This window comes from Thamnophis elegans, chromosome 5 (assembly GCF_009769535.1).
Source record: "Thamnophis elegans isolate rThaEle1 chromosome 5, rThaEle1.pri, whole genome shotgun sequence".
Lineage (NCBI taxonomy): Eukaryota > Metazoa > Chordata > Lepidosauria > Squamata > Colubridae > Thamnophis > Thamnophis elegans.
In genome coordinates, this window is record NC_045545.1 from 89,835,990 (window position 1) to 89,975,006 (window position 139,017).

At 42.8% G+C, this 139,017-nt stretch overlaps 4 protein-coding genes across 7 annotated transcripts; 3 read left to right on the forward strand and 1 right to left on the reverse strand.

Annotated features, from left to right (window-relative positions):
- The first annotated feature begins 5,535 nt into the window (after positions 1–5,535).
- On the forward strand, positions 5,536–37,806 carry LSM14B (LSM family member 14B). 3 transcript variants are annotated; one of them, XM_032219100.1, is made up of 10 exons: positions 5,537–6,156; positions 24,079–24,242; positions 26,830–26,965; positions 28,173–28,289; positions 31,068–31,232; positions 31,361–31,438; positions 32,562–32,723; positions 33,087–33,240; positions 34,064–34,244; positions 36,529–37,806. In XM_032219100.1, the coding sequence occupies exons 1-9, from the start codon at positions 6,036–6,038 to the stop codon at positions 34,233–34,235; spliced, it is 1,269 nt and encodes a 422-aa protein (XP_032074991.1). In that variant the 5' UTR covers positions 5,537–6,035; the 3' UTR covers positions 34,236–34,244; positions 36,529–37,806. The 3 variants fall into 3 exon arrangements, with proteins under 3 accessions (XP_032074992.1, XP_032074994.1, XP_032074991.1); XM_032219101.1 differs by lacking the exon at positions 31,361–31,438 and having other exon boundaries at positions 5,536–6,156; XM_032219103.1 differs by lacking the exon at positions 28,173–28,289 and having other exon boundaries at positions 5,536–6,156.
- Positions 37,807–39,756: 1,950 nt separating this feature from the next.
- On the reverse strand, positions 39,757–49,679 carry PSMA7 (proteasome 20S subunit alpha 7). Its single transcript, XM_032219104.1, has 7 exons — positions 49,403–49,679; positions 45,641–45,767; positions 44,547–44,671; positions 43,056–43,178; positions 41,670–41,789; positions 41,315–41,377; positions 39,757–40,516 (listed from the first exon to the last, which is right to left on the reverse strand). Exons 1-7 carry the CDS (start codon positions 49,496–49,498, stop codon positions 40,421–40,423), a joined length of 750 nt encoding a protein of 249 aa, XP_032074995.1. The 5' UTR covers positions 49,499–49,679; the 3' UTR covers positions 39,757–40,420.
- Positions 49,680–50,239: 560 nt separating this feature from the next.
- On the forward strand, positions 50,240–81,429 carry SS18L1 (SS18L1 subunit of BAF chromatin remodeling complex). Its single transcript, XM_032217341.1, has 11 exons — positions 50,240–50,722; positions 58,558–58,634; positions 60,821–60,905; positions 63,774–63,918; positions 65,884–66,081; positions 67,821–67,985; positions 69,715–69,816; positions 71,726–71,818; positions 73,978–74,097; positions 78,461–78,588; positions 80,678–81,429. Exons 1-11 carry the CDS (start codon positions 50,594–50,596, stop codon positions 80,702–80,704), a joined length of 1,269 nt encoding a protein of 422 aa, XP_032073232.1. The 5' UTR covers positions 50,240–50,593; the 3' UTR covers positions 80,705–81,429.
- A 10,107-nt stretch (positions 81,430–91,536) lies between these two features.
- MTG2 (mitochondrial ribosome associated GTPase 2) lies at positions 91,537–103,065 on the forward strand. Of its 2 annotated transcripts, none has more exons than XM_032218472.1 (7): positions 91,537–91,805; positions 93,363–93,547; positions 94,893–95,040; positions 98,056–98,171; positions 98,349–98,567; positions 100,352–100,490; positions 102,024–103,065. In XM_032218472.1, exons 2-7 carry the CDS (start codon positions 93,368–93,370, stop codon positions 102,416–102,418), a joined length of 1,197 nt encoding a protein of 398 aa, XP_032074363.1. In that variant the 5' UTR covers positions 91,537–91,805; positions 93,363–93,367; the 3' UTR covers positions 102,419–103,065. The 2 variants fall into 2 exon arrangements, with proteins under 2 accessions (XP_032074363.1, XP_032074362.1); XM_032218471.1 differs by having other exon boundaries at positions 91,538–91,744.
- Positions 103,066–139,017: the final 35,952 nt, after the last annotated feature.

Sequence of the window (139,017 nt, forward strand, 5' to 3'; positions counted from 1 at the left end):
ATTAAGGCAATCTAGGCTTACACAACACTCTGAAATACAAACCAGGCAACTGCATTTTAAGCAAACATGAACCCAAACCGCATTAACAATTTTGGTTAGCAATAGTTCTGGTTTCTTCCAGTTGCTTTATTATTTTTTGCAACCCAACAGAATTTTGGGGGAAAATATATGTAAAGGGCTCTGAAATTTGTTTGTTATTCTGTCCAGGTTCTCATTATTAGGCCAATTCTTCCAGAACACAATGGAATTAAATTTCATGCAGGATATGCTAACAAGCGAAAGCTCAGAATTTTTTAAAAATGTGTTAGATGATTCCAAATGTACAAAGAAAAATACAGTACATAGTCTATTGTATATCACCCTATAAGTGGGGCAGTGGGACAAGGGATGTTGATGATTCCTCCATTCTAAGGCCCCTCCCTCTTTTTGTTCCAGTTACATGATGCAAAATGCAGCTATTATTAAGGAATTGTAAAACAAAATTCTAGAAGCCTCACTTTGCATGTTTTCAGGATAAATTAACTCAAGCCAAATGTTACCCAGTTGTTCTGCTCTCTATAAATGTAGTATCAAACTCTTGGCAACATACTTTAGCTGAAAATAAGATTCAGTGTTTCTTTTAACAATATTTGTTGAAAATGGCTAGGAAAAAAACCTAATAGAAATTCTCAGCGCCTTGATTGTTTTACTTTGGAATCCAATTTATCTGCCAGGTTGCTAACCCCGAGTTTTTGTCTCAAAGCCCCAGTGAGAACTTAAGTGACAAAGGTAAGTGGGGAATGTTCAAGGTGAAATCTACAATCAACATGTAGATTGCTCCCAAGGTCTCAACTTTGTCATAACAAATGGATAATATATGAATCAGCAGGCAACGCATTTGGCCTTATTTTGATAAGATTGAAATCCTGATCAAGCCTTCCACTACTGTAATCTGTTTCTCATGGAGTTAAGCCTTGAGGATTTCTAAATTACAAGTAGTGAAAAATGCAGTTGCTAACCAGTGCAAAGTGTAGTGATTTTTGGGAACTAAAAAGATTGACAGTGTTGGATGGTTGCCTGCCAGGCACAATTTAAGGAATTTGTTATTTACCTTTAAACAATAATCAGTAAAGAACCTATCTGAGGAATTATTTCTGCTGTCAATCTTCTTAGACTAGCATAATGGCCCCTTTGAAAATATCCCCTGGTTGAATGAAGAGGTCTTCTCCTAGATGGTCCCCAAAACGTTCAGGGAGGAACATTAACCCCCATTCTCTCCGTGTTTAGGAAATTGGCAAGGGTGCGATTTTACAATACCGATTGCATCATAACGTTCTAGATTGTGCTTCAATTATTGAGTGTTTACAGAATTGGGGAGGGTTATAAATTTGGTTCCACCACAAAACCGCATTAGACTAAAGTGCGCTCGACGAAACCGCGTACCTGACGTCATCACAGCGCGACGAAAAAAGCACGCTGTGAGCGCTAAAGCAAAAATTAACCCCTAAACCTAAACCTAACCCCCCGAAACCTAACCCTAAACCTAACCCTTAACCTAACGCTAACCCTTAACCTAACCCTAACCCTAACGCTTAACCTAACCCTAAACCTAACCCTTAACCTAACCCTAACCCTAACCCTTACCTTAACGTGAATCGGCTTGCTTTCAAAGCGCTTTTTAAAGGGCCCTTTTTTCTCCGCGGTCGCTGTTGTCGCGCTGCTGATGACGTCAGCGACGCGCTTTAATCGGGCGCGCTTTAGTGGACCGCGGTTTTGTCGTGCCATGATAAATTTAATATTTAACACCACTGCTGTGTTTTTTCTGGAGACATTATGGCCATGTATAACTACAGATGGAACTTATTAGGGAGAAAGAGAATCTGCTCTGCACTTAGTCTCTTGCCATCTGCTTCACAGATGTTAATTGATGGAAGACAAAATTCTCTTTGCTGCCGTCTCTGCAGCTAAATAGCCTATTTAAGAGGGGTTGTGATGTAGTTGGCTACATACAGTCCAGGTGAATTGCCACTCTTGTCAATCTTATGTTCCATTTAACTCAATGCAGCCTACTCTTCAAGGTCAGTGATACATACATACATACATACATACATACATAGATACATACACACACACACACACACACACACAAACCCCATCCTACTCTGGTGGATTATTGGACTTCAGTTCTTAGAATTTCAAACCCAACACACCCAGAGAAAACTAGATACAACTACAATAAACAGTGCTATAAAAAGTTGAAAAATATGTTTCATGATTGTTCAAAAATAGTCCACCAAACTAGTATGAACTGCGGTGGGGCGGTGGTTAGAATGCAGTTTGAATCTCACCAGGCTCAAGGTTGACTCAGCCTTCCATCCTTCCGAGGTGGGTAAAAAGAGAACCCAAATTATTGGGGGCAATAGGCTGACTCTGTCAACTGCTTAGAGAGGGCTGTAAAAGCTCTGTAAAGCAGCATATGTCTAAGTGCTATTGCTAAATGCTAGTATCTTCATCCCACCAGCAAAAGGATTTGAGCAGAAAATCAGGTGGTCACTGTCATTTTGAACAAAAAGTGTTTCTTGGCTAGTGGTAAAACTCATATTCACTGAATTTTGCAGGGAGAAAACTATTTTGTCCCTCTACTGCAATTAGTAAAATAGCATTGATTTTTTTTCTGCAACAAACTAAGATAGTGACCTTGTTTGCACCTAATCCTAAACCCTGGTTGAAGATGTTGCTTACTTAAATCCCACCAATTTCATTGTACAAACTACCATTCTAAAAGATATTAAAAGATCCAACCCACTTTCTGCATTTACATAGCACGTGGTAAAGCTACTAGCCCAGTTCAAAAAATTTCTCTTCAAAGCAAATCTTAAAGCTGAATTGATTTGTCAGATCAAATAAGATGATGCCAAATTGATTGACAAACATTTATATGTGCCTCTAAAGACTTCTTTTTCCATGTAGAATTGATAATCTTCACTTAAACTGGATCTTAGATGATTTGCAACTCCATAAAAGCTTAGCTATCAAATATGGAGACACCCATAACTTCCCCATAGCATGTAGCTTTTTGACCTGAGATTTGTGATAAAGTATATTGTGATCCTGCAAGCTTCATTTAAGAATTGTGAATATAGAGGGAGAAAGTATACCATGAAATCATATGTTTACTAAACACACTTTAAAGTTAGCATGCTAGATAAGTACAGCCAATGTGCCTGGCTGATTATTATGCATCCACAAAAGATGTTCTTACAAATTAGCATTTAAAGTGCCCCAAGATTTTTTCCCTGCGAAATATTAACATAACTACCCTTTAGAAATAGGACATTACAGATGTATTTCCAACTAAACTTTCATTCTTCTAGGTGGAAATGTTATATATTTGTACCTGATTAGACAATCCCACCTGTTTCCAACACGTGGTCACAGAATATTCTTATTCCAACAGAAGAGTTTATATTATCTGAGGATCAATGCAAAACAGCTTCAAAATCCATGGATCAGTTTACAAATCATTATCAAATAACATTAAGGAAGTAGTGGTACATGCTCTTGGAAGAAAGAAAAGGGAATTTAATATGGTTTTTGGTTGGGAACCAGTCTGATGTAGTGGTAAAGACGCTACCTTAGAACTCTGTAAGTTCTAGACCTCTTGGTGACTTTGGGCCAATTATTCTTTCTCCTCACCTGAGCAGGTTGTTGCTGTGTGGAAAATAAGAGTAGCAAGGAGTATTAGCTATGTTTGTTACCTTGAGTTTTATATTTTAAAAAAATACCTTCTCACCCAGATGGGCCTGTGTCTTCTGCAATCCTGGGTCCTCTTCCAGGGGGTGGGGTGGGAATTTGAGGGTTCTGTGCCATATCTTAGCTCTTCCTTAACTAAACTCTTCTTAACAGAGAGCTCGTGTTGTTCCTGGAATCTGTTGCAGACACTCACTCACAGCCCCAAGTGCTCCTACTGTTACTTGGATCATTTAGGCCTTGACTTTCCACATCCTCTCCATTTCCTCCTTCAGGACCATTTCTTCCAGCAGCCCTGGTACTTTTCCATCTTCTCATATACCTTCCTGATGTTGCTGTCACTTGGCACCATTATATCTTATCATCACCAATGTCATATATACTGTATATAATCCATCTATCATGTCTTCTGGTCCTTGTGTACAGATGTAATACAGGTCTTTTTTTTGTAGTATGTGTATGTATACACACATTCTATAATCTATGTATGTATGTTTGTGTGTGTGTATACACACACATACATGCATACATACATACACACAGATATCTCTCGCACCTTATACACACACTATCTATCCCTATCTATCTATCTATCTATCTATCTATCTATCTATCTAAACATATATCTACATACACATATTCTCCCTCTACACACACACACACACACACACACACACACAGAGGAAGGATATACATACAAACACTAAACACACTCATTCTTCCAAAACTCTACTTTTTCAACTCCCAGGAGATATACTTCATTTCTTACCTACCTTAAATGCTAATTATAACTGACTCTTAATATAAAGATGTTGATTGGGTAAATGAACTTATTTAACTAAGTTACATTAAATAAACCACATTTGGCTGAATTAGCTCAGGATAAAAAGCCATAACAACAACCAACAACTCCTGGATGCTGAAAGAAGCTGCGTTGTGTTTAGTTTATCTTGTAAATTATACCATCCAATAGTACACCTACCTAGACTACTACTACTTCTACTACTACTACCATTATTAATTATTAATCATAATTATTAATTATTATTATTATTTGATTTGGGTATATTGTTGTTGTTGTTGTTATTATTATTATTACTATTATTATTATTATTATTCTAGCAGAATCTGACAAGCTCCTTTTACCCGAACACCTAATGTAGGGCACCCTTACAAAACCGGCTGAGCATTTTGAGCTTCGCGGGGTTGTGCATACCTGACCCGCGTTCCTGCTTCATTCAGGCAAACCCAGGAATTAACGGTTAACCGGGGGGAAAAAAACGCCCCATTTTTTTCCTTTGAACCCCAGGAAAGGCCCACTGGGCTAAAGCCAGTTGCTAGAGATAAATGACCCAGGCCACCCACGATCTCCTAACTAAGCACGCGCATAGCTTTGCCATTCGCTGCCCAGGCTAAAATTGTGTCCTTGCGTTTTGCACTTTTTTGTTTTTAGGGGTGGGAGGAAAAAACGAAAACAAAACTGGGTTAGGAGAGATTCAGTAGTTCAAGCAACCAGGTTCCGGCTGCGCTCCAAACATCGCCGGCGAAACATCTTTCTTTCCCTCCGTCGCCCCCCCCCCCCCCGGCAAATTTCCCTCCCACGTTGCAACGGCAGCAGCTGGGCCGTCACGTGACTCCCTCCGGTTTCTCCTCCCCCCCCCCCAACCTCCCAAACAAGCCCGCCTACCTACTTCTCCCCGCCCCTTTTTCCTCCCGCTCCGCTCGCCAGGCTCCCGGCGCGCGCAGAGAGCCCGCGGCGCCTGCGTGGTCCCGCCCTCCTCCTCTTGGTCCCTCCCGCCTGCTCTTTTTTCTCCCCTCCCTCCCCTCCGCCGCCGTCCTCGCTTCGTTCCTTTCTCTCTGGCTCCCCGCCGGCTCTTCCATTTTACAGCCCCCCTCCCTCCCCCACCTTAAATCTGCCCGCGGCCTATAAAAGGAGCGGCCGGCAGGGTTTTTTCCCCTCAGTCCGCTGCGGAGGCGCGAGCGGTGGGTTTCTCTGTGCCTGTCTCCCTCCCGGCAGGGGCGCGCGTGCCGCCGAGACAGCCCGTCAGCAGCGGGGAGGTGCGACGGAGAGGGAGGAGACGACGACACCGGCGAAGACGACGCCTTGCTCCGCGGGGGCCTTCTCCGGGTCGCCTTCTTGCGGCGCTCCTTCCCTCATACCTTCCCACAGCCGCTCCTCAAAAGGTCTCAGCTTGTCAGGCCCGGCCGCCGGGCTGCGTCGGAGCCGCCTTCGAGGCCTTCCCACCCCCCCCCCCACTTCAGCCTGCTGGGCCGACGGCCACCCACCCCCCCTCAACGCCGACGCCATGAGCTCCGGCACGCCGTATATCGGGAGCAAGATAAGCCTCATCTCCAAAGCGCAGATCCGCTACGAGGGCATCCTCTACACCATCGACACCGACAACTCCACCGTCGCCCTCGCCAAGGGTAGGGCCGGAGCGGGGAAAGTGTGGGAGGGAGGGGGGCGCCTGAGGGGAAATAAAGCCCGACGAATCGGGGACGCATTTGCCTCAGCCTCTTGCCTTCCCCACAACCCTAAAGTGGTGGTGCTGGGGGGGGGGGGGGCGCTGCCTGCGTCCGGTTGCTCCCGAGGGGCTTGGATGGGAGGTGAGGGAGCCGATGGCGCAGGACGACGGGATTTGGCTTCGCTTCCCTCGCGCGGCTCTTTCTTCTCTCTCCCCCCCCTTTTGCCTCGGGGGGGAGGGACACGCGAGCGCGGCTGGTGGTGGTTGTTGTTGTTGTTGGGGCTCCGAGGCGGGAGGGCCGCAGCTGGGTTGGGGGGGGGGGAGGAAAGGAGGAGAGCGTGAAGCCGCCAGCAGGCTCTGGGCTCCCCGGTCCGCATCCCTTTAAAGGGGCACGCGCGCCGCAGAGCTGCAAAGGGGGAGAGGAGGAGGCGCAGTTTGCAAAGGAGGGGAAGCCCCTGGTGAGGGGGGGGGGACGGGAGCCGGGGCTAATGGTGGGGAGGGGGAAGCTGAGAGGAGGGGGAACCCTTCCCCCGGGGCTCTTTTTTTTCTTTTTTTGGCCTTCCACAGCTGGACGGAGAGACATAAAGGAGACATTACACGTTGGTGCTGGAAAAGGAGATGGTAGTTTGAATGCCTGGGTGGGTGAAGCGGGGCCTGGTCTGGCCCAAATAGCAACTTGTTTATTTAGTCTGTCACTCCTGTACAATATAACAGGAATAAGAAGAAACATGAATAAGAACACAGGAAATAGATACAGATAAATGGGGACCGTAGGACAGGGACCGTAGGCACACTCTGGTGTGCTTAAGCACGCCCCTTACAGACGTTTTAGGAATGGGGTGAGGTCAACAGACAGTTTAAGGTTAAAGTTATGGGGGTTTGGGGAAGAAACCACAGAGTCAGAGGTACTGCATTTCAGGCGTTGACCACTGTTGCTGGAGACGTATTTTCTGCAATGGAGTTTGGTGCGGTTTACCTTGAGTTTGTATCTATTGTGTGCTGGTGTTTCCTTCTAAGGCTGATTTGTGTGTGTGTGAAGAGAGAGACAGACAGACACTGACTGACTGATTATGGGAAACTCCCATCACCACCACCTTGCTACTGCTTCTTGAGCTCGGTTTCAGAAGTTTTCCATGGTCAGGAAAGAGGTTGAGAGAGATGCCGCAGTTCCTTGTGGGACTCCCCCCTTCTTTTACCCTACTCTGGGTTCTGAGGAGTGGGGGATGAATTGCTGCAATCTGCTGAACTTCCAGTGATTCCCTGGCCTCTTTGTGCCCAACGGATTTTTGGGTGGGATCTATGAAGAGAAGTGTAGTAAAAGCTGCTGGTGACTTCCAAGGGTCGGTTATGTTTTTTTAGCCTTTGGGTAATATATGGATCTGGTTCTGAATGGTTTAGATTTCGGTCTGAAATACAAGTAGTATTTATTTATTTATTTATTTAAAGTAGTATTGTTTATTTATTCATTCATTCATTAATTAAATAGATTTATAGGCCGCCCAATCCCGGAGGACTCCGGGCGGCTTACAAAGCAAAAAGAAAAGTAATTAATAAAAAAAAATAAAGGAAAACAATTTAAAACATCACCCATACACCCAATCTGATTGTGGCTGGACCTCAGCAGTGAGGTCAACAACCCCAGTATAAGAAGGTGTGTTGCTTCATTTGGCTGTAATTTTGTGAACAATGGGCAAGCAAGTTGTGTGAGTAATTCTTTAACTTTGCTATTTCCAAGCCTCATAGTATATTGGATCCTCACATTGTTTGAGTTCAGTAAAAGCAATTGTAGTGTTTGAAACATTTCCATTCTATGTGTCTGCGTAGAAGGTTTCTATTTGCACAAGAAAAAAGTATGGATGTTCCACACTAAATGGCTATAATGCTGTTTATGTTGGGCAGTTTCAATGTTGGGCAGTTTCAGAATTGTCCCCAGAAAGCATATGTGGCAAAATACTCACACTCTTATGTGGACTGGTTGTTTATAAAGACAAAATATAACTGATACTGCTTGTTTTACGCCACTGAGAAATTAAGGTATAAAATGCTTTAGGGAAAGATGTATTTTGTAAGATTACACTGGAGGGGGGGGGGAAATCACTCAGCATTCAAGTCATGTGGAAATTTATTGCACAGTAGTATTTTTCTAAAGAATCATTCTGTATATGAAATTTTGGGATTAAATAGAAATAATTTTCCCCATCCTCTTTAAAAAAAAGAGCACTCAGAAAGAGTAAAAATGTCATTAACTGAAATCAGGAGTCGAGTTGTGGTTTGTGCAAGAGTTTCACCCTGCTAAAATGTTTTAATGTATTTTAGGAATATATTATATAAAATGCATTTTATTTTGGAAAACAAGGCTACCAGCCCCTGTTTCATTGTTAATAGCATAACTGCACTCTCCCCAAAGTAGTAATTGACCATTTATTTATTTGCTTTGTTTATGGAACTCATGAAGTTAGCTAAAGAGCAATGAATATTCTGTTTTATACAGCTCTCTCCCCTCCCACTTGAGAGAAAATCAAGATAACTGTGAAAAAGCTTTGAACAATGATGTAATAAATCTATAAATTAAAATTCAGTTTTTCCATATTATTATTGCCCAGTGAAATATGCAAAGCTAGAGTTGAAATGACACTTTTCCTGTGTACCGCTTGAAGAGTCTAAGCGACAGATTAAATCAGTCTGGTTGGCCTGGGACCGAGGAATCTTTTTCCTTGGCCACCCCTCCTGGTGTTACTGGGTGCCAGAATTTTTTCTCAGTCTGCCCGTTCAGGACTTATATTTGTGAGCTCCAGCGTAATTTATTTAGGCTTGGACTCTCCTCCTAGTATTTCCTTTCTTTTTCCTTAATTTGTTTTTCCTATAATTAACAGTTCATTTGTCTCCCCTTTTTGCTTCATGTCGTTTGATTTCTCCTAGAGATTCGGAGGTAGGCGTGGTGGTGGGTGGTCCGCTTGCCGCTCCACCTTTGGACGGCAGCAGAGAGTTGCCGCTTTTGCTTTAAAGCGCAGGAGGAGCGGTGAGGCTTCTGGCGGCTGCTGGCGTTTCCCTTTTTAGTTGGAATTGTTTGTTTGTTTTTTTTGCGATTTTCTTGCCCTTCGGAGGGTGTAGCCTGCCACAGAGGGGTGCGCGGCCAATCTAAATCACGCAGCCGCCATCTTCACCTCCTCCTCCCTCGCACTGGAGCGGCGGCCAATTGGTAGGGCCTGAATTCTCGCCTTTTCTCCCATTAGTGTTCCCACTAAGCCACGCTTCTGCAGATAGCCGCAGGGTGACTGGCCTTGATCAGGTCTCCGGCTGGGTCACTTCCACCCACAGCGTTTCCCCAAGTGGCGCTGGCATCTTGGCCACCTGGTGGTCATACACCGGCACAGGGAGGATTTTTGTGTAAATTTTTTGCCTTCTGTCCACTGATTCTCCCTGATCTATCTGCCTGGTCTTGCAGCCTTAGCTGCTTTTCCACCTTCTCACCTCCCGTCGAGTGGCTGGATTCCTTGGACTCATTGCAGAGTCCCAGTTTTACTCCTCTGGATTTTTTTCCACAAACTCTTCCTGCTTCCACAATATCTGCGTGTCTTCTGATCCAGCACCAGCCACCAGAGTCTCCTTCATCTTTGTGCCATCAGGCAATGGAGCATCCTGGCCCATCTGACTCCCCTGACAGTAGACCAGGTCCCTCTCAAGCCCCTAGCAAGGGAATTTCTGCAGGCACGGGCAAGGGGGTAAGGAAGGGCAGGGTGGCCAGTCAGGATAGCCATCCCTATAAGGCACCTTCCGCAGTGGTGACTAGGGATGCAGAGAAGCGGCAGCGGGCCCTCGACAAACAATTCAAGAAGGCCCAACGCCAAGCTGTGAGGGCATGCCCTCGGCCTAACCCTCCTGTTGGGGCAGTCATTCCACCACTTCCAAGGGGGGATCGTCTGTCCATGATGAGGAAGTGGACTCCCAGGACCTCTCCCCGGATAGGTCTCTGGCTGAACTGGGCTCTCCTGCTTTTTCATGTGTTCCTCAGTCAAAGCCCCCCCCCTGAGGACCCTAACCTCCGGGGGCTCGATCCCATCCTTGCCCGGGATGTTCTTCCTCCTTCCAAGGACCCCGTTGCTTTGGACTCTGCCATAGCTCAGGAACCTGAGTTATCTGCTCACATGCGGGTGGTGGTCGCCCGTGCCATCTCTCAGGGAATTGCCCAGGGGATGCAGAGACGTGACCAAGCACCCATCACTCCCAGATCCTCTCAGCCCAGGCAGGAGGCTCCCTCCACCCCCAGGCGGGTCCGTCACCCATCTCTGGAGTCCTTGACGCTAAGCGAGTCTTCCATTTTGGAGGACCCGGATCAGGAGGAGCAGGAGCTCTCGGAGGATGAGGACCTTCCTCCGGATTTTCCTGCCTTCTCGGGGCTCTTTAAGCCTAGCCTATTTAAGTCCATCTTGCACAAGGCTAAGAACACCACCCAGGTGGGTACCAAACCTAAGACCGTGCAGGGATCCACGGATTCCGCTCCAGTTAACCCCAATGCTAGCATGTTTAACATTCAGGCACCTCAGCAAGAGCTGGTGCCAGTCCCAGATCTCTTTATGGATGTCATTCAACGGCAATGGGCTCAGCCTGGCTCCCTGTCCGCGTCCAGTGGCAGGGACAAAAAGCTGTACTCACTTGACCCCCGCGCTGGAAAACATCCTGGTCCTACCATCTGTAGACCCCCCTATAGTGACTCTCACTTCTAATTCAGTCCTTCCAGCTGTCTTGTTGGAAGGCCTCAAGGCAGAGGACACAAAAGCGTAGGAGGCCTGCCACAAGACTCATCAGGCAGCGGCCTGGGCCATTAAGGCTTTGTCATCCGCGTCCTTCTTTAACAGAGCCCCTGTCATTTGGCTGCGTGAGCTTCAGGCTAAACTACCGGCAGGAGACACTCGTTTTCACCAGGACATAACAAAAATTATTGCAGCATCCCAGTATTCGGCTGATGCCTCCCTTAATGCGGCCAAATTCGCCTCTAGGGCATTAGCATTAAACGTGACCTCCCGCCGCCTCATCTGGCTCCGTCACTGGCAGGTGGACCAGAAGAACAAGTGGAAATTGGCGTTTGCCTCATTTAAGGGGTCCAAATTATTTGGGGAGGTCTTAGACCCCTTCTTGATTGAATCCAAAAATAAACTGAAAGTTCTGCCCACCCTGAACAAGAAACAAGATCATAAATCATCTCCCTATTTCAAGAGGCAGTCCTTTCGTTCCAGTGAGTCCGCAGGATCCTCTTCCACTCCCTCAAACAGATCAGTCGGGAGATAGGTCCCAGGACAGGCAGTCCTTTCGGGACAGGGGTAGACAGCAGGTCCAACCGCGGTGGGGCCTCCAACAGCTTTTCCCCAAGTCCAAGTGACCATCAACGCTCCCCTCCCATTGGGGGGCCGACTCCAGCTGTTCGCTCCCCAATGGGCACTGACCACAGAGGATGCCTGGGTCCTCCAGACTGTCAGGGAGGGGCTTTCCTTAGAGTTTCTCTCCCAACCCCCTCAGAACTTCATCTGCTGTCTTGCCCTCTCGAGAGGGAACTCATGACCCAGGAAATTCATCATCTCCTGGAGATCAATGCTGTGGAACAAGTTCCCCCCAACCAGGAAGAGAGGAGATTTTATTCCATTCTCTTCCTGGTGCCCAAGAACTCGGGGTTGGAGAGCCATATTGGATCTCAAGAACCTCAACCATCGCATACAAGGAGATTCAAGATGCAATCTATCTGCAAACTATCCGGAGTCCTTCCGGATTGGGTGGCCTATAAATTTTATTAATAAAAATAAATAAATAAAAATATCCTAGTGAGGATTTGCCAGGGGGACCTCCTCACGTCCATCAACTTGAAGGAGGCTTATCTACACATTCTCATTCGGCCACAACACTGAAGGTTCCTGTGGTTTTTCTATGCCAGCCAAAACTGCCAGTACAAGGCCCTTCCATTCAGCCTGTCGTCGGCACCCAGGACCTTCACAAAAGTTCTGTCAGTGGTTGCAGCGCAACTCAGACGCAGGCCCATAAGGCTTCAATGTTACCTGGATGACATTCTCATCCAATCAGGCCTTACGGAACATCCACATTACAATGAGGTCCCTCAGGAATCATGGGTTCTCCCTGAACCTGGAAAACAGTCATCTCATCCCAACTACCAGACTCATCCATCTGGGGGCGGTGATAGACACCTCAGCTTGCAGGGTGTTCCATTCCCAGGACAGGATAGACAGCTTAGTTTCCCTGACTCGCAAACTTCTGGGGTTGAGGCAGGTCTCCGTGCTACTCCTATCACAACTGTTGGGGAAGATTATCTGCATCTTGGTCGTTCCCTGGGCACGACTTCACTCCAGAGAGTTGCAGTGGCTTCTCCTGCCCCATCAAAGAGCCAACACTGCCAGTACAAGGCCCTTCCATTCGGCCTGTCGTCAGGCCAAATGGAAGGGCCTTGTACTTGAACAACTCATCCATGAAGATGCGGATTCCTCTGACCATGAAAAGGTCTCTCAAGTGGTGGCAATCGTCGGCTCTACTGAAGGGACACCTGTTCAAGGAGTTCACGAGAGTAGTCATCACGACAGATGCCAGCCTTGCTGGTTGGGGGGTGTACATGGGACATCGCGTAACTCAAGGCAAGTGGTCTCCAGCCAAAGCAGCCTGCAACATCAACTTCTTAGTGCTGTGAGTGGCCAAACTCGCCCTGCGACATTTTCATCATTTTCATCAACACGTCCTCCTGATGACAGACAATGTGGCCACCAAGGCCCATATAAATCGCTAGGGCGGCACCAGGTCCAGGAAGCTCATGGTGGAGGCCCTGGGCAGGTGGGCGGAGTGTCACATTGCATCCATTCGCTCCAACCACATCTCGGGAGTGGAGAACATGCAAGCGGACTGGTTGAGCAGGATCACCATAGACAGTGCAGAGTGGCGTCTGGATCCAGCCCTGTTCAACCAATTGTCTCACAGATTCGGCACCCCAGTGATCGACCTGTTCGCCACCCGAGAGAACACACAACTCCAATGCTTCTTCTCCCGCTACCACTCGCCAGTGGCGATGGGGACGGATGCTCTTCGATGCAGATGGCCTCAGGGTCTTCTGTATGCCTTCCCACTGCTTCCGCTTCTACACAGGTAATGTGCAAGATCATCGCGGAAAGGGCGGAGGTCCTGCTCGTAGTTCCCCATTGGCCTTGCAGGTCATGGTATGCCGACCTTGTCAGCCTGTCGGTGTCATCCCTATGGGGAATTCCTCGAGACCAGGTCTCCCTCAGCCGGGAGCCATAGTACACCCGGACTCCCAGTGGCTCCAGCTGGCACTTGAGGGGGATCTCCTGAGGAGCGAAGACCTGTCGGAGGAGTTGTGCGTACCATCCAGGCATCCAGACAATCATCAACGCCCAGAATATATGATTCCACCTGGTCCACTTTCGCCAAGTGGTGTGACAACTACCGTCTCGATCCAGTCACTGCGCCTGTTTCCCATGTACTGGACTTTCTACAAGGGGGCCTAGACAAAGGTCTCATCCCCAATACACTTCGTCGTCAGGTGGTGGCCCTATCCACCGTCTGGTCCGGCGACCCGGACCAGCCCCTCAGCAAGATCTTGAAGTTTCGCTGTTTCCTTAAGGCCACCTCCAACTTATGTCCTCCGGCGGTTCACCCCTATCCCACCTGGCAGCTATCGGTGGTCTTACAGGCTCTTACCTCTCCGCCCTTTGAGCCTCTACGTTTGACATCTCTTTGTCACCTCACCTTAAAGACTGCCTTTCTTGTTGCAATAACATCTGCGAGACGCATCTCTGAACTGACAGATTTATTGGTCTGGGAGGATCTATGTGTTGTCCACCTGGACAGGGTCGTATTGCGTCTGGACCCTGCTTTCATCCCAAAGATCAACACCTGGTTCCACAGGACACGGGAAGTAATCCTGCCTAACTTCTGCCCGCACCCCAACCACCCGAGGGAAGGTGGTTGGCACAAGTTGGACGTCAGACAGGCCTTGCAGATATACATCAGACGTTCTGTGGACTTCTGCAGGTCAGAGGCCCTCTTTGTTTCATTCCAGCCTGGTTCCTTGGGTAAGAAGGTGACATCTTCCACGGTCGTTAGGTGGTAAAAGCATGCATTGCAGCTGCATACGGACACCAGTCCAGGGCGGTACCCCGCCATGTTACCACCCACTCCACTATTAGAGCTGCCACCACCGCAGCCTGGGCCATCCAGGCTACCATTGAAGACATCTGCAGAGCGGCTACTTGGTCCTCACCATCGCTCTTTGTCAGGAACTATAAATTAGACATGTATGCCTCGGCCAAGGCATCTTTTGGCAGGTGGGTTTTACAGGCGGTTGTTTCCACGACTGAATACCGAGACTGTTCTTCTGCCCGTCCTAGTGACATATAACTTGGGTATGTCCTGTCGCTTGGACTCTCCAAGCGGTGCACAGGAAAATGACCATTGGCTTACCTGAATGGTCCTTTTCTGTGCACCGCGGGAGAGTCCAACCCCCTCCCCCCTAGCTTCTCAGTCCAGGGATTGTGACCATCGTGTCAACTTGGACTTTCTTTACCTGATTCATCACGCTTCCAGCCTTCACGGTTCCAGACCATCTCAAAATTCTGGCGACAAGTAACACCAGGAGGCGTGGCCAAGGAAAAAGATTCCTCAGTCCCAGGGCAACCAGACTGATTTAATCCGTCGCTTGGACTCTCCTACGGTGCACAGAAAAGGACGCTTCAGGTAAGCCAATGGTCATTCTCTAAGATTGCAGTACAAAGGCACAATATAGCACTGAAGTCCCATGGAAGTAGAGGCAGGAGATCCAGCACTTTGTAGTGTTGACTTTCCATTTTGATTCAGTTTTTGTGGCTTAGAATAAGAAGGTGACTTAAAATTTAAACTCTGCTCCTGAGTATATTTAGTAAAGTTTTGTGGAGAATATATGCAAACTCAAGTACAAATTAATGCATACTGTGTACATGTGAGCAGAGTGAGTAGTCATGTTGAAAATACTGGATCAACTTGTTCTGTTTTTGATGTGCTGATACATGTCATTTTGGAAAAAAATGGGAATTGCTTTGTTGTTAATAGTGTGGATTGCTAGAATTATAATGCTAAGTTTACTACAATGTTTTTTAGCTATAAAGTCTATGTGAAAAGTCAGTCAGAACTTTTGAGAGTATTCTTTAGTTAAGATCCTCCAGAGAATGGGTGTCTTCTTTCCCGTCCTTTGATTGTTTTCAAATCAGTTTTAAACTTTACTGAGTAGCATTCATCATGGCAAAGGTATGGATTATTTGCTTGATCAGTATTGAGACTGTTTTGAGTAACGTGTGTCTTTCCTCAACTTTATTCTCTGTCCCCAATTTGCTGCTCTTAGTGCCATATTCTGGAAGAAAATTATATGATGCCTAAGGAACAGTGCTCCATTTCTCCTTTTGATTGGTTAAGACAAAAGCTGTTTTGGAAAAGTTCAGATTATACCCAAAATAGAGTTTCTTTTACCTCTGAGTGTTTGATTTTTAGCAGCTCTGGCTTTAACAATTAGTTAGAGGGTGTAAATTGGAAGAGAGGTGGAGAAACGTTTTTGAACTGTGATGTACAGGGTGGAAATATTTATAGCATTCTAGAATGTTTGTCGTTTTGCCACTGAAAAAAATAACCAGAGTTGGGAAGCCTTACAGTTGGTAGCTTTGCTGTTTGGGTGGAGTTACCTAGAGTTGGGAAGTTGTGAAGCATTTTTGTGTAGTAATACTGGTTTTCTTTTGTTCCGGTGAGGAAAGGCTGAGGTGACTTGACTTGGTTCAGAAGAAACCATAAAGTCATTCCTGCATCATTTATGTTAGAGGGGGGGGGAATTAAAATGGAAAAGGGGGCTTTGAAAAAGTATATATAAGAAATTAAGAACTAAAACCACCGTAGCCTCCAATAAAGAAAGCGTTTTCAGATATTGCATTAAAATAAGACCACATAAGCAATAAAATCCTGTTCAAGGTGTATGGCCTTTGTGGTAAAAATAAATGGATGATGAATGAATAGTAAGTATAAAAAGTTGAAGGAGATTGGAGGGGGGGAGGAAAGCAACACAACAGACAGATTTAAAATGCACTTTTAAAACATTTCCAAAATAAAGGGAGAGAAATGCAGGATGATTGCAGGAAAGGCAGAAACAGACTTAGACACTACAAGGACTAAGTTGAAGAAAGCATAGCCTGAATGCTTAAGAGCAGCAAGGATTTTGAATTAGCTTTTTCTTCAGGGATTGGAGCAAGGATTGTCTTTGGAGATGCTGTGTTGCCAGAACATTGTTTCTTAATGTAATACAGGATGGCAACATAATACTCATTTCTTCTATTTTCCTCACAACAACAATCCTGTGAGGGGGTTGGGCTGAGAGAGTGACTAGCCCAAAGCCCAACTGGTTTTCATGCGAAGGCGGGACTAGAACTCATAGTCTCCTGGTTTCTAAACCAGCACCTTAACTACTACACCAAAATGCAGCCTAGCTTAGCTAAATGGTTGCTCTAGTCATGGACAGGGTAATAGAACATAATGCTAATAATATTACGTAATGGGGAGAAAGTTTAGAAATTTTTAGCTGGTTACCTAATCAACCACAAGCTATTGCAGAAGAAACGAGTCCCCTAAATCAGCGGTGCGCAAAGTTTCACAGTTTTGTGGAAGACAAATTTTCCATGGACTGGGAGGAGGGGATGGGTTTGCATGCAACCTAAATCCTGTACATGCACAGAGGAAGCTTCATTTGCTCACCTGCTGCTTGTGCAGGGTTTCATAACAAGTCACGGTCCGGTACCAGTCTGTAACCCTGCCCTAAATTGTGAAAGGCTCTCATAATTTTCTTAGCTCTCAACAGTTGTGGCAAATTTATATAATGGCTGACAGCATTGATTTGACCCAGATTCCTGGAGTTATTAATGTCTGTGAGATGGCACTATTTAAAATACCAGCAGAAAAGAATTGATGAAATTATTGTTTAAATTTTAATCCTTAATTGTAATGCTTATTTTATACAGATTTCCATGCCTAAATTCCAGAAGCCTTGCAGGAAACAGTTGTTAGCAGTTTTGATTGGCACTTGTGATTTCAGAATAGTGAAATCATTTAGACTATGATTGTGCCCAGAAGCTACCTGTCCATAGAGGTGAATTGAATGGTCACTTGGAGTGCCAAAGCTTTTAAATAAAACATAAATATCTTTGGGACTGGGGGGGACTGATTGCATGTTTGCCTATGTCCAGCAATTGCTGGCAGCTGGTTTACTACCCTAAATTGATTAACAAAGAGGGGCTTACCCCATATTCAGATAAATTGCAATTGGATTAAAATAGAGACAGGAACCATGAAGAAGTCAGCCATCCTTTGAAACCAATGTCGATGGTAACTTATGCCAGAACTCAGCCATCCATATCACAGCAGAATGAATCAGTATTATCAATCCTGTGCCTTTCATTCCTGCAAGAATATAAGCAGGGGTCTTGTCTTTTCAGAAAAGGAATCTGTGTAGATCCAGTGTTTCTCAACCTTGGCAAACTTGTAAGACATGTGGATTTCTGGCTGGTAAATTCTGGGAATTGAACTCCACGCATCTTAAAGTTGCCAAGGTTGAAAAACCCTGTTATGATCACTGCTGGGCTTTTACATGGAAGGAATTACCAGCCCCTGGAGAGGGCTTAGGTCAGTTTGGAGCAAAGCTCTTTTTAACTGAAATTTTGCTAGGCAAAGCTTTACAAGCATTGTTTCTGTCGGAGGCATTGGCTTCCAGTAATGCAGAAAGCCAAATCCCTTTAGGAAGTGGCTGAAATTTGCTAATTATTCCCAGCTTCCTGTAGATCTTGAAATGGGAAAAAGGCACTTTTTGAACTACAGAGGATGTTAGGGATCCTTAATGCAGTCTAATAAGATTTGAACACTAAATAACTCCAAAATGAATTGTTATAAAAGCAAATTAAAAATGAGGAAAAAAAATCTGTGCCTTAGAATCCATTCCGGGTAGGGAGGCATTTTGTATACTGTTAAATAAGCTTCTCCCAATGAAGCTGTTGTTGATTCTGTTACAAAATGGTGAAAATAAAAAACAACAACCAAAGAACGAATGTTTCTTCTGTTTAATTAAGAAAAGTTCTTGAGACTCAAAACACAAATGGAGAAGAAAAGGCAGTTAGTCCCCTTCCATTAATCTTTTCTAAAGATTTATAATGTGTGAGAAGCAAAACATAGATATGTAAAGAAGAAAGCAAATCCAGATGGAGGATAACCCTCAACTTACAACCACAGTTGGGACCAGAATTTCTGTTGCTAAGCAAGGTGGTTGTTAAGTGAGTTACAATTGAATTTACCTTTTTTTTGGACACACTTGTTAGGTGAATCATACTGTCGTTAAGCTGACCTGCCTTTCCCCATTAAATTTGCTTGTCAGAAACTGGCTAGGTTTCATATGACAGTGTCATGACCCAGGCTGCTGCAACCATCATACATGCTTGTTGCCAAGTGCCCTAATTTGGATTACTGTGGGGATGCTGCAATGCTTGCACATTACTTTTTTCGGTGCCTTCATAACTCTGAACAGTGACTAAATGAATGGTTGTAGGTCGAGGACTACATGCACTGAGAAACACAATGTGGTAACAGAAGAGGGCATAAAGTCCTTTTGAAATGGCAGTAACAGGTTCCTCAATTGTCTTTAGAAATTGAGCCATTATATCTTCTGCGTGTGCTAGACTGGCACCACTTCAGAGATTCCAGAATCACATCTTTGCTAAACAAGAATGCTGTAGGACTGTAAATCTACTTGTTTTTTGTTTTGAAAATAGAAGTGGATTTGGTGCTGAATGCTGCAGTCCTCTACTGGCCAAATAGTGTTGGTTGAGGTTGAGGTTTATTCGATTTATATTCCACTGGGTGCTACTGGGAGCCTCCATTCCTAATAGGACCTAAGAAATTGATTTGTAACTCTTCCTCCCCAAGGCAAGGAGTGTGCAAAAAATAAAATACTGTATAGTAGCTGAAGAATGCTGAAATCTGTTTGCAAATCCTCATTTAACTTTATTTGCTTTAACAATGTACTTTTTGATCCTGAAGGAACTTTAAAAGTAGTACCTGCAGCAGCAGGATTTGTCCATCTAGATGTTGTGTTCTTAAACTAAGTTTGAAATGAATCGTCTATGGAGTCTCAGTCATCCAGGTCAAGGTTGCCCCAAACGTGCTTTTTTCAAGAGGCAAACAGACTTTCTTGTTTTTCTTTGAAGAAGTTTTGCTTATCACCCAAGAAGCTTCTTCAGCTCTTGAAATTAATCATTATTTCTAGAGGAGGGGCTGATTCTGTATTTTCATCAAAGCTAAAAAAACGTTATACACTTTTTAATAAAGAATATTGCAATTTAGATCTACAAAAATAAGACAGAGTGACTTTTTGTTTTGGAGCCCTTTGGACCCTGGGCTTTCCATTTGGGTTCTGAATGGTTGTTGCACTGTCTCAGAACCAGTGTGTAACCTGGTGAGCCCCTTGGACACACAGCTCCTGAGTGAGGAGCAAGAGGCAGCTTTGGGTTGTGTTGTAGGTTGCACCCCTTCCTAGACCAGGAAGGCTGCTCAGTCAGTCATGTCCTAACGACCTCCCAATTGGAGGTTTATAATACATTCTGTATAGGGCTTCATCTGACACAGAATATGCACCAAAATCAAAAGTGCTTTTATTATTTGGCACATGCAACATCACTGCTCTGCAAAGCTGCATTGGTTACTGGTGTGCTTCTGGGTGCAATTCAAAATGAGGGTAGTCACCTTTAAAGCCTTTCATGGCTTGAGCTTTAAGAGCTCTGGTGGCGCAGTGGTTAGAATGCATAATTGCAGGCTAACTCTGCCAACTGCCAGCAGTTCAATTCTGACCGGCTCGAGGTTGACTCAGTCTTCTATCTTTCCAAGGTCATTAAATGAGGACCCAGATTGTTGGGAGGGTAATATGCTGACTGTAGACCACTTAGAGTGGGCTGTAAAGCACTATGAAGCAATGTATAAGTCTTAAGTACTATTGCTATTAGGGCTGGATTATTTACAAGACCATCTCTCCCTGTTTTTTCTTTCTGTCCGATCCTGTCTAGTAGTAGGGGCATCCTGTCCCTTAGGATCCTATCTCCTAAGTAGTGTCAGCTGGAACTCAAGACGAGAGTCCTTTTTGCAGCGGTGCCTGCCCTCTGGAATATCATCCCTCCACAGATTACATTGGCTCCAGATTTGCAAGACCTTGGAGGCTTGGTTCTGTGCAGTAGCCTGGGGTTCTGAATGTGCAATGGTGTCCATTTCCTGTTGTGGCACCTGATGTTTTTGTAATTTTCTTTTGGCTGCTATGAATTTTATGTGGACTTTTGTATATGAATGTGTTTTTAGTATCAGCTGCATGTCATGTATTTCATATGAGCAGCCATATAAATCTTGCGAATGAATGCTACAGACCAATTTATTAAAACAGATTGTCATTTTCAAGCTTCTGCGGAATCCTGAAAAGAAAGTTATTTCTTTTTCAGGATTTCATTAACTTTAATGGTAAATCCTTTAAAACAGGAAAACTACTTTTCAGGGGAAATCATTGGACTGATTTAATGAGTAGTGGTGAAACACTATATCACTACTGAGTTGTGCACAGGGCGATTAAAAATTGCCAGTTGGTAATCTTTTGCCTTTTAATATCTAGATCTAACTAGATAAAAATGATGTTTGATTATAAAGTAACCTTAATAAATTTAGAGCATCTTTGAAGTTAAATCTTTTTAATTACTTTATTTATTGCTCTAATATAAAAAATTATTTCCCAGTCTTCTAGCGTCACTTTGGGAAAGTATCGTAACTTTCCTCTGATGGGATCTGTTGAGGAGATTCTGTTGCTAATGTTTTTCTTGGTCTGTCCTGGATGTGATCAATATGTTTTTACCTGCCTTCAACAAGTAAAGATGGAATACCTATGATATCAGTCTTCCTAACAGAAGAGGCAATACTATGAGAGCACTAAAGTGGCCTTGACTTAGAATTAAAATTGTTCATTCGATGACTATTTGTAACTTAAGATGAGCTGAGCAAAGAGACTCATGGCCCCTGTCCAAAATTCCAAATGTCGCACTGTCCCTAGTCACATCATTAAAATGAGGGTGTTGGGCAACATGCATGCTCTTGCAACTTTGGGAGTTTGACAACTCCTCTCCATTGTGGGCTGGAAGGCACCAGTCATCTAGGGCAGTAGCCCCCAACTTTTGGGGTGCCAGAGACTGGTTCTGTGGAGAGAAGTTTTTCGGGGGGATAGTTTCATGTGCTGCATGCATCCTGCAGATGGGGCTTTGCTTGTTTGCAAGGCCCTGTTTCTGGCATGCCATGGAGCGGTGCTGGTCCATAGACCGGAGGGTTGGGAAACTCTGATCTAGAGCCATTGGTATGCAAGTCTATTTCTTCTACCTTCTAGTCTCAAGAGGCCTGGGCCTTTACCCTATGCCCATCATTTTACTGGCCAACTTCCTATTCCTGGTCAGCCTTGAGAAAGATTTGCCTCTGAGGAAGATTGCCTTTGCTAGCTTTCTATCTGAGCCTCACATCAACTGAGCACATCTGTCAGCAGCACCAGGGACCCAGGCATGATGGGGCAAGGAGAAAACCCACAGCTCTAGGGAGTTGGTGGGGAGGAGTAGGAGGTCCATGTACCAGTGGCTGAGGCCTCTCAAACTGCCAGGCCTTCCAAGATTCTCCACACTGAGGCACTCCTGCGCAGTTGCTTAACAACCACAATGGGGAGAATTGGGGATGTAATCTTGTGAGGCTGTCACATGAATGTCTCAGTTAATGATCACAATGATTTATGACTAAAATTCTAGGCTTAATTATCTTAAGTTGAGAATTCCTGTGCTCTGATTATGCTTAGGAAGGAAATACAAGAAGTACTGCTTTAAAAAAAATTGGCTGCATCTGAAGAGTTGTACAGTTGTTAACTGATACTGAGGCATATTTTGAACATAAAACTAGACCTCTAGTTTTAATTTGGCAGCAACAAATGTGGATGAATGAGGAAGCTTGTCAGTTGTTGTAGTGAAAACAAAGGAATCTCCTGCCATGAGAATGTAGTTCTGCTAATTTGATTCAGTTCAACCTAATACACATGTAATTTTTGTCCTCCCAAAAGCGAATCCTATTATTAGGCTATACTTTTTTTTCTATGTGGAACAACTCCTTGATCTTCCTGTCCAAATGCCATGTTTCTCCTCCTTCTCCCATTGAAAACAACACAAGTCTTTGGATTGAGAATTACTGTCTTAAAACATTCCAGCTTTTTTTTTTGCTTTCTGTTGAATAAACATTTTCCATTTCTCTCAGTATCAAACTTCCTTGTTAATTGCTCCATTCTGCAGGGGTGGATAGGCATGATTTAAAGAAAACTGAGGGATGAATTACTTCAATATTTGGTTTACTTCTTTCTTCAGCCCCAAATTATATGGTTTCATTCCTGCAAGTGAGCAATGTTAGTGAAAACAAACATTCAAGTATAATTTTGAGTAATCTATTTATTTGAAACGAGAGAGAAACTTAATATGTTTAAATTTTTGGACCACTCAAACAAAACGGCATTGCTGCTTGTATTAAAACAGTGTTGTTCTATCCTCATTTAATACATTTATGTAGTATTTTTTAATAAATATTTCCAGCCAGTTCAATTTTTTAAATATGACATTATAAGCAAAATATTTATTGTTTAGGAACAAAAAAATAATGTAAAGCCTTTGGAAAATGAAATGTCTCTGCCTAATCCTGAAAACATATTGGATAGATCCTGCCTTTAGAATGCTTAGTGTAAGACCATAATTGTACATACAGATAATCCTTGATGTACAATAGTTGATTCAGTGACCATTCGAAGTTACAGTGGCACTGAAAAAAGTGACATGACCATTTTTCACACAACCATTGTAGCATCCCCATGGTCACGTGATCAAAATCTGGATGCTTGGCAATTGGGTCATATTTATGATGCTTGCAGTGTCCTGGGATCATACGATCACCTCCTGTCACCTTCTGACAAGCAACGACAATGGGGAAGCTAGATTCACTTAACAACTGTATTATTAACTTAACTGCAGTGATTCACTTAATAAGTGTAGCAAGAAAGGTCATAAAAGGAGGCAAAATTCACTTTAACAAATGTCTCACTTAGCAACAAAGATGGTGGACTCAATTGTGACTGTAAGTCAAAGACTATCTTCAGTCATTTAATGTATACTCTCAAAATACGGCTTAAAAAAAGATCACATTCTATCAGCATGTGCTGGATAAGCTTCTTGGAGAGAACATTAAACAGGACACCCAAGATGTCTTGTCACTCGGCCACAATTTGTCCCACCTCATGGATGGGAGAGGATACAGGGAAGAAAAATAAATTTCTTCCATTACTCTTTGGATTAGGATAACTTGAGAAATTATCAGTTAATATATTTTCCTTCTCATGAGTTATCTGAGATCCAAAGCAACAATATAGTGTAATGGAAAGGGAAACAAAGAGGCAGTCTTTAATATTGGTCAACAAGTGCTAATAACTTGGACCACTCAGTAGCCAGGTCAGTCAGTATAAGTTCTTAAAAAATACTAACTTGTGCTGTTGATGTTACCTACTTTGGTAATGAAATGTCTGCAAAAAAACCACCAAGCTCAGAGAGCGCCAAGGACCTCACAGTTCAACCTTGAGCTACAAATACTTTCTTCTATGAATACTAACTCCTATTTTGAGAATTGATAGCACAGCTCAAAGCACATAGCCAAAAAGATAATATGTATATAAAAATGGTGTGAAACAGGTATCGAGTTCAAGTAGTAACGTTTAAGTCTTTCTTCAAAGTGCGCTCATTTGGAACAGAAGATCGTCCCACAGACCGCCCTGCTCCTCCGAGGGAAGAAGTTTATGAATATATCATCTTCCGAGGGAGTGACATTAAAGATATCACTGTATGTGAGCCTCCAAAAGCACAGCATAATCTGCCCCAAGATCCTGCTATTGTCCAAGTAAGTAATTCCATTTGGAACAGATAAGCGTTTCACCTAGTATTTCTTTGGGAATGTCGAACAGTAAAAACCACCCTTACTAGGCACTAGTAGGCATATATAAATTCAGCTGGGCCTGTTGATAAGTTCTAATTCAGTAAGAATGACTCTATTGTTGCTTGTTATGTTTTCTAAGATTAAATTAGTATCATAGCTTTCTGTTAAATATGGTGCTCAAGGACAAGGACAATAGAAGTGTAAGTGAAGTAGGGAATGAAAAACGAACACAAACAGCTTAACCACAGTAGTATATTAATAATCTTATTAAGACCTGTTTATTCGCTCTAGCACAATGATAGCAGAAATGGAAACAAAAATGGAATAACAAGAAACTTCTTGCTATTCCAAAACACTAGAGTGTGATTCGGAAGATTGTAGCAATAGCGCCTAGACTTATATACTACTCCACAGTGCTTTATAGCGGTTTACAGAGTCAGCATATTGCCTCCAACAATCTGGGTCCTCATTTTATCGACCTCAGAAGAATGGAAGGCTGATTATCTCACCCATTTCCACCAAGGATGTCCCCAGTTGTGATGGTATGAATGGGGTCCTCTCCCAATGAATTTACAACTCGGACAGAACCTAATGGGGAAATATTTTCAATAGCTTGACTAGAGCAGGTTAGTTAGTCATTTGTAACATGGAAACTGGGTGTTCCCTATCCTTGGCTAATGTCAGTCTTTGGCCAGAGTTCTGTCTGAACTCATTTGAAAAATAGCCCCTGGTAAAGATTTTACTTGGAAAACCTGATGTACCTAGGGCATATTTCAACACAGCCATTTTCTGCAAATTGGTTTGGTTAGAGGTTAGACCCCCCCCCCCCCTAGTCTTATTTAAACAAAAACAGTACTAGCCATTTAAAAAAATCTGAACATTCAGGATTGAGTACAGATGTACAGTATGTTGGAGTTCCCTTGTTTTAGGAGCATATAAATGAAAACAGGAAACAAATAACCTCCTGAGTTTTAAGGTTTTTCAAATGTTTTGTCTACTATTTGACTCAGTTGCTATTCTTTCCAGTACATTAATAATTTCAGATGCTACTTGGTTTACACTCCATGATAAATTAGCCATAATTAATAAACTGCGATGGCCGTTTAAATCTAAAATATAATGACACTTTATGTACAGTGCTTACTGAGGTCAGCTTAAAACCTACCAAACTGCATTTCCATAAGAATGTTACCCTTAGTTAGTGTTCCTCTTGGATTCTTTTTTTGTGGTTTAATCTGTTGTGATACCTAATCCATTTGATTAATTTATGGTTTAGTGTAATAAACCAGAAAATGGGTAAAGTTGGTGCCAACATTAAGTACGCTTTATGAACGCAGTCAACATGAAGTGTTTCACTTTTAGTTTAACTATTGTTAGCCATGATTTAGGATTTACTCATTTCCAAACATTGATATTGAAATGAGAGTTTAAGGTAAAATCCATCTAATCCTGTTCTAAACATAATGGCAGTACTGATCCTAGACATATTTGGATGAAATGCATTTGTATTCAATTGAGTTTGTTATTTCAAATCTTAAGACTATCTCTCTCCCTCCAACAATGAGAAAATTATTAAATTAATAATTAACAGCATGTGGGCCTTTTCTGATTTGCTGCCTGGCTAGTGTGATGGAACCACATAGTTTTATACAGAAGTTTGACCACTATCTCTGAATGCTTTGCCAGTGCACTCCTGTTCAAAAATTAGAACCTAGAACCCAAAAATGAAACACATTGAGGATTGGTGATTTAAGAGATAAATAGTAATAGACACATTAGGAACTAAAATCTTGTAAATCTATCAATGGGCAAAAAGTGTTCCTCTTAAAAAAAAACATTATTAGCATTATATAGCACTAGGTGTTGAAGGATATGGTGAGGCAGGAAGATCTATTCTCATGACTATGATTTGTGAAGACTATAGCAGCTGGCTTTCACTAAGACATTCAGGGTGCCTTCAAATCAGTCTTGACTCCTGGTAGCTGCCTGGATGAGTCCCTGTAGTTTTCTTGGTTTTGGGAAGTAGTTTGCTATTGCTATCTTCCTAAGGTTGAGTGTGAAGAACTGGCGTAGAACCTTCCAGATGACTTCCTATCTTAAAGTAGAACTAGAATTCTCCCAGTTTCTTACCACTACCCCAACTGTGGCTCTCTTTATTAAGATGATAATACATAATTTGAGTTAAGGTTGTCTGATTTTCATCTTCAGCTTCATGTGAAAAATTTGGGCGTATTATACAGCTGAATGAATCTTTCCTCATTTGATTTGTTAAATTGATGGTTACAAAGATTTTCCTTTTTTCCTCATGATACTGTTCATTTCACAACATATCAGATTTAAAGTTATCGACCAGATGTTATGCTGCCTGCCCGCATGATATTAAACATATTTAGCAGCCACACCACTTTAGCTTCTTCAGAAACCATGATTAAATCAACAATGCCTAATATGTGCTAATCTTTGCATTTCTTAAAGCATGTAAGAAATTTTTGGACTGTCATCCATATTGTTTTCTTCATTTTGCTAATTGTCCCACATTCACTTTTTTCAGTCATCTTTGAGCTCTGCGTCTGCATCTTCTTTTCAACCTCATGTGCCTTATAGTCCTTTCAGAGGGATGTCATCCTACAGTCAGCTTGCCGCCAATTCTTTAATTGGCCAACAATATGCAGCATCTCTTGGCTTAGGTGAGTAACAAAGACCTTTCTGTTGCCGAGATGATCAGTCTCTGGGCTGTGCTACATGTCCGCAGAGAATATTTTTCTGAGGGAGAAGTATATATTGTTGAATAAGGAAAGCCTTTTTAAAAAATAATTTGTATCAAAGTATTGCGGGAAAACATTTCATTATATAACTCTCTAATCTGAAGACATCCCACCTTGGCACCGACTGATAGAGTGAGAATTAGACTTAAAGATAGGTTGAATTTGGACCTTTTCTAAGTTGAAAGCATAGCTTTGCAAAAACCAGTGTTAAACTTTAACTTTACTGGTTTTAAACAAGGTTCTTAAGTGAAGTTTGTTCAACTAACCCCACTTTTAGACAGGCTACTCACTAGGTGATATACGTGAGTAAAATGTACAAAGTAATTAATATCAGTTGAATACTTATTAGGATTCCTTCCTCTTTTCAGGGCATCGGAGCAGTTACTCTTTGGGGTTTTTTGTAGAGGTGTATGAGTGTTGGACTCTATTTTCTACATGAACACTATTTTTGGAAACATAGGGTAGAATTCTCAGCAATGAGAAAATTAAGGGTTACTCATATATTTGTTCAGAAAAAAATAAATTATTCAGTGTTAAATTACATATTCATTTTTTTCTCCATTTCTTCATTTCTGTCACTTATTAAAGCATTTCTGCATAAAGTTAGCATATGATGTGTAATGTACATCTGATGGTGAGCAACTTAACAGGATCTGTCTTGCTCCCTGGTCAAATTCTTCCAAGTTTCAGAACTTTTAAGAATATGTTAGCTCAGGGGTGTCAAAATCAAGGCCTGTGGGTCACGGGGCTGCCCTGGAAATGGCGAAGGACCAGCACATGGTGCCTCTGCCAGGGAAAACGGATTGTGGGAAGGCCGTGTGCATGCTCTGTTTTCGGCTGTGACAGCCTCTTGCAGCCCTCTGCCAGCCGTTCATGGCCCTCCCTGGCTCCGTTTTTGCTGGCAGAGGGCTGCAGGACATCAAGCTGGCCACACCCACCCCAAATATGCCCACTTGCCTCTCCCAAGGTCAGACACAACCCTGATGCGGCCCTCAACGAAATCGAATGTGACGTCGCTGTGTTAGCTGCTTAAACCTTCTCTCCTCAGTCATCTGGATGTCAGTACTGCCGTGTGTCTCACTAGTCTCCTCCTCTGCTTTTTCTTCTCCTCCCTTGTCTGTCTTTCTAGAGAAGCTGGTAAGCCCTCCAGCATCAGCAGCTGCTTCCAGTCCTAGCACTTCTTCATCTCCTCAGCCAGTTTCAGAGCCTGACTTGTCATCAGAGCCACATCTGCTGTCTTCTAAGGGTAACAGCAGCTTGAGGATTCCAAGTATTAGAAGAATTGCATGGTGTTTGCAAAAGCTTTGGTTTTTTTTAAACCCCCCTTTCTTCTCCCCAAATAGAGTAACTTATGCAAGAATTACCACAGTAGTTTGTTTTTGAGAGACTTGGTGCCCCTGCTCCAGGTATCAGATGGGTAGATGAACAGGAACCTGCTTCTTAGCCACTCATTTAACATTCTGAGGTGAAAACTTAAGACTGAAGGGATAGGGCAGGGTGGAGCCAGAAAAATTTAAGAGCATAAACACAAGAGAATGAGCTGTTGCAGATTTGGAAGCCTTCCACTTTGCAAAAAGTCCTACCTGTGCAAGTAAGAGAGGTGTGTGTGTGGGGGGGATACAAATTAAAGCTGGGAGAAAATTATTCTTATAACATTTAGTATATGGCAAATAATAGGACAACCACAAAGCAATCCATTTTACCTGGGCATGTTTTACATTTGGTAAAACAGTTTCCCTAGATAAATTCTGGTCTGTTGGATTCTGCATCCTGACTAGTTGATGGTCTGGCAGTTTGCTCTTGCTTGAATTCTGTGGCAAACGTGTAAGGCCAGGGTTCAGCAACAGTAGGCAAAAGTTGGGAAGGATATGGAGCAGTTTCGTATTTTGAACGTCTCTATAGTAAAATTTTCTTCAGGGCGTTGCGCTTCTTGTTTTCCTCAAGTGATTGTATTATTTCTTCAATGCTTTCTGAATGCATTTTTGTGCATTTTCTTGAATAGCCTTGAGTGTAGTTAACTCTTGGTGGGGGTGGCATTTCCTTCACACTTCCTTTTGAATTTCGGATTATCTAAAGCAGAGATGGAGGAATAACTATTTGAAGTTGCAAATCTCCTCAGAATCATATCTGAGGATTTGTGGGAAGCTGTGTGAGTGGCTTTTAAGGAGTAATAGAAGTATTCTGAATCTCTTGGATATTCAGAAAGGGTAATGCTATTTTGTCAGCTTGCCATCTTAGAAGTTAATTTGCAGCTCTAGAATTTTTTTTCAACTTCAGGGCCACTTAAAAAATACTTCAAGAGGTTTTGACTTAACACAAGCATTGCATAAATATATATTTTACTGTTTCAAGCAGTAATGAAATATGTGTGCCTGTAAGCATATACCTACACAAATAGGAATTCATGGTTCAGATCTAATTTTCAATTATTTAGTTACAAAGTGGTCGGACTTCATCTTACTGTGGAAATGTGTATCTCTGTATGATTGCCTATTGTGTGAGTTAGTTTCAAATACAATTACGGTGTGGTGGTTTTTTTTTAAAGATATATGGGACCCAGACAAGGTTTATGGATGATTCTATTTTTTATATAATATGTTTTCTCGTATTTTATGTTTCAATCAGCATCACAGTAATGGAATATTTGATGGGAAAGAGGAGACGAACCTAATCATAGATCAAAAGTAAAGAGTTATATATTCAGTTAACTGAATTCTGCAGTTGAAGAACTACAGGAACTCATGTATCTGCATGTTTTATTTTTCTTCCAAAACAGAAGCTTCATGTGTCCTTAGCAGGACCTTTGACTTTGCCGTGCTTCTATTTCCTTCACAACTGCTTCATGCTGTTCTCAGTGTTAAATAGCCAGAAAACAATACTAGATATAAAGTTTAATATTTGTCAAGGGGACTTGTCAGCTCCTTGAGATAGACGAGGTCAAGAAACAATCTGAACTATTGTAGCTGCTTTTCTAAGTCTTTACTGGTTCATTCCTCCCCCTCAAAGGCTTTTCATACCTTCCTGAGGTCAGCTGAGGCACATAGGCTGAAAGATTGTCTCTTTCCTCATGGAGGCTTTGTTGAATTTTCTTTGATAACAAATTTCTCACAGCTGTTCTAAATTTTGCATGTTTGAGTGGAATGGCTTCCAAATGACTCGTTATGGTATTTATATTAGAAAATATTTTCTCAGGTAAACTGATAATCAGGCCAAAGATTTTCTGAAACACACCAATTCTGGTGAAAGTTGGAATGTGTGTTCTCCCAGGAAAAACTATGTTTTCCATTGAACCCAAATTATTATGGAATGTTTAGATTGGCTGCTTTTAACTTGTAGATTTGCTGCTGGATGGACAGGTCCAATCTGCTAGCAAATCCCACAAGTCTGTTGGTATGCTTTAATATTGGTATCTTTCAGTTTTGCTACTAGCTGCCTGGGTCAATATGGAGAGGAATCCATGATCATAATCACCTGACAATTGAGCAGCTAGCCTTTGTAAATGTGGGTACATTCATGTGTCATTTTGAGCATTGTTACTTGTTTGGTTTCGGCTTAGCATGTGGACTTACAGTCAATTGTAACTTAGTCAAAAGAACACACTTCAACTTCGTTGTGGTGTGTCAACCAGATCTTCCAATTATGTCAGTACTCGCAATTTCTGTGTGAAAGAGAGAGCTTAGCTTTCAGATTTTCTTCCCAAAGATTCAGAGGGTGTGATTTTCATCTAAATCTGAGAACCCATCTGCCTTGGTGTGAAATACGCACAGTGAAATTTATTTCAAGTAACCTGTTGAAATTTGCTTATTCGGGAACTAGGGAAATTGAATTTGTGCCTTGTAGCATCTCCATCGGTGCAGTGTTTTTGATCAGTGGCTAACACTTCCTAGAGTTAAGCCTCTTTCAGGAGGAGATTCTTTTTTTGAAAACCTTTTGACAGGATTGAGGGGAGCCGAGGTCTCTGAGCACAAAGCAAGTTTGGTCCGAACAAATGCAGGGGTTACTGACATTGCTTGGTTTCTCTCAGGTGCTGCTTTTCCATCTGTTCATTCAGTGCGCAAAAGTCCAATGGTGGAGCAGGCTGTTCAAACTGGCCCGCTGGATAACAACTTGAATCCCAAAAAGGCAGTCAAAGCTCCTCCAGCAATTCAACGCAACACACGTCAGATTCAGCAGAATCACAAGACAAATGGTACTGAAATCTTTTCCTTCAGACAATATGCCAGTGTTTTAAATTAATAGTAATTGGAACTACCATCTGCTGTTGCCTTTCAGCATCTTGGCTCTATGGAGTGAACAGGTTTTCCTATTTTGTCTTAGATATAGTTGACCCACCACCTGTGCAAACGCAAGGGCAGGTGAATGATGAGAATAGGCGGCCCCAGAGGAGGAGATCAGGTATGTTACCTGATTGTAAATTGTCCAAAGTAATTGAATTTAATTCTTTAAAGCAACTGAATTGCCTCTTTTGCATTACTGCTGTAATGCAACCTTTCATAGAAGAATCAAGATTAATTGCTCCTAATTAATTCATTATACTTCTACTTCAGTTGAAGGCTAAAAGAGTTCAACAGCTCTATGCATGAAAAACTAAAAGAATTACAGTGAAAGGACATTGGTATAATAGTCTACAAGGATCTGAAGTCTTATGGAGTGATATGACTTTAGCAGCATTAGCCGAGGAAGCTGTGCTGGTCTAGGAGAAATATTTCAAATCTAAGTAAAAAATTAAAATGAATGAGAATGCAAGAACTTATTTCTGTAAAGTTCCATAGAATAGAAGTTAAGCAAAATATTCATTAAATAGAATTATTTTTCACTATGTTTCAATACAGGTAGCTCTCAACTTATGACCAGAATTGAGCACAAAATTTCCATTGTTAAGCAAGACAGTTGTTAAGTGAGTTTTGCCTCATTTTACAACCTTTCTTACCACAGTCATTAAGTGAATCAGTGTAATTGCTAAGTTAGTAACACAGTTGTTAAGTGGATCTGGCTTCCCCATTGACTTTCCTTGTCTTAAGAGCACAAAAGGTGGATCACATGACCCCAGGACACTGCAAGCTTCATAAATACATGCCAGTTGCCAAGCATCCAAATTTTGATTGTATGACCACGGGGATGCTGCAATAGTCATATGTGTGAAAAATGGTCATAAGTCACTTTTTTCAGGGCTTTGTAATTTTGAACAATCACTAAGAGAGTATGGTTGTAAGTTGAGGACTATCTGTATAAACAAGATTCAGAAGCAACATTTCCTGAAGTTTCTGATTTGATGGAAGTCTTCTGCTGAGTGTAAGGTGATCTCCGTCAAATTCTAGGTATTCATGCCAGTCAGGCATTAATAGTATGAGAAGTACCAGATCAGCCAGCTTGCTGGCATCACTTCTGTGGAATTCAAATGTGATTGAACAACACAGCATCATGCATTGCCTTGAGCAGGGAGCATGTGAGGTCAAGCCTTGCTTTGTCTAAAATTAAAATGAATTCTCACTAGAAGATTGTAACATCTTTTGTTTAGGAAATAGAAGAACTAGGAATCGCTCCAGAGGACAGAATCGACCAGCTGCCGTGAAAGAGAATACAATCAAGTTTGAAGGTGACTTTGATTTTGAAAGTGCCAATGCACAGTTCAACCGAGAGGAATTGGATAAAGAATTCAAGAAGAAACTTAATTTCAAGGGTTAGTATTTTGGCTGTTTCTTGTATTCCAGACACACACACCACACACACACACACACACACACACACACACACACACACACACACTCCTTGGTGTGAATGAAAAACAATATCTAGTACAGGGGTCTCCAAACTTGGCAACTTTTAAGACTTGTGGGCTAACTCCCAGGATTCCTCAGCCAGCACTTGTACACTTTCAGAATTCATCAGCCAGCCATGTTTGTCTGAGGGATTCTGGGAACTAAAGTCCACAAGTCTTAAAATTGCCAAGTTTGGAGACCCCTGATCTAGTAATAGTATAACTTGTTTTTATATACGCACATTTAAAATAATGATTCCTTCTCTCTCCCCCATCCTCCATCAGATGATAAAGTTGACACCGGAGAAGAGAAGGGAGAGCCTACTGTGGCTGCTGAAAACTGGGATGACAACCCAGATGAAGACCTACTGGGACCCAACTGTTATTATGACAAAACAAAATCTTTCTTTGATAACATCTCCTCAGAACTGAAGTCTAGGTAACAGAACTCTAGCAGCTTTATTTTATCTCTTGACACTAATTATGTCAGTTTAATATTGTTTTTGCCTGATATCCTGGTATATTGAGCAGAAATAGGCTTTTCAGCAATGTTCTCAATTCTACAGTCCCTGGTTCTTTTCCAGTTGCAAATGAATATGTTTCTCAGTTTTGTCCTATAGTGTAGATTTTCCCACAGCCCTTCCCAAATTATTTGAAACCATGCTTGAAAAGTCGTAAAAGCATTTTTTTATGTCTCTAAAGTACTCTGCAGTACTAAAGATTTAAAATTTGGTAAGCAGTCATTGATGGGGATGAGGAAGAAATCTGAGACCAAAAGAACTTGATCAACCAAAAACTTTTTAGAAATCCTTGGATTTGAGCCTTAATCTCATTTTTGTGTGATGGGAGTCCAAAATGTTTAGAAACTCTACTCTTTGGGGCTCTTGATATCCTTGTTTCTTAACTTTTACCAAGTTCTGTCTTCAGTTAAGATTTTAATAATAGAGGGAAGCAGAAAAAAGTCAAATGTATATAACATATTCTTGGCAGAAACTTCTCATAAATACTGTTGTTTGGTTACTGAATCCTTTATGCCTAATCCATCCTTCTGAATTACTTGATCTACGTGTTTTGGAAATCTCAGCCGCAGCAATATGATTTGGAATAATTTACAATCATAAAGCACATTTTATAGGATATTTTGTGACAGTCTTTTGTGTGGGAAATGATGCTAAGACTTTAGTCTTAGTCTTTGCTTGAGACAGCAGGAAGTTCAAGAAAACTGGACTGTAACAGGAAAACTGGTTACTTTTGTTCTTTAGTTCACGGCGTACAACATGGGCTGAAGAACGGAAGCTGAACACAGAGACCTTTGGTGTTTCTGGGCGATTTCTCCGTGGCCGCAGTTTTCGTGGGGGATTTCGTGGTGGAAGGGGGTCTGGAGCTGTGCGGCGAAGTCAGGCTACTCCCAGAGTTGGCACTGGAAGAGTTTGAATTCTGCAGGCAAGTTACAAAATTTAAGTATTTTAGGTTCATCTTTCTTAGAGCAGCTGGTATAAAGAAAGAAAATTAAATGGTTTGCTTATAATGAGTCTGTTCCTCAAAACTGATTAGACTCTTCAGGGGTATTTAAAGTAGTGAAATATTTGCTTTTATGGTGTTGCAAGCTTTTCTCATGGGCAGAACTTTTCAAGGTTTTTGTAATCCTCAATTTATGAACGTAATGGAACCTTATGGTTATAAGTTTTTGATGGTCATAAAGTGGATTGCCTGATTTTATGACCTTTTTTGGGGGGTGATGGTTAAGTGAATACATGGTTGTTAAGCAAATGCCACAGTCATTAAGCGAACCACTGCTTACTACAGGACATTTTATGCCAAAAGAAAATGGCAGGTTTTGGTGGAAATCATATATCATAGTTGCATGACCAGGGGATGCTGCAAATGGTCAGAAATGTAGGCCAATTACCAGGCACCCAAAATGCAATCACATGACTGGGAGGGAGGGTGGCCATCGGCTCTTCAAAACCAGAACTTACTTGTAACTTTTGGGACATCTGCTGTAGCTTCAGTCAGTCACTTAAGTCAGTGGTCCCCAACCCCCGGTCCGCGGACCGGTGCCGGGCCGTGGAGTACCTGGCACCGGGCCGCGCAGCGGCCGGGGGCCATGATCAGTCATCTCCGAGTTGCCCAGGGAGGGGCGGCGCGCCCGGGACGGAGACGGCGCTTCCCCGCCCGGCCTTGGCTTGTGAGAAGGAACGGCGGGAGAGGTAGAGAGAGAGAGAGAGAGAGAACGTCGGGCAGCCGAGGGCGGGGGGGTCTTTTGAGGGGAGATGGGGGGTGCGCGATTTTGGCGCGCGTGCGCCCTCCGCGGGCGTGGGTGGTGGACTGAGAGGAGTCTAACGGTAGTGCAGGAAAGGGGAGGGTATGAGCGCCGCCTGAGGTGGTGAGGGGCAGTCGCCAGATTCAAGCCGCCGCTGCCGCTATTGCAGCGCATGGTGGAAAAGCGGCGGTCTTGCCCACCCCTTCCCTGCCTCCCGCCCGCTCCAGTTGCCGCAGCCAGGGGTGGGGGCTCGGTGCCTGAAGTCTCTTGCCTCTCTTCCAAAATTTCGCCAACGGGCATCGGTGAAGCGCGCTCTTTCTCTTCCTCACAAAACACATTTCCTTTCCCCCCACGCGTAGTTATTGGCGATATGGACTCTTGGAGGCTGCGCTCCCGGGTCGCGTTTCCTTTTTGCAGCCCACGAGAATGCCTGGTTCTGAGCCTCAAAAAACGAGAGTTCTCTTAAGGCTGCAAAAAAGGAATATACTTTCGTCCTTGAAGCGCTTTTCCTGTTATTTGGACATTATATATATATATACGTACGTACATACGTACGGTATGTATATATGCATGTATGTATGTGTGTGTGTGTGTAATATATATATATATATATATATATATATATATATATATATATATATATATATATATATATATATATATATATATATATGTCTGTAGTCCATAATATAGTGATGATTTAAAAAAAAATTAGTTGAGCACATGGAATCTTTTTTCTTTTAGTATATTTTGGAGGTGGGGGCCCACTTTGTTATTTAAGATAGTATCTCCTTTTATATATGGTAGTGAAGATACCTAATACTCCCACCCCCTATTTTCCCCACGACAACCTTGTGAGGTGGGGGGGGCTTAGATAGAGTGAATGGGCTAAAGTTACCCAGCCAGATCAGTATCAAACATTTCCCTGACCTCATACAATCTGATATATAAACAATCAATGTGTCGTCGCGAACAACGCCCCCCCACCCCTGCGCGCGCTCAGCGGGCCACGGTAAAATTATCAAAGGCTGACTGGTCCGCGGCGATAAAAAGGTTGGGGACCACTGACTTAAGTGACCAGTCATAAGTGGAGGACTACCTGCACCTAGTTAGCCTTTAGAACTTAAAATACTTTCAGTGTACTTTTAAAGTGATTTCAAGCAATCAAAACAGAGTTGGAAGGGACCTTGGAGGTCTTCAAGTCCAACCCCCTGCTCAAGCAAGAGACTGTATACCATTTCAGACAAGTCTGGGAATTGTAAACACCCAATACCCTCCAATTCTCCTGTTTTTACTTGTCCCGTATGCCTCCACCACCCCTTTATTATTCATTTGAAGTAAACAAGCATCCAGGAGAGTAAGGTAAATAAATAAAAAGAGTCAACTTGCAATAAGATGAGCAGTAAATAAATTAATTTATTGTATATTTGAAAAAACCAACCAACCATGCCTGTTTTATTTTAGAGCTTTCAGACACATCGCTATGAAGTTGTGTACATAGGAAGGAGGGAACAATACAAACTTGCTGCACTTAAAAAAAAAAGGATGGATGAATGAAACTTTTACCTTCACAAGCCTAAATTCCGATGGGATTATTGCTAGTCTGTCACAGCAGATGGGAGCACTGGGATTGCTTCAACAGGAGTGTGCTCGGGAATCACCGGTTCAAGGTGTTTTGTTTTTTTTCCTCCCATTTTTTCTCTTTTTGCGGGTGAGGGTCTTTTGCAAGTAGTGCAAGGAACCTGTGCTGCTTCTTAAGTTCTAGCCACTGTTGTAGTTGAACAGGGAGGAGTGCTTGTTCTATTCCTAAAGAAAGCAATGCAATTCTGAACTCTTCCAAAAAAATGAAACCAGCAACTTAAAATTTGGAGAAGAGATAAGTCTGCTGGTATCCTTTTTCTTCTGACTTGTATGCTTTTCTCTCCACCTTCCTTCCCTTCCCCCCTTTGGAGCAGATTGATGTCTAGAAACCAATTCTAGTGCAAACATGTTGTGCGTGTGATGTAGTGATGGGATTTGTCGCTGACCATGTTATCTGTAATTCTGACTTGCCGCTTGAGAAATCTTTCCTCTGGAGTTTTACACACTGCAGAGTTGCTTGGAGTGCTGGTCACCCCTCAGAAGAATTAGTATCTCGAAACTGATCCGGGATGAATGCCGTTGTCTATTTTCTAATGATGAGCCATTCTATGCCCCTGCGGATTTTCTGTAGGCGGAGAAGGCTTAAAACTTAAAACACATCATGCCCTTTCAGCAAATCTTGAGGGATCCTTTTTCTCTCTCGGATTTAAAGGGGAAAAAGTCCCAAGTTTCACATTCTCTCAAAAATGCGAGATGCAACTTCTAAATGAAGCTTGGGCTCATTCAGTAAAATTCAGTTGCTCTTCACGTCCCCCAACTTTATAAATAGTTCATTTTTTTGTGTTTTTAAAATAGTTGTGGAGGATATGAGCACACAGGGATTATACACTTGCATGGAAATGGGTAAAAAGCCTTTAGTAATAGGTTTGTGCCACTTTTGTTACCTTGTAGAAATATTCTGTTGAAAAGCTTCCCTAGTGGAGGCCGCATCCCGCCACCCCCATTTCCATGGCTCCCCCCTAGGTCTTGCATTAAGTTGGTGTAAAGCTTTAGTTTCTTTTGTAGGCCTTCATCGCAAAGAGTGACACGTTGTGGTGAGGTCGCATTATGGAGTCATGTAAATTGTAATTATAAATAAACATGTAAATGTTTAACTGTTCTGATTTTGGTTTTTTTTTTTTTTAAGTTTTCAATGAAAAGACTTAATGCTTGCAAACCAGGAAGATGCTGTAATTAGGATGCCCAGAATTAGATACATGATTTCTTGAGTTAAGAAAAAACACACATGCACACATTGTCTCCTTACTTCAAAAGCACTTTCATACAATATGTTAACTGCATATCATTTAGTTTGTTCTTTGTTGCTGAAGTTTCAACATTTTCTCCTGCGAGCCTAGTGACTTGCTCCTTAAATTTCTATTTTGAAATGTAAATACTTTAGCCTGGATAAGAGATGCTGAAAGGTTTGGAAAATAAAATTTTAGCAATGATGAAAAATGGATTGGGTTTCCTTTTAGAGAAACCAATCTGAAGCCACCAGTTTAGTATTTTTAAATACTTAACATTTATGTCTTACAAAACATAACCTCATGCTATACATTGCTGCAGTCTGTAGGGACACTCTGAAGGAAGAGCAAAATGATTGCTTAAGAGGGAAAAATATCCTTGCAAAGCACACCCCCCTGCATGTAATTGAGCAAAAATGACAAGATCGAGTCTGAACAGTTCTATTTTTTCATTGATTTCTGCCACTTATTAAATATTTAAAACAGCTAAATTTGATTATTCAGCTCAGGTTTTTTTGCCAAATTTAAATTCAAGGTTGGATGATTTACACATCCCTAGATGTTCTGTGAAGATAGCAATTCACCTTGCAAAGAAGTCAACATTTGCCCCATGTAGACTATTCTTATTGACACTGGTTCTACAATATACCAACTTTCTAGTCCTGGCTATACATGTGATACTTCCAAGGGGAATCTGTGTTGTTTGTAACAGCAAAGCCTCTTGCTTGCACAATATTGCTGACATGCCATTTGAGTGCTCGAGATTAATAGGCTGCCCAGATAAAGCAACTCTGGGATGAGCACATTTCCTTGAATTTGGTAATTGGCAGTTAAGCATTAATACTGATGAATGAAAACCCATTAGAAATATATCCTTTTAAAACTACTTGCTCTGAAAGCATCACTGGTAATGGAAGCATCCTGCCATCACTTCAGAAGCCAAGTTTCTTGTTTTTAAATCATGTGAAACACCTATACTGAAGTTGAAAATTACCGTACTTTTCCATTCATTACAATTACTATATCCTAGTCTCTTGAATCTTTGTGAATTTTGCACTTGTGCACTACTTATCAACTTCTAATTGAACCTGGCAGAAGCCATTTTGCTATTCCTTAGTTCCACATGGGGGGAGGGAAAAGGAGGATGAAATACATTAGGCAAAAAACAACTTTCTCATGGGAATCAAGGTAATCTCTACAGATGGTGGATAGAGATGGGAAGGAGTGCCTGGACAGGCCACCAATTAACCTAATGGGCCGTGACTTCTGGGGAGGGAATTATTTCCTATTTTAATTGTACTGAAACCGGGGAAGCATTTGGAGTTGGTTTTACGTTTGATCATGCTGATATGATGTATCCAATAAAGTTCTTTGAAGAAGACCTCAGCATCCGAGTTCTGATATTCTTGGGTTCGTTAGTCAGGATCTTGACACTACTTTTCAAAGGCTTACAAGTATTTTCCAGTACATGTACACTGCCATAGGGCGTGGTTCAGACCTGTGAATCTTGGTTTTCTACCTTACATTATTCTATCTGGGCTGCAAAATCACAAAGGACCCATTATTCAAGGAACAGGAACCCATTATTTGTTGAAATGCTTATTTGCTCTGTTACAGAAAATCCCCTTTTTCCAATGATTCAACTTAATAGTCCCTATTTTCCAACTGTTCTATATGCAAATACTTTTCATCATACTGCATCCTTTCCCCACAAAATATACTTGATATGTATGTTTGCCAATTCTTTGAAGTTTTGGATTGTAACTCCCGTGACTTTGATGATTGCCTGGAACTGACAAAGGAACAAAACCAGATTAGCTTGGAAGAAAAGGGCTCAACACCAATGTATTTTTCAAAGAAGCAAGACGACGGTAACATTTTCATAATTTCAGGGTGACATTACAACCATGGTCCCATCCTGAATCTGTATGAGAATTTCTACGATTACCTGCCAAAATGATTTTATTGAAATTTACTGCCATGCAGTTAGAAATCAATTCACACACAGATCTACTGTCAAACGTTCAACCGAGATCAGAAGTTTACATGTTATCTTTCATATTTTAAGTGCAAAACTTCAGTATGAACCATTTCCACATCATGCTGGAGTGAGGTTTCAGCAATTTTAGGCTTTGTCATTTCCCTGATGTATTTTAATAAACTGGAACAAACATTAGCAATGCAGCAGTGGTGATAAACAGTAATAGAACAATTAGTAATAAAAGGTATCTTCTATGTCAAATTGTGGGTTCCTGAACAAGTTATGAAAACATTTTTGATTTTTGTTTAGAAAAACTGGTATTATTGCAGTCTGGCTTATATATATACATATACATATAAGAATGGAGCCTCTTCTAGTAACAAGCTTAAAAAAACAGGTGGTTTATTGTAGACCTCTTAAAAGGGGCAGAGAACAAGGAAATAGAATGCTTACATATCTATACAGACTCATGATTGATTTAAAAACCAAAACTAAAGAAACTCATTCATCATGTTGTAGTTTTCTTTTGTTTCTTCTTCTCATTCTCTTCTTTCTCTTTTTCAATCTCAGAAACATATTTTTCAATTTCATCAGGGCTCAATATCTAAAGGGAAGTGATGAAAATACAATCAATAGGTCAGTTTCAAATATTATGTAACCAGAGTTTTCATTGTGGACTGTTCCCTGACAAATCTCATCCTCTGAAGGATTCTCCTTGATCCAATGGTAATAAGCAGAGTAACAGTACAGTTAAGCAAGCCAGGTAAGGGAAATACAGATAAATCAATTGCCTATTTTATTCATCCCCATCTTTTCTAGTCCTGTTAGGTCAAGGACGCTGCTGTTAACTAAATGAAAAACCGCTGTGCAATATTTTTTTTCATTTGAGACAAAATTTCAAATTGCATTTATAATGTTCTATAATAGGGGTCCCCAAACCCTGGGCTGTGGACCGCCACTGGTCCAAGGCCTGCCAGGAACTGGGTCATGCGAGCAAGCAAATCCCCGTTTACACATGCACAGGATCCAGACAGCACATAAAACCATGCCCTCTACGGCCGTGGAAAAATTGCCCTCCATAGAACCAATCCCTGGAGCCCAAAAGTAGGACCATTATTCTGGGGCTGAGGAACTCTGGGAGTTGAAATCCCCACATCTTTAAGTTATCCAGTTTGAAAAACCTCTGCTTTCATGTATATATGAATTTAGGGAAAAAATTGAGTGAAACAGAACAATTTGCAATGAATTATTCCTTTATTTAGGCTTCAAGTATGTATAGAAGTCAATTATCTATTATTTATTATGAAGCCACCCCCTTTCAAGTGCAGGGCTCTTTTGCAAGCAACTATGATATACAACCCATCCTCAAAACAAAAAAATAGTATTATTTAAGTCAGCTTACCTTGAGAGGTTGGTTTCTTCTCATAACAGCCAGCTCAATATTTTTTCCACCAGACTGTACAACCTTAAAATGTGGAAATTTAGAAAAACAATTTCCTTACAAATGTGTTACAATTGAGGATTTTTTTGCAATGAAAGATGACATCTCATTTGAACTGCATGTCAAATCTAAGAGTGCTTCAATCTAATAAATTTAGAACACCCAGAAAAAATGTCTCTCTTCCAAATAAATCTTAGAACCAGGCAAAGAACTCTGGACCTTAATTTTACTGAATGAAATTAAAGTATATTAAATTATTAGGCTTGTTGTTTATCAAAATTATCAAGTTAGGAACAATTCAAATGTTGTCACTTACTTCAAGAAGGGCTTTGATAACAAGTTTAATTGTCAGATCATCAGTTTCAATGGCTTCATCAGTATAGTTTTTCTCCAGAAATTCCCGCACGGATTTTGCTCCTCTGCCAATTGCATTAGCCTAGGATAAGAAATATACTTGGCAAAGCTTGGCAAAATGATGAAAAATGTCAATGAAATATTTACATATTTAAATGTTTCATGTGAGAGCTTACGATGCCTTCAGCTAATAACAATTATCAGATACTATGACCCCAATTAACATCAACAGTCCCCTAACATGCAATATTCTTAATGAAAGAGATAAGTTCTTTTTTCCACAGTGACAAAGCCAATTGATGGCTATATTCCAGGTCCAATTACTGCATACCTCACCCTGAAATTAATCTACTACTCCAGGGTCTAGGGAAATCAGACCAAAGTATTTTGCAGCAAGACAGGCCCACAATATTATGATGCCTGTCCTATGTAGCAGGCTCCCTTAAGACCCCATCTCCTCTCCTTCTTGAACAACTGGCTTTTAGGGAGACCCACTGCAAGTGTGGTTTGTGTGGTTCAGTTTGTTATATTGTGCCTTTGCTATTGTACTACGATTCCTTTTAATTATTTGGTCAAGGGTTGAGCTTTAAAAGTTACTATATTGCTCTTCTTCATTATTGCTGACTACCTGGAGTTTATATGTAAGATGGGTAACCATGTGCATTTTCTATATCTAAACAAATATTTTTAACAATGAGGCAATTCCAATTGTTGACTGGGAAGTTCTACAATGCTATCAATATCAAAAAGAAGACACTCCTATAAATAAGAGAACGCAAATGACAATAGAACTTTAACTAAATAGTTGCTATAAATTATTTTGTGCCATTTTTGGCTGTTTCCACATTGATTAGTTTTCATTTTAAAATGTACTTATTTTATTTATTTATTTAATTAATTAATTATTTTGCCACCTATCTTGCCTTGGGTCTACTTTTCTAGTAGCCCATTAAATCCTAAGCAAAGAACTAAATTTGCTTAACCATGTTCCATTTTGCAGGGTTCACATATCTTGTTAAACCAAACCAGTCACATTGTGGTTAGTATGATACACGAACCTAGTCTAACTCTGGTTTCTCATATAAATAAATGCAGGAAAATACACAGATTGTGAATAAGAGGGAATGTACTATTTTGAATCACAGTATGGTTAAACAGTTTTTAAAAAGGGTATGATATCTAATCCAGAATTGGAGACGAAGGAATGAGATATTCCGGTTAAACTGTGTAATACTTTCTGATCTTTCATAGATTATGAGAGTGTGAATTAATCTGATGGAAGTATTTACTTATAGGATTTAAGTGCTCCTTCATTTTCATCTTCACAAAATCTAATGGGTCAACTCACCTTCCAAGCATGGTATGTGCCAGAAGGGTCAGTCTGATATAGCCTTGGAGTTCCATCAAAATCAAACCCTACAATAAGGGCAGAAATACCAAAAGGTCTGCGGCCATTACTCTGGGTGTATCGCTGAAGAAGAACAGGGGGGAAATGGTGTTATGACTATGATAACTGTATGCCAAGTGATGTAAAAATTCATGAACAAATACTTGACAACTAAGTAATCAGATTATGTTCTGAAGAAGAGCTCAAAAGATTTTAAGTGCAAAAGTCCCTATTTCAGACAGCAGTTCAGAGTTCAAAACAGAGTGAATTTGAACCTTAGCTCCACATTAAAGAAGCAAAACATCTGAATGATCAAACAGCACTGAAATACTTCCAGCAAGTACAGAACAGATGTTTCAAACTCAGAATATCATTTTCAAATCCATGCTTTTTGAAAATTGCAAAACAGTACTCTATAGTTTTTGGAAAACATTTACTAGTAATCAAAACGATGTTGAAGAATCAATATTTTAAATCTGTTTGCTCATTAATCTATTAAAATAGTCTGGAATTTGGATGTTTTTCAAATGCATATTTAGGAACTGAAAGGTATCCTTATCATACCCTTTAATTAAAAGAACATCACTAAGTTGTCAAAGACAGAAGCAAGTACAGGTAGTTCTTGATTTACGAACACAATTGAGCCCAAAATTTATGTTGCTAAGTGAAACATTTGTTAAGTGCTACAGTGATCCATGGCGCAATAGTTAGAGTGCAGTACTGCAGGCTACTTCTACTGACTGCTGCCTGCCTGCAATTTGGCAGTTCGAATCTCACCAAGCTCAAGGTTGATTCAGCCTTCTATCCTTCTGAGGTGGGTAAAATGAAGACCCAACTTGTTGGGGGCAATATGCTCACTCTATAACCACTTAGAGAGGGCTGTGAAGCCCTGCAAAACAGTATATTAGTCTAAGTACTATTGCTATTACTAAGTGAGCTTTGCTTCATTTTAGAATCTTTCTTGTCACAGTTGCTAAGTGAATCACTGCAGACAGGTTAGTAGCACGGTTGTTAAATGAATCTGCTTCCCCATTGACTTTGCTTGTCAGAAGATTGTAAAAAGAGATCACACGATCCCAGCACATTGCAAAGGTCATAAATATGAGTCAATTGCCAAGTGTCTGAATTTTGATCACATGATCATGAAGACGCTACAACAGTTATAAGTGTGAAAAATGGTCATGTCACTTTTTTCAGTGATGTTGTAATTTTGAAGCCACTAAATGAACAATTACAGGTAGAGGACTACCTGTATTAAAGCTGCAAAAAAGATCAAACATAGTATCTAATAACTGGAATAGGAAACATTATTTCCTACTATCTTTCATTACCTTTGGGGGGGGATTAGACTTTATTTTTGCCCAATAAAAGCAGCTATATTATATTCCATTTTTGCCCAAAGTTTGCAACAAAACCAAGGAATGAATATGGCCTTTAAAAAAATGTACATACCTGCTTCAGGCTAGCGATATAACGGGTAATATATTCAACAGTGACTGGATCTTCCACTGTGAGTCTATGGCTTTGACATTCCACTCGGGCCCTATTTATAACTATCCGGGCATCTGCGGTAAGACCTGTAAACAATAGTTCAAAATATTAAAATTTGCTTTTAGCAAAATAAGACAGATAAAAATATTTCTATTTTAGTAAGATGGTTAAATGAATTATTTATTTTGTGCCCATGTTGATCCTATGTTCCAGGAAAAAAAATATTTTGATCTGGATATATGTTACGTGTACTCCCAGCACACTTTCATTATGATATCTTATGAGTTCCTATGATTTGGAATGAAAAAGAACAGAGGAAAGATTAACCTGACAGTTTGTGACTGCCATTCCTCCGCTCATATTGTTAAGATTGTTTAGTTTAGAAAAAGAAATAAAAAAGGAGTGTTGTACCTAAATCTGACTGTTAAGTAAAAAGACGAATCAGTGCTACAGAACTCTGCCTTTAAGGGCTGGCTAACCTGATTGGTAAAATCAGGAAAACTTAATTGCAATAATCTAGTGGACTAGTGGACTGACAGCAGTTTTAATCCTATTAAATCCACCCCCACCAGGTGGGAGAAATGGTGGGCGGAGTAAAACAGGAAAACTCTGCTACTGAAATATCTGACAGAAGAATGACACTATGATATTCAAGTCAAAATAATTAAATTTCCATTAATAGAAAGATGACATTTCTGAATACCATTTGCTTATAAAGATTTGGATTTCAAAAACAAATCATAATCAATTTTAAAGTACTTTTTTTTTAAAGGAGAGGTTTAAAATAGACCTGAAAGATAAAGAAAACAGTCCTTAATTAGGATGTTTTCAGGACAATAGAAGAGAAGGAATCCCCAGATTTTTTTCCCTAGCCCCAATAGTTTTAATTTGTTGAGATTCTTTGCAAATAATAACAACAAAAGGATCCACTGGAAGGTAATTCCTAGCATTTATAGCAAGCAATGCACTGGCTAAGAATTCTTAGATGTATAGTCTCACACAAATCTAAATAAAAGTGAAATTGGGAAAAGGCTGAAAATCCATCCTTAGAGTACCTGCAAAAGCCATGCAGACATTGTCATCAAGGGCACAGATCTTTCGGACAGTTCTCTCATCTTGCAGTTTCGCTACAGATTTTTTCTCCACGCCAAGAACTACAATATCTTTTCCTCGTACTCCAACCTGTAATATGAAATGAAGGAGTAAGTGCCATATCAAGCACCCTTCCCATATATTAGTAATTTTTTTTTAAAAAAATGTCAATAGCAAAACAAATGCCTTTTTATAATTTCAGACTAGAATCATTCCCTATTATACTGTAGTGGTTTGGCTTCTTAGATTTAACCTAGAACTTTAATTTATCCTAAACAAAACTTGAATCAAAATAACTTTATCTGATATGAAAATTTGCACTTTAACATGTATGACGTTTCTCAGTGGTTTTAACAGGTAACACAAATATATACAAACAAAACCATCCGTGCAACAGCACCATCTGGAACAAGCAACCTTATATGTTCCCCCTCTCATGGTGCCTCCTATAGTATGGAATTCAATTCTGATCAACCCCAATCAGCACAACCAATAAAAAAAATTGTAGCAGCCACCGATACCAACTTTATTTACTTGCTCTATATCATACCTTTTTACTCTAGTGAATAGTCAGGACAATTTTTTAAAAAACATGAAAACTGGGGGGAAAAACAAAAATATAAGTTGAAGGCATCTCTCTTCAAAGGACAGATGCCTTTACAGATTTTTTAAATGATGAAAAAATTGGATCCCAAGGCATCTCTTAAAGAAGTGTATTCTAATGTCTGGAAACAATATCAAAAAAGGCCATCAAGAAATCTCTCTCTGATAATGAGAACATTTTCAAAGAGTCCTCTCCTTTCATTCTAACCTCACAGGAGAGGTTATATCATGAGACTCCTTTAGTAATTAGATATTAAACTGTTTAGGACTTCAAAGATTTACACTGAATCTTTAAATTGTGTTTGGTAAGCAGTAAGCATCTGGTACACAAGATCATTCTTTGACCCCGTATCACCCATTGGTTAGCAGCTTACTTGCCCCATTTTTCACCAATTGCAACTTTTAGACACCTTTCAAGGGTTATCACTCATCAAACCTGTTGCAGCTGTCAGGAGAATAACCTGAGCACAATTTGCCAAATCTGATTTATTCAAGAAGGGTTACAGCTAGTATACTACCTTTAATGGCAGACATACTCAATATTCAGATCTCCCAAGCAAATACAGTGAAACCTGAGGGCTCTCCCACTCAAGAGATGCTGACTGTTAATCCTAGTTTATTTTCTTATTAAGGAGAAGCATCTCCTTTCTCCTGAACTTCAATTTAACCTTGTTTCCCACTCCAAAACGTTAGTAATTTTCCCCTAGCAGTTTTATTACTTGAGCTTGATATTTATCTTCCAGCATTTTCCTCAAGCGAGATTGAGAAAAACAATAAGCATTCTGAAGTTCTCTTTAATTTTAAAACTGAGTCCAGTACAACTTCTCAAATAAAGAAAACAACTACACAAGGAAAAATATACTGATTTAATCTAAAATGTCTTTCAAAATTCCATCTTCCTATAAGTACATTCAGGCCCATCATATTGAGGCAACTTGCCTCAATTATTTTTTAATCTTAAAAATACAGGCTACAATAAAGCAATGTAGGATTGCATATACACACTGGCTATACCTGTTTGCTCACATCCAGCAATTCAATTGCTTACTCTAGGCACAAATATTTTATTTCACTCAGCCACGTTTACTTTTTTATATTGTTTTACTTATTAAACAAGGTTAACAAAGCCCCTCTTTCTATAACTAGGTTTTAATTCTTCCAACTTTTAACCAGAACTGTTGTACATTGCTCACATTTAGTTCAGTGATTGATAGAATGTCTCTAATATCTTTAACTCCTTGAAAAAGCCTGCCTCCGCAATCTGAAATTCCTATTTCTTAGTTTTGTAACTATAGCCTCTTTTCTGATCTCGTTCAGTCAAGACACTTTTTTCTATCAATCCTTTCTATGGATTGTCTTAGGATTTTCTTATGTTGTGCTCATTTCTGGACCTGACATTACTTTATTTGATTAGGAACCTACCCCTTTCCATTTCAGGAATGTTTATAACTAAATAAAATAAAATGTTATACTTTAAAGCTTAAAACATAAGCAAACAGGTTTTTTTTTAAGTACAGTACTGGAAAAATGAAAAAGTTCTTGCCAGAGAGATAAGCTTCACCAAGAGTCTGTGTTTCACTTTCTGTTTCCCTTTAAATTACTTAGCTTTGGAGAATAATCCTTAGTTTCTCTGCAGGATAGAAAATGTGTCAACAACAAACCTAACTTTATCTAACCCCTTCAATATAAAACAATATTGTCAGAGGATGAACCCAAAGAAACAAAAGAGTTTCTCACATATAGCCCCCACTCCACTCCACTCCTTTTCTCTGACCCCCTGCTAACATCACACCAAACCAACGTTCTGTATCACAGTTTGTGTAGTTACCCCAGGCTTCCTACAACATTAAACCAAAATTCAGACAAATTCTTTAGACACGGACAACAAAGCTTACAAACCAAAACTCCTATTATGGCATTGTATACTGTGGGGAAACACATGTATGCCTGTGCTATACATGTACACCTATACCCACATATAAAAGGGATGTGGTGGCTCAGTGGGCTAAGATGCTGAGCTTCAAATCCCTAGCACCTCATAATGGAGTGAGCTCCCATTACTTGTCCCAGCTTCTGCCAACCTAGCAGTTCAAAAGCATGTAAAAATGCAAGTGGAAAAATAGGGACTACCTTTGGTGGGAACATAACAGCGTTCCCTGTCCTTTCGCCCTTTAGTCATGCCGGCCATTTGATCAGAGACCTCCACTAGAGTCGGAACGACTAGCATAGATGTACGAGGGGAACTTTTATCTTTTTTTACCCACATATATATCTTATGGGTTTAACACTAACAAAATCACCTCCCCCCCCCCCTCGCCAGATGTGTACAGCCAAAAGTCAAGGCCCTCCTTGATGATAATTCTGGAAAATCCAATCCCAAAGTGCCTGAAAAGGAGGCCCATCCTGCCCAGCCCGAAAAGGGGCCTTTATTGGAAAGAGGCCCCTCTCGTTATTAGAACCGGCTCGAAGTGCGTCTTTTCACCAAAAGCTTTTGGCATTTTATTTATAAACCACATTATTATGAATGAATGAATAATAACAATAACTACTTTTATTCATTAAACATGAAACTCAGTCAACTCAACATTTAAAAATGTGTCATAAATACCGTTGACTGGTTGTTGTTGTTATTATTATTATTATTACTATTATTATTATTATTATATTTGCAGTTCAGGGAAATAAAAATGCACTGCCCATTGCAAAGATCTTCTAGAATTGGGCTGAAGAAGCAATCGGACAGCCATTTGTCCGGAGTGGTACAGGCCGGGGCTGTCTCCAGTTCAGAGCAGGGGTGGGGGTGGACTAGAAGACCTCCAAGGTCCCTTCCAATCAGAGTCAGGCCTTCTAAATTATAGCCTTTCCTCAGCAAATCGATGGGAAAGTTCAGGCCAGCGCTCGGACGGGACGGGCCTGGTCCACGCGGGACAAGACCGAGGCCCGGGGCTGAAGCCGAAGAACATTGGGCCGGTTCTGCCAGTAGGGCGGGGGGGGGGGGAGCCCTGCCGGCTGGGAGTGATAGGAGTTGGAGTACAAACGCGTCCCCTGCTCCGCGAGACCGAGGCCCTTTCCAAACCCCCACCCCCACCCCTCAAATTCCCTCAGGCGCGCCTTTTCTTTACCGCTGTGGAGCCTTTCTTCACGGCCTCCTGGGCATATTCGACCTGAAACAGGTGCCCGTCCGGGGAGAAAACGGTGATGGCCCGGTCGTAACTCATGACAGCGGCGAGACGACAAAAAAAGCGCCGACCGGAGCCGAGAATGAAAGGAAGCAGCAGCCGCGCGAGATATTCCCTCCTCAAAAAACAGCACCGTCACCTTCCCTCAGCGCGCATGCGCCGGATGCCGCGCGTAGCACGCTATTCACGCAGCGCTCATACGCCGGCTCCTCCGCTTTTATCCCAGGCGTTTATAAGCATATGGGAGAAGGGGGGGGAGGGGGAGGAAAAAAGACTGATGCCTTACGTCAAGCACGTACTTGGCAGCCGTAAGCGGCTCGACCTATCCTCGTCGCCGACGCTCTTGGCCGGACGCAACGCTCGAACGGGATTGGCTTAGCTGGCTGAGGCGTAACCCAACCTGTCAGTCCAATACATAAGGAAGCGTACCGGGCTTCCTGGTACTCTAATAGCTTAGGCGAGGTTAACGGGTGAAGAAGGCAGCCGCCGGGAAAGCTTGGCTGACGCTACGCAGATGACGTACGCGCGTGTCTGCTCCTTCCACCTGCCGCTCCCACGCACTTGGCGTAGCGCTGCCCTTCTTCCCCCGCCCTTGCTACGCACTTGGCGCAGCGAGATGCTCTTATTGGCAAAAATCAGGGAAGAGATGCGATTCGCTCGCGACAGGAAAGCCGACAACAGGGATGCACCATGTGCAGGGCGGAGGGGGGAGGAGAGGAAGGTGGATTTGGAGAAAGAGGAGGGGGGCAGAGAAGGAGGAGGAGGAGGTGGAGGCGAAGCCGCTCAGGTGGCTCGGCCGCTCTCTCTCTCCCTTAGCCCCAGCTCAGCCGCTGCCTCGCCGCCTTTTGCCTTGGCGTGCAGAAGCGGCCAGGTAAAACCAAAAAGGAAAAAAGGGGGGGGAAAGGGGGGGTGTTGCGCGGAAGAACTCTTGGTGCAATGCCGCAGGCTTGTTGTTCCAGGCTCAGATTGTACCATTTCCTCCGGCTCCCCCTCTATCTTGCACTGCGGCGCAGGCTCGGCCCCCCCCCCTCCCTCGCCTCTTCTTCTTTTTTTTTTTAATTTTTTTTGCACGGCAGAAATAGCGGCCAGGAGATCATAACAAGATTAGGGCAGCTCCGGCAAAAGCCCTCCTGCATGCCTGACCCGTCTGGGTCGGAAAAGGCAAGCGGACGCCGCCCCTCCACCCACCCCACCATGTCGGTCGCCTTTGCTTCTGCACGCCCGAGGGGCAAAGGAGAGGTCACCCAGCAAACTATCCAGAAGGTAACGGGGGGGGGGGGGAGCCATCGTATATATGTATGTATGTATGCATGCATGTATGTATGCATGTATGTATAGAGATAGATAGATAGACAGACAGAAAACGGGAAGGGAGAGGAGGAAGGGAGAGGGGTGGGTGCTTTAATAGGGACCACCAGCCGTGGGTATCCCAGGGAGGGAGGCGTGCATCCAGCTTCCCCGAACCCGCTCAGCAGCTGGAGATGCACCGCTTCTTCTTTTTCCTCCTCCTCCTTCGAGGCTCCGGCTCCCACGGGCGTTTGCAAAAAAGGAAGCTGCTGTGGCCTGTGGCTGCAGCTGCAGCTGCAAAGACGGGGGCAAAAAAAAAAAAAAAAGAGGCAGAGAACAAAGCCGAGCTCGTGCAAAACCCTCCCGAACCTCTCGAAACACACACACACCCCTACACCTCTTTATTTTGGGGGGGGGGTCAGCCCGGCTTGATTACAACCCCCCCCCTCCTTCCCTTGACTGGCCGGTTCCGGAGAGCGACGTCCTGCGAGGTTTCGCTCGCTGGCGGGCGCATTGCAGAGCCGGGGCTCGGCCGAGATGCCGGGGCGTCGCTTTTGACAGCGCTCCAGCCTTTGCCGGGCGGGGGGGTGGAGGGAGGGGGGGAAAGGAGGAAAAAGGGCGAGGAGGGTTGAGAAGCAGCCCCCCCCCCCTTCCCTTCTCTGCCCGACGCATCTTCTTTCTTGGAGGTGCCGGGAATCGGGGATCAACGGGTTTTGTGTGATTTTGTCTGTGTGCGTGTGTATTTCACGCGAAGTGCGGCCGTGCGCGCCCGGAATGGGGATCGGAGGGGAGGCGGGGGCTTTATTATTGTTTGCGGGTGGAAACGCGTGCAGCGGTGGCCAGCTCCTCGCCGGGGGGGGGGGGAGTTGACGGTATTCCCTTTCGGGGTTGCCTTTTGGGGGATCGTCTGTAGTTCTCTGTAAGGCTGATCTCTTTCTTTCTTTCCATTCATTCATTCATTCATTCATTCATTCCGGAGGAAATCCCTAAAAGCTGATCGGGAAGGAAGAATCGACTGGGATAGGGGTGATTATGAGATACTGTATAGGTTCTTCTATTTGAGCAGGGGGCTGGACTAGATACAGTGTTTCCCAACCTTGGCAACTTGAAGATGTCCGGACTTCAACTCCCAGAATTCCCCAGCCAGCGAATGCTGGCTGGGGAATTCTGGGAGTTGAAGTCCGGACATCTTCAAGTTGCCAAGGTTGGGAAACACTGGACTAGAAGACATCCCTTCCAGATTCTATTCTGTTCTGTTCTGTGCGCTCTTCTGGATGGGAATTGAATCCCTTCCTGATCTGGAGTAAGGAAAATTTCCCCTGGGGAGTTTGGGACAGCATAAAAAGGTCCCTCCAGATGTTATCCCCACCGCCCCTGCCCCTGTTTCCCAAGAAAGGAGCTAGTCCTTACTACTGGCCAGGCTGGATCTGCTTGAGGCTTAAACAATACCTGGGATTTTCAATGCTCGCCCCCTCCAGCAAGCCTGCCACCCACCTTCCCAGGAGCAAGGGTGGTCCACTGGGCTCTCTTTGGATGTGCTGAGACTACATCACCCAGGAGCCTCAGCCATGAAGGTGTTTTCAGAATCTTGAAAGAAAAGCTTTGACGTTTGTATCTGTTGTGTTTGACCACGAGGTGGAGGAAGATGAGAAAGAGGATGGAACATCAGGTGGAGGGATGTGAGGAAGAGGATGGAGCATCAGGTTGGAAGGGATCTTGAAAGTTTTCTAGTCCAAACCTCGTGCCTTGGTGGATAAATGCCTGTCCAACCTTTTCTTGAAAGTTTTTCACTGATGGACCACAAATGGAGCATCTAGGAAGTGGATGTTCACTGCTCTGTTGCAAAATGTTTTAACAGATTAACAGAGTTGGAAGAGATCTTGTAAATCATCTAGCCAAACACCCGCCCAAGCAGGAGACCCTACCATTTCTGAAAGATAGCAGTCTAGTCTCTTCTTAAAAGCTTCCAGTAATGACTGGAACTTCTGAATGGAACTTCTGTTCCATTGGTTGATTGTTCTCACTGTCAGAAAATTTCCTTATTAGCAGGTTGAATTTCTCCTTGATCAGTTTCCATCCACTGTTCCTTGTCTGTCCTTCTGGTGCCTTGGAAAACAGCTTGACTCCCTCCTCTCTATGGCAGCCCCTCAAATATTGGAATACTCCTATCCTGTCTCCCCTGGTCCTTCTCTTCACTAGATTAGCCATGCCCAGTTCCTGCAACCGTTCATCATATGTTTTAGCCTCCAGTACCCATGGTTGCTCTTCTCTGCACTCTTTCTAGAGTCTCATATACTTGTCAGACATACCACAGTTTGTACTCCTAAACAGAAATGATCCTTGGCTCCATTTCTTGAGAAAGGTACAGTTTTATTTATTAGAAATCAAGGGTATTGCAGTAATGCATAGCCAGAACTGAGAATCACGCACTGAAATCCCTGTTCAACTTTTTCCTCCCTAAATTACCGCCCCCGCGCTGACACCTCCCCACCGTCAAATCAGGTTGAAGCAAGATGTCTTAAGAAGTTCATTTCAAGTGTATGCAGCTGCTTTTATCTCCCAGCGGGTGACCTTGAAGCAGTGTCTCAGGAAGATGCAGTTAAAACTTTCGCTTTCCCTCCTAAAGCATTTTTCCCTCCCATCCACCATCCCCTGAGTCCATGGAAGACTGTCAACACACGGTAATGATTAATGAAGCTCTAGCACGTGTGAGGTGGCAGCTGACAGTATTTAAAAGAAAAAAAATCATCTGAGACATGAATCTTACTATTATTGGCTGGAATCAGTCTTGTTCAGGATGAAGTCGTTGGACAGTGAGGAGGTTGGGGAAGAGCATGGCCCAGTCCTGGAAGCTGAGGAAGGCTCGGACAAGGGCTCTGCGTTGGAAGCAGAGAGGAGGCCGAAGCCATCTGGCAGTGAACAGGTGCCTACGGTGCTAGACAGCAGTGAGGCAGAGGAACAGCTGGAGCCTGTTCCCAGTGTGCGCATGCGCAGAGATGCCAGAAGAAAAGAACAACTCAGAAATCAGAGTAAAGTCACAGGTGATTGGCCCCTCCCGTAAGAAATAAAAGAGGAACGAAAGGGGAGTGGGCTTTTGCAGGAAACAATTTGTTTGTTCGGTCATTAGATTTGTTTCAGGAGTGTGAAGATCTGTCCGTGAATCTCAGAGACTCTGTGCCCAGTCTTTCCTTGCACAGCACCTCATTTGGAAACTATTTACATGGCAGCTTTCCAAGATAGATAAGGTCTGTAGTCATAAATATTCCTTTGAAAGACTGTTTGCCGGGCCTTGCTGAAGGTGAATGAGAGGAATTCACATTCGTTTAATAAAAGGGGTTTTGTTGGGACCAGGACTCTGCCTCATGCTTTTTGGGGAAGCCTAGGTCAGAACACTCTGTGTCTCTGGTTGGATTAGGAGTGTCCTAATTCATTACTCCAAATGTTACACCTCAGTAGCATTCTTATTTAAAGGTAGTCCTTGACTTACGACCACTTGCTAAGTGAGACAGTTGTTAACTGAGTTTTGACCCATGTTACAATCTTTCTTGCCACAGTCATTAAGTGAATCATGGCAGTTGTTAAGTTAGTAACACGATTGTTAAGTGAATCTGACTTCCCCATTGACTCTGCTTGTCAGAAGGTCTCAAAAAGTGATCCCATGACCCACTGTACCGTCATAAATATGAACCAGTCCCTAAGCCTCCGAATTTTGATTACATAGGGATGCTGTAATGGTCGTAAGTGTGAGAAATGGCCATAAGTCATTTTTTTCAGTGCCATTGTCACTTTGAACAGTCACTAAATGAATAGCTGTAAGTCAAAAACTGCATGCATATCTTTGTTCTAGTGACCTGTTGTTTTTGTTGTTACTTGTGAAGTCGTGTCTGACCCATTGCGACCCCATGGACAATGTTCCTCCAGGCCTTCCTGTCCTCTACCATCCATTTAAGCTCACACCAACTGCTTTAATGACTCCATCCAGCCACCTCATTCTCTGTCGTCCCCTTCTTCTTTTGCCCTCAATTGTTCCCAGCTTGGGGCTCTTCTCCAGTGAGTCCTTCCTTCTCATTAGGTGGTCAAAGTCTTTGAGTTTCCTCTTCAGGATCTGGCCTTCTAAAGAGCAGTCAGGGTTGACCTCCTCCAGGACTGACCGGTTTGATCGCCTTGCAGTCCAAGGGACTCAATGCAGGAGTCTTCTTCAGCACCAAAGTTCAAAGGCCTCCATTCTTTGGCTCTCAGCCTTCCTTATGGTCCAGCTTTCACAGCCATCCATTGCAACTGGGTAAACCACAGCCTTGACTATACACACATTTGTTGGCAGGGTGATGTTTCTGCTTTTTAGTATGCTGCCATCGCTTTCTTCCCCAGGAGCAAGCGTCTTTTGATTTCTTGGCTGCAGTCCCCATCTGCGGTGATCTTGGAGCCCAGGAAAGTAAAATCTGTCACTGTCCATTTCTTCCCCATCTATTTGTCAGGAGTTGAGAGGGCTGGATGCCATGATTTTAGTTTTCTTAATGTTGAATTTCAAGCCAACTTTTTCCCTCTCCTTCTTCACCCACGTCAAGAGGCTCAATTTATGGCTGCAGGGAAGCCCAAACTTTCCATTGTCAAACAGGGCAGTTGTTAAGTGCATCGTTCCCCGTTTTCCAACCTTTTATCACAGCAGTTGTTAAGTGAATCATGCGGTTGTTAAGCGAATTCGTCTTCCTCCATTGATTTTGCTTGTTGAAAGCTGGTTGGGAAGGTGACAAGTGGTAATCGCATGGCCCTGGGATGGTGTATCTGTCATAAATGTATCCCAGTGGCCAAGCGCTTGAATTTTGATCACATGACCATGGAGATGTTGTAACGGTCGTAAGTGTGAAAACTGGTCATAAGTCACTTTTTCAGTAAGGTCACGGAGGATAAGTTATGGCAATCTCATTGAAATCATCAAGGGAATGCTTTTATTTATTTATTTTCTGAAATAATTCCCAAATGAAGGCAAATATACGTTTGCCAGGATAATGATGGAGGATCCAATTTGGGTCGGTCACTGGGACCAGAGGTTTTGTTGTGGCCCGCCAGCAACCAGTGGAGCTGGCAGGAGAGTCAGCCAGTGAGGAGGTTGGGGAGGAACATGGGCCAGTCCTGCAGTCTGGGGAAGGCTCTGATAAGAGGGCTCTGTGTCAGAGGCAAAGAGGGGGCCAGAGCCTATGCCAGTTATCAGCTGCCTTCGGAGTCAGACATCAGTGAGACAGACGAACACCTGGAGCCTGTTCCCAGTGTGCGCATGCACAGAGTTGCCAGATGAAGGGATCAGCTAAAGAACAGGGGTCGACTTAAAAGTAAGGCCACAGGTGGACGATAAATGGCCCCTCCCAGAGGAAATAAAAGAGGAGCGAAAGGGGAGTGGAGTTTGCAGGAGACAATTAGTTCGCTTAATTGGTTCGGGACTCTCCAAGATCCTTTCCAAGTTTTGCAGACTGGCAGCTCTCCAAGCCAGAGAAGGTCTGTGACTGTAAATCTTCCCTCGAAAGACTTTGCTGGGTGTGAATGAGCAGAATTCACAGTAAATTAATAAAAGGGTTTTTTGTCGGAACAAGGAGTTTGCTTCATGCTCTTGGGAAGCCTCGGTCAGAACAGGTTTAGTCCAGGCATAAAATCCTCTTACCTTCGCTACCGGTTCGGAACCAGGAGCACATGCGCAGAGCGTCCGTGATGATGTCTCGGCAGGTGAGCAGAGCCTCCTACCATCACCACTACCAGTTCACCCAAACTGGGGCGAACTGGCAGAATAACACCTCTGGTTTAGTCTTCTGAGCTTCGGGATTCCTGCTGGAGCCCATCCTCAGGAAACATCTCTCTAGCAGAGTGTATGCTTTGGGAAGCTCCTGATTCCGAAAGCTCAGAAGACTAAGCTTCTAGTCCTGGTCATTGACCCAGATTGGATCCTGTAACAAATAACCCCATGGACATCTATGGAGATTTTCCATCAACCAGGTCACAGTTTGCTCAAAAAAATCAAAGGTGCTTTTTTCAAAAGGCAATTGGACTTTGTTTTTCTTTCAAAACGTTTTTCGCTTCTCACCCAAGAAGCTTCTTCAGTTCTGACAGTTTTGACCGAACTGAAGAAGCTTCTTGGATGAGAAGCAAAAGATCTTCAAGGGGGGAGGGGAAAGCATCTTTGGGACAACTCCGTTGACTGCTAAAGAAAAGGAAGTGTGGTTCTTCAGGATGACATCAAAGTGGCAAATTGCCCACTTACTACCATGCCTTGTTTGGGTTTATACATAAAAAGCCATGTTTGCACACACTCTCTAGTCTGTTTGATTAACTCAGCTGTGATTCATGGAATTCACACATTTTTTTCTTGGTCTCCCTGACCTCCCCACCACAGCTGGAGCTTAACGTGCTAACCTAAAATGCTGAAATCTAATCCTTTAGCTTGTTATTCAGTGTGTCCTGTGAATACAGCCATTTATAAAGCTGGGCTAGGAGAATGGAAGGGGGCTTGATGGCTCAGTGGTTAAGACGCTGAGCTTGTCGATCGGAACGGTCGGCAGTTCAGCGGTTCCAATCCCTAGTGCGCCATGTAAGGGAGTGAGCTCCCGTTACTTGTCCCAGCTTCTGCCAACCTAGCAGTTCGAAAGCACCTATAAAAGCCAAGTAGAAAAATAGGGACCACCTTTGGTGGGAAGGTAACTGTGTTTCGGGCACCTTTGGCATTTAGTCATGCCGGCCACCTGACCACGGAGACATCTTCGGACAAGCACTGGCTCTCAACTCAAGTTTTTACTTTTCCATAATAGTATAAACTAGCCATTTCTATAACAACAAACCAATCTAATCAGTAAAACCCAAAATCAAAGGTTTTTTTTCCCTCCACCTCAAGCACAAAGTCCAGAAGTGGTTTCCAAGTAGAAACAAAATTAACTGTCTTTTTCTTTTCTTTTATCAAAGCAAACAATTTAACTATTTCTGCTATGGTAACTTCATCAACTGTTGCAGCCATTTGTCCATTGTGGGGGTTCAAGTGTCCTTCCATTTTTTGTGCACAGAGTGTTCTTGCTGTTGTCAGCCTATATAACCGTGATAGCGAATCTATGGCACACGTGCCACAGGTGGCATGCAGAGCCCCTCCGCGATGCGTTTTGGGCCTGGAAAGCCTCCTGCACCAACCCGGAAGCCAAAATGGAGCGTGGGGGCCCACACAAGCCCCCCCTGTGCCCCAATTTGGCCCTGGAAAGCCTCCTGCACCAACCTGGAAGCCAAAAATGGGCGAGGGAACGAGGCACATGCGCGGGGGGGGGGGAGCGGGGAGCTGTTCACGGGTGCATTTGTGGAGGTTACACGCTCATTTGCAGGGGTGAGGGGCACGTGGGTGTCGTGTACACATTGCATTATGGGTGCAGTGCGTGCTATCGCACACAATGACAGAAAGGTTAGCCATCACTGCTATATAACATCAAGTTTCCAAATTTTTCGCCCAAGTCTTTTTCCAATTCCTCCTCCTAGCTCAACCCATCTCGCCGGGTAGTTGTGCTGGTGAAAACCGGTGGGGATGTTTGCCATGTAAACTGCCTCCAAAAAAATACAGGCAAGCTAAATTTAAAAATTAAAATGAATTTAGATGATGGTTGAAACATTTGATTTCCGTGAATTCAAATATTATTCCCCTGCTTTTGCTAATTGCTTGTTTAGATGTCATAGTACTTAATGCCTAAATATGGTGGAAGGAGTATCAAAAGTTTTAGCAGGATCAAGTGAGGTTTCTTAGCTATGTTTCAATCAGTAATGGGCCGGGTCTCTTTTGTTGCTTTTAAATCCAGATGTTGGATGAAAATCACCATCTGATACAGTGCATCATGGACTATCAGAGCAAGGGCAAAACAGCAGAATGTACTCAGTGAGTATCGATTTATAAGGTTGATGCTAAAATAATGCGATGAGTTTGTCATTTCCTGGACAACTGTCAGCGGATGAAAATAATAATTTTGTTATTGCCAATGTGGAAAACATCTACAATTCCTTTTTCTTTAGCCAGGATCTTAACATTGTTCTTTATAGTGGGAGTCAAGAGGTCAAAAAAGGCAAGATTGCTCCAATCACGTTTCCCATGCCCTGTTTCTTGCATATACTACGCTGTTTCCCTGAAAATAAGACCAACCCGGATAATAAGCCCAATTAGGCTTTTGAGCGCATGTGCTAAAATTACCCCTCCTCTGAAAATAAGCCCTCCCCGAAAATACTGCAACACAGCAGCAGCCATGAGGTGACCACGCTCGCTGCCTCCTGCACCTCAAAAATCATAAGACCTCCCTGAAAAGAGGGCGAAGCACTTATTTCGGGGATCAAAACAAAATAAGACCTTGTCTTATTTTCGGGGAACACGGTATGGCAGTTATCTTGATTTCTTTTACTCTCCTCCATAGACCCCCCCTGTCTCTAATGAAGAAGTCTCCAAACTTAACAAATTGGACTTTAACTCCCAGAATTCCTAAGACAGCTATGGGAATTCTGGGAAATTCCTGAGCTAGCCTGCTGGCTGAGGAATTCTGGGAGTGGAAGTCCACAAGTCTTAAATTGCTCACATCTGGAGAAATTAAAGAAATTAAATTACATTAGAGAAATTAAATTAAAGCATTCGTTCTAGAGGCGACTGTTTTCAACCATGCCTTATTTATTTTATTTAGTCTGACATTTGTTTTACATTGGTGCTACACCTATGAATGAAATTCTACCTTTATCATAGAGTTTTTGGTCACCCAACAGATTAAATAACAACGGCTGGTCTCTCAACCGAAGCCGAACCCCAAATTGCTGAACCAGAGGTGATATTCAGCCGGTTCGGACCGGTTCAAGCAAACCAGTAGCGAAAATTTTGAGTAGGTTAGAAAACTGGCAAATACCACCTCTGGTTGGGCCCGCCCTTCTGCCCTTGTCGTTCCCTGTCCTATATTGCCTTGTTTTTTAGTTCAGCTGATTCGTGCGCAAAGCACACTCTCATAGAACCAGTAGGAAGATATTTGGAATCCCACCACTGTCAATCGAACCCAGTTTAGCTTCGTGTAAGAGGTTGTGAGGTCCTTGGTGCTCTCTGAGTGTGTTTGTTTTCTTGCAGAAGATTCCTTACCCAAACTAGGTAACATGATCAGTGGTAGTAAGGAGCAGTGTTTGTGTAACTTCCACTTGGGTTCAGCAGACGACGAAGCCCCGTGCAATGAAATGCACACTGAAATTGTTTCATCCCATTCTGGCAGGCTGCATCTAACCAGCCCGCCTCTCTCAAACTGCAGAAATTTCTGGTGCTTTTCCCTTCCCTCTTGCACCCCTCCCCCCTCTCATTTCAGGTGATTTCATTCCAGGGCACTGGATTAATCCAGGAATATTTAGCATCCATTTTAAGCCCCCCACCCAGTGTGAGATTCAGCCAGTTTGCACCACTTTAGGAGAACCGATTGTTAACTTTCTGAACAGTTTGGTGAACTGGTTGTAGCATCAATGCATCCAGTGCAGAGGTACTTTTCCAAAACACAGTGGATTTTGAGAGGGATGGGGGCTGTGGTGGGATTCAAATAATTTTAACAACCGGTTCTCTGCCCTAATGATTTCTTCCAACTTCCAGTGTTGGAACATTCACAACTTCTGGAGGCAAGCTGTTCCACTGATTAATTGTAATTGTCAGGACATTTCTCCTTAGTTCTAGGTTGCTTCTCCCTTAGATTAATTCCAACCCATTGCTTCTGCCCTCAGGTGCTTTGGAGAATAGCTTGACTCCCTCTTCTTTGTGGCAGCCCCAGAGATATTGGAACACTGCTATCATATCTCTCGTAATCCTTCTTTTCATTAAACTAGTCATACCCAGTTCCTGCAACCGTTCTCCATATGTTTTGGCCTCCAGTCCCCTAATCATCTTTATTGCTCTTCTCTGTGCTCTTTTCTTGTGTCTCAACATCTTTTTTACATCGTGGCGACAAAAACTAGGTGCAATATTCCAAGTGTGGCCTTACCAAGGCCTTATAAAGTGGTGTGTAAAATGTTTCCAATACAGTTTCTTCTTCTCAGATATGTGCTGTTTTCTTATGTCTATAGATACCAACAAATCTTACACAGAAATCTGGTTTACTTGGCCACCATAGCAGACTCCAATCAGAATATGCAGTCCTTGCTGCCTGCTGTAAGTATCTTCATTCAAATCAAACCAGGTTTATTGCTGAATGAGCCAAGTCAAAGGAAGTCTCAGTTTGAGCAGAATCCTTTGGTTCAGGGATGAAATCTTCCTGGTTCAGTTCAATTTGGCTAAACCAGTAGGGATGATTGCCCCTGCTTCTGCGAACCGGTGGTAAAAAAAAAAAGCTTCCGAGGATCGCATGGCTCAGCTATGAGCCACGTGATATTTAGAAGGGCCCCCCCCCCCATTTTTTAAAGCATTTTTTCCTGCCTATTGTTTCCGGCAGGAAATTAATGCTTTAAAAAGTGAAAAAAAAGTTGGCCATGCCTACCCAGAAACACCAAGCCATACCTACAGAACCGGTGGGCAAAAAAAAGATTTCACCACTGTGCTTTATGGGAGGTGGGGGAACAACCAGAAACACACCCGGCATGTGGGTTGCAGTGGAATTAATTTTTCATATTGTGGACTAAGAGATGTGGGCTGTGATTTATACCTGTGCATTGGAGCGACTGAGAAGACACAATCGATCTGATAAAGAAGAATATTTGTAGCTCTGGGTTGAAATGAGGGGTCCTTCTGAGCTTGGTGGTTTTCTTGCAGATGTTTTATTACTTAAACTACTGTGTTTTTCAGAGTATAAGACACATCTCCCCCCCGCCCAAAAAGAGGGTGAAAATCTGGGTGCGTCTTATACACTGAATACGGCATTTTTGGCCTACCGAAACCCCACCCCTTCAAAAAAATGGACGTGCAGTAATGGAATATTTGATGGGAAAGAGGAGACGAACCTAATCATAGATCAAAAGGAAAGAGTTATATATTCAGTTAACTGAATTCTGCAGTTGAAGAACTACAGGAACTCATGTATCTGCATGCTTTATTTTTCTTCCAAAACAGAAGCTTCATGTGTCCTTAGCAGGACACATGACTTCGCCGTGCTTCTATTTCCTTCACAACTGCTTCATGCTGTTCTCAGTGTTAAATAGCCAGAAAACAATACTAGATATAAAGTTTAATATTTGTCAAGGGGACTTGTCAGCTCCTTGAGATAGACGAGGTCAAGAAACAATCTCTGAACTATTGTAGCTGCTTTTCTAAGTCTTTACTGGTTCATTCCTCCCCCTCAAAGGCTTTTCATAGCTTCCTGAGGTCAGCTGAGGCACGTAGGCTGAAAGATTGTCTCTTTCCTCATGGAGGCTTTGTTGAGTTTTCTTTGATAACAAATTTCTCACAGCTGTTCTAAATTTTGCATGTTTGAGTGGAATGGCTTCCAAATGACTCGTTATGGTATTTATATTAGAAAATATTTTCTCAGGTAAACTCATAATCAGGCCAAAGATTTTCTGAAACACACCAATTCTGGTGAAAGTCGGAATGTGTGCTCTCCCAGGAAAAATGGACGTAGGAGGCCAGTAAAGCGCTCCTGAGGAGGGCAAAAACTAGCTAAAAATGGGGCATTTTTTGCTCGTTTGTGTCCCCCCCCCCAGACTCCAAGAGCATGCTACAAGCCTCCTAAAGACTATGAATGCCTTTCTTTGGGCAAAATATGGGCCCGTTTTTGCAAAAAACAGGCAATTTTTTGCTCATTTTTGCCCCCAGGAGCACTTTGCAGGCCTCTCAAACTCTTTGCATGCCCCCGTTTTTCACCAAAAATGAGGCATGCAGAGAGTTTAGGATGTCTGAAGAGTGCAAAAAACTTTTTTTTCCCAATTTATCTCTTCAAAATCTTGGTGCGTCTTATACTCCGGTGCATCTTATACTCCAAAAATATGGTAGGTAACATCATCAGTGCCCACACTAATGACGTTACCTTGTTAGATAGTGAAATATTTGCAAGAAAACAACCAAGCACAGGGAGCTCCAAGAACACACACACCTCACAACATGACCGTGTAACACCTCTGTGAGGCACCCTAATTACTAGGAAATAGCAATTCAAAGTGCTGGTGATAACCTATAAAGCCCTACATAGCCTGGAACCAGGTTATATGCAGGGCCATCTGTCTCCATCCCTACTTGCTGTACCAGACCTGTCAAAATTGATGTCTTCTGGTTTCCATCTATTAGACAGTGCCATCTAGTGGCACCTAGGAGTTATGTCTCCTCTGTTGTTGCCCCTGAAACAGCATCTCTTATTGGCCTTCCGTAAAGCATTAAATCTAGATGTGATCACACTGTTTCTTTCTTTCAACCCCAACCTAAAAAATAGATGATGATGATGATGATGATGTTGATGATGATGGCAATAGCACTTAAACTTATATACTGCTTCATAGTACTCAACAACCCTCTCTAAATAATAAATTCGGGAAGGAGGGAGAATGGGTAGGTAGGTAGAGGGATAGAGAGAGAGAGAAAGAGAGAGATAAATTCAGTAGGGAGGGAGGGAGAGAGAGGGAGGGAGAGAGAGAGAAATACAATAGGTAGGGGGAGGGAGAGTGTGTGGGTAGGTAGGTAGAGAAAGAGAGAGAGAGAAAGAGAGAGATAAATTCAGGAGGGAGGGAGGGAGAGTGGGTAGGTAGATAAAGGGAGAGAGGGAAAAAATACAATAGGTAGGGGGAGAGAGAGTGTGTGTGCGTAGGTAGAGGGATATATAGAGAGAGAAAGAGAGAGATAAATTCAGGAGGGAGGGAGGGAGGGAGGGAGAGTGGGTAGGTAGGTAGAGGGAGGGAGGGAGGGAGAGAGAGAGAAATACAATAGGTAGGGGGAGAGAGTGTGTGGGGGTAGGTAGGTAGAGGGAGAGAGAGAGAGAGAAATTCAGGAGGGAGGGAGGGAGAGTGGGTAGGTAGGTAGAGGGAGGGAGGGAGAGAGAAAGAGAGGGGGGGGAAACCCAGCTGCTTTAAGAAATGTCTTTTTGTTCCAATCTCACAGCCACCAACACAAAACATGAATCTCGGCCCAGCTGGAATGAGCCAGAGTGCCTCCAATCAGTCTCTCCATTCACAGAGCAACCTCAGTGATGCAATCAGCACGGGGCTTCCAACATCGTCTCTCATGCAGAGTCAGATTAGCAATGGTAAGTGGTCCACGGTTGCCTGGCAACTGCATCACAAATGCTTGTGCCGGGGTTTTACAACTAATCAAGGTTGAATATTTAGAGCTGGCTGGCGTATTCTGGGAATTGAAGTCCGGGTATGTTAAAGCGGCCACGGTTGAGTAACACTGGTCTAATGCATTTCTAAAACCATGGGGGAAAAACATTTGTGGGGTTTCAGTTTATATAGCAGTGGCTAGGACTCTGCAACCACCACTTTTCCCACAGTTGCAGGATGCCCAGAATGGGGGAAGTTAAGTGTGAAAATGTTGATCCAGTCTCAAATCAGTGTTGAGCTGTTTCTCCTTTCATTTGCATTGCAAGGATATTCCAAATACTGCATAACCTTTCAGGGATCACAGTTGTAGAATGTTATTGTTGCTGTTTTGTTGCTTCTGTATCTGCCTGCCTGCCTATCACAGAGTCAGTCTGTCTGTCTGTCTGTCTGTCTGTCTGTCTGTCTCTGTCTCTCTCTCTCTCTCTCTCTCCCTCCCTCCCTCCCTCCCTCCCTCCCTCTCCCTCCCTCCCTCTCCCTCCCTCTGTCTCTCTCCCCCTCCCTCCCTGTATGTATCTGTCTCTCATCTATCTCTAATATATATGTATGTATGTATGTATATTCTGAATTCCATCTGCCGGCCAATGCCGGCTGTCAATTACCCGGAGGAGGGCCTTCTCTGTGGCTGCTCCGGCCCTCTGGAACGAGCTCCCCGTGGAGATTCGGACCCTCACTACCCTTCAGGCTTTCTGTAAAGCCGTTAAGACCTGGCTGTTCCAGCAGGCCTGGGGTTGCTGAGTCCCATCCCCACTCGAATTGGTGTGCTTTTTGAGACCTTTTAAATTGGTTTTGTATTGTTGTTTGTTTTTGTTTCCTTTCCTTTTGTATTGTTCCCCTTCCCTTCGGTTTTGTTAGCCGCCCTGAGTCCCTCGGGAATAGGGCAGCATCTAAGTTGAATAAAACTTAAACCTAAACCTAAACCTAAAGCTAAACCTATACCTAAACCTAAACCTAAACCTATACCTATACCTATACCTATACCTATACCTATACCTATACCTACCTACCTACCTACCTACCTACCTACCTACCTACCTACATACATACATACATATATATATATATATATATATATATATATATATATATATATGTATGTTCGATTCCCAGTAAGGGTATGGCTAGCTGATGAGAGCTAAATAGCTTGAAATAGATCTATACTAGTCTCCCTTTATTTATTTATCAGCACAAATACTACATACATACATACATACATACATACATACATACATATGTATAAAATCTAACTTTATTACGTCTGTCTGTCTCTCGATATCTGTCTATCTCTCATCTATTATTATGTCTATATCTGTCCCTCTCTCTCATCTATCTTTATTATATCTATCTGTATACATGTCTGTTTGTCTGTCTCTATCATCTATCTCTCTCTGTCTGTCTCTGTCTGTTTCGTCTGTCTGTCTGTCTGTCTGTCTGTCGTCTGTCTGTCTGTCTAATTTAGAGGCCTCTTGAATTCCCAAATAATTCTGGGCATCTTAACATCCCAAAGCTAAAAAGCAATAAAACGAAGAAGAAGACAGCATGCATTTTGCATGTACGTCTACACTTGTGACTTGTCATTTACCATAAAAAAGATGGAAATCATGCAACTAAAACATTAAGAATGAATTTAGATGAGCAGTAATTAAAAACCTATCTAAGGGAAGCACCTTTGAAGACTTAAAAAGGGAGTCAAGAGGTCAGGCCCCGCAACTCAAAAAGGATTATGTTGCAAGGAGTTGGAGCAGACCCAGAGAAAGCAATACGAGATTTTTGTTTCTGTTTTATTTTGGGGGGGGGGGTGCCCTTTTTTTGCAGACACTGTGATTGATCGAAAAGTACGCTTTGCTGACTGGAATGTCTCTCTCCTGCCTTTCTGTTTGCATTCTCCCTAGGTCCCAACCACGTGTCTATGCAGCAGTCGGGCCAAAGTACCATGCCCACCACTTCCCTGAGCATGACTCTCAGTAGCCATGGAACTGGGCCCAGTTATAGCCACACGGTGCCTGCATCTCAGAGCGTTGCCATGCAAGGCCAGGGATCGATCGGCAACTACGTCTCGCGAGCGAATCTCAGTATGCAGTCCAACCCAGGTAGGGTGGACTTAACCTTGGCCCTTTGCCCTGCTTGGACCAATGCAGCCTCTTCAAGTGGTCTTCAAGGGCCCACTTTGGCTTTCAATAATTATAATCAGTCCATGGCAGTGGTGGGTTTCAAAAATTGTTCGAACCTACTCTGTGGGTGTGGCCTCCTTTGTGGGAGTGGCTTGCCACCCATGTGACCGGATGGGAGTGGCTTGCCGCCCATGTGACCGGATAGGAAGATGCCGACGACACTTGTCAGAACCACCTTAAATTACCTCACACACAGCACTGGCATGCATAAGAATATGACATAAACTTGTTTTTTAAAAGGCATCTTTGGTTTGCGTTAAAACAACTTCAACACACGCAATGTTCTGATTGCACCACAAACGCAGTAGTCATCCTTACCTTTCACAGAGGCACAGTTTTATAAATATGAGCATGATAGTGTAGAATAATCATATCCAAAGACTAGTGGTGGGTTTCAAAAAATGTTGGAACCTCTTCTGTAGGTGTGGCCTGCTTTCCGGGTCCACTGGTGGAACCTCTTCTAACCGGTTCGGTAGATTTGACGAACCGGTTCTACCGAATAGGTGCGAACTGGTAGGAACCCACCTCTGGTCCATGGCATTAATTCATTAATTAACCCTCCCAATGAGATGCAGTGCAGCGGTGAGAAAAATAAAAATCTTGCATTTGGGGGGGGGGGGGAGCAAATGTAGAAGTGTAGAATAGAAGTATTTTGGAGGGGGGGTATCAATCGATTTTCCAAATAGGGGAGGTCAACCTATTTTCCAAGGCACCGAAGGCCAGACAAGGAATAATGGATGGAAACTGACCAAGGAGAAATTCAACCTGGAAATAAAGAGAAATTTCCTGACAGTGAGACCCATCAACCAATGGAACAGAAGTTGCCTTCAGAAGTTGTGGGAGCTTCATCACTGGAGGCTTTCAAGAAGAGACTGGGCTGCCATCTGTCAAAAATGGTGTAGGGCAGGAGAGTCAAACTGGATTTCTTTGAGGGCTGGATCAGCATTGTAATTCTCTGCAGGCTGGGGCGGGGGGCGGATCGGAGATAGGACGGACACCTCCTGCAGCACCCTGCCAGCCAAAACAGGGCGCTGGGGGGGGGGCGGCCTCCCCATGCCACCATTTTGGCTGGCAGGGTGCTGCAGGAGGACATCCAGGCCAAAAATAGGACATGGGGAAGGGCGCACGCAGGTCCCCCCCCCCTATTTTGGCTGCAGAAGGTACCGCAGGGTGGTCCTTTGCTATTTCCAGGCTGGCCCCGTCGGCCAGATTTAAACACCCTGCACGCCGGATGCGGCCTTGAGTTTGACACCCCTCGTGTAGGGTCTCCTGCTTGGGTGCGGGGTTGGACTAGATGATAAGGTCCCTTCCAACTCTGTTATTCTGAGTACCTGGATCAGCAGTAGTAACTATGAGAGGGATCTAGGTGTTAATGTTAATACTATTGGTTCCTTTCTCTGGAACTTAGCATATCCGGTCAACCCAAGCAGTCTTAGTTAATTAAGGGTGTTAATGGTTTAGGACAGTGTTTCTCAACCTTGGCGACTTTAAGTCCTGTGGACTTCAATTCCCAAAATTCCCCAGCCAGCACAGGACTTAAAGTCGCCAAGGTTGAGAAACACTGGTTTAGGACTTTGTGCAAACTCAGAAACTGGGTTAATTCAGCAGCCAAGTTAAGCATGTTGTGGGAACCCAGCTTGCATTTTTTTACGTTGCAGTTTCCATGATTCACCAGCAAGCAGCAACATCACATTACAACTCTCCGCAAGCGGGAAGCCAGCATTACCAAGGGCAGTCTTCCATTGCCATGATGAGCCAGAGTAATCAAGGGAACAGCCTCATGGGGCAGCGGCCAATGGGCTCTTATAGAGCTTCACAGCAAGGTGAGTGTAAAAAGGAGCTTTCCAGATTGATAAAGTTTCCCAGAGACTGTTGTGCAAAAAGCAAGCAGCTGTTCTGACCTAGGCTTCCCCAAAAAGTGCGAAGCAGATTCCTGTTCCTGACAAAACCCCTTTTATTAAACGAATGTGAATTCCTCTCATTCACATTCAGCAAAGGCTTTGGCAAACAGTCTTTCAAAGGTGAAGTTATGACCACAGACCTTATCTAACTTGGAAAGCTGCCATGTAAATATTTTCCAAACGCAGTGCTGTGCAAGGAAAGACTTGGCACAGAGTCTCTGAGATTCACGGACAGATCTTCACACTCCTGAAACGAATGAATGAACGAACGAATTGTTTCCTGCAAAATCCCACTCCCCTTTCGCTCCTCTTCTATTTCCTATGGGAGTGGCCATTCACCGCCCACCTGTGGCTTTACTCTTAAGTGGACCCTGATTTCTCAGCTGTTCTTCTGGTCTGTGCATGTGCACACTGGGAATAGACTCCAGCTGTTCCTCTGCCTCACTGCTGTCTAACTATAAAGGCAGCTGAGAACTGCAAGACAGCCTCAGCCCCACCTCTGCCTCTGATGCAGAGCCCTCGCCGGACCCTTCCCCAGCCTTCAGGAGTGGCCCATGTTCCTCCCCGACCTCCTCATTGTCCAACTCTGCTGCCAGCAGCCCACAACAGCTGCAAACTTCTCAATACTTGTAAGGTTCTCTACTTTATGGCACCCCAAAGAAAGCTGTTGGAAATAAAAATAACAGACGGTCCAGCACTGATGATGTTACCTCGTTAGGGTAATGAAACGTCTGCAAGAAAACAAACAAGCTCAGAGAGCACCAAGGACCCCCTCAAAATAACAGACACTCTAATGCAGGGGCACCAAACTTGATTTCATCAAGGGCCGCATCAGGTATGTGTTTGACCTCGGGGGCCAGGGTAGGCGTGGCCATGGGATGCAGGCAGCGTGCAAAACCACACTCCCTCCAGTCCACCGGGCCAGCCAGGGATAGGATTTGGAGGTTCCCTGAACCGGCCATAACGTAGCAGCCCACCAGTGTTGGGTTTCAAAATTTTTTGGAACCTACTCTGTGAGTGTGGCCTCCTTTGTGGGAGTGGTTTGCCAGCCATGTGACCTGGTGGGAGTGGCTTGCTGGCCATGTGTTTTCTTTCTCTCTCTCTCTCTCTCTCTCTCTCTCTCTCTCTCCTTCCTTTTGTCTCTCTGTCCCTTTTTTCTTTTTTTTTTATCTCTCTCTCACTCTTTCTTTTTTCTTTCTTTATTTATTTATTTCTTCCTTTCTCTCTCTCTCTCTCTCTCTCTCTCTCTCTCTCTCTCTCTCTCTCTCTCTCTCTCTCTCTCTCTCTCTCTCTCAGTCTGTGTGTGTGTGTGTGTGTGTAGCAGTGGTGGGTTTCAATATTCTTTGGAAGCTCTTCTGTAGGTGTGGCCTGCTTTCTGGGTCCGCTGGTGGAACCTCTTCTAACCGGTTCGGTAGATTTGACGAACTGGTTCTACCGAATAGGTGCAAACTGGTAGGAACCCACTTCTGCAGCCCACCCCTGGTTACAACACTTTACTGCAAATTTCTCACCGAGTTCCATGATCTGACGTTATTCTTCAGTTGCCTATAAAAATAGGCTGTTAGAGTCGTAATAACCTCTTTTCAACTCTAATCCCAATCTAGGAATTTTCAATGCCGCAGAGGCTGTTAATTTTTTCTGTGTCTTTCAGGCTCTTCTCAGCAGTACATGGGTCAGGAGGAATACTACAGTGAGCAATACAGTCATGGACAAGGATCTTCAGAACCCATGAACCAGCAATATTATCCTGACGGTAATGAGGCTGAACAGGGAGAGACATCTGCCCACATGTCACTGAATTACAACAGTCTTAGAACATGAAATAAAACAATACAATACAATAGCAGAGTTGGAAGGGACCTTGGAGGTCTTCTAGTCCAACCCCCTGCCTAGGCAGGAAACCCTATACCATTTCAGACAAATGGCTATCCAACATCTTCTTAAAGACTTCCACTGTTGGGGCACTCACAACTTCTGGAGGCAAGCTGTTCCACTGATTAATTGTTCTAACTGTCAGGAAATTTCTCCTCAGTTCTAAGTTGCTTCTTTCCTTAATTAGTTTCCACCCATTGCTTCTTGTTCTGCCCTCAGGGGCTTTGGAGAATTCCCTCTTCTTTGTGGCAGCCCCTGAGATATTGGAACACTGCTATCATGTCTCCCCTAGTTCTTCTTTTCATTAAATTAGACATACTGTACCTAGTTCCTGCAACTGTTCTTCGTATGTTTTAGTCTCCAATTTCCTAATCATCTTTGTTGCTCTTCTCTGCAATTCTTTCTAGAGTCTCCACATCTTTTTTGCATTGTGGCAACCAAAACTGAATGCAGTTACACTTCACGTGATCTTGATTCTTGAAAACAATAAACTAGAGGCTGTGACTTGAAAATAATGAGTAGAATAGAATAAACAGAGTTGGAAGGGACCTTGGAGGTCTTCTAGTCCAACCCTCTGCTTAAACAGGAAACCCTACACCACTTCAGACAAAGGGTTATCCAATCTCTTCTTAAAAACTTCCAGTGTTGGAGAATTCACAACTTGTGGAGGCAAACTGTTCCACTGGTCAATTGTTCTAACTGTCAGGAAATTTCTCCTTAGTTCTAGTTTGCTTCTGTCCTTGATTAGTTTCCATTCATGGCTTCTTGTCCTGCCCTCAGGTGCTTTGGAGAAAATAGCTTGACTCCCTCTTTTTTGTTGCTCTTCTCTGCACTCTTTCTAGTGTCTCCACATCTTTTCTACATGCAAACAATGTGAAGGACAGAGTCATCACAACATATATTTAACGATTTCCACAAAATTCTAGCTTGCTACAGACATCACTGAAATTGTCATAGCAGATCTAGAAAGCATCAGGTTAGGGACATAAACACCTGATGTGCAAATTGTGTGACCTTCCTGGGAAGTACCGTAGCACCTCCTCCGAGTAGTTATACCCCGTGCAATACGGTGTGATCTGTCACGATGCAAGCAGAAATTGGTGCCAGGGGTGCTTTCAGGCAAAGGGGCAAAGAAGTCAACATGGCAGCCAGTTACGTGTGATTGAAGCCCCGCCCTTTTTCTGTGCATCACAGCTCCGAGTTGGTGAAAATAAATGTGGGGAAAATAGCCCTGGAGGCAGTGGGACGTGACTTGTGTGGATGACTAAAAGGGGGCAGAAACCTAGAAAGAGAAACACTACTGTATTCTCTGCTTCTGGAAAATTTCATAAGATATACTTCTCATTGGATGTGAATTTCACTGTTCTAAAATTCAGGCGGTTAAAACCACTTCTTCTTTCAGAAATCTGCTTCTAACGTCTGCTGTCTTTTTCCTCATCGATCAAAGTGTTTTTTTTCCCCCTGACGATCCTTCGGTAATTTGATCCTGCAGAACTGGATAAATGTATTCGCTTCTCCTTTTTCTATGAAAAAGGGCAGTTTGTAAAAGAGTTCAAAGATTCTCTTAAGATTCTCTAGCAGTAAACTCCCAACGCCTAAAATGCTTTCGGGCAAGCTATAAATAGCTTGATGCAAAAAAAAAAATCAAGATAAAAATGTAGCATAAAGGGTCCCTTCTCCCTTTTACCCCATGTTGTATGCTTCTTCCCTTTCTAATGCGCAGAAATCTTTTTCTTTAAACTCTGTTTCTAACATAACTGTCTAATTTTTTTTTTGTTATCTGAAAATAGGCCACGGCGATTACGCGTATCAGCAGTCGTCTTATTCTGAGCAGAGCTATGATCGATCATTTGAGGATTCCACACAGCACTACTACGAAGGAGGTAGGGGGATCAGCGATCTTGCAAATCCAATCAATTCTCCAAAATTCAAATGCCTTTAAATTGCCGTAATCAAGTATGGTTTCTGAAGTTTGCAGGGGTAGGCCAGCTGAAGTGGTGGCTTATGACCGGTACGCCCCGGTATGAGTGTACCGGTGCCTGCTGGGAGCACCGCATACTGTTCTGGTATGGTGCTCCGGAGGGCCCACCCGCCCACCTGCGCTCCTTACCGGTATTTGAGCTCTTCAGGGATTATGTGCACGGAGTGTACGACGCCTGCATGACGCTCCGTCAAGCAACTGGAGCTTCGCGGAGGCGTCGTGGAGCATCGCAGGCGGTATGCATGCATGCGCGTGCTGCGCATGTGTGTGCACGGGCTGCATGCATGTTCATGTGGTGGACGCTGGGCCCCGTTGCACCATACCAATTGCACCGGGATCTGGAACCCACCATAGGCCAGCTGGTATGGCCAGCTCGACATCACTCGTGTCGGGGGCACATATGGTGCCAAATGCAAAGGCAGGAGTTCTCCGAGACCCTCCCTCACTCTCATTATAATCCCTCCCTCCCTTCCTTCTTTCTTTTTCTTCTTTTTCCTTCCCTCTTCATTCTCCTTCATTCCTCCTTCCCCTCTTTCCTTGTTTTTCCTTCCTTGCTCTCTTTCCATCTTCCCATCTTTTCCTCTTTCCCTTTCTCCTTCCCTGTCCCTTCTTGCATGCTCAAATGCAAAAGGGGAAACATTGGTCTTGTCCTTTTGTTTCTAGTTTGTTTTGCTAGCCGTCTGCCAGCGACGTTTTCGGCCCGTTTTCGGCCACGATGGCCTCCTGCAGCCCTTTTGTCAGTGAAAACTGAGCTCGGGGGGCTGCGTGCGCCCCACCATCCCCTGCACCCCATTTTTGACAGCAACGGCCTCCTGCAAACCTCTGCCAGCAAAAACAGAGACACCGCTGGCCGGTCCTTTGCTGTTTCCAGGCCCACTCTGTGCACCAGATCTTAAGCACCCCGCGGGCCTTGAGTTTGACACCCGTGTCTTAGAGATTCTTTAGGCTATTTGCTGTTGGCTGTTTGTCAGTTTCTTAATTGGGCTATTTTGCTTGATTATTGGTCTGATTTTAACCTTGTAAATATACGCTGATTTGGTTGCTGGTTGCTGGTGGAGAGATACTTAGGTCTTCTTGTTCCCTTTTTGGCTAGTTGATTGTCTCTTTTGCCTAATCTAGAGATGCTGTTAATATCTTATGTGTCCGTTGATGGCTGATTCATCAGAGTGCCAGCAGGATTCTAGAAATCCCCTGGCCTTTTGGGACTTCATCTGGTCTAGGATTGTCACTTTTTCCCAATTGAAACTGTGGTTAAATCTGTTCTTTATATTGTTGTGAAATTAATTTCATTATGCCTTCCAACTGCCAGTCGGGGTTCGTGGATGCATTCTGCCAGTCTTCTGCCCATTTGTCCTACATAATGGTTGTTGCAATTCTTACAATTGTATATTGCAGAAGATTGTTTTCAATTTTGAGGTTGCTGGGTCTTTTGGTTTGCTTAGGATGTTTTAGAATGCAATAGAATAACATAATTGGAAGGGACCTTGGGGGTCTTCTAATCCAACCCCCTGCCTAGGCAGGAAACCCTACACCGTTTCAGACAAATGGCTATCCAACTTCTTCTTAAAGACTTTCAGCGTTGGAGCATTCACAACTTCTGGAGGCAAGTTGTTCCACTGATTAATTGTTCTAACTGTCAGGAAATGTCTCCTTGGTTCTAAGTTGCTTCTCTTGATTAGTTTCCACCCATTGCTTCTTGTCCTGCCCTCAGGTGCTTTGGAGAATAGCTTGGCTCCCTCTTCTTTGTGGCAATCCCTGAGATTTGAAAGGTTTTAGTTGGCTTGTGTGCTATACTCTGATTCCGTGTGGATGCTGCTGTGTTCCTGTGTTACGGTAGAGCAGTGTTTCTCAACCTTGGTGACTTTAAGTCCCGTGGACTTCAACTCCCAGAATTCCCCCAGCCAGCAGAGCTGGCTGGGGGAATTCTGGGAGTTGAAGTCCACGGGACTTAAAGTCACCAAGGTTGAGAAACACTGCGGTAGAGAAACGTAATTTATATGCTGACCTTCCTTGTGTATATTATAATCCTGCCAATCCATTGCGCTGCTCTGTTGTCTTTAGGGAATTCCCAATACAGCCAGCAACAAGCCGGATACCAGCAAGGAGCTGCCCAGCAGCAAACATATTCCCAACAGCAATATTCAAATCAACAAAGTTATCCAGGACAACAGCAAGGATATGGTGAGAACATCCCTAATTGTGCATTTTGTTGGCCAGAGAATGTCAATTCTGACTTCAGTTTCTCAGGAAGACTGGGAGAAATTCTTAACAGGGGTCTATCCTGAGAACCTTTGTTTCTTCACACCAGATTGTGCTGAGGAAGACTGACCAGATTCAGATGTGGGTTTAGAATACAGAATAACAGAGTTGAGGGGACCTTGGAGGTCTTCTAGTCCAACGCCCTTGCCTAGGCAGGAAACCCTACACCACTTCAGACAAATGGTTATCCAACCTCTTCTTATAAACCTCTAGTGATGGAGCACCTCCAACTTCTGGAGGCAAGCTGTTCCATGGGTTAATTGTTCTGTCAGGAAGTTTCTCCTTAGTTCTAAGTTGCTCCTCTCCTTGATGAGTTTCCACCCATTGCTTCTTGTTCTACCCTCAGGGGCTTTGGAGAATAGCTTGACTCCCTCTTCTTTGGGGCAGCCCCACAAAGTTTCTTGGTGGTTTGGTGTATTGGTATCCATTGATGTATTCAATACAGTAGTACTCAACTTATAAGCATTCGTTGAATGACCCTTCAGTGTTATAATGGCCCTGAAAACTCACACTTATGTCTGTTGCATCCTCATGGTCACATGATCAAAATCCAGGCACCTGGCAACTGGCATGTATTTATGGTGTTGCACTGTCTTGGGATCGTGTGATCACCATTTGTGACCTGCAAAAGTCAGCGGAGAAGCCAGATTTATTTAACAACTACATGGCTCATTTAACAACTGCAGAGATTATCTTAACAACCATGGCAAAAAAGATTGAAAAATGAGTCTGTCTTGCTTAGCAATGGAAATGTTTGGCTCAATTGTGGTTTTAATGTGAGGATTACCTCCCATAGGGTCTATGACAATTGGCCACGGCCAACTCCCCACCGCCTACACACCATGGCTAACTCACCATGGGTAACTCGCCACGGCCCATTTGCCATGGCCAACTCACCATGGGTAACTTGCCATGGCCAACTTGTCATGGCCAACTCACCATGGGCAACTCGCCATGGCCAACTCGTCATGGCCAACTCACCATGGGTAACTTGCCATGGCCAACTCGTCATGGCCAACTCACCATGGCTAACTCACCATGGGTAACTCGCCACGGCCCATTTGCCATGGCCAACTCACCATGGGTAACTTGCCATGGCCAATTCGTCATGGCCAACTCACCATGGCTAACTCACCATGGGTAACTCGCCACGGCCAACTCGCCATGGCCAACTCACCATGGGTAACTTGCCATGGCCAACTCGTCATGGCCAACTCACCATGGCTAACTCACCATGGGTAACTCGCCACGGCCCATTTGCCATGGCCAACTCACTGCTGGACCAGAGTTACAGTAATATCAAAGAAATAGTGGGGTAGAATCATTAAAGAAAGGATGCCAAAGGAAGGACAGAATGAAATGTGAATGACAGAAATTGAAATAATTCTATTGAATTGTTAAATTGTCCCGTGCTGAGTGTCCTGCGGTGAGTTGGCCGCAGCAAGTTGACTGTGGCAAGTTGTCCCATTCCCCATCCCATCACAACCGGAAGGCAGCTTACCCAGTAAGATTGATACCCGAGAGGAGACTCCCTCTAAACTGAACACTCCAATTTTTAGCTCAAGGCTGAACAATAACCTCAGTGAATTAGCACATCGATTCTAACTGCTGCAATTAGCTTGGCTGTAAAGGAGTTCGGTAGATAAAGAGCGTTAACACACAAGCTAATGGTTGCAACTCAGATCAAGCCTTTCGCACAAAGCGAAACCTTCAGGGGGTTCTAACTGGAATAAAAAGCATGTCAAGTCTATGGAAAGAGCCTCAAAGATAGATAGGTTGAAGAGCTTAGAAGGAAGTCCTTTATTCCAGAGCTGAATTCCAGGCCAGCAAAAGCCTGGGGTGACATCGCAAGGGGAACTAGGAGCTGAAGAAAGGCAGGTTAAGGAGCAGAAGAGCGGTTTCCAACAAAGATCGAGGTCCAGGAGATGTTCCTAAGGAGTAAGAGTTCTGTCTGTCAGGATTCCAAATAATACACCCGTAGCAAACCTCTGAGGCAAGTAGATTCTTCAAAGAATAATTTTATTGGATATAAAATATTGGCACAGTTCTGGTGAAAACGGACTCTGAAGATTCCCACGGTTTTCACCTAACTAAAAGTAAACGTTTTTCCCCCCGTCCCCAAATAGTCACATGGTCCAATCAAGGTGCCGTCCGGTTGCCTTGTAACATTGCTCCTCCTCTCTCTGGCCAAGTGCTAAAATGTCCTTGGTTCCCAGGGGAAAGTATTTAATCTTGGCTAAAAAAAAACAGCTATCTCTATTCCCGCCCCTTCCTCTCCCTCAGCTCCAGTGTGGCAAAACTGAAGCCTCAAAATGGCTGCAGTCAGGTCAGCTTCAGTGTTGACACTGGCTTTGAGAACAAGTAGTCCTCGACTTACAACAGTTCGGTTAGTGACCGTATGACGTTACAACAAAGCTTGGAGAGAAATTGAAAAAGTGACTTACAACCATTTTATGCAGCATCTCCGTGGTCATGCGATCAAAATTCAGATGCTTGGCAATTGACTCATATTTATGACGGTTGCAGAGTCCTGGGGTCATGTAATCACCTTCTGCGAACTTTTGACAGCAAAACCGATGGAGAAGCCAGATTCACTTTACAACCATGGTACTAACTTAACAACTGCACTGATTCACTACACTTTGGCAAGGAACGTCATAAAATGGGGCAAAACTCACTTAACAAGTGTCTCGCTTAGCAACAGAAATTTTGGTCTCTGTTGTGGTTGTAAGTCAAGGACCACCTTTACGTAATGGAGCCTGCCCATTATGGTTGCAAGTCACGACAGTTGTTAAGCAAGGCACCTGTGTGTTTGCTTTGCTTAAAATGACCCTCATTACTGCTCTCCCCAGTTGGTCCTTAAGAGACCATACTTAAGTGACCATTAAGCAGAGGATGGGGTGCCTCATAGAATAGAATAACAGAGTTGGTGGGGACCTTGGAGGTCTTCTAATCCAACCCCTGCTTAAGCAGGAAACCCTATACCATTTTAGACAAATGGTTTTCCAATCTCTTCTTAAAAACTTCTGGTGTTGGGGCATTCACAACTTCTGGAGGCGAGTTGTTCCTTTGTTTTCAGAAGTTGTAACTGCTCCAACACTGGAAGTTTTTAAGAAGAGATTAGACAACCACTTGCCTGAAATGTTATAGGGTTTCCTGCCTAAGGGGTAGAGGAGGTTCTGAATGTGGGAGGAAGTCCCACCTGCATTCTCCCCACCCACCGATCACCAAGTCACATTTTTCAGTGCCATTGTAACTTTAAACAGTTACAAAACGAACTGTTTGTATGTCAAGGACTGGACAGCCACCTGTCAGAAATGGTATGGGAGTCTCCTGCTTGAACAAGGGGTTGGACTAGATGACCTACAAACTCCCTTCCAACTCTGTTATTCTGTATTCTGTAATTTAAGGATTACCCGTAAACCAACTTGGACTCTGCTTTGTGAAGTGAAGAGTGCTTCACTTTTTACAGCTTCAACTAAAATGCGTTACTGTTATGGCCTGCCAGCAGAGCTGGGAGCAGATTCAGACAGCGAGGAGGTTGGAGAGGAACATGGGCCAGTCCTGGAGTCTGGGGAAGGCTCTGATGAGGGCTCTGCGTCGGAGGCAGAGATGGGGCCAGAGCCGTATGCCAGCTATCAGCTGCCTTCAGAGTCAGACATCAGTGAGCAGACAAACACCTGGAGCCTGTTCCCAGTGTGTGCATACACAGAGTTGCCAGATGAAGGGAACAGCTAAAGAACAGGGGTCGACTTGGGAGTAAGGCCAGATGATGAATGGCCCCTCCCAGAGGAAATAAAAGAGGAGCGAAAGGGGAGTGGAGTTTGCAGGAGACAAGTAGTTCACCAATTGGTTATTGACTCCGAGATTCTTGCTAAGTTCTGCAGATATCAGCCTGGCAGCTCTCCAAGCCAGATACGATCTGTGACTGTAAATCCTCCTTTGAAAGACTTTGCTGGTTGTGAAGGAGCAGAATTCACACTTAAATTAATAAAAGGGGTTTTTGCCGGGACATGGAATTCGTTTCATGCTTTTGGGAAGCCTGGGTCAGAACAGTTAGTTTTTCTCCACTTTCCACTCTCTGACCGTGCACTTGACGTTTTTTCAAAGATTGGTGAGAAATTGTAGGCTGCCGAAGACTGCCCGTTTGTTTCTGCATAAACCTCCTGATTGTTAATTATGAAAAGAAAACCGGCCACAGAAAATCAGGAAAACCAAAGAACTCACAACTTGGGATTTTGAGCTTTTGTCAAGGCTTCTGCTGTTTTGTTGTGTTTTTTTCCAGGACCGGCCCAAGGAACCTCATCACAGTATTCTAGCTACCAACAAGGACAGGGCCAACAGTATGGAAGCTACAGAGCTTCCCAAACCGGACCATCTGCACAGCAACAGAGGACTTATGGCTATGAACAGGTAAGCTGAGAAGGGATTGAACTGATGTGAGAAACATTAGGCTGGATAAAATGAGAATCGTAGATGAAAGGTGTATTGGGAAGCTCCAGATGTGGGAGCTTTACAGAGATAATTGGGAAATAAGACCGATTTGTTTCAACTACATATTTTCAGGGCGGAGAATCTGTGTTGAGAACACTTCTACTATGTTTTAAGGCAGTGCTCTCCAACCTTGGCAACTTTAAGACTTGTGGACTTCAACTCTCAGAGTTCCTCAGCCAGCAAAGCTGGCTGAGGAATTCTGGGAGTTGAAGTCCACAGGTCTTAAAGTTGCCAAGGTTGGAGACCACTGTTTTAAGGTAATGAGCTGTGGTGGCGCAGTGGTTAGAGTGCAGTACTGCGGGCTATTTCTGCTGCTTGCAAGTTCAAATCCCACCAGGCTCAAGGTTGACTCAGGCTTCAATCCTTCCGAGGTGGGTCAAATGAGGACCCAAAAATGGTTGGGGGCAATAGGCTGACTCTATGAACTGCTTAGGGAGGAGTGTAAAGCGGTATATAAGTCTTAAGTGCTATTGCTAATTTTATGTTTTCTCTGAAATATTTAGTGAAATTTACTTTCATTTCACTCAAGGGCCGCAAGAGCATTGCGCCCACAATATTTCAGTAGGGTGTCTGCGAGTTTCCAAAATTAAACCGGAAGGATTACCTCTTAAAAAAGAGGAAAATGGATGCGAGCAAGTTTTCTTGAAAGAGAAACCACCAAGAACTAATGAAGTTTTTTCTTTAAAAAAAGAGAAAGGCCGTTTTGGTACCTGTGGCCTCAGAGATGGACCTGGTATTTGAGAAATGATCAGTACAGGCAGTCCTCGACTTACGACCACAATTGAGCCCAAAATTTCTGTTGCTAAGCGAGATAGTTGTTAAGTGAGTTTTGCCCCGTTGTCTGACTTTTCTTGCCACAGTTGTTAAGTGCATCTGGCTTCCCCATGGACATTTGCTTGTCAGAAGGTCGTAAAAGGGAATCGCATAGCAATAGCAGTTAGACTTATATACCGCTTCATAGGGCTTTCAGCCCTCTCTCAGCGGTTTACAGAGTCAGCATATCGTCCCCACAGTCTGGGTCCTCATTTCACCCACTTCGGAAGAATGGAAGGCTGAGTCAACCTTGAGCCGGTGAGATTAGAACCGCTGAACTGCAGATAACAGTCAGCTGAAGTGGCCTGCAGTACTGCACCCTAACCACTCCGCCACCTCGGCTCTCGGCATGACCCCAGGACACTGCAGCTGTCATAAATATGAGTCAGTTGCCAAGCCGATGGATTCGGTTCGCGTGACTGTGGGGATGCTGTAATAGTCCCAAGTTTGAAAAACAGTCATGTCATTTTTTCCCCACTTCTGTTGTAACTTCGAACCGTCGCTAAACAAACGGTTGAAAGTCAAAGGTCATCTGTACTTGGCCGGAGTTTTTCTTCTGTTCTTCCTTCAAATATTTTTCCTAATCTTATCACTCTAAGCTTGGAGAAGATTGTCCCTTTGTCCTCCTTGATCGCTTTTGAGAAGATCTGACGGATATTCGGAATGTTTTTCTTCGCCGCCCTTAAATTCTCTCGTGGAAAAGGATGGGCTTCAAAAATTTCAGCAAGGAGTTCTCTGCCTGGTTGCTGGGTGGGCGTGGCCATGGTGGGTGTGGCCTAATCGGCCTCCTGCACCATGACGGGAGGGCCGTTTTCACCTTCCCAGCCTCCGGAGGCTTTTCTTGAGCCTCTGGGAGGGTGAAAACTGCCTCCCCCGCCCTACGGAGGTCCTCCGGAAGCCCAGAAACTCCGGGACTTCCAGTGGGTCTGTTTTTCTTCCTTCCTCCAAGCATCCTCACAGGCCCTGCACTTACCTCACATCCAAAACGGGCCGCGTGGAGACTCCTGGCAGGGGAGGGGAAGGGTGGGGCATTCCAGGGGTGGGATTTGGAGGTTCTCTGAACCAGCCATAACATTAGCTACAGGCAAACCCATAGGAGCCCATTGCTGGGTGTACTTTACAATGTGTGTAGAAACAAATTGTTTACAATTAATCTCTCTCTCTCTCTCTTGTTCACTCTCCCGTTGTTTAACAGGGCCAGTATGGAAACTATCAGCAATAAAATGACAAGCACCCGTGTCAAATTTGTTTCAATATTTATGTCCAATTTTATGGAACTTGGCAAGTCTTTTTTTTTTCCCCCTCTTCTTCTTTTTAAATGATTGATGATTGATGGATCGTAAGGTGTTGGATACCGCTGTAGCACAAAGAAGCGTTTGTATGTGAAATAGTATTCATTTCATGCTGGATCTGAAACAGTGCATTGCAGTCCTGGCAATGAGGCGATGTTTGAACTGTCTGGTACATTTTGGTGCTGCCGTTAATAATCCTTGGAGAGGTTCTTCCGTCACTTCTTCCCACTTCCTCTTTTGACGTACCAAACCCATTTGAGAAACAAAGAGGTCACACAGCTTTTGTTGACCTGCTTATTTTTTTCCTCCCACAAGATCATTGACAACCAAGCATCCTTCTGATCTGATGGACCACCAAGAAGCTGGAAAATGTTTGCGGGTGGTGTGACAAGCACGTAACTGAATATATCTCTCGTTTTTTGTTCACCCAACTGGTTGGGCATTGGAATATCTCAACCCAGATGTATTTCATCTATTCAGGGTTCACTTCCTTTGAAATGAGTTGGTCTTCATTAAATTCTAATCGGGCTCAAGGTATTCTCAAACGTACTTAATTGAGCTATGAGCGAAATCACAGCTACTGGGATGCAGGGATATATATATTTGAGATTTGCTCAATGTTGTGTTTGCGTGATAGCAATTTTGTCTATGACTAACTGAGGGGTGTCAAACTTAAGGCCCACGGGCCGAATTCGGCCCATGGGGTGCTTAGATCTGGCCCGCAGGGCTGGTCTCGAAATAGCAAAGGACCAGCCCACAGTGCCACTGCTAGCAAAAATGGGCTATGTGGAGGCAGCGCCCCATTTTCGGCCTGGATAGCCTCCTGCAGCACCCTCACCTCTCATTTTGGCCAGCAGGGTGCTGCAGGAGGCCGTCCAGAGTGACCATGGGGCACGGGGGGCACCTGTGCAGTCCCCCCTCCATGCCGTGTTTTGGCCACCAGGGTGGTGCAGGAGTTATCCATTCCACTTGACCGGCCCACCTAGGACAATGCTGATCTGGCCCTCGAAGAAATCCAGTTTTATACCCCTGGAGTAACTCATCCTCAATTTGTTAGAACATAGAATAATACGGTTGAAAAGGACCTTGAGGCAGTGGTGAAATCTAAAAATCTTTGCTACCTGTTCTGGGTGTGGCTTGGTGGGCATGGCTTGGTGGTGGTGGGGTCATGCGACTGGGTGGGCGTGGCTATGTAATCATGTAACTGGGGGGTCAAAAGACAGAAACTCACTTTAACAATGTGCTGCTGGAGCAGGGTTGGACTAGATGACCTCCAGGTCCCTTCTAGCCCTGGATTATCCTCTGAAGCTGTGTCTAGTGCCAGGTTTGCAGTCCTTCCTTCCTCTCCTTTTTTCATCCCTCCCTCCCTCTCTTTCTTTCTGAGCACCTCCCCACCCCCCATTTTTGGCCCAGCAGGCCTCAGGGAAGCCTGCTGAGAACAAAAATGGACATCCCCCCACCCCCACGTTTCCGGAGAACCTGTAGTAAAAAAAAAAGTCAAAAAAGTTCCGAACATCAGCTGTGCGACGTGCAATCATTGGGACTTTATTTATTTTTTACTTTCTTTAGTATTTTTTACTATCGGTTCTGGGAACCAGTAGCATTTTTTACTACCAGTTCCGGTAGCATTTCACCCCTGCCTTGAGGGTATTCTAATCCAACCACCTGCTCAAGCAGGAGACTGTATACATTCTGGATAAATTACAGGTAGTTCTTGACTTACGATCCCAATTGAGCCTAAAACATCTGTTGCTAAGCGAGACATTTGTTCAGAGAATTTTGCATCAATTTATGAACGTTTTTGCCAAAGTTGTTAAGTGAAATTTGGTTGTTAAGTGAATCTGGCTTCCCCACTGACTTTGCTTGACGGAAAGTTGCAAAAGGGGATCCCAGGACTCCAGGACACTGCAACTGACCTATGATTCAGTTTCCAAGCATCCAAATTTTGATCATGTGACCATGGGGATGCTGCAGTGGTCGTAAGTGTGAAAAACGGTCTTAACTCAGCTTTTCCAGTGCTGTTGCATCTTTGGATGCTCACTAAATGAACTCTTGTAAGTCAAGGGCTACCTGTATTTGATTATTTGATTGCGGGAACTTAAATCTACATTGGAAAAGACCCGGAGATGGGATGTAGGATGGCCTTATAGCGCCTAACAAATGAATACCAAGGAAACATTTATCTGCAGAAACATTGGCAGATGTTACAAGAAATGTATGTTGACCCGAAGGTGCTTTCTTTCAAAAGGCTTTCAATTGGACTTTCTTGTTTTGCTTGAAGACTTCTCTTCCATGAAGCTTCCTCAGTTCTGACTGAATGGTGGAGAATGGAAGGATTTATATTCCTTTCATTCCCAAGCACTTTGAACCTGGCTCACTGAGAATCTCCATAGACAAATGTACATTGAGATTTTTAGCAAAAACTGCTTAATATTCATACTGCGATTTTGGAGTCGTCCTCCCCCCCAGCAAATTATAATTATTGTGTATTAAAATACACATTTATCCTATGTATTTTCACCTTAGTTAACACCCCCCCCCCCTTAAAAAAAAACCCATCTACTGATCTTTTTCTGCCAGTCAACAATATTACTACGACATGTATTTGCACTCTGGAAGGTTAAAATGCAGATTTTTTTTTTTAATGCTCAACTCAAAATTCTTTATTTAGCAGTGGGTGAACTAAGTCATAAGTTGGTTAGGTATAGATTTGGCTTAATGTAATTTTTATGTTGTACCCTCAGAAGAATAAAAAGCAGGTTTAACAAACTACGGTTGAAGAATTCCAGAGTCACCATGTAAGGGAGATGTGTGGCATAAAAATGTAATATATAAAATTCTGGCTTAGCATTATAAGTGAACACAGCAGGTTTTCAAGTAAATAGGGGCTGTTACTTCAGAGCAAAGATGCCAAACTGAAGGCCCAGGGGCTGGATGCAGCCCACGGGGTGCTTAGATGAGGCCCGCAGCAGGCCGCCCTGGAAACAGCGGGCATCTGCCAGCGAAAATGGAGCTCTATTTTGCTGGCAGAGGGTTGCAGGAGCCGGAAATGGAGATTGGGAGCCCGTTTTTGCTGGCAGAGCGCTCATGTTGCCCCCTGACCATGCCCCCCCTATCCTCCCCAGGCCCCCCAAGGTCAAACACAACCCTGATGCGGCCTTCAATGAAATCGAGTTTGACACCCCTGCTCTAGAGCAGAGGTAAGGAACAATGGCTCCTTTATGACTTGGGACTTCAACTCCCAGAATTCCCGAGCCTTAGGAATTCTGGAAGTTGAAGTCCACAAGTCATAAAAAAGGGCCCAAACTCTAGAGAGACCCAACCAGTGGTGAGATTCAAATTTTTTTACTACCGGGTTTGTGGGTGTGGCTTGGTGGGTGTGGCAGGAAAAGGATTCTGCAAAATCTCCATTCCCACCCCACTCTAGGGCCAGCCAGAGGTGGTATTTGCTGGTTCTCCGAACTACTCAAAATTTCTGCTACTGGTTCTCTGAACTACTCAATATTTCCGCTACCGGTTCTCCAGAACCTGTCAGAACCTGCTGAATTTCACCCCTGGACCCAAGCAATTTTCTGCAGTCTTAGTCTCTTGAATTAACTAGCACAGTTTACAATATACCGAAAACAGACAAAATTGACTCAATTGGTATGGAAGAATCTTGCCTATAATATTATTCAAAGCCTTATTTTCAACATGCTTTTGCTTACATTTTTGAAAGTTTTAGACCGTGCCCCTGAGATTAACAGGGACAAAAATTAATTAAAAATAATAATCTCTGAAAAGTACGGGTGAGATATCCCCACACCACAAAATCTCAGCACTTATGGATTCTCATCTATGGATAAGAATATCCATAGCAAAACTATATAGGTACTAAGTTAGTGGTTATAAAAAATAAATAAAGGGGATGTGCAAAATAATGTTCTTGTCAAGTGTTATATTCTTTTTTTCTCTTTTCTATCCAAAGGAGCTTGGATAATAACCAATTGATTAGTTATCAATTAAAGGAAAAACCCCGATATAACTAGTGCTACAAATAGAAAACAAATATTTTTAAAAAACTATAACACCCTGCCCGCATGTTAAGAGCTGGAATAACGTATTCCTAATTTTCTTTTCTTCCTTTAAAAAAAAAAGTTTCCACTAGGACCAACTGAAACTCTCTAATATATTCTGTTTTGTGGTACTGTTCCTCCCACCACAACCTCTATATTTGGCCTACTTGCAGACAATGCCGGTTAAAAATTGTTGAAAAGAGCAATTGAATGTACTGACCTGCAGTTACTTCTGGCAATTTCCCTTGGCTCTTTGCGCGGAGGGAGGGAATGAAAATTGCACCATTATTTAATCGAAACAAAGCTAAATCCCACGATGAATTCATGGACAGCCCCTCGCTGTTTTCTTGGCAACTATATGGGATAGTCTCAGGGGTGGGATTCAAAAGTTTTAGCAGCCGGTTCTCTGCCTGGTTGCTGGGTGGGTGTGGCCATGGTGGGCGTGGCCTACTCGGCCTCCTGCACCACGGTGGTGGTGGAGCGTTTTCGCCCTCCCCAGGCTCCGGGAGCTTTCTTTAAGCCTCTGGGAGGGTGAAAACAGCCTTCCCCTGGGTTCCGGAGGCTGGAAACAGGCTTGTTTCCGGAACTTCTGGGAGGCCTGTTTTTTGCCCTCCCAGAGCCTCCATGCGGGCTCTGCACTTACCTGGCATCCAGGCTGCATGGAGACTCCTGGGAGGGGAGGGGTTGCGTGGGCATGGCCAGCCAGTCCTTGTAATCAGCCGTTCGGCGAACCAGATGTAAAATTAGCATCCGGTTTGCCCGAATCAGTCCAAACCAGCTGAATCCCACCCCTGGATAGTCTTTATTGTCTGGTTTCATCAACTCCCCTGTCTAGACTGCCGTCAAGGGATTACCTGATTGTCTCCCATCCATGTATTACCCAAGCCCAAGTCTGCTCAGCCAAGGTTTGAGTAGTGTGAGAAACGTGGATCAAAATATAATTTATTCTTTAGGCTGTTTCCACCTTCCCTTAAAATATTAAGAGAATCCACAATGAACTGAGAATCCGTGTTTCCACTAGGATAAGTGAAAGTCAAGCTGAAACTAAGTTAATTAAGTAAAAATAGCAAATGGGAGGGAGGGAAATCTAACTTCCTCAACCCCAAATAAGTTACCCAGACCTAATCGACATATCAAAGGTTAAGGTCTGTAAACACAAAGTTAATTAAATTAGTTATTGCAGCGGAACTGCATATCCACAAGAATAAACAACATGGATGACACATGTACACACAGATGCCCTTTAAGGGTGACCCTAGAATCAGTACATAGACACTTCCACACCTAGGACAAGATCCCCGATAAAACAGCCTCATTTTTCTTCAGCTGCCCCTAAAGAAAAACTTTGGTTTTAGGAATAAATATTTCTTCTTTCCTCCTGGCTTAAGTTGGAACCCCAAATTATTCTTCTGACAGTAGGTGCCACCACTTGAGGGAAGATGGCCCGAAAACTGTGGACCAGTGTTTCTCAAATGTGATTTTAAAATGTATGACTTCAACTTCCAAAATTCCCCAGTCAGCCATGCTGCCTGGGGAATTCTGGGAGTTGAAGTCCATACATCTTGAAGTCACATTTGAGAAACACTGCTGTGCATAATGCTTCTTAAATACCACCAGAGGATTAGTAGGAAAATAACTGCTTTTATGTTGGAATTGTAGATATCCAAAAAGGTACCTTGCTTTTTTTTTTTTTTAACCAGCTTTGATATTTGTTTCTTCTATGTATATTTTTTTCCCCCTAGCATTGCTGAAAACCACTTTGGAAAAAGCCACAGCAGCATTTAAACACCGACAAACAGCAACATAGCATCTGTTGGAAATGTCTTACATTAAGAATTTCTTGAATGTTGTATATAAATTGTATTTGAAAAACGCGCTTTGGAAATAGTTTGTACATTATTTCCTGGTTTATACTTGATATTTAGTGTTAATATTTCTAACTGTTAATAACAAGATAACGTGTGGTGATTTTTATGTATTGATGTGAAAACGAGGCAATGCCAGCATTTTAACAGCTTCATTACTTGTACCATATTTTCTGTTTTGTAATAATACAGAATGTTAAAATACACTTTAGGTTTAAAAGACTGGATTGTGAAGCCAAGCCTTGGCGCTTTTTCGTATGACGGAAAGACTTTTAAAAAGGAACTGGTGTAATCATATTTGAAGTCTTGTCTTTGTTTTGTTTTTGTTTTTTAAATTTGAGATTTAATGAAAATGACACATAAACTACGTTCTATTTATAATATTTGGAAATATTTCAAGTAAAGATCATTGCATGAGGAAAAAAAAGCATCAATGTCACTTTTCAAAATTGTAATGATCAAGGTCAGGCTTCAACCATTTCTCTTTTAAGTAGAATAACTTTCAGAAGTGTCACCGGGAGCAGAAAAAAATTGTATTCCTAGAATCTTCAACATCTCTGCAGAGTGACAGAATTACTGGTCCTCTTCTTGGGGAAAGATAAGATTCTTTGAAATGGAGGTTAGACAGTTTTTGGGATGCTTTTACCAGATTCCTGCACTGAACCTGGGATTGCACTTGGTCTAAAGCAGTTTAAAAAAAAAACTTGGCAACTTTCAGATGTGTAAATCCTTCAGACTGTATGCTGGAGGGGAGATTCCAAGAGTTAGAGTTAGGGTTAGGTCTGCAAATCTTAAAAGTTGCAAATTTGAAAAAAACACTAAATCTGAAGGGCGCCTATCTGGATTATTTAACTGATCTGTTTGCACATGTTGCCTTTTAGTATATAAAAACTTTCTGTAGGAGGTTATCACCCAGCCCTCTCCCAGAAAAATGAAATATCCTAGGAAATATTGAAAAGGCAGAATATTTCTCTGGATGTGAAAAGGAAGAAACATGTTTTAAAAGACAGAATAGCTGCCTGCAGCTTCCTGCCCATCCCCACTTTGTCAATGGGCCATTAAGAAGGCCAAGCTAGCCCCTTTACATCAGGGGTAGTCAACCTTTTTATACCTACCACCCACTTTTGTATCTCTGTTAGTAGTAAAATTTTCTAACCACCCACCCAGTTCCATAGTAATGGTGATTTATAAAGTAGGGAAGTAACTTTATAAAATTTATAAAGCAGAGCTACAGCAAACCCTTACCACCCACCATGAAAGCTGGAACGCCCACTAGTGGCGGTAGGGACCAGGTTGACTACCACTGCTTTACATAATAAAGACTTCTCCACTTCAGCTCCAGGGGAATGGGATTAAGGCATGATAATATTGGCACTTTACCCAACTCACCACATGGCATCTGAGAACTCAACCAAACCTGGATTCAAAATGCAACCTAGAGAGTTGCCCCTGCATGGCCCCATGGGAGTCTGACAACCAATCAGAATACAAGATCAAGATCAAAGGCCAGAGAGTGCATAAAACCAGGGACTCAGCTTCTCTTTCTCCTTTTCCCTTCTCTTCTCCACCAACATTGAAGCATATGATCACTTTTTCTGTTCAGGATTCAAGCCATGTGGTCCTGTCCACCATTAAAACCATCTTTCCGAGCAGCCTCCATGTCTCCAGTGTCTTTTTCCCCACTTGGAGCTAAACCCAGAAGGACATTTCTTCCAACATTTCCAAAGGACTCACAGAAGAATGATCAAAAGCAACCAAAAAATTGTGCCAGCAGAAAAAGGCTTAAGGCAGCAGCCAAAGGAAAGACTTGGAGAACATAAATGATTTTGCAAGAGTAGCATGATCGAAGTGATTTTCAGCTTTTGCCGACTTTAAGACGTGTGGATTTCAACTCACAGAATGCCCCAGGAGAATTCTGGGAGTTTAAATCCCCACATTTTTAAAGTTGGCAAGGTTGAGAAAACTAAGCAGGGTTGAGAGAGGGAATCCTAGGCCTGAAGATAAACCTATGGCACGCAAAGCCTTCTCTGCAGGCATGCCAGCCAGCTGGTCTTTGGGTCTGTGTCACACACGCATGGGGGAAGTGGGGCACATGCATGTAGGGGAGTTCGCATTGCATTTTGAGGGTTTGTGTCCGTCCCCCCCCGTATCCTGGAAGCCAAAACGAGGTGTGGGGGTGCCATTCCCCCATGCCCCATTTAGGGCCTGGAAAGCCTCCTGCACCAACCTGGAAGCCAAAAATGGGTGGGGGGGCGGAGTACATGCAGAGGGAGTCGTGCGTGCATGCATGGGGGTGGGGAGTGCAGGGGGATCACACGTGTATGTTTAGAGGGTCATGCATGTGGGGGTGGGACACGTGGGGGGTGCGCACATTGCATTATGGATGTGGGCACGCACTTTCAGCATGCAACAACAAAAAGGTTAGCCATTACTGTCCTAGGCCATAGTTATAATGGGTTAATTAGGTCTTAATTAATTACAGGGTTAAGTGCATAATTGTTCTCAATTTAAATTTAAATATAGCTCTCTTTTTCTATAGACCACTTGGTTATTGCATCTATTCATACTAGGAGACCTAGAAGCAGATCGATAATGAGTATTATGATAGGCTTGAGAAACTGACCATCTTTTCCATACTAGCATCCTGGCAACACATACCATTGTTTCTTTTAATAATCTATTAACTTAGTCCAGTGCAGCGTGGGGCTGATTGATCTTTTTCAGATACCACCACAATTGATGGAAGTCACTGAATAGGAAGCTAAGTGCCTTCCTGGCCACCCACACATCAACAATAAATCACACAGTTTCCCCTCTATTAGTTCCTCATGACAGGCCAGTGGGGAAAATACTTCTGATTTTAACAACCACAAAAATGATGTTGGAAGAAAAATGTGGTCCGTTTCCAAAGTGGGAGAAAGATGTTGAAAATAAAAGGGGAGGCAGGCCGCATGGAAAGGAAGTCTCTGTTTATTTGGATTTCCAGAATCTTTAGAGTGACAGCGACATGTTTCTGGGGTGGCTGACCAATTGGCTGGTTGAATGGGTGGATTTTTATAGTGGTTGATCAAACAGCACTGTATCAGTGGTGGGATTCAGCCAGTTCGCAACACTTCAGGAGAACTGGTTGTTAACTAACTGAGCAGTTTGGTGAACTGGTTGTTGGAAGAAATCATTAGGGCAGAGAACCGATTGTTAAATTATTTGAATCCCACCACTGCACTGTATGTACAATTTCTTAATCCCAAGAAGGGAAAATGGTGTTTGCTAGGTTGTGTGAATCACTGGCCAACTAACTTTGACTATCCGTTGCTCTGTGTCTTTATACAAATCCAATTCAGTATAATTAGCGCCACAAATTAGGGTTGAATTCAATACCGTCAGAAGAAATGCCCATCTGGGTTCAGTTCCAAGTGAGGAAAAAGACACTGGAAACATGATGGCTGTTTGGAAAGATGGTTTAATGGTAGACAGGACCACATGCCTTGGAGCTCCTGGGTGAAAAGGGAAGAGATGCTGGCAATCCCTGGGTCTTATGCCCCCTCTGGACTTTGAGCTTCCTGGGACACAGGAAGAGTATCCTGATTGGTTGCTGTCAGAGGTTATAGCTAGCTTTGTAGCTTGTCTGTGTGCTAGGTTTGGTTGAAACTTGGTGGGTGGTGCAATGAAGGGCAGTGAAATGGCTCTGCCTGAAGTGGGTAGATCTTTTGTTATGTAGAATAGATTGGCTCAGGCCTTATTGGTCCATTGACAAAGGTGGGGTGCTATTAAGAGTGAATCTGTTTCCTGCCTAAAAACATGGTTCTCCATTTCTCACCCAGGGAAATATAATATTCTGCCTTTTTAGTATTTCATTCTTCTAGGAGAGGGGTGGGTGCTGAGTTTCTACAATACAGTGCGTCTCATTTACCCACAGGTTAATATGTTTGTATAAATACATACCTCCATCAAGGTAATTGATGAAGTTCACCTAATAGGCAGGTTTGTGTGTGAATCGGGGCTTTTGGGGAGTTGGTCCAAAGTATCTACAGGCATTCCATTCTGAAGAAGTCAGTGGTTTGCCACCACTTTCTTCCAGGATGGGAGACCAATCCTGGAAGGATTTGAATGGGAAACCACTAGGATTCCCAGCTGCTATTTATATTCCAGCTGCTAGCTGCTATTTGGATGGGAGGCCACTAGAATTTCCTAGTGGTCTCCCATCCAAATAGCTGCTAGCTTTCTCGCAACTGTGTCATAGTGGCCTGCCACCTAGCTGGAGTGGCAAACACTAGTCCTTCTCCAAAAATAATTAAATGTACATAATGTAGTGTTTCTCAACTCTAGCATCTTTAAACTATGTGGACTTCAACTCCCAGAATTCAATATTGACTAGGGAATTCTGGGAGTTGAAGTCCATATATGTTACAGTTGCGAAGGCTGGGAAACCCTGGCAGAATTCATAAGAAACGCTTAGTGCAGGGGTCTGCACCCTTGGCCACTTTTCGACTTGTGGACTTCAACTCCCAGAATTCCTCAGCCAGCACGTGCTGTCTGAGGAATTCTGGGAATTGAAGTCCACAAGTCGTAGAGTGGCCAAGGTTGCAGACCCCTAGCATAGGGTTTCCTTTGCTACCAAGTTCTGCCAATCTCTGCGCAGCTTCCTTTCCTGACACGAAGTACCCGACCTCCACCTTGACAAAGCTCCTCCCCACTCTTGCCCCTCCCACCCCGGGTGCTTTTCTTATCCACTCACAACGCCGCGCCTGCTTCTTTCCCTCCAATCCCATTTCCCCAGAGAAGAGGGGGGGGGAGGGAAGAGAGGAGGGGGGGAGGGAAGAGAGGAGGAAAGGCAGCTGCTCAGCTTTTCTTTCTTTGGCCGTCCCTTCCTCGACGCGCAACTTTTTACGTCACGGCGCGCGACGCCGAACAAGAAGGCTCCTCAGAAGAGGGCTGCGCGTGAAGGAAGCGGGAAAGTTTCCCTATCTCGACAAGTCTCGTGCCTGCCCCGTCCCTTATCCCTTGTTCTATGGAGCGGGGACGAAACTGAGGCGCTATAAAAGGAGCTCCAGTAAGCCAAAGGAGAGGCGGGAGGGAGGGCAAACTCCCAATTTTCATTTTGGGTGACAAAGGTGCGTGTGTGTCTCAGGGAATGGGAGACGAGACAACACGTGTGGAGGCGAGAAGCTGTCACGCGTGTTCTTCTCCCTCTGCCCCCCTTTTATTCCCTCTTTGAGGGGATTTGAGGCTTCCCAGGTAACCTTACCTCTACATCCAGCTTTCTGAAGCTCAGCCTTGCAACTCTTGGGAGCTGGAAGTCCATTCGTTTTCAAAGTTGCTGAGGTTCATTTATTTATTTGTTTTATTTATTTACTTTGTCACTCATGTACAAATTACATAAGTAGTTTGTACATGAGAATATTCAGAATAAACATGGACATGAACAAAGGAAATGAATAAACATGGACAGAGAACAAACATGGATATGAACAAAGAATAAACATTCCATGTTCATGTCCATGTTTATTCATAAACATGGACATGAATGAAGGGAATGAGTACAAATAAATGGGGACAGTAGGACAGGGATGGAAAGCATGCTGGTGCACTTATGCACGCCACTCTTACAGACCTCTTAGGAATGGGGTGAGGTCCACGGTAGACAGTTTGAGGTTGAAGCTGTGAGGGTTAGAGGATGTAACAATGGAGTCAGGTAGAGCATTCCAGGCATTGACCACTTTGTTGCTGAATTCGTATTTTCTGCAATTGAGTTTGGAGTGGTTTACCCTGAGTTTGTATCTGTTGTGTGCTCGTGTATTATTGCAGTTGAAGCTGAAGTAGTGATTGACAGGTAGGACGTTGTAGCAGACAATTTTGTGTACAATGTTTAGAGGCCAGATCATAGGCGGCGTAGTTCTAGGTTCTCCAATCCCAAAATTTTGAGCCTGGTGGCATAAGGGATTCTATTGTGAGCGGAGGAGTGGAGGACTCTTCTCGTGAAATACCTCTGTACTCACTCAATTAGGTTAATGTCCGATATACAGTGTGGATTCCAGACAGACGAGCTGTATTCAAGAATTGATCTAACACTGGTGTACCTTGCAGGAATGTAAACATGCCTGAAATAATCTCTGTCCGGGGAACTTTGAGCCCTTCCAACAGAAATAGTCTATGCATTAATGAGAGAAAAGAAAAGGAGTTTGCTTAACCACACCACAAAGTGAGGGATAATCTTGCTACTTTCGAACCAACAAAAACTTTAAACCTGTCCATTTGTCTTCATATTTTAAGTTGGAGCTTACTGGTATGTTGCCTGACCCCTCATGTAGGTTAAAATATTGGAACAAGTCTTTTGCTACTTTCTGCAAGACTTAAGGATGCATGGCATAAAGTTCATACTAAACAGTTGTTGGAGCTGGAGGAAAAGGTTTTTTTTAATACATATTTTACATATAATAGGCCTGTTTTACCTTTCTGTGTAAAGTTCCACAACAATAACGTTAATATTTTTGAGAAAGCTGTTCGGAAAGTTTTTTCTAATGCTTTTTACAACCACTCAAAATCAAAAATGGAAACAACTCATTTTGCTAGCAGCTCATTTTTGTTCCAGATGTGGTACAAAATATGTATGCTCTTTGGCATAGTTACCACCTTATTGTCTGCCCCTTTCTGTTTTCTTTTCCTTCTAGGCAGTATGCTCCACATAATGGTCAGAGCTTGTTTGGAAAATCAGTGGAAGCCAGTTTATTCCCAAATACACAGTTGCTTACTGCAAAAGCAGATTAAAAACTGGCACAGGAGCCTTAGCACAACAAACACACAATGTTCAAAATTGCGGAAAACTTGTAAAGGAAGTCTATCTGAGAAGAAGCTGGTAAAGTAAACAAATATTCAGATTAATTACATATATGTAATCTGTAAATTTTTCTTAGCTACTTTTAAAGTCTCTTATTTCTCTTACACAAAGCACAAATTTATGAAAAAAATAAAAATAATTAAATTAAGATTTAAGCATTTAGATGAGAATCCTGACACATGTTTTCAATATCCCTTGCACGTAAATGTTCTCCTGTGTTTAAGGTGTAGAATTGTATAGAATAGACAGACTTAAGGCTTCAATTGTCCACATATATAATCCACTGAATTTGGGGTTTTCCTTTGAATGAAAATGGTTATTGTATATATTTGTTTAATTTGCATCCTATTGTTTTTTTCTCTGGAACACAATGTTCCATTGTGTTCTCCCTTTCAATTTTGCAGCAAGGGATAATAAATAGGGTAATGGTGACTGACCTAAATTCATCCATCTATCATTCACTTAACATCTTTTGATAGTGTTCTATATTATCCTAGCTTTTGAATTCAAATATAAAGAAATGAAATATAAAAAAATCAGCATCAGACTTTCATTTTAGGTTTTATTAATGCTGATTTTCTTGTAGCTAGATTGTATCATTGGTTTGTTTCATTTGGAATATCGTAGGAGAGGTGTGTTAGTCTGTAGTAGCCCTTTTTCCAACATGTTATTAAAAGGCATGCTGCAGCATGCTATTAGGCTCTGTCTGACTATAACTGTAGCCATCTCTTCTGAGTCCCAAGGTTATGTTAATTGTTACTGAATAAATCTCAGGAGAGAGGTCTCTTAGTGAATTTTGGCTTTTGTGAGAGATTTCAAATTGTTGATTTTATAAATCCTTTTGGCAACAGCAAGCATGCAAAAGAGGCATGTTTTGTGAGTCTAAATAATATACGGTACTAGTGAATATTGTAGCAATTTTCAGTTTCACCACTTGGTGATGCTATGCAAACTTGAGAAAGGATATACAAGTAGTCCTCAACTTATGACCACAAGTGAGGCTGTGCACATCCTTTGTGAGGGGTGTTGCTAGGGACATTGTGTTGGAGCAAAAGCAAGCTGTACTCATGAATTCAGAAAAATGGAGTGTGATAGCAGTTTGTATTCTTAACTGAGTAATTGATAGAATTCAGGAAAAAGACCAAGCTATTTCTGGATTACAGGTCACCATAGTAGGTTTCTCTCCCAACTTTAAATATTTTTTATCAATTGCAGTATTCATCAGATCAATCCTCAATACAAGTCATCCTACATGTTTCCTTGAGAATTGAACATAAATGAGTAGGTTTAGAACTGAAGGCTTTTGAAACTTTAAACTTCACAAATGATTAGCATCTCTGAATAATATGTTGCCCCATTACAGACTCGATATTTTGTCGATCACCGAAAGGTTCGTGTGATAGGAGGGAAAGGAGGAGATGGTATTGCCTGTTTTCTCAGTGAACCTAGGAAAGAATTTGGAGGTCCCAATGGTGGAGATGGAGGAGATGGGGGGCATGTTATATTTAAAGGTAAGAAGGTTACTATCTCTTCTACAGACCTTTTCGGTTTTAAGAATTCTCTGCTAAACTGTCCCTTAGCAATTTCAGTTTGAATGACAGAATTGATCAATGTTTTTGTCGCAAGAGAGACTCTTGGGGGTGGGGGGAGAGATAAGGACTTCCTATGCATTTGATCTAGTGCAGGGATATCAAACTCACAGCACCATGGCGGCATCATGTGATGTATCGGGACTCCCCCCCCCCCCTTCGCTAAACCAGGCCGGGAGTTTAACAGCCCTGATCTAGTGTTACTTCTAAAGTGTTGCAGAACTGCAATAGTCCATCTGGTAGCTGTCCTAACTGTTGGCTCTTAGTCATCTTACTGTAGTGACCACACTGAGTGAATTTTCAGTGCTTTCAAGTTATGCATCCCTGAATTTTTTCTTCCTTAAATGTGATTAATTTTAACACATTTAATAAATAATTTTAATCCTTTAATAAATCCAAACTAATAATAATAACAATTTGCAATTCTTCCTATTGAAGGATTCGACCTGTTTATTTAAGATTGCAGCCTTATTCTATCAGCCTAGGGGTGGCGCAATGCCTCAATGTTTAAAGATGCTGTGCTTGCCAGCTGAAAAGCTTGAGACCCGAGCACCACACAACAGGGTGACTCCTGTTACTTGCCTCACCTCCTGCCAACCTAGCAGTTTGAAAGCATACAAATGCGAGTAGAGTAATAGGTACCATTTCGGCGGGAAAGATTATTGCAGTCTATACTTTCCTGCTGGCCACATGATGATGGAAGCATCTCTCAGACAACGAAGGCTCTCTTCACTGAGAATCAGAGATAAGCACTCTGTCAATCGTGACTGGATAGGGGAAATCTTTAAACTTTTTTTTTATCAGCCTGAGCCACATCCTTTTTGCCATGAGCAAATTTGACAATCCATCAGTCCCATTATCCTCCCATGTTTCTAGTCTAATCCAAGGTTCTGGACTTTAAAGGGTCAAAGGATTTTCTCTCTGTAATAAGAAAAAAAAGATTGACGCTCTCTGCTGTTCTCCTGTGTGATTTTGGCTATTGAGGGAGAGAAATGACTTCAAGGAAGACTTACTTACCTTCACCCTTAATGAAAGATTTCTCACTTGAGCCAAAAGTAGTCTAGATAGGTCTGAGAAAAATGGGAGGCAAAAGAAGTGGACAAATTTTATAAAAGAAAGCCAAGAAGAGAGAAAAAAGAAAACACATAACTGAGCAGAGTAAATATCTTTCTTCCTAGCCTGAATAAATAGATTACTGCCCTGAAAAGGCTTTCCAAACTCCTTTTGATTATCAAAATAATTTTTGGAGACGGAGCTGGATGAGTCATAAGAAATATGCCTATTACTCTGACTAACCAAAGAGAAGAGGTTATTATTCTGGCAACGTTTCCTTACACAGATTCCCCCCCCCCCCCACACACACACATACACACTGTTTTACTAAGAAAAAAGAAAAGAAAATAGCAACAGTCAAATGGGTTGCTTCTCAAAATCTTAGAATTTGATCCTTTAGTGGCCCTATCAGTTTTATTAATAAGGGGAAATATTTTTGCAGTTTATGAATGAGTGGTTTAACCACCCCGAAGCTAGGTTCAGGGGAAAATTTAACAGGAGGAATAAATTGGGGAACATTAAGCATCATGCATGTCAATGGACTCAGAACACTCATTCTCAAGTGTATTGTCGTCATCAGCCTTTCATCATGTCCGGCCGTCAGCCCTTCTATGGACCAGCACTCTCCATGCCCTCTGTCTCCCACAGCCTCCTTCAAATCCCCCATCTGCATCTTGAGTGCAGGCAGGCATCAATTTTATACATTTTGAACGTATTGAATCAAAGATATTTCCTTATAGTAATAAAACATTGAACTGTCCAAAGGCGCTATAATGTGCAAAACAAATGCTTTACTAGATAGAACATAAGTGCTTTGATCTATTTTGTTCCCGTTTTGTGAGAGCATCTAATCCAAGAGCTTCTTTCAGAATACCTGCCTTGCTATAAATTCAGCTAGTAAAACCCAACACTCAGTTCCCAGAATTTTCTTGTTTGGTAGAGAATCTTATGAAGATTTTGCTTTATTTACATTCCTATGTCATCCGGCTGGGTGAATTTGAACCAGTTATATTCTCTCTCAGTTCAACTCACCTTTCAGGGTTGTTACTGTTGATAAAGTAGGAAGAGAAAAAGTATTAGGTATGATCACTGCCTTGGGTTACTTATAAAAATAATAAAGGCAAGGTAAAAATTGTTTTATTTATTTGTTCATTTGTCCATTCATTTCTCTTGATGTAGCCTTACAATAAAGTAGAATTAGTTCATCTTGCCATTTGCACGCATGCCTGTATATATGTATTTTAAGCAAATAATTAAAAGCATGATCATTACAATTACAAAATTGTACATTGCAAGATAAAATATAAAGGAAGCCAGATTTTAAAAATTTAGTAATTCAAATAATGAAACTGCTTACAGTGTGTTCTGATTAGAATGGCCTATAAGCTCGCTACAGATTAATAAATGTGTAAATAAATGAGGTAAAATAAAAGAACACATCAAAATATGTCATCATATGTACTTTAGTTTAATTCTCACATAAACAAGAATGAATGTTGAGAATTTAACTGCTAAAACAATGAGATCATTAATTATACTGTTCTTGAAATTGCTAGTGAATACAATGAAAATATGAATTGCAGTTTGTCTGCCTAAGTACAGTAATTTTAGTATTTTGAAATACTAATCATAAAGTTATATTTGCAAAAGTTTATTTAAATACTTTTGTCATTTAGGGAAAAGGACAGCTGGTATATCAGAAGGTAAGAAACAGATGGTATAATCAGCATTTGGTATAAAATAAAAATATAAGATTTGGCATTTGTAATGTGCTCCTATCCAGGAAACAGTTTGTTGACTCATAATTAATCAACACAGGTTTTTTTTTCCTTTTAAAAAAAGAATTCATCAGTGTGTTGAATTTTAATATTTTATTTTTGACAGTGGATCGGCAAATGAAATCCTTGGCCTACCTCTACTCATTTTATAGAGGCTTCAGTGGGGAAAAGGGAGGAAGCAAAAACTGTTATGGAGCAGGTGGCAAGCCCCTTTATATTAAGGTAAGTTTTTGATACTTGTTGTTGGATGGCCAAAATTTTGAGTTTATAAAAGCTGAATCTCTAATGTCCTACATTTGAAAGATTGCTGAGCAGCTGTTTGCGCACAGATAGGAGCAAACAGCCAAGGATTGCAAATTCTTAATCTCTATTTTACTTAAATTTACCTTTGTCTTGTAGGTACCTATTGGTACCGTGATTAAGGAAGGCACTAAGGTTGTAGCTGATCTCAACCATCCCGGAGAAGAATACGTTGCAGTCTATGGTGGAGCCGGGGGCAAAGGCAACCGTTTCTTTCTGGCCAATGACAACCGAGCACCGACAACTGCGACTCCAGGAGAACTGGGTCAGGAAAGATCTCTTCACTTGGAGCTCAAAACTGTGGGCCATGCAGGGATGGTTAGTGTGTTTGTTTGTTTGTCAGTATGATACTTAACTCTGAAAAAACAAAAGTTTATGTTAAATCAGGAATGTTGGAAGATGGGAGATATGTATGCAGGTTTAAAAAAATGCACTCCTTGCAGAGGTGGGCTGCTGCCGGTTTGCACTGGTTTGGGCGAACAGGTAGTTAAGATTCTGCGCAATTCAACAAACCAGCAATTTCCCACCACTGGCTGGTCCTGTCTCCGCTCGTTTTCCGGGCAGTTTACCAGGAAACGGACTGAAAGCAGTCAAAAAACAGGCGGGGGTGGGGCCAGCCAGTGGTGGGATTAGCCCCAATCGTCTGAATCCTACTGACTCCTGAGTCTCCGAGAGGCGGGGCTGGGTGTGATGAGTGACATCACCCACCCAGTCACATGACCAACTGGCCACGACTTTCCAGCCAATTGTTAAGTTATTCAAGTCCCATCACTGGAATCATTAGGTGCCTCCTTCCCCAAATTGAAAAACAAGCTAGGGACAGATGTGGAAAATTTAGGTGCTCACTAAGAATTGACAAGAATCTGATGACACATAATTCATAGTATCTGCTTGTTGATTATTTCTTTGAAATTCTTGGCTTAGAGATAATTGGCGATCAAACTAACAACAGCCAGATAACTTGGTAGTAGGAAGGCAAAAGAAGGCTTCTTTTGCCATTATAGATAGTCCTCAACTTACAACCACAACTGAGACTAAAATTTATGTTGCTGAGCAAGCAGATGTTAAGTGCGTTGAGCCCCATTTTATGATATTTTTGCCACAATCGTTAAGTGAATCACAACAAAGTAAATTGTGTGATGGTTAAGTGAATCTGGCCTCTCCCATTTGACTTTGCGGAAGCTGACTGGGAAAGTTGCAAATGATCCCAGGACCCTGCAACCTTCATCAATGCATGCCAGTTGCCAAGCACCCAAATTTGGATCACGTCACTGTGGGGATGTGGGGAAAAAATGGTCATGTCACTTTTTCCAGTGCCGTTGTAATTTTGAACGCTTACTAAATGAACGGTTGCAAGTCAAGGACTATCTGTATTATGTTTTTCGGCCTGTGTAAAACAAATGGCTGAAGGGATGAAGCTTCTAAATTTGTATTTATTTAAATATTATTTGGCTGAATTTAATCTAGTCCATCTAGGTGTCAAACTTGCTGTCACACCCCGAAAGAAGACTCTGAGGCTTGAGTTTCCTCAAAGTTCCATTTTATTAGAGATGTCATATCGGCCCATCTGGGAAAACCCGAATCTGAAAGTTTTCACGTTTTCCCCACCCAAGATCAAGTCCCTGCCCAGCACCCACATGTCCATCACATGGTCCAATCAAGCACTGTCCCAACTGGAGATGACTCCCAGTCAATCCACTTAAGGTGCAGGGCAGGATGACCTTGACTCTCTGAGAAAGGAATGTTATATCTACTCCACTCCATATAACCCCCCCCTCCCAGTTTCCCACAGCAATAATTGTGGCAGGCCTGAAAGCCCAACGCAAAAGGCCCGACACCTGCGCCATCACGTTGCCGCTGTAACGTGATGTATCATGACTTTTTCCCTTTGCTAAACCAGGCGTGGCCGCAACCAGCGCATGACACATCAGGCCTGTGGGCTGCGAGTTTCATACCCCTGATCTAGATCATTAAATCAAATCTAGTGAAAAAAATAAAAAAATATGAAAGTTGCTAAATTCGTGTTCTACCTTGCCAGTTGAATTAAATGTAATGTTGAAGGTAAAATCTATCTCCTTTTCCAATTGGGCTCTTAATTCCAGATTGGATTCCCCAATGCTGGGAAATCGTCCCTTTTGCGAGCAATCTCCAGAGCAAAACCTGCTGTGGCTCCTTACCCATTCACAACCCTGAATCCTCACGTAGGCATTGTTCACTACGAAGATTACGAGCAGATTGCAGGTACGTCTTCATATTTCCTTTTTTAAAAAAAAGAAATGACCTTCACGGAATTATTTCCTGGGGGGGGGGGGGAAATGAAGCATTTTGTGACAGCTGTTGTGGCCAGCCAGCAGAGTTGGCAGCAGATTCGGACAGTGAGGAGGTTGGGGAGGAACATGGGCCAGTCCTGGAGTCTGGGGAAGACTCTGATGAAGGTTCTGTGTCAGAGGCAGAGAGGGGGACAGCCGTATGCCAGTTATCAGCTGCCTTCAGAGTCAGACATCACTGAGGCAGACGAACAGCTGGAGCTTGTTCCCAGTGTCCGCATGCGCAGAGTTGCCAGACGAAGGGAACAACTAAAGAGTAGGGGCTGACTTGGGAGTAAGGCCAGACAATGGATGGCCCCTCCCGGAGGAAATAAAAGAGGAGCGAAAGGGGAGTGAAGTTTGCAGGAGACAATTAGTTTGATTAATTGCCTCATGAGTCTCTGAAATTCCTTGTCAAGTTTTACAGATATTGGCCTGGCAGCTCTCCACACCAGATAAGGTCTGTGACTGTAAATCCTCCCTTGAAAGACTTTGCTGGCTATGAATGAGCAGAATTTACTGTAAATTAATAAAAGTGGTTTTTGCCGGGACCAGGAGTTTGCTTCATGCTCTTGGGAAGCCTCGGTCAGAACAACAGTGATATCACTTCATAAGTTTGTTCTAAGTTGGGGGGTGGGGGGGAGAAAGCCTAACTGAAGATCACCCTTTTTCATGACCCAAGATTGGAAAATAAGAAAAAGAAATGTAAAAGAAAAAAAAATGAAGCTCCTGTAAAAAAAAAGAAAGAAAATTACAGATGAAGGCTAATAGACGTGTCCAAGGATAATACTGCAGGATCCAATCTGGGTCAGTCTTTTGAGCCTTCGGACTCATGCTGGAGCCCATGCTCAGGGAACTTCTCTCTAGCAGAGTGTATGTTCTTTGGGCTGTTCTGTGTGTGGTATTTATATGGTGCCTGTTGTATGTGGCTTTTTGGATGTCGACTGGGGTTTTGATAGCTGGCTAGTAAGTCTTTGGCTGTTGTTTGCTTGTGCCGCCACCAGCTTATTGAGTACTTAAGAGGCGAGGGCTTGGCAGCACCTCTGGTCCCCGACCCAGATTGGATCTTGCAAAAATTGAAAGTGTTTTGAATGTCTCTCATTGTATGCCAACTGTTAACTAATCGAGGGGTCTTGAACATGAGGATATCCAGCTGCCCCACAGTCCTCTAGGATGTCAAACTGTGTTCCATGGAATCCTAGAGTTCTGGAAAACTTTGATAAGCTTCTCTGGCAGGAAAAAAAAAAATCATGCCAACACAGCCAATTTTCTGTCATTACAATTTTGCCCCGTGATGAAGGATTATGGGATTTTTCTTTTCTTTTTAATAAATTCCATGGCCTGAAAAATTTGGAAAACTTCTGCTCCAGCTATCCAGATGCTAATTTTTCCCCCCAGCCAATTTTCCTCTTTGTTTCATTCTCCAACCACCAGAATTTTATTGATCTCTTGCTGTTTTATTTTGCAGTTGTAGATATCCCTGGAATAATAAAAGGAGCCCATGAAGATCGGGGTCTTGGTTTGGACTTTCTGAGACATATAGAACGCTGCTGCTTTCTCCTCTTTGTGTTGGATCTTTCTGTGGCTGAGCCCTGGGCTCACTTGGAAGCCTTGAAGTATGAACTGGAACAATATAAAGTTGGCTTGTCAAAGACGCCTCATGCCATTGTTGCAAATAAGCTTGACCTTCCGGAATCCAAGAACAACTTGCTTCTCCTTAAGGAGCAAGTGAAGCAGAGGGTCATCCCACTCTCTGCTCTGACAGGAGAAAATCTGGAGGAATTGTTGGTGCATCTAAGAGAACTCTATGATGAATATCTGAAATCAGAAAAAGAACAGTTTCGCAAGCCAATGAAATGGTAGTAACGGAACTCTTCCATTATCACATTGAGATAGGAAGAACATTTGGAGTGCAAGCGTGGACCGGAGGGATACAAGCAGAATGAAATTGCTTTTTATTCTTTAATGTTGCGAGGAGATACACAGAGTCCTACCAGCAGAGTGCTGCAGAAGCAGATAAGGAAGAATGGTCAATCTGCACAAACAATAAATTAAGCAAAAGACGCGTCCACCAAGCAACAGAAAGTGACATTTTCTTAAGCCTATTGAGACCTGCAGGGCGTAATTTAATCAAAGCAACATTCAATAATTTAATTTAAAAATGTTTATTTATTATATTATTGACATTTCTGTACTACCAATTCCACATGGACTCCAGGCAGTTTACAAATTCTTATAAACATCAAATATAGCACCATAGAAGTTCCGCTAGAATTGCACTTAAAACCCATAATAATCCTTCCCAAACAACAGCGTAAATCAGGATTGGGCAGTTAATTTTCTCAAGGGGATACACACGAAACTGGGACTGTTGTTATCTTCCAAGGGGAGAAAAGGACTCTTGAGTATCCCATGCCTGGATGTCTGCATTGGATGGATCACTTCTCTTCGGGTCAGGCTCTCCTGAACCTATCTGGGTGCCAACTTGGTGACAACCAACACAATATACATACACACTTGAAACTCAAAAACACACTAAGGCAGAAGCTTGTCCACCCCAGGATAAGACACCCAGACAAACTGGGCAATGTGATATATGCAGCACAATGCAGTGAGATGTGTACAGATCTGTACATTGGAGAAACAACAACCACTTCACAAATGCATGGCACATAGGAGAAGAAATACATCAGGACAAGGTTCAGCAGTCCATCTGCATTTGAAAGATAAAAGTCACTTTTGAAGACAGTAGAGTCCACATTCTGGACAGAGGACCACTAGTTTGAAAGGTCAAAAAGGGCAATTATATTAAGATTAGAACAGCCCACTCTCAACAGGGGGGAAAGGATATGACCCCACTTATCTCCTGTTTACAACAGTCCTTTCAGCAGTTCCAAGAAGCCTCCACACCCATTTGCATTATTCAGGTGACTGAGGGTGGCCTCCATGATCCTCAGAAAGAGTGCTAATGATCACAGGACTGCAAGGAATATAAATCCATCCTGCACCATTCAGTCAGAACCGAAGAAGCTTCTTTGACAAGAAGCGAAATGTCTTCAAGTAAAAACAAAGTCCAGTTGCTTTTTGAAAAAGCACCTTTGGGACTTGTAGGGTTTGTAAGTGATGATCAAGAGTATGGTGGCTCAGCTGATTAGGATGCATGACGAGCCAGTGTTCAAGATCCAACTGCTGCTGTGTAACAGGGTGAGCTCCCGTCATTCACTCCAGCTCCTTCCAACAGGCACACCAAAGGTGGTTCCTATTTTTCTACTTGCATTTTTACATGCTTTTGATTTGCTAAGTTGGCAGAAGCTGGGGCAAGTAACCGGAGCTCTCCCTTATGCAGCGCTAGGGATTCATGCAGTGATAACATTTAGGAGGCTATCCTGTCATGCAGGAAGGCATCTGGTCACAAAAAGGACAGCCAGATTCTTCCTATAACCCAACCTAACGCACTCACACTAATATTTCCTTGATCGGTATCAACATTTCTCTGAGGAAACTTTGCCACTCCTTTCTTCCCAATGGCTACAGACCATGTCTACAAAAAGATATTCACCCAGCAAAAAAGGAAAGGCAAGTCACTTCCTTGGTCAATAGTTGGGGGCAGAATTGGAAGATGTGACCTACTGCATTTTAGTATATACCTTTTAAAAAAGAAAAGAGAGCCTTCATACTGTCAATTAAATTTCTTTAATTGTCTGTTAGAAGGCGACAAAGTGTTGTGCACCATGGAAAGAATAAAAGGTGCTCTTTTGCTATTCACCAGAGTGTTCCTTTATTTTGTAAGGAGCATGTTTTTGTTTGTTCTGCTTCCTTCCTTGATGGAAAATGTCAGAGCAGAAAGTTTGATTAATCATTGTTAATTAAAATAGCGGGTGGAGAAAGATGGCTGGCTTCCATATAGTAATTCAATACCATGGTCCCAATTCTTATTAGTTTTTCTTGCACCTGCTGTGAGCAACACTGACAAAGCTGCTGTTACATTATCTATAAATTACTATTATTTTAATAGGACAAGATACATATTTCTAAACTTGTGTCACCCAACAAGGTAGAACAGACTATAGGTAACCTTCAACTTAACAGATAGTATGTGCATTATGGTTGTAAGTTATGACAGTTACAAAGCAGGTTTTTGACATGCCCAACTCAATTTTACAAGTGTGTGTGTATGTGTGTGTGTGTTCTTCAGTAACCACTGTGGTCCTAAAGCAACCACTGCAGTTGTTAAGAGACCCAATTGTTCGTTATGGACTGGTTTTGCAGACAACCAGAAGTAAATGCTGACTCTAGTGAAAAAAGTTATAAAGTGTCATGTGACCATGGGATGCTGCAAACTGTTGTAAATATGGGCCAATTGCCAAACACCCAAAATGCAGTCGTGTGATTGCCGGTGGGTTGCTTTTAAAACTTTGGAACCTTGTTGTAAGTACTTCTTGGGTGGGTCATTCATAACTATGAATGGTTGTAAATCACTATCTGTAAGAATCTGGGTATGGCTAGTCCAGGGGAAACAGGGACTAGGGGTGACATGATCCTGACCCGTCAAAACCGCGGTAGACAAAAGTGCGCTCGACGAAAGCGCGTACCTGACGTCAGCAGCGCGACGAAAAAAATTAAATTGAAATTAAATTGAAATTAAAATAAAATTAAAGCAAGCCGATTCACATAAAGGTAAGGGTTAGGGTTAGGTTAAGGGTTAGGGTTAGGTTTAGGGTTACGTTAAGGGTTAGGGTTAGGTTTAGGGTTAGGTTTGGGGGGTTTAGGGTAAGGTTTTCGCTTTAATTTTAAATTTGCCGCTCACAGCGCGATGTTTTCGTTGCGCTGTGATGACGTCACGTACGCGCTTTCGTTGAGCGCGCTTTTGTCTACCGCGGTTTTGTGGTGGAACCGACATGATAACAGTATTCCAGTATCTGAGGGGCTACCACAAAGAAGAGGGGGGTCAACTTAGTTTCCAAAGCACCTGAAGGCAAGACAAGCAATGGACGGGAAAAAGTCAAGGAGAGAAGCAGCCTAGAATTAAGGAGAAATTTCTTGACAGAAGGATTAACCAGTGGAACAGCCATTGTGGGGGCTTCGTCACTGGAAGTTTTCAAGAAGAAACTGGACAGACACCTATTTTAAATGGTATACCATTCCAGACATTTGGTTGTCCAGTCTCTTCTTCAAAGCTCTACAGAGAATCATTAAAACTGCCCAGCATATCCAACAGGTTCCAGCTACCAGCCCTGGATAGCATCTTCGCATCTTGCTGTTTGAGGAAATTGCATAACATTCTCAGAGACTCTTCCCATCCTGCTTACAATCTCCTTAGACTGTTGCCTTCTGGAAGAAGATACAGAACAATTAAAACTAGGACCTCATGTCTTCTGAATAGCTTTTATCCCAGAGCTATCATTGCACTCAACAATGAACTAAAGGGCCACCACTAGTGAGCTATTGGACAGCACTGCTTGGTCTGTTATGTGGATGCTTGGGTGGTTTAGGGGCGGGGAATTTTTTGCGTGGGTGGGGGTGTGTTTGGGGATTGTTATGTGTGTTGGGCCTGGTCTCTGGGTGTTATGTGAATTTCGTTGTATGTGTATATTGTGTATATACGTACAATGACAATAAAGTAAAGTAAAAAGCCTCCAGTGATGAAGCACCCATAACTTATGAATGCAAGCTGTTCCACTGGTTAATAGTATTCGCTGTTAGGAAGTTTCTCCTTAGAAAAGCAGATTTGTAACAAACTATATAAAAATTATATTCATTGCATATATCTAATACTTTGTGTATATAATTTTTAACCTTTTCCCCCGCCTGGTGAGATTTTATTCTCTTCAGAGTTCAATATATCTAATGCTTTACAAATCTACCTCTACACACATGGACCAAAACATGAAGGAAAGGGCATATTTTTCAGAAAAACAGACTTGGTGGATCTGCTTACATTCTGAAAGCAGGTGTGGAGCCAAAAGGTCAAAACCAGCCCAGAATTAAATGGACGACTGACATTAATTTTTAAGATCATTATTTATATTTCCAGATTCTGTGCAGCTTAAAAATCTAATTACCACATTTTTTGTGCCATTTCTGGATAGTCAACAAAGGCAGGTAGAGGTGTTGCATATTAGAGGTGAAGAAGACAGACCGTGCAGCCAAAGTCTTGATGTCCTCCAGGAAAGTCTTGCTTAATTTTCTAACTGCCTTTTAACTCCCAATCATGGAAGAGCTTAAAGGAGAGAATTCTGGAAAGCCAAAGCAATTTCATCTTTCTTCAAATCATACCTTCTAAAATCTGGTCACTATTTCTTCACTCCCAGTTTAACAAAATCAGTAACTAGATCTCAAAACAAGGAGCTTTTTTTTAATTTAATTTTTAAAATTTTAATTTATCATTATTTGTCAAGCGTATATAAGATAACAGATATAAACATGATTATGAATACAGGAAATGGATACGAATAATTGGGGACAGTAGGACAGGGACGGTAGGCATGTTGGTGCGCTAATGCACCCCCCTTACAGACCTCTTAGGATTGGGGTGAGGTCAACAGGCAGTCTTAGGTTAAAGTTTTGGGGGGTTGGGGAAGAAACCACAATCAGGTAATGCATTCCAGGCATTGACCACTCTCTTGCTGAAGTCGTATTTTCTGCAATCAAGTTTGGAGTGGTTTACGTTAAGTTTGTATCTATTGTGAGCTCCTGTATTGTTGCGGTTGAAGCTGAAATAGTAATTGATAGGTAGGATGTTGTAGCAGATAATTTTGTGCACTAGGCTCAGGTCAGACCGAAAGCGGTATAGTTGTAAGTTGTCTAAGCCCAAAATTTCAAGCCTGGTGGTTTGTGAGCAGAGGAGTGGAGGACTCTTCTCGTGAAATATCTCTGGACTCGTTCGGTTGTATTAATGTCTGATAGGCACTGCGGGTTCCAGACAGATGAGCTGTATTCGAGAATAGGTCTAGCAAAGGTTTTATATGCCCTAGTTTGCAATACAATATTACCAGAGAAGCAGGGACGTGCAGGCAGGGGAGGCAGGGCCTCACCACTGTCATCATGAAAAGAAAAACAAATGTAAAAGGAAAAAGGCAGAGGTAGCTACTGCCAGAGTCACAGTGAATGACTCTGCTTAGTGCTTAACTGCAGGGGGAGGCGAGAGAACAATGTGCCTCCTTTACTCTTATCTTTATGATCACTTGAGCAGAGTTAAGCAAGGGTTAAAAGGCAAAAAATTTCTTATGCAAAGGAGGCACGTGGTTCTCTTGCCTCCTCCTGCAGAGGGCACTTTTTTAGAGGCTTTTTTTAAACAGTTAAGCAGAGTCATCCATTGGAGGCTCTGGCAGCAGCAGCTCTTGCCTTTTTCTTTTTACATTTTTTACATTTTTACAGATTCTATCCTCTCCTCCCGGCACACACCCCACTGATTAAAGCGCTTTCTTTAGAATTCTCTCCTCTCCTCCTGGCATGCACCCCACTGATTAAAGCGCTTTCTTTCGCCCGCCTTGGGCGAAAGAAAGCACTTTAATCTCTTCTCCCTCAGTGGGGTGCGTGCCGGGAGAAGCTCTCCTGGCACGCACCCCACTGATTAAAGTGCTTTAATCTGTGGGGTGCGTGATGGGAGGAGAGGAGAGATTCTCTCCTCCCGGCACGCACCCCACTGAAAGCGCTTTAATCAGTGAGGTGTGTGCCAGGAGAAGAGGAGAGATTCTCTCTTCTCTTCCCGGCACGCACCCCACTGATTAAAGCCCTTCCTTTCGCCTGCCTGAGCTCTGCTGCGGGTGAAAGAAAGCGCTTTAATCAGTGGGCTGCTGGCAGAGAGGACTGCCTCACCAGCCATAAACTTCACCGCACGTCACTGCAGAGAAGAAGCTTTGCAAGATTAGGTTAACAACTCTTAATGTCTTTTTAACAATGCTATTACAGTGAGCTCTGGCACTTAGATAATTACAAGTGAGTACTCCAAGGTCCTTGACAGAGTGAGGGTCATCCACAAGGTTGTATCCGCCCAGTTTGTGTTTGGTATTCTGATATATTTTTTTGCCAATGCGTAAGACAGAGCATTTGTTGGTTGAGATTTGGGGTTGCCAATTGTTTGACCATTCTGACACATAGCCAAGGTCTCTTTGTAGAGCAGTAGCATTGTCGGTGGTGTTGAATAGTTTTACATCATCAGCGAAGAGAACGCAGTTGCTTATTATACGCTCACAAAGGGCATTTTTAAATTTATATTTGTCCAATTCCTATTCTCTTCCTTGTTTTTCTATGCCAGGCCTTAAATTATAAACTGCATGGGCTAAGGTTTATTATTCCCTGATAGCAATTTGCATTTGGCAAATGTCCAAGTACAATATGCCATAGACATTGATCCATCATATAGCAAAAGGGTAAAAAAAAAAGATCTTTCAGAGACAAGAGGAAAAAAGGTACTGGTCATCCTTGACATACAACCACAATTGATCCCAAAATATCTGTTGCTAAGCAAGACAGTCGTTAATTGAGTTTTGCCCCATTTTATGATCTTTCTTTTCACAGTTGTTAGTGAATCACTATGTCAGGCCGGCAGCCACCTTTTCTTGTGGATCTCAGGCCTGCCACACTTTCTATTATTCTACTATGCATTTCCTATTGTGGGAAAATGGGAGTGGGGATTGTACTGTGTTAGAGATATACAGCCATAACAAAATTATTTCTAGAAAGCCAAGGTCATCCTTTGTCTTTTTTAACTCTGCACCTGACCAGAACTGGATGGGTGGAAGTTGCCAGCATGGCAGTGGGAGATTGGTCCATGCGATGGACTTGTCAATGTGAAGGCAAGATCTTGAACTTTCAACTGGGTGGGAAAACCAGGAAACCTTCATATTTGGGTTACAATACAATACAATACAATACAATACAATACAATACAATACAATACAATACAATAGCAGAGTTGGAAGGGATCTTGGAGGTCTTCTAGCCCAACCCCCTGCCTAGGCAGGAAACCCTATATGGTTTCAGATAAATGGCTATCCAACATCTTCTTAAAGACTTCCAGTGTTGGAGCATTCACAACTTCTAGAGACCAGCTGTTCCACTGATTAATTGTTCTAACTGTCAGGAAATTTCTCCTCACTTCTAAGTTGCTTTCTCTCCTTGATTAGTTTCCACCCATTGCTTCTTGTTCTACCCTCAGGTACCTTGGAGAATAGTTTGACTCCCTCTTCTTTGTGGCAGCCCCTGAGATATTGGAACACTGCTGTCATGTCTCCCCTAGTCCTTCCTTTCATTAAACTAGACATACCCAGTTCCTGCCACCGTTCTTTTTATATGTTTTAGTCTCCAGTCCCCTAATCATCTTTGTTGCTCTTTTCTGCACTCTTTCTAGAGTCTCCATATCTTTTCTACATCGTGGTGACCAAAACTGAATGCAGTATTCCAAGTGTGGCCTTACCAAAGCATTATAAAGTGGTATTAACACTTCACATGATCTTGATTCTATCCCTCTGTTTATGCAGCCTAGAACTGGGTTGGCTTTTTTGGCAGCTGCTGCGCACTGCTGACTCATATTTAAATGGTTGTCCACTAGGACTCCAAGATCCCTTTCACAGTTACTACTGTTGAGCAAGGTACCACCTATACTGTACCTGTGCATTTCATTTTTCTTGCCTAAATATAAAACCTTACTCTTTTCACCATTAAATTTCATTTTATTAGATAGTGCCCAATGTTCAAGTTTGAGCAAAGGCAACAGTAAAAATATTGGGTTTCTGTCTGGATGGTCTCTTGTGAGGAGCCAATAGAGAAAGGAAGCAGTAGGCTTCCTCCCATATTTGGGCATACCAGGGGTTGTGACACTAAATACATACCTATTTCCCTGGCTCATCTGATAAAGGAGGAGAACCTTGTGGCTTAGTGGTTAACACATCTGCCTAATATGTAATACAGCCCAGGTTCGAATCCCAGTAAGGGCATGGCTAGCTGATGAGAGCTAAATAGCTTGAAATAGATCTATACTAGTCTCCCTTTATTTATCAGCACAAATACAACACACACACACACACACACACACACACACACACACACAGACTATATATATATATATATATATATATATATATATATATATATATATATATATATATATATATATATATATATATATATATATATATATATATGTGTTTTCTGAGGTTTTCGCGGGTGTTAGTATGTAGGTCTCTAGTTGTTCGGGTTTTCTCCCGCGTAGAATTGGAGATGTCTTGGCGACGTTTCGACGAAGTCACATTCGTCATCTTCAGGCTGCTGCTGACTACTTCAGGTTTGGTGTTTCCAGGAGTCCTCCTGGAAACACCAAACCTGAAGTAGTCAGCAGCAGCCTGAAGATGACGAATGTGACTTCGTCGAAACGTCGCCAAGACATCTCCAATTCTACGCGGGAGAAAACCCGAACAACTAGAGACCTACATATATATATATATATATATATATATATATATATATATATATATATATATATGTTTTATTTATTTATTTTATATATATATAAACTACATAATATGATCTATTTTCTTCTATTCATGAATGGCTACCTCTCTTGTTTGATTGGGAAAGAGCAATTTATCAGTTTGTTTATATTAATTTGTAGTTCTGTATGACGGCAGAGAAGATAGTCCATGTGAAAGGTTGTGGGAGAGCAACTTGAGTGTGACAAATATGCAAATGTAGTTAGGTTTTGCATAAACCGGCCCCTGGGTTGATTGCCAATGATACTTTCGCATATTGAATTTGCAAAACATCTACGCGGAGTTTTTCTTTTGACATAAACACTTAGAATATTTGTATGTGAGTTATTATTTTCATAAGGTAAAGGTTCCCCTTGCACATATGTGCTTGTCGTTCCTGACTCTAGGAGGTGGTGCTCATCTCTATTTCATAGCCGAAGAGCCAGCACTGTCCGAAGACGTCTCCGTGGTCATGTGGCCGGCATGACTAAATGCCGAAGGCGCATGGAACCCTGTTACCTTCCCACTAAAGGTGGTTCCTATTTTTCTACTTGCATTTTTTACGTGCTTTCAAACTGCTAGGTTGGCATAAGCTGGGACAAGTAACGGGAGCTTACTCTGTTACATGGTGCTAGGGATTCGAATCACCAAACTGCTGATCTTTCTGATCGACAAGCTCAGCGTCTTAGCCCCTGAGCCACTGTGACCCTATAATTTTCATACTGCTTCCTAAACTGAGGCACCCCTCTTAAGTTGTTCTACGTTATCAAATGATCCACTCACTGAATCTGTTGTTTGTTTCCAGTATTTTCCGATATTGCAAAACAGACAATGCAAGTGATTGTGAAACAGAGAGAGTGTATAGCAGTATTGATTTCATGTCCCTTGTTTGCCTATTGTAGTTCTTCAGCAATTTCGCTCAAACTCAAATAATGCATTTCGAGCAGTTAAGCTGATCACTAGGTGGCTGCTAAAACCTTTGCTTATTCTATTTGTTATGCTTCAGCTATAATAAAACAAAGCACCGAAAACTCTTTCTTACCTTTTGTTTAGCCCAGCGATTATACCACATACCCTCATGCCATCTAAGGGCATTTTAATTCGTCATTTGGCTCTTTGACACAAGTGCGTTGACAAGCTGCTACACAATGGATTGAGTAGGAAGAAAATGTTAATCTTTGCAAGGTGGCTTTATGATGTTTGCATTGCAAATAACACTCATTTGGGGCAACTCAAAGGTGTTATTTAGGTCCTTCTCGGCAGTCATCATAGCAAAAATAAATCAGAAACCATTCACTATAAGTACACTGACTTATGATCACGGCTGAGCTGCAGAATTGATCCATCAAGCTTACCTACCTTGAGAGTAACCACCCGCACGTTTTACCTGTCCTCACTTTTGTTTAATTCTATAACCTGCAAGAATGGTGGAAAAAGTTGGAAAGGAAAGTTAGGAATATCAGGAATGAGACATGCAGAATTTGATCCTTGTAACACTACCACAGGTAGTCCTCAACTTACAACTACAATTGAGCCCAACGTTTCTGTTGCTAAGTGAAACAGTTGTTAAGTTAGTTTTACCCAGTGGTGAAATTCAATTTTTTTTTTACTTCTGGTTCTGTGGGCGTGGCTTAGTGGGCGTGGTGCGGCTGGGTGGGCATGGCAGGGGAAGGATACTGCAAAATCTCTACTCCCACCCTACTCTGGAGCCAGCCATAGGTGGCATTTGCCAATTCTCTGAACTAGTCAAACTTTCCATTACTGGTTCTCCAGAACCTGCTGGATTTCACTCCTGGTTTTACCCCATTTTATGACCATTCTTGCCACAGTCATTAAGTGAATATCTGCAGCTGTTAAGATAGTCACACGGTTGTTAAGTGAATCTGGCTCCCCCATTGATTTTGCTTGTCAGAAGGTCGCAAAAGGAGATTGTGTGAATCTGAATTTGATGTCCATGGGGGATGCTGCAACGGTCATAAGTGTGAAAAATGATCATGTCACTTTTTTCAGTGTCTAGTATCCTGTTGTCAGCAACATAAATGGATGTGTCTATGTGGTCATCAGGAGAGCTTAACAGTGTTAAGAAGAAATGCCCATCTGGGTTCAGTTCCAAGTGGGGAAAAAGACACTGGAAACATGGCAGCTGTTTGGAAAGATGTTGAATGTTGAATGTTGATTTTATTTATATGCTGCCCTTTTCCCCCGAAGGGGACTCAGGGCGGCTCACAACTCAACCAGGGAAGGGGGATACAAACAAAGAATTTAAAACGACATAAAAAACAATGCATAATTAAAACACAACAGTCATACCAATTCGAGACGGGGGCAACAGTTCTTCAGCCCCAGGCCTGTCGGAACAGCCAGGTTTTAAGGGTTTTGCGGAAGGCCTGGAGGGTGGTGAGGGTTCGAATCTCCACGGGGAGTTCGTTCCAAAGGGTTGGAGCGGCCACAGAGAAGGCTCTCCTCCGGGTAGTCGCCAGTCGACACTGGCCGGCGGATGGAATTTGGAGGAGGCCTAATCTGTGGGATCTAATCGGTCTAGTGGAGGTAATTGGCAGCAGGCGGTCTCTCAAGTACCCAGGTCCAATACCATGAAGGGCTTTATAAGTGACGACTAGATGGTTTTTAATGGTGGACAGGACCACATGTTTTGAGTTCCTGGGGGAAGAAGGGAGATCACATGCTTGAAGATCTTGAAGAAAGACAAAAGGGCAGAGATGCTGAGAGTCCCTGGGTTTTATGGCCTCTCTGGGCTCCATCTTAGAGTTTACTGCTCCTGTCCAAGAAATGCATCCCATTGGCTGTCAGACTCCCAGGAGGCAGAGGTCTTAGCTAACTTTGTAGGCTGTCTGTCTTTTGAATCATTTTGGTTGAACCTTGCTGGGTGGGAATGTAATGAAAGGTCTTTGGGATTCCTATTATGGCTCTGCCTGAAGGAGGTAGATCTTTGTTATGTAGAATAGTCTGGCTCAGGCATTAATGGCCCAGTGACAGGGGGGCAGGAAGCTGCAGGGAGCTGTTTTGCCTTTAAAACATGTTTCTCCTTTCCTCATCCAGGGAAATATAATATCCTGCGTTTTTAATATTTCCTAAAATATTTCATTTTTCTAGGAGAGGGGTGGGTGCTAACTCCCTCAACAGGAGGGTGATTTAAATTTTCCTATTTTTGTAGACCAAAGCCTCAGCTGGGATGCAGTTCAATGCTCATCATGTAACTTGCCTGATTCTTTGTAAGACGTCCAACACTGCTGATTACCAGCTGTAATGCAATCAACACAGTTTAGCGTAATCCTTTCCACGCTAAACAACTTTTTGGTTTGGCTACGTTGGGGGGCTATTTATCTCAGTAGGAACCTCTCTGAAGATCAAGAAAACAAACTAGGCCTTCTTTAATATATTCATTTTCTTACAAAGAATACACAGGAGGGTTTTTTTCCCCCTGAGTTGCTCACAATATGTTCTTTTGCGCTGAATCCCTATTCTATCTGCTCTTAGGAAATGAGGCAATTCTTTCTTTAGAGATGCCATTTTTACATATTTTAAAAAATGGGTTATTTATTGCCACCCTTTTTGTCAATGATGGTGTTTTGTTTTTTTTACTCTCTGAGTAAAAAGATAGCAATTATCAGTAACAACTGGTGTATAATTCAATTTTCAGACCGGACTGCGGAGCAACCAGCAGAGCTGGCAGCAGATTCGGACAATGAGGAGGTTGGGAAGGAACATGGGCCAGTCCTAGAGTCTGGGGAAGGCTCTGATGAGGGCTCTGTGTCGGAGGAAGAGAGGGGGCCAGAGCCGTATGTCAGATATCAGCTGCCTTCAGAGTCAGACATCAGTGAGGCAGATGAACACCTGGAGCCTGTTCCCAGTGTGCGCATGCACAGAGTTACCAGATGAAGGGATCAGCTAAAGAACAGGGTTGACTTGGGAGTAAGGCCACAGTTAGACGATGAATGGCCCCTCCCAGAGGAAATAAAAGAGGAGCGAAAGGGGAGTGGAATTTGCAGGAGACAATTAGTTCGCTTAATTAGTTCGTCACTCTCTAAGACTCCTTGCCAAGTTTAGGTTTAGGTTTAGGTTTATTGGGATTTATATGCCGCCCTTTTCCCTGAGGGGACTCAGGGCGGCTTACAACCACAGGGGAGGGGGGTGCAAGGTCAGAAACAAAACAATATGTGCACAAAGAAAAAATAATAAAACACAACTTTCATTCAGCAATCAAACACTCGGGCGGGTAATTGGAAACCTATCCCCAGGCCTGCTGGGAGAGCCAGATCTTGAGGGCTGCGCGGAAGGTCTGGATAGTGGTGAGGGTACGGATCTCCATGGGGAGCTCGTTCCACAGGGTCGGGGCAGCAACAGAAAAGGCTCTCCTCCGTGTGGTCGCCAGTCGACATTGACTGGCAGATGGGATTCGGAGGAGGCCCAGTCTGTGCGATCTAATTGGTCGATTTAGGGAGGTAATCGGCAGAAGGCGGTCTCTCAAGTACCCAGATCCACTACCATGGAGTGCTTTAAAGATGGTCATCAGTATCCTGAAGCGCACCCGGAGACCAACAGGTAGCCAGTGCAGCTCGCGGAGGACAGGTGTAACGTGGGCGAACCGCGGTGCGCCCACTATCACTCGCGCGGCTGCATTTTGGACTAGCTGTAGTCGCCGGATGCACCTCAAGGGCAACCCCATGTAGAGCCCATTGCAGTATTCCAGTCTAGAGATCACAAGGGCTCGAGTGACTGTTGTGAGAGCCCCCCGGTCTAGGTAGGGCCGCAACTGGCGGACCAGGCGAACCTGGGCAAATGCCCCCCTGGTCACAGCCGACAGCTGGTGATCAAAAGTCAGCTGTGGATCCAGGAGGACTCCTAAGTTGCGGACCCTATCTGAGGGGTATAAAATTTGACCCCCCAGCCTAAGCGTTGGTGTATTAGCCAAATTATTGGGGGGGAAGCACAACAGCCACTCGGTCTTATCCGGGTTGAGTACCAGTTTGTTAGCACTCATCCAGTTCTTAACGGCCTCCAAACCCTGGTTCATCACGTCCACCGCTTCATTGAGTTGGCACGGGGCGGACAGATACAATTGCGTATCGTCCGCATATTGATGGTATTTTATCCCGTGCCTCCGAATGATCTCGCCCAGCGGTTTCATGTATATGTTAAATAGTAGGGGGGATAGGACCGAACCCTGAGGTACCCCACATGTTAGGGGCCTCAGGGACGATCTCTGCCCCCCGACCAACACCGACTGCGACCTGTCCGAGAGGTAGGAGGAGAACCACCGCAGAACAGTGCCTCCCACTCCCACCTCCCGCAGTCGTCGCAGAAGGATACCATGGTCGATGGTATCGAAAGCCGCTGAGAGGTCAAGGAGAACCAGGATGGACGCATAGCCTCCATCTCTGGCCCTCCAGAGATCATCGGTCAATGCGACCAAAGCGGTTTCTGTGCTGTAACCAGGTCTGAAGCCGGACTGGAAGGGGTCAAGATAGCTAGCTTCCTCCAAGGCCCGTTGAAGCTGAAAGGCCACCACCTTCTCGACAACCTTCCCGATAAAGGGAAGGTTGGAGACAGGACGAAAGTTGTTTAAGATGGCTGGATCTAACGATGGTTTCTTCAGGAGGGGTCTCACCACCGCCGTTTTAAGTACGGCGGGGAAGTGCCCCTCCCGAAGGGAGGCGGTGACAACCGCCTGGATCCAGCCATGTGTCACCTCCCTGCTGTTAGCCACCAGCCAGGAGGGACACGGGTCCAAAATACAAGTGGAGGCACTTACAGCTCGAATGGCCTTGTCCACATCCCCAGAGGCAACTTCCTGGAACTCAACCCAGAGCTGATGTGACAAGTTTTGCAGATATTGGCCTGGCAGCTCTCCAAGCCAGATAAAGTCTGTGACTATAAATCCTCCCTTGACTGGAGACCCATCCACTTTGCTGGATGTGAATGATCAGAATTCACAGTAAATTAATAAAAGGGATTTTTGTCAGGAGTTTGCTTCATGCTCTTTGGAAGGTTAGGTCAGAACAGATAGATGGATAGATGGATAGATGGATAGATGGAGTCACATTGATCTGGGGAATCCAAGGAGTGTCCATTTGGATAAAAGTGGTCCCTAGGATAAAACATTGATCTCCTTAAGCCTAAAGGGAGGCCCTGCCATCTCTACTGAGCTATTTCCCAGCAATGTTAGGCCTATTCTACTCATGCCAGATAAGAAGGCAGAAACTGGTCCCTCAAAATCAGGTGTAGAAGCTGGACTTAAATTATGGGAATAGGTAGGTTCTTATCAGTTCTGTTACTTGGCATGAAATCATCACACTTCTGCTTTCCTAAACAACCTGGAATTCAAAATCCTTTGCATCAGTTATGATTGCTTATAGTTATTCTATATTTATTCCCTCTCAACTTGTAGAAGTGTGAATATATTTGTTTTCACCTTCAGACTGAAGATTCCAAGGGCAATCTCACTAACAGAAACAGGTTTCCTATTTCAATTTCCTGCCGCTTGCTTATGAAGCTCAGCTTAAATTGGAAATTCGCTTCCTATATTAGCCCCGGAAGGAAAAGTGATCGTTCTCCCTTTCAAAGTTAACTAAGTGAAATGTCTGCAATTATAAAATTGAAATGCTAGTACCAATAAAATCCAAAAGCCAGGTTTTTTTTTTTTAATGATTCTGAAAAAGCTAAAACTTATTTTCGAAAAATAATATAAGCACTGAGAGTATCTAAAGTAGTTTTTTATTTGGCTGCCTCTATATGCATGCGTTCATTCATTCATTCATTCATTCAAATGGTATGCTGCTTTTGTACCCCTGAGTTCTTCTGAGGTCTTTCATTCTCCTTATCTGTCATGTTAGCTGCACCCAGAGGTGAAATGCTACCAGTTTGGACTGGTTCGCTTGAACCAGTAGTAAAAAATGCTACCGGTTCGGGCGAACCGTTATTTCCGACGATCACTGGGCGACAATCAGCTGTGGCGCACAATTTATATTATCTAGAATCGTCGGATTTCCTGCTTTCTAGCTAATCTAAATCGCGTGGCACAGCAGATTCCTCCCCCCCCCACTGTTCTACTTACCTTTGCAGACTGGGAAGGCTTCAAAACGTTCCTTTTTTAGTGCTACGCGGGCGTGCATGCACGCAAAGTGTGCGCTTGGTAGCAGACTCACAGAACCGGTAGCAGACTTCAGAGGATTAGACCTTAGCTTTAAATCTGGACTTCAGTCTTGTGATGAGAGGACAACATTCACTTGTAAGGATAGTGTTGCAGGAAATTAAGGGACTCGGATACCGGAATCAAAAGAAGTTGCTTTATTGGTACCAAGGTTCAGAGCAAGTTAAGGCAAAACAGCCATTTGTCATCTGAACAACAACTTATAGAAAAGACAGCCTTTATATATTTTTCAAAAGCAGCAGAACACGTGAATATAACATGTTGGTGCTGATGTGTTTGTAGTTTCTGTTACTACATTTCTTGCTTAACTTGTTCCAGTAAGTTCTTGTGGCTAGCTTGTCCTTCTTGAGCCATATGTGTGAACTGTAGCTGAACCTGCGGTTTTGGCTTTTAACATTTCCTGTTTTTGTACACGTCTCAAAAGCAGATCTTTATTTCTTCTTTCTGCCATATCTTACCTTTATATTTTAATTTACTTTATATCCTGCCTTATTAGAATCTGAACCAAAGATGCTTTTTCAAGAGGTGAGCTGAAGAAGCTTCTTGGATGAGATACGAAATGTCTTCAAAGAAAAACCGGAAAGTCCAGTTGCCTCTTGGGAAAAAAGCACCTTTGGGACCAACCATGACCTGGATGAGGGAGAATCTCCATAGTTAAGAGTCTGAACCTCACCCACCCACCCAGAACTGAGTAAAATGGGTGAGAAGGATCTAACAACAGACAGTTGAGCAACATAGGTTAGAGGGTCTTTCCAAAAAGCAGGCCAGCAGAAGGGCAGACTCTAATGAATAACTTACCTTTGCCCCACATGAATGGAAGCTCACCTTGATTGGTTTATTGGCCAATATTATTTATCTATCTATATTTAAATTAATTAATTTTTATTTATGGTTCATCACACAGAGACAGATGTTCACACTGGATTTGGCACCTAACGAGTCCTTCCCGATGAACCTGGGAAATAACAGATGTGGATGTTTAATGGTGTTACAGACGTTGTCTCAGGATGTAAGCTGTTCCAAATAAAGCTGCCATCTGCAATTGACTGATGGTGAATTTGTCAATGCCGAAGGTGTTCAAGTGGTGCTCCAATTGTTTTGGGATTGCACTCTGATTTATGTTTTATTTATTTAATATTGATTAATTATTTATGGAAGGAGCATAACAAATTTGAATGAATGAATGAATGAATGAATGAATGAATGAATGAATGAATGAATATATACAGTCAGGGGTAGTCAACCTTTTTATACCTACCGCCCACTTTTGTATCTCTGTTAGTAGTAAAAATTTCTAACCGCCCACCGGTTCCACAGTAATGGTGATTTATAAAGTAGGGAAGTCAATTACATTTTAAAAAGGAAATTGCTTCATTATCGGACAAAACCCATACCGCCCACCATGAAAGCTGGAACGTCCACTAGTGAGCTGTAGGGACTAGGTTGACTACCACTGGTATATGTATACATACAATCTCTATATATATAAATGGCTGTGTTTGTGTGTGTATGTTCCAGCATAACTCTGGAATACCTCAAGCAATTTCAACCAAACTTAGTACACAGATGACTTACTCCCTGGAAACAAATACTAAGTAAGACACCCCTCGGGGTGTGTGTTCTGTTACGATACAGCCTGTTGTGCCATAAAATGGCTCCTACTGTACTGCTGTAAAATGGCTTCTACTGTACAGCGCAGTGGAGTTGCCATGGTAACGGCTTGACAGTACTCCACAAGGGGGCTCCCTCTGATAAGGGGGAAAACCCAACATTAGAAATTACATTTGGTCCGGATATTTCCCCCCTATAAATAAATACCTGGGCAATGCCGGTGTATCAGCTAGTAATACATAAGGAAGAAAACACAGAGAACCCTGGCTAGCGAAATAACTAACCCTTACATTCTTTCATACAGTTTCTTTAATTTTCATATATCTGGGATGTTCTGCAGTTTGGGATTTCAGTCTTTGTGTAATGCAAAAACACACAACTGTTGGATATCAGCATGTGTAAAAGATTCTTTCTGAGCGGTAGGAAAATTCCTGCCTCTGAATTAATATTTCAAAAATTGTTTGGTTCGCTGCAGCCAGGAAAACATCTCCTGAATGCAAATGCTTTGTGTACTTGGTTAATGTAAAGCAATGTCATCACTTGAGCTCTGAGGCATTGAAGGAGCATTTTGTTAGAAAAAACATCATTTCTTAGCAACCCAAACCCCAGACAGAACTCAACAAATAAAGAAATCTGCCGTGTTTTTATAATGGATGAATTTATAAAATTTTAATAATAGGATTGATGAATTGATTCATCCTGTGCCATCCAGTTGCTTTCGATTTCTAGCCACCAATAGATAGATATTTCTCCACTTCATAGAAACTTTGATGATGCTTTTTGCAATGTTTGGTTTTGTATTTCATGATGTTTCTATTCAAATTCTTACAATGAAAAAGGGGCAGCAAAGTTGCAGGCAGTCAAAAGCGGACGGTTAAATGAAAATGTTTAAAGGTCAAGATTTCCACATGAACATTCTTTTTTTTTTCCCTAGGAAAAAAAAGGCAAAATGCTAACCTTAAATCGCAGCTGTTTCAAAACAGTTCATCCCGAAGCCACATTCAGGAGGGCATTTTAAAGGTTGCACCAGTCATTTAAAAGAATTGCAAACACCAAGAGAAATTATTACAGTGAGACAGAATGTTATTGGACAGAAATTTCTCCTCTTCAGCTGAAACAATGTCATGCAAAGAGTAGAGGAGCTATACATTAGATATGAAAATCAGAAAATCGATTCCGAACACCTGAACCATGGACCAATTCAGTGTGCATCACTTGGGATCACTTTTGGAATCTGATTTTGTGTACCTGAAGATTGTTGTTGTGGGGCACAAGCAGAGGTGGTATTCAGCCAGTTCTGACAGGTTCTGGAGAGCTGGTAGTGGAAATTTTGAGTAGTTCGGAGAACTAGCAAATAGGCTGGCCCCGCCCCTGCCTGCTGCCTCCCAGTTGATCTTTTGTTGCCCTGAACAAGAGAATGGAAAGGAGGTTAGTGGGGTGGGGAGGGAATGGGGATTTTGCAGTAACCTTTCCCCAGGTAAAGTAGAATAAAATATGAATTAAAATATAAGAATGAAGATGTGGAATAAAAAGGACAGTTAGAAGCTTGCTTAAAGGGACAAGGAAATGTCATCAGCCTATCTGTCTTATTAAATTGGAACTTTAAGGGTCACTCTGCCTTGGACTCTGATTTAATTCTGCATGATATTTGGAACGCTGACACTTACTACATGCCAATTGCCAAGCGTCCAAATTTTTAATCATGTGACCATGGGAATGCTGCAACTGTTGTAAGTGTGAAAAACAGTCATAAGCCACTTTGTTCCGTGCCATGGTAACATCAAACAATCACTAAATGAATGACTAAACAATTGCAGTGATTCACTTAACAATTGTGACGTGAAAGCTTGTAAAGTGGGCAAAATTCACTTAACAACTGTCTTGCTTAGCCATAGAAATTTTTGGCTCATCTGTGACCATAAGTGGAGGACTACCTGCGGCAGGGTTCATGTCTGTATGTTTGAATGAGTCTTAATTCCTGGGGACTCACAGACAGACATTTTTCTTGGAAAGAGTTTTTGAAGTGCCCTTGTCATCTTCTTCCTAGATTGGTCCAAAGTCACCCAGCTGTCTTTTGTGGCTAAGGCAGGACTGGAACTCACAATCTCTTGGCTTCTAGCCTTCAACTACATTTAAGCACGTCATCAAACTGGCTTTCTTGACCTCAAACATTGGCCGACAGGATGCATCGTGACCAGTTTTATTCTTTATGGGATTTATCAGATACAGGCAGCTGGATGTTATTCTATGGAATTCACACTTTCTGTTTGGAATTAAACTCACATATCATTGCATAGGGAGGGAGGTACGTGATGCCTCAGCAGTTAAAGATGCTGAGCTTCTCAGCTGGAAAGTTGGCAGCCCGGTTCGAGACCCGAGCGCCAGGTGATTTGGGGTGAGCCCCTATTACTTTCTCCAGCTCCTGCTCACCTAGCCGTTTGAAAACATGCAAATGCAAGTAGATAAATGGGTACCACTTCAATGGGAAGATAACAGCATTCTGTGCACCTAGTTGTAAAATCAAATTGGCTGTGATGGCACAGTGGTTAGAATGCAGTACTGCAGGCTAATTCTGCCGACTGCCAGCAGTGCAATTCTCACCAGCTCAAGGTTGATTCAGCCTTCCATCCTTCCAAAGTTGGTAAAATAAGAACCTAGGTTGTTGGGGGAAATATACTAACTCTATAAACCATGAGGGCTGTAAAGCACTGTGAGGCAGTATATAAGTCTAAATGCTATTGCTATTGGTACCACTTAACAGTGTTTCATGTACTGCTGTGTTTAGCCATGCTGGCCACATGACCACATAAGAGTTTTCGGCCAATCCTGGCTCCCTTGGCTAAGAAATGAAGATAAGCACCACCACCACCCTAGAGTCAGAAATGACCAGACAGGGAAAATCTTTACATCATTGCACCTTGGATGACTCTGTTCAGGATATCGATTTTGGAGATACTTCAAAGGGAGTGTCAACTGTCCAATTAGCGAGCCCCAAAAAAGGAAACACTCTCGGGATAATTAAATTCCCCAAAGTAAAACTTTATTGGATACACCATGTTGGTACTGAAGAAACAAAACCAGCTCTAGTTTCTCACGGAAATGTTTGCCCAGTTAAATCATCCTTTCCCTTTTTCCCCATGGCTGGTTGATCACATTGTCCAATTATGAGACGTTCTTTTGTTATGGGAACAGACCATCTCATTCTCAAGCACTGCAGCGGTGACCTTGATGGCTTCCATGCTCTCATAATTTCTGCATGCATTCTCCACGTTCCATTTACTCTTTTCCTCCCTCCAATTCATTGGCAAGTTGAAAAGCATGAAGGTTTGAAAGAAGCAAAGAAATTCAATCTTGACAGAGTGCCTATAGGTTAATTGCTGTTTCAAGCCAGATATTCTGTAAATATGGAAGTCCCCTCTCCTTGGTCAGCATTTTAGGTTGGCAACAATAACATCTCCTTAAAAAAAAATCTATATATTTTCGTTAGTTCCTAGAGTTTATAACCCTGTTTTAGCCTGAGGTATATTTTGTCTCAAATATGATTACTTGTACCTGCGATATGTCAGTAATGTGTGGAAATTGAGGTGGGCAACTTTTTCATCAGAAGGAAATTGTGTTTGTGGTGTCCCAGGAAACGTAATACATTTGTGTCTTAACAAAAATTGTTCTTCCTTCCTTTTCTGACACTCTTACACACAGATTTTCTTTTTCTTTTTTGGTCCTCTGACTCAAATAACAGATTTCTTTTTTCTTCTTCTCAAATTTTTATTTTATTTGATTCAAATTTCATCTTCCATTAAACAGTGTGTCGTCTGGGTACAAATATTTTGTGCAAGTATTTTATACAATAACATTTACAATTTACAGTCATATTTGTTATTTTATCTATTCTTAATTTAATCCTAATATTACCATACCTAATATTATAACAATCCTCTTCTTAACTTATTTAACTTTATTAAAACATTTTCTCTATTTCACTCCTCTGTTTTCCCCCCTTTTCATATTTATTCTCTAACCATTGATAAAATAATTCCCATACATTATAATAATCAGATTGTTTCTTCTCTTTGATTTCAAGTGTTAACCTATTCATTTCTGCACATTCTAATATTTTCCTAATCACATTCTCATCCATAGGGATTGCTTTATTTTTCCAATTTTGCGCAAATACACTCCTAGCTGCAGTTATTACATGAATTATCAAATATACATTTTCTTTACTGTAAGTTTCTGGTAAAATACCCAACAAAAATAATTCAGGTTTCAGATCGATATGCTGTTGTATCATCTCCTCCAACCATGTACATATTTCTATTCAATATTTTTTGGCTTTTAAAATAAGAGAGATTTCAAATGGGGTTCTCCATTAGAATTATTTTATTTAAATATGATTAAGCTATGGATGATGGTGGAGAAATATGGCCTTTTCAGGATAATACTAATACTAATGCTGATTTATCCTTTGGGAGGACACAACAATCTAAAGTTATTGTATGTTAAGCATTGAATGCTGATCAGCTATTGATAGATGTATGGCTGTGTATTAGATCCAGATGAGCCAATCTTTCCCCTAAATATGGACATATTTTGTGCAAGTAAGAAAGCCGGGTTATTTGCATGAGATAATATAATTGCTAAATCAATGGGTATAGAGGAGGCAGCTGTCATTACAGACAAAATATCCATGTTTTGATTATCTTATTCATAAAATCATACTGTTTGGGGACCATCCATTTCCTCTTGTTTCTTGAATAATATAAATCAGAAAGTTCAGTCCCACTATTAAGTTCCTTTCTCCAAGCAGGCTGGTCATTTATCTCATTTTAAAAAAATAGACCAGTAAAATGTCATTTTATTAAATAGAAGGATCTTTTGCTGGTTTAAGGGTTTTTTTTTTGTGACAAATGGTGTTCTGTTTTTTTTCTCTTTATCTCTGCAATTTTCAAGTTTCCCCATCCCTTCCAAAAGCAATGAATTTATTAAATTTTAATTCCCAGATTAAAAATAATTAAAAATGTATTTAGGAAAAGATCGTTAATATTAAAGAAAATTCTCCCTTAATTGGGAAAGCAAAGCTGTATTGTTGTTGTTGTTGTTAGTTGCGAAGTCGTGTCCACCCATCGCGACCCCATGGACAATGTTCCTCCAGGCCTTCCTGTCCTCTACTATCCTCTGGAATCCATTTAAGCTCACGCCGACTGCTTCGGTGACTCCATCCAGCCACCTCATTCTCTGCCGTCCCCTTCTTCTTTTGCCCTCCATCTTTCCCAGCATGAGGCTCTTCTCCAGGGAGTCCTTCCTTCTCATTAGGTGGCCAAAGTATTTGAGTTTCCTCTTCAGGATCTGGCCTTCTAAAGAGCAGTCAGGGTTGATCTCCTCTAGGACTGACCGGTTGGATTGCCTTGCAGTCCAAGGAATTCGCAGGAGTCTTCTCCAGCACCCTAGTTCAAAGGCCTCAATTCTTTGGCGCTCAGCCTTTCTTATGGTCCAACTTTCACAGCCATCCATTGCAACTGGGAAAACCACAGCCTTGACTATAGGCACTTTTATTGGCAGGATGATTAATCTGCTTTTTAGTATGCTGTCTATATATTAAAGCTCAGGGATGTGCAGTCAGGGGAGGAAGGGGAGTTGGGGCCTTACCAGTGTCATGAGGAAAAGAAAAGAATAATTAAAAGGAAAAAGACTAGAGTAATTGCTGCCAGACTCCAGAGTCACAGTGGATGACTGAGTCTGCTTAGTGCTAACTGCAGGGGGAGGCGAGAGAACTATGGGCCTCCTTTGCATAAGGAATTTTTCGCCTTTTAACCCTTGCTCAGAGTTAAGCAAGGGTTAAAAGGTGAAAAATTCCTTATGCAAAGGAGGCACGTGGTTCTCTGCCTCCTGATCTGGCAGCAGCAAATCATGCCTAAGTTGCTTTTTTATTTAATTTTTTACATTTTCATCATGGCGGGCAGACAAGAGGAGAGTTGAAATCCACAGCTGGAAAAGGTATGTGGATTGGACGGAGGGAAGGGGGGATTCAAAATTATTGTAATTTAATTTGTAATTTTTTATTGTGAGGAATTTGTGTGTGTGTGTGTGTGTGCATGTGTTTCTTTCTTCACAGCAGTGGGGCGGGAGGAGGCAGGGGGCGAGGCGGCGGAGTGCAGCAGTGGCAGGGACGTTCTCCCCGCTGTATCCGACAGGCCAGGCATCTCGTGTTTATGTCCGCCATAAACACAAGATGCCTGGCCTGCCGGACACAGCGGTGTAGTCGGAGGAAGTGAGGGGCGAGGCGGTGGAGCGCGGCAGTGGCAGGGACGTTTTCGCCGCTGTGTCCAACAGACCAGGCTTCTCGCATTTATGTCCGCCATAAACGCAAGATGCCTGGCCTGTTGGACACGGCGGTGGGGTCGGAGGAGGCAGGGGGCGAGGTGGCGGAGCACGGCAGTGACATTCTCGCCACTGTGTCCAACAGGCCAGGTGCCTCGCATTTATATATGCCATAAACGCGAAATGCCTGGCCTGTTGGACACAGCGGTGGGGATGTTGCTTCTTTCCGCTGCCGCGCTCTTGCCTCACCAACCATAATCCTCACCGCATGTCACTGGTAAAGCTGCATTATACACTAAAGCTGCATTATACACTAGCTAAGCCTCTTTTAAATGTGGCATGTTTAACAGTTTTATTTAACCAAGAGAGAAGAAAAAAATATCATGGATTATTCATTTTTAGCTCATGTCACCCTTGATTTCTTAATTTGTATGTTTTATTTGTAAAAGTAGTAGAATAACTTTTCCAAGCTGATTGCCCAAAAGATCTCTTGGATAAAAATTCTCATCTTATCTTCTAATAAAGGAGAATATTTGTAGCTCAGGGTTGAAATGAGGGATCCTTGATGCTCTTTGAGCTTTGTTGTTTTCTTGCAGATGTTTCGTTACCCAAACTGGGTAACGTCCAGAAGTGGATTGCTCCTGGTTCGGACCGGTTCGGGAGAACCTGTAGTGGGTCGCCGAACTGGTAGTGATGACTGGCTGGCCACCCCCCCAAACCAGCTTGGTCTAATGCTCACCCTTCCTCATCTTTGCCACATGCATCTACACAACTGCCTCCTAGTGCCTATACCCAGGTAAGCAGCATGGATTGCTCAGGGAGCCCCGAGGCTTCGCAACCATCACCTCCTAAGTGGGATCGATCCTCCCTGCTTCCTTGATTCACGGAGGGAGGAGGCAGCAGTTTCATTTGTTGCCTGCGAGCTCTGGGGGGTGGGGTGGGGCCAGCAGCCAAGCGAGCATTCCAGGATCTGCCAGCTGCCTCTAATCTGCAGTTTACTCATGAACAAGTTTACTCATGAGCAGGGTGCTGACTTGCTCACTCGGCTGCTGCCTCCCCCCCAACGGAGCTCACAGGCAGTGAACAAAACCATGCAGTCTTCGGACCCTCCAGCTCTCCTGTGTTCAGCTTGGCGCGGCTTGGATTGCTGCTTTCTTTGGCCTTTTTTTAAAAAAAAAAAGTTTTACAGACTATTTTATTTCCGATCTCCGACCTGAAACATTAATTTGCCAAGCCACGCCCACAGAACCAGTAGTAAATATTTTTGAAACCCACCCCTGGTAACGTTGCAGTACTGATGATTGTGGAGCTTCTCAGTCATCCAGCTTATAGTTGTCCCAAAGGGCCTTTTTCCCCCTAAGAAGCAAGTGAATTTTCTTGTTTTTTTCCTTTGAAGAAGTTTTGCTTCTCATCCAAGAAGTTTCTTCAGCTCTGAAGCTTCTTGGATGAGAAGCAAAACTTCTTCAAAGAAAAAAACAAGAAAGTCCAGCTGCCTCTTGAAAAAGTAGCACCTTTGGGACAGCACTGATGATGTTACCTAGTTTGGGTAACGAAATGTCTGCAAGAAAACAAGCAAGCTCAGAGAGACCACCAGAGACCCTTAATCTCATATGAATCACCTCCCCAATATCTAGTCAGAATCGATGTGATGATTGTTTGCAAGAGGAAGGGACTCTTTTCCCAAAATGGTAAGAAACAAATTGGCTATAGCAATAGCAATAGCAGTTAGACTTATATACCGCTTCATAGGGCTTTCAGCCCTCTCTAAGCGGTTTACAGAGTCAGCATATCGCCCCCCACACACAGTCTGGGTCCTCATTTCACCCACCTCGGAAGGATGGAAGGCTGAGTCAACCTTGAGCCGGTGAGATTTGAACCGCTGAACTGCAGATAGCAGTCAGCTGAAGTGGCCTGCAGTACTGCACCCTAACCACTGCACCACATCGGCTCTATATAGGAAAGGCTATGAGTCTGTTGGAAGTTAAAATCCACCCCTCTCCTAGAAAAATGAAATATTTTAGGATATACTAAAAAGGCAGAATATTTCCCCTAAAAGAGAAGTAGAAACCAGAGAAACATGATTTTAGGCAGAAAACAGACTCACTCTTAATATATCCCCCCCTTTGTCAATGGGGCCATTAAGGCCTGAGCCAGCTCATCTGCAACATAAGAGACATAATAGGACCCATTCTAGCAACAGAAATTGACCACATGACGCCTGGGAAGAAGCAACGCTCAACCAAACTTGGACTCAAAACACAGCCTACAGAATTGCCCCTGCATGGCCCTGTGGGAGTCTGACAACCAATCAGAATATCAGCTCAGGTTCAGGGCCCATCAGAGGGCATAAAACCAAGGGACTTTCAGCATCTCTTCCCTTTTCTGTACAGGAACTCAAGCCATGTGATCCTGTCCACCATTAAACCATCTTTCCAAACAGCCCGCATGTTTCCAGTGTCTTTCCCCCCACCCCACTTGGAACTGGACCAATGATTTGAACTTCCCTGAGGCTAGTGATTGGAGCTGTTTTCTACAAGGGGGAGTCAGAGAGACAAAGGTAGGGGCCCTTTAACTCCATTTCATTTGAACTTTCCTGAGGCTGGTGACTACAAGGAGGGAGTCAGAGAGACAAAGAGGACTAGGCAGTAGCCCCTGCCCCGTTCGGCGCACGAATCATTTATCTGTAAACCAAAACAGCAATAATACAGTCTGGATTAGTGCGCTTGAGATTGTGATTTTATTTTATTTCAAAATGACCGGCTTAGTTCAATGTAATAACTGTTTTGCACCTGTCTTTCGCAGTACTCTTTTCAAATTTGGATACTGTCCCCTTTGTAAACAAATTACTAGTCTACATAGACAGATTATCTCTAATCTCTAATCTGTGCTCTCCAAGCAGAAATTAGGTGCCCAATTTGGCCATTCCACTCTATGGAGATGGCATGCTATCAGCCCCTTCTACCGCAAAGATCCTGCAGGAGAAGAGCAGCCTGGACAACCGTGGGATCTGGCAGGATGAGAGCTGTGAACCATAAACACAAAGCTTTTGCTGTGACCCAGCATAACAGCTATAGCGCACTGCTGAATTTAATGGGGACACTAAAGAGACAGGTCAAGATAGTTGTGATAATGATGACTCAAATAAGCAGGTGATTGTGGTCCAAAATGAAGAACTTTATTTGGAAAGGCAAAATGGGGACCCAGGTATCACACATCAATCGCACAAGAAGATCAAGGTATGTAAAGTCACCTTCTGGTTGGTGATTCAATCGTAAGGAATGTAAATTTAGAAAAGGATATGGAGGTTTTAAAAGAGGTCAGGTGTCTGCCAGGTGCTACTGCCAGCAGAGACAAGAGGCATATTCTTAAGATAGTCAAGAATACAAGTAAGGACTGTGACATTGATGCTATTATACATCTTGGCACAAATGATCTGTCCCAAAAAGATGTACTTTCTGTGAAGAATGATTTCCAGAGCTTGGGGTATGAATTTAGTAGTGTAGGTTGTAGGCTTAGCTTTTCAGAGGTTTTACCAGTATATAAGGAACAAAAAGGGAAGAGCCAGCATGTAGCTAAGTTTAATGTGTGGCTAAAGGAGTGGTGTAAAAGGGAAGGCTTTGATTTTATTAGTCATGATGCCTGCAGCTGGTCCAATGAATAACTGTACAAAAGAGATGCTTTGCACCCATCCAAGAAAGGGACTGAGTTACTTGGCATTATATTCACAGATTTTCTGGATAAACATTTAAACTGAACAGCGGGGACAGAGAATTAATTGATTCTGAACATTTCTGTCCCCAGCAATCTAAAACTCATAGGGTTATCAGTGCATGTATCATAGATGTTTGTTCAGATAAGATTATCACTCCTGCTGTCAAGCAAAACCAAGCATTTAATAGTGAGTGCCATACCATGTGCATGAATCATACAAGTGGCAAGAAAATAGGGACAGTCAGGCATAACACAGGTTACGTAGACAATATATACAGGGTCAATCAAAATGGACTCAAATGTCAATACGCCAATGCACAGAGTATGAGGAATAAACAGGGTGAATTAGAAATTCAAGTAAATGAGGGCAAATACAATATTGTTGTCATTACAGAAGCTTGATGGGATGAAACCCACAAATGAAACATACAGCTAGAAGGATTTAAATTATTTAAAAGAAATAGACCAAATAAAAGAGGAGATGGAGTTGCACTATATGTAAGAAATAATTACATCTCTACAGTAATAGAGCACAACAATGATGAGAACTATCATGAATGCATTTGGGTCAATATTAAAGGTTGGGGGCGAAATAACATTGCCATAAGTCTATACTACAGGCCACCCAACCAAGCAGAGGAAGTAGATGAACTTTTTGCTAGTCAGCTAACTAAGGTATGTAGGAAGCACACCACAATAGTAATGGGGGATTTTAACTACCCTGACATCAACTGGGAAACAAACTCTGCACCAAGTGGAAGATCCAACAGGTTCCTAACGAACCTAGCAGACAACTTTGTTTCCCCAAAAGTAGAGAAGGGAACAAGGGGATCAGCCATATTAGACTTAATTCTCACTAACAGAGAAGAAATGATAGAAGGTGTTGAAGCCACGGGAACCCTGGGGGCAAGTGACCATGCAATATTGGAATTCAACATTATGCAAACACAAGTGGTAGAACAAAGTCAAACTAGAGTCTTGGACTTTAAGAGAGCTAATTTCAATAAATTTAGAGAGAACTTGGGAAGAATTCCATGGATGAGAATCCTCAAGGGGAAAACAACTCAAGAAGCTTGGGAAATTTTGAAAAATGAGATTACAAAAGCTCAGTCTAGTACAATACCAATGAAGAAGAAAAATAACAGCTGCCAAAAGAAACCAGTATGGCTGCATAAAGAACTCTGACAAATTGAAAGACAAAAAAGATAAGTATAAAAAGTGGAAAGGGGGGGACATAACTAAGGCAGAATATCAGCAAATAGCCTGAGCATGTAAAGATAAAGTGAGGAAAGCTAAGGCTCACAATGAAGAAAGGCTTGCCACAAAAGTAAAAAATAACAAAAAAAGCTTCTTCCACCATGTTAAAAAAAAAAAGGTTAAGGAAACAATTGGTCCATTGCTGGGAGAAAGTGGCAAGAAGGTGACAAGCAACAGGGGGAAAGCAGAACTATTTAACTCATGTTTTGCATCTGTCTTTACACAAAGGGATAAAACAGTCCAACCTATCAAAAACAGCACCACAAAAATCAGATTAGGAACACAAATTGAAATAGGGAAGAAAATGGTAAGTGAGCACCTGTCTACCCTAGACGAGTTCAAATCACCAGGACCAGATAGATTACACCCCAGGCAGTGGTGGGCTGCAGGCAGTACATCCCAGTACACGCATACCGGAGCCAGCCCAGAGCACTGGATACTGTTCCGGTACGGTATTTCGTAGGGCCCACCCGCGCGCCCGAGCTCCTTACTGGAGTTTAAAGGCTTTTGCACTTCCGTGCAAAAGCGTGTACAACGCCTGCGTGACGCTCCGCAGAGCAGCTGAAGCATCACTGTGCGTGTGTGTGCGCATGCAGTGCGCGTCCATGGGGACACTGCCTGCCCTGTTCCAACCATACCGGTTGGAACAGGATTTGCAACCCACCACTGACCCCAGGGTTCTGAAGGAACTGGCAGGCGAGATCTCAGAATCACTGAACTATATCTTTCAGAGATCCTGGAGCACCGGGGAACTACCAGAGGACTGGAAAAGAGCTGATGTGGTTCCCATCTTCAAAAAAGGGAAAAAAACAGATCCAGGAAATTATAGACTTATCAGTTTGACCTCAATACCAGGGAAGATTCTGGAAAAGATAATCAAGCAATGAATTAGCAAACACCTAGAAGCAAACACAGTAATAGCCAAAAGCCAACATGGGTTTGTCAAAAACAGATCATGCCAGACTAATCTTATTGCATTCTTTGACAAAGTGACAAAATTAGTGGACCAGAGGATGCTGTCGATATAATTTACTTGGACTTCAGTAAGGCATTTGATAAGGTAGACCATAACCTACTACTGGACCAGAAGACCTCCAAGGTCCCTTCCAACTCTGTTATTCTATTAACATCTGTTAAATCCAGAGATTTGGGAAGGGAGATGTGGATGAAGGATCTGTACGTAACACATTCCTATTATGGCTCTGCCTGAAGGAGGTAGATCTTTGTTATGTAGAATGCTAATGGCCCATTGACAAAGGGGTGGTGGTGGTGGTGAGTTTCTGCCACCCTTTTAGGGGAAATATTCTGCCTTTTTAATATTTCCTAAAATATCTCATTTTTCTAGGAGAGGGGGCGGGTGCTTACTTCCTACAACATGACCAAGTTGAATGCCCCGAAACATACAGTTTAAAATCAAACATTGCAGATGTCGCTGGGGCCACTGGAATTTAAAACACTTTCCTGTGGCAGAATATTTCGCAGAACTGTAGATGACTCACAGCACATAAAATAACGGCTCCAATTTCGTTTGCAATACTTGAGAAGCACTTGGAAGGTTTGTAGGTCTCATTCCCTGGAATTTATGATGCTCTTCATTTCCTCGCCATCCCCCCTTCCCTCAAACAGACAATGGTTTATTTTTCTATAGCTGATTAAACAGCAAATGTGATGCATGCATTCAGATAGAAAGAGGCCTCAACCCCACTGAACTTGTTACTATAATTGAGAACAGTAGAATTGGATTGAGCGGAATAAAACCGAGCCATGAATAACTAGGGTTGCATTCGTTCTAGAATTGGATATGGATGAGTCACAAGCATGCACAAGGTACCATATTTTTCAGAGTATAAGACGCACTGAAGTATAAGACGCACCTAGATTTTGGGGAGGAAAACAAGGGGAAAATATCTGCCTCTGCCTCCCAGCAATTTGCCTCCTTGCAACAAATAGTACAGACAATATACACTGTTTGTAGTGTTATATTTCAGACTACACTTGTACAGATGCTGTTAAAATTGATGTGCTTTCTGGAAGTATAGTTGTTCTCTGCTATTTAAAAGAATAGCACTTTTTAAAACAACAGCACTGGGCCTCTTCAGATCAAGCATTTATTTTAAAAAGCTTCTTCATTTTGTTAAGTTGTCTATAATAATAATAAAGCAGCCTTTAAAAAATAAATTTGAACATTCTATATGCATTTATAGTTGTTGACTTACCTCCTTGCAGCAAACAGCCTGATTAGCACAAGAAAAAAAAATCTGCCTCCCAACAATTTGCCACGTGGAGCAAACAGCAAGTTTTGCTTTCAATTTCTCCCGATCATCAGCTGTTACAGGCTGCAGGAATTGCTATAGCTTATTGAAGCCTTATTTGCTGCAAAGAGGTAGATTGCTGGGAGTCAGAGGCCAAAGGGTTGGGGCCCATGGGTAGGTGGGGCTACATTCAGTGTATAAGACGCACCCAAATTTTCGCCCTCTTTTAGGGGGGAAAAAGGTGTGTCTTATACTCTGAAAAATATGGTATGTTGGTTTAGGTTTTCTGCCCCTTGGGAAGGATCTGGACGCCCTCTTCCACAACAGTTCACCTGTAACCCACATCAAAACAGCACATGATCTTTTTTTATAATTAAAAAGATTTTTTATTGAACACAAATTAAAATATTGGACACAGCATAACTTTCCTGGCAAAATCAATGCCATACATACTAAAATACAAAGTTATGCATTATAACCACCATGCTTTTTAACCTTTGATCTATTCCGTTTTTAAAAATATAAAAATATCATATTTCTAACCATACTGCTTTGTTGTTATACATTTTCACTATTATAGTTTCATACATAATTCTAATCTCCATTCTATAAATCTTTGTCATTGCTTATTTTGGGTCTTTCCTGTTTTGCTCCAACCATCAATAAAATTTGTCCCAAATCCTATAATATTCTGATTCATCCTTATTCTTCAATTCCCACGTCAATTTATCCATTTCAGTACAAGTCAGAATTTTTCTAATTATTTCCCTTTCTTGAGGAATTTCCCTGTTTTTCCAGTTGTGGACAAAGACCATTCTTGCTGCCGTGATAATATGTATTGTTAAATAAATTGCCCCCTTGTTGTCTTTATTGTTTATAATTACCAAAAGAAATAGTTCTGGTGTGAATTCTATTTCCTCTTCAGTTATCTCTGATAACTGATAAGCCACCTTTGAATTTTCTGCCAATATTCTTTTGTTTTTTGGCACGACCACCACATATTGGTGTACGTGCCTAATTCATGATCACATTTCCAACAATTTGGCACCAACATATGATCCCACCTTAGTTCTAGTTAAGGCATAAAAGCTATCTCGGTGGCTTTGGGCCAATCACTGGGAGACTGTGAGTTCTAGTTCTGTCTTAGGCAAGAAAGCTAACTGGGTGATATTAGGTCAACCAGCAGGAGATTGTGAGTTCTAGTTCTGCCTTAGGCAAGAAAGCTAACTGGGTGATATTAGGCCAATCACCAGGAGATTGTGAGTTCTAGTTCTGCCTTCGGCACCAAAGCCCTCTTAGGCCAATCAATCAGGAGATTATGAGTTCTAGTCCCATTCTAGGCATGAAAACCAGTTGAATGACTTTGGGCCAATCACTCGCTTTAACTCACAATGTCAGGCTTTGGAAACATGCCCGTTGGTCTATTCTTGTCATAACCAATGGACAACATTTGGTCTCCGGATACGCTTCAAGGTGCTAGTCGTCACTTATAAAGCCCTTCATGGTATTGGACCTGGGTACTTGAGAGACCGCCTGCTGCCAATTACCTCCCACAGACCCATTAGATCCCACAGGGTTGGCCTCCTCCGGGTGCCATCTACCAGCCAATGCCACCTGGCTATTACCCAGGGGAGGGCCTTCTCTGTGGCAGCTCCGGCCCTCTGGAATGAACTCCCCGCAGGGATTCGGACCCTCACCTCTCTCCAGGCCTTCCGAAAAGCCGTCAAAACCTGGCTTTGCCGGCAGGCCTGGGGGTGATGAGTTCCCTCCCCTCTCGACATGTATGGTTGTGCGACTGTTGTCTACTTTTATTACTTGTATTTTGTCTTTTATGTTCCCCCTTTTTCCCCCCTTGAATTGTTCGCCGCCCTGAGTCCTCCCGGAGAAGGGCGGCATACAAATAATAAAATACAAATACAAATTGATCCCAAAAACAGTGGACCCCTGCCTTGTGGAAAAATGCTAGGAATAAAAAGAAAAATATGAAGCTTCTGGAAGCTAGAAGACTAGCATTTTTTGTTTTAGAAAGCACCGATGTTCCAGGAAGTTGATATTTTCCTGGTAAACAATAACAAGGCTCAAATTTAGTCTTCTGATCTGTCTTACAGCTCAAGATATAATGGCCATGAAAGCAGTGACCCATGACCAGATGGGAGGTCAAGCTCACAGTAAAGGCCACTAAGAGTTGGGCAGATTCTTTCCCATGACAGCATCATTACTAGTTTTTTCTCTCAAATGATGTGTATCAGGGAAGAAGGAAAATAGGACATGAACAACAGAACAACTAAACTGCAACAATAACGTTCTGAGCGAGGCTTCCCAAGAACATGAAGCAAACTACTTGTACAAACAAAAACCCCATTTATTAATTTATTGTGAATTCTGCTCATTCACGTCCAACGAAGTCTTTCAAGGGAGGATTTACAGTCTCAGACATTCTCTGGCTTGGAGAGCTGACAGGCCGATATCTGCAAAACTTGGCAAGGAGTTTCGGAGAGTCACGAACCAATTAAGCGAACTAATTGTCTCCTGCAAACTCCACTCTTCTTTCGCTCCTCTTTTATTTCCTCTGGAAGAGGACATTCATCGTCCACCTGTGGCCCGCCTTACTTCCAAGTCAACCGCTGTTATTTAGCTGGCAACTCTGTGCATGCACACACTGGGAACAGGCTCCAGCTGTTTGTCTGCCTCACTGATATCTGATTCTGAAGGCAGCTGATAACTGGCATACAGCCCTGGCCCTCTCTCTGCCTCTGAGACAGAGCCTTCGTCAGACCCTTCCCCAGACTCCAGGCCTGGCCCAAGTTCCTCCCCAACCTTTTCGCTGTCCGAATTTGCTGCCAGCTCCGCTGGCCACTGGCAGGCCACAACAAATAGCACTTAGACTTATATACCGCTTTGCAGTGCTTTACACCCTCTCTAAGGGTCAGCCTATTGCCCCCAACAATCTGGGTCCGCATTTTACCGACCTCGGAAGGATGGAAGGCTGAGTCAACCTTGAGCCTGGTGAGATTTGAACTGCCAAATTGCAGGCAGCCGGCAGTCAGCAAAAGGAGCCCACAATACTGCACTCTAACCACTGCGCCACCACGGCAGGTTAGAGATGGGACCCTGCCTCATATGACCCCAGTAGGCTGAACGTAGACAATATATTAATATACACTATATTGCCAAAGGTATTCGCTCACCCATCCAAATAATCAGAATCAGGTGTTCCAATCACTTCCATGGCCACAGGTGTATAAAATCAAGTACCTAGGCATGCAGACTGTTTTTACAAACATTTGTGAAAGAACGGGTGGCTCTCAGGAGCTCACTGAATTCCAGCGTGGAACTGTGCTAGGATGCCACCTGTGCAACAAATTCAGTCGTGAAATTTCCTCGCTCCTAAATATTCCACAGTAAGATGTCAGTGTCAGCCTCTGCTTTGCTGCTGCTTCGGCTGCCATTGTAACGGGAAGGGAGGGCTGGTATTTGGGAGGGGAATCATGATGTGCTGGAGGAAGATTCTAGATGCTGACCTGACCATCTTACTGTGCATGTGGAGGAAGGGAGTTTCCCGCCAAGGTTAACTGTCCGGCATTCCATCCTGATGATGTCTTTTGAAGTTATCTCCCATCTGACAGTTGGGTGCATTATAATTGGACTATGGACTGGGGTGCCAAGGGGAGGGGATCAAATTATACATGATATTCTTTGCTTTCGCGCCTAATTAACCAGATTCAGCTTAGCTTTGCTACTGTTCGTTTATAATTAGTAAAAGTACACTTGATTTCAAACAAATGGAGTTGAGTGGTTTCTTTCCTGATTATTAAATGAAGTCGCAGCTGACAGTCAGCTGTATTATAAGAACGTGGAAATGTTTGGGAATGACAGCAACTCAGCCACGAAGGGGTAGGCCACGTAAACTCGTCCAACATCAGTGTGTGACCTCACAAATGCGCTTCTGGAAGAATGGTCAAAAATTCCCCTAAACACACTCCTGAACTTTGTGGATGGCCTTCCCAGAAGAATTGAAGCTGTTATAGCTGCAAAGGGTGGACCGACGTCATATTGAACCCTATGGATTAGGAATGGGATGTCACTTACAGTAAGTTCATAGGCGAGTAAAGGCAGGTGAGTGAATACTTTTGGCAATATAGTGTATGTGCAATTTCCATTGTTTTAATTGGGATTTTCTCTCATTTATTAATTGGCTTGCTTGCTTAAACTTGTCAGAAACAATTGGTACATTTTGCTGCTTCTCTGCTTGCTGTGTTTTCTTTAATTTGTTTTTCACACCATTGTGAACTTGTGAAACTCTTTGACCTTCTTAAGTGGAAGAAGCTGCATAAGCGCAACATCCAGAATGCACAAAAATTTGAAGATGTCGGATTTAAATTTCACGGTCCAATTTTACATACAGTGTTTCTCTCCCATTTCTTTAATCTGTGGAATAACATTGGCTGTATGCTGGAGGGGGGGAATCACAACTTCCATTTGACTTTTCCATTTGGCTAATTATGTGCTGGGAACAATTATGATTATATTTCGTTAATCCACAGTTAATTCTCAAATGCTGAGTTCATAAACAATATAAAAGGCCTGGCATTTCAGCAAACAATGTTAGCTGCTCCTTGCCTTTCACTAAATGAACATTAATGTCCCCTAGTCAATGAAGGCTGTTGCTAAAAATCTGTAACACATCTATTATGATATTAAAAACCCATTTCCTATAGCATGTTGAATTGCACAAACCCTCCTCCTCTTGAGATGATTAGCCAAACCCCATATTCCAAATGCATAGATAATTGTTACTGCTTATTTCTGGATGGACAAAACATATTGCAATTGCAAATTGATTTTTAGGTACGACTGTTCATTTCCATTTTGCTTTCATTTTTTTGTATCACATATGAGCATTGTTCAGGTAATCTTAAATAACATGGGGGAAACTCCCCCCCCCCACAAATAGCTATGAATGTTTCATTAATAATAGCATATTGTAAGATGTTGGGATTGATTGTTTTCACACTGCGTACACAGACCAAGGGTGGTATTCAGCCGGTTCTGACCGGTTCAGCAAACCGGTAGCAGGAATTTTGAGTAGTTCAGAGAACTGGCAAATACCACCTCTGACTGGCCCCACCCCCAATGTATTTGCTGCCTCCTGAGTCCCAGCTGATCGGTGTCCCAGCTGATCGGCTGCGTCTTCTTTTGTTGCCCGACACAGAATGGAGCTGGAAAGCAGGTTAGTGGGGTGGGGAGGGAATCGGGATTTTACAATATCCTTCTCGCAGGAGTGCGGTGGAAATGAAGATTTTATAGTATCCTTGCTCTGGAGGGGGGGGGTGGAAATGGAGATTTGACAGCATCCTTCCCCCTGGAGTGGGAAAGGAATGGAGATTTTGCAGTATTATTCCCCTGCCATGCCCACCAAGCCACACCCACCAAGCCACCCCACCAAGCCATGCCACACCCACCAAGCCGCACCCACAGAACCGGTAGTAAAAAAAAATTTGAATCCCACCACTGACACAGACCCAAGTCTGATGCCTCACCACATCGGCAGACAGGCTTAAAAAAAAGCAAGAAAGACACATTGTGATTCTTCCAAGCAGTTTTTTTTAATTGTTCTTCTATAGATAGAATCTATAGCAAACTAAAGATAAAGTTTTCCCATCTCTATTCATGTCC

Coding starts and splice junctions, on each gene's coding strand:
- LSM14B (XM_032219100.1), top strand. CDS start 6,036: ATGAGCTCCGGCACGCCGTATATCGGGAGCAAGATAAGCCTCATCTCC. Junction 6,157..24,078: donor CACCGTCGCCCTCGCCAAGG/GTAGGGCCGGAG, acceptor CTTTCTTCAAAG/TGCGCTCATTTGGAACAGAA. Junction 32,724..33,086: donor GAAGAAACTTAATTTCAAGG/GTTAGTATTTTG, acceptor ATCCTCCATCAG/ATGATAAAGTTGACACCGGA.
- PSMA7 (XM_032219104.1), bottom strand. CDS start 49,498: ATGAGTTACGACCGGGCCATCACCGTTTTCTCCCCGGACGGGCACCTG. Junction 45,768..49,402: donor TGAAGAAAGGCTCCACAGCG/GTAAAGAAAAGG, acceptor TTCATATTACAG/GTTGGAGTACGAGGAAAAGA. Junction 40,517..41,314: donor GAAGAAACCAACCTCTCAAG/GTAAGCTGACTT, acceptor ACTTCCCTTTAG/ATATTGAGCCCTGATGAAAT.
- SS18L1 (XM_032217341.1), top strand. CDS start 50,594: ATGCCTGACCCGTCTGGGTCGGAAAAGGCAAGCGGACGCCGCCCCTCC. Junction 71,819..73,977: donor ACAGCACTACTACGAAGGAG/GTAGGGGGATCA, acceptor TGTTGTCTTTAG/GGAATTCCCAATACAGCCAG. Junction 74,098..78,460: donor AGGACAACAGCAAGGATATG/GTGAGAACATCC, acceptor GTTTTTTTCCAG/GACCGGCCCAAGGAACCTCA.
- MTG2 (XM_032218472.1), top strand. CDS start 93,368: ATGCTCCACATAATGGTCAGAGCTTGTTTGGAAAATCAGTGGAAGCCA. Junction 93,548..94,892: donor GTCTATCTGAGAAGAAGCTG/GTAAAGTAAACA, acceptor GCCCCATTACAG/ACTCGATATTTTGTCGATCA. Junction 98,172..98,348: donor GCAAGCCCCTTTATATTAAG/GTAAGTTTTTGA, acceptor TTTGTCTTGTAG/GTACCTATTGGTACCGTGAT.